A 144179-nucleotide genomic window follows, 5' to 3' on the forward strand; every position below is an offset into this window, starting at 1 on the left:
TACAGGTGCCAGTGTCACCATGGTGACAGAGAAACTGGTTTCCCCTGGTCAATACCTGACTGGACAAACTTATCCAGTCACCAACACTGACAATCAGACTAAAGTACATCCCATGGCTATGGTAACTTTAGAGTGGGGAGGGGTCAATGGCCTGAAACAGGTGGTGGTCTCCTCAAATATCCCAGTAGACTGTTTGCTTGGAAATGAGCTGGAGTCCTCAGCATGGGCTGAGGTAGAACTGAAAACCCATGCAGCCATGCTGGGTATCCCTGAACTGGTGTGTGTCAAGACAAGGGCACAGTGCAAGGCACAGGGTGAAAAAGTAGAGCTGGAGTCTGGAAAAAGGGCCCAGCCTACCAAGAGAAAAGGAAAGTCAGCTGGGAAACCAGCTGCAACACAACAACAAAAAGAGAACCTCTCTTCTCAGGAAGAAGTTCTGCCCTCTGAGGGAACTGAGCCTATGGAGTTGGAACCTTATCAGGTTGAGCTCTTAGGCCCAGGGGGACCCTCAAGGGAGCAGTTGTGTAAGGGGCAAGAAACCTGTCCCTCTCTTGAAGGCCTTAGGCAGCAAGCTGCTGAAGAGTCCAATGGCAAGAAAACTGGAACACATAGGGTCTATTGGGAAGATGGGCTCCTGTACACTGAGGCAAGAGATCCCAAACCTGGTGCCACTAGGAGAGTGGTAGTGCCTCAGGCGTTCAGAGAGTTCCTACTGACCTTGGCCCATGATATTCCCCTTGCTGGGCATTTGGGGCAAACCAAGACGTGGGAGAGGTTAGTCAACCACTTCTACTGGCCCAACATGTCCCAGAAAGTTAAGGAGTTTTGTGTCTCCTGTACCACCTGTCAAGCCAGTGGTAAGACAGGTGGACATCCAAAGGCCCCCCTCATTCCACTTCCAGTGGTGGGGGTCCCCTTTGAAAGAGTGGGTGTGGACATAGTGGGTCCACTTGAACCTCCCACAGCCTCAGGAAATATGTACATACTAGTAGTAGTGGATCATGCTACTAGGTATCCTGAAGCTATTCCCCTTAGGTCGACTACTGCCCCTGCAGTAGCCAAGGCCCTCATTGGTATCTTTACCAGAGTGGGCTTCCCTAAGGAGGTGGTGTCTGACAGAGGTACCAACTTCATGTCAGCATACCTGAAACATATGTGGAATGAGTGTGGAGTGACTTATAAGTTCACTACACCCTATCATCCACAAACTAATGGCCTTGTTGAGAGATTCAACAAGACGTTAAAGGGCATGATCATGGGGCTCCCAGAAAAACTCAAAAGGAGATGGGATGTCCTCTTGCCATGCCTGCTTTTCGCTTACAAAGAGGTACCTCAGAAGGGAGTAGGGTTCTCACCCTTTGAACTTCTGTTTGGCCACCCTGTAAGGGGACCATTAGCTCTTGTTAAAGAAGGCTGGGAGAGACCTCTTCATGAGCCTAAACAAGACATAGTGGACTATGTACTTGGCCTTCGCTCAAGGATGGCAGAGTACATGGAAAAGGCAAGTAAAAACCTTGAGGCCAGCCAACAGCTCCAGATGTTTTGGTATGACCAAAAGGCTGCACTGGTGGAATTTCAACCAGGGCAGAAAGTCTGGGTTCTGGAGCCTGTGGCTCCCAGGGCACTTCAGGACAAATGGAGTGGCCCTTACCCAGTGCTAGAGAGGAAGAGTCAGGTCACCTACCTGGTGGACCTGGGCACAAGCAGGAGCCCCAAGAGGGTGATCCATGTGAACCGCCTTAAGCTCTTCCATGACAGGGCTGATGTGAATCTGTTAATGGTAACAGATGAGGATCAGGAAGCTGAGAGTGAGCCTCTCCCTGATCTTCTTTCATCAGACCCTAATGATGGCTCAGTAGATGGAGTGATCTATTCAGACACCCTCTCTGGCCAACAGCAATCTGACTGTAGGAAGGTCCTGCAACAGTTTGCTGAGCTCTTTTCCCTAACCCCTGGTCAGCATGCCTGTCAAAAACAAAATATTCAGACAGTCTGATCAAGTTAAGGAAAGCATCAAGGTGGAAGTCCACAAGATGCTGGAATTGGGAGTAATTGAGCACTCTGACAGCCCCTGGGCTAGCCCAGTGGTCTTAGTCCCCAAACCTCACACCAAAGATGGAAAGAGAGAGATGAGGTTTTGTGTGGACTACAGAGGACTTAATTCTGTCACCAAGACAGATGCCCATCCCATTCCTAGAGCTGATGAACTGATAGATAAATTAGGTGCTGCCAAATTCTTAAGTACCTTTGACTTAACAGCAGGGTACTGGCAAATCAAAATGGCACCTGGACCAAAAAAAAATGACAGCATTCTCCACACCTGATGGGCATTGTCAGTTCACTGTTATGCCCTTTGGTTTAAAGAATGCCCCTGCCACCTTCCAAAGGTTGGTGAATCAAGTCCTTGCTGGCTTGGAGTCCTTTAGTGCAGCTTATCTTGACGATATTGCTGTCTTTAGCTCCAACTGGCAGGATCACCTGGTCCACCTGAAGAAGGTTTTGAAGGCTCTGCAATCAGCAGGCCTCTCTATCAAGGCATCCAAATGCCAGATAGGGCAGGGAACTGTGGTTTACTTGGGACACCTTGTAGGTGGAGGCCAAGTTCAGCCACTCCAGCCCAAGATCCAGACTATTCTGGACTGGGCAGCTCCAAAAACCCAGACTCAAGTCCGGGCATTCCTTGGCTTGACTGGGTACTATAGGAGGTTTGTGAAGGGATATGGATCCGTTGTGACAGCCCTCACAGAACTCACCTCCAAGAAAATGCCCAAGAAGGTAAACTGGACTGTAGAATGCCAACAGGCCTTTGACACCCTGAAACAAGCAATGTGCACAGCACCAGTTCTAAAAGCTCCAGATTACTCCAAGCAGTTCATTGTGCAGACAGATGCCTCTGAACATGGGATAGGGGCAGTTTTGTCCCAAACAAATGATGATGGCCTTGACCAGCCTGTTGCTTTCATTAGCAGGAGGTTACTCCCCAGGGAGCAGCGTTGTAGTGCCATTGAGAGGGAGGCCTTTGCTGTGGTTTGGTCCCTGAAGAAGCTGAGACCATACCTCTTTGGTACTCACTTCCTAGTTCAAACTGACCACAGACCACTCAGATGGCTGATGCAAATGAAAGGTGAAAATCCAAAACTGTTGAGGTGGTCCATCTCCCTACAGGGAATGGACTTTATAGTGGAACACAGACCTGGGACTGCCCATGCCAATGCAGATGGCCTTTCCAGGTTCTTCCACTTAGAAAATGAAGACTCTCTTGGGAAAGGTTAGTCTCATCCTCTTTCGTTTGGGGGGGGGGGGGGGTTGTGTAAGGAAATGCCTCCTTGGCATGGTTACCCCCTGACTTTTTGCCTTTGCTGATGCTATGTTTTGAATTGAAAGTGTGCTGAGGCCTGCTAACCAGGCCCCAGCACCAGTGTTCTTTCCCTAACCTGTACTTTTGTTTTACACAATTGGCACACCCTGGCATCCAGGTAAGTCCCTTGTAACTGGTACCCCTGGTACCAAGGGCCCTGATGCCAGGGAAGGTCTCTAAGGGCTGCAGCATAGCTTATGCTACCCTGGGGACCCCTCACTCAGCACAGACACACTGCTTGCCAGCTTGTGTGTGCTGGTGAGAACAAAACGAGTAAGTCAACATGGCACTCCCCTCAGGGTGCCATGCCAACCTCACACTGCCTATGCAGTATAGATAAGTCACCCCTCTAGCAGGCCTTACAGCCCTAAGGCAGGGTGCACTATACCATAGGTGAGGGCACCAGTGCATGAGCACTGTGCCCCTACAGTGTCTAAGCAAAACCTTAGACATTGTAAGTGCAGGGTAGCCATAAGAGTATATGGTCTGGGAGTCTGTCAAACACGAACTCCACAGCACCATAATGGCTACACTGAAAACTGGGAAGTTTGGTATCAAACTTCTCAGCACAATAAATGCACACTGATGCCAGTGTACATTTTATTGTAATCTACACCCCAGAGGGCACCTTAGAGGTGCCCCCTGAAACCTTAACCAACTACCTGTGTAGGCTGACTGGTTCTAGCAGCCTGCCACACTCGAGACATGTTGCTGGCCCCATGGGGAGAGTGCCTTTGTCACTCTGAGGCCAGTAACAAAGCCTGCACTGGGTGGAGATGCTAACACCTCCCCCAGGCAGGAGCTGTAACACCTGGCGGTGAGCCTCAAAGGCTCACCCCCTTTGTTCCAGCACCGCAGGGCACTCCAGCTAGTGGAGTTGCCCGCCCCCTCCGGCCACGGCCCCACTTTTGGCAGCAAGGCCGGAGGAAATAATGAGAATAACAAGGAGGAGTCACTGGCCAGTCAGGACAGCCCCTAAGGTGTCCTGAGCTGAAGTGACTCTAACTTTTAGAAATCCTCCATCTTGCAGATGGAGGATTCCCCCAATAGGGATAGGATTGTGACCCCCTCCCCTTGGGAGGAGGCACAAAGAGGGTGTACCCACCCTCAGGGCTAGTAGCCATTGGCTACTAACCCCCCAGACCTAAACACGCCCTTAAATTTAGTATTTAAGGGCTCCCCTGAACCTAAGAATTTAGATTCCTGAAACTACAAGAAGAAGAGGACTGCTGAGCTGAAAGACCCCTGCAGAAGAAGAAAAGAAGACACCAACTGCTTTGGCCCCAGACCTACCGGCCTGTCTCCTGCCTTCTAAAGAAACCTGCTCCAGCGACGCTTTCCCCAGGACCAGCGACCTCTGAATCCTCAGAGGACTGCCCTGCTTCAAGAAAGACAAGAAACTCCTGAGGACAGCGGCCCTGCTCCAAAAAGACTGCAACTTTGTTACAGAGGAGCAGATTTAAAGACCTGCAAATCCCCGCAAGAAGCGTGAGACTTGCAACACTGCACCCGGCGACCCCGACTCGACTGGTGGAGAACCAACACCTCAGGGAGGACCCTCCGGCGACTCCGAGACTGTGAGTAACCAAAGTTGTCCCCCCTGAGCCCCCACAGCGACGCCTGCAGAGGGAATCCCCAGGCTCCCCCTGACCGTGACTGCCTGACTCTAAAGTCCCGACAGCTGGAAAAGACCCTGCACCCGCAGCCCCCAGCACCTGAAGGATCGGAACTTCAGTGCAGGAGTGACCCCCAGGAGGCCCTCTCCCTTGCCCAGGTGGTGGCTACCCCGAGGAGCCCCCCCCTTGCCTGCCTGCATCGCTGAAGAGACCCCTTGGTCTCCCATTGATTTACATTGGAAACCCGACGCATGTGTGCACACTGCACCCGGCCGCCCCAGTGCTGCTGAGGGTGTACTTTTTGTGTGAGCTTGTGTCCCCCCCGGTGCCCTACAAAACCCCCCTGGTCTGCCCTCCGAAGACGCGGGTACTTACCTGCTGGCAGACTGGAACCGGGGCACCCCCTTCTCTCCATTGAAGCCTATGCGTTTTGGGCACCACTTTGAACTCTGCACCTGACCGGCCCTGAGCTGCTGGTGTGGTGACTTTGGGGTTGCTCTGAACCCCCAACGGTGGGCTACCTTGGACCCCAATCTTAACCCCGTAGGTGGTTTACTTACCTGCAAAACCTAACAATACTTTACCTCCCCCAGGAACTGTGAAAATTGCAGTGTCCACTTTTAAAACAGCTAAATGTGTTTTATGTAAAAAGTATATATGCTACTGTAATTCTGCAAAGTTCCTAAAGTACTTACTTGCAATACCTTTCAAATGAGATATTACATGTAGAATTTGAACCTGTGGTTCTTAAAATAAACTAAGAAAATATATTTTTCTATAACAAAACCTATTGGCCTGGATTTGTCTCTGAGTGTGTGTTCCTCATTTATTGCCTGTGTGTATGTACAACAAATGCTTAACACTACTCCTTTGATAAGCCTACTGCTCGACCACACTACCACAAAATAGAGCATTAGTATTATCTCTTTTTGCCACTATCTTACCTCTAAGGGGAACCCTTGGACTCTGTGCATACTATTCCTTACTTTGAAATAGTGCATACAGAGCCAACTTCCTACAACCAGTGTAAAGCACTCTGGTGTAGACATGACATAGTGCATGCTGTACAAAATTTTAAATAAATTAAACGAGGACCTGAGTCTACTTTTTAAAGTCAAGAGTACTACAAAGTGCATGTACTGACTGTCGCTAGACATACTGCGAGCTTGCCAAGAACATACAGGGGTTTGGAGCCCACCTATTGCTTGTAATTGTATAGCTTTCTGGTAATTCTTCCTTGCTTACTTCCTATTCAATGGTTTGTCTTTTTGCATCTGGTGTCCGCCTTTCTCCTGGAGCATTGTGCCTTTACTTGTGTCCTTACATTTAGGAACCTACTTTTTTCTTTTGACGTAAGCACTCCACAAGAGTGCATGTGTTTTCTGGCTTTCTTTCTCATGCACTTCTCTTGACCCTTCCTTCTCCATGCACCTTGTTGCACTCTTTCATTGTGTGCCTCTACCTGCCCTCCCTCCATAATACACTTGCCACCATATGCATTCTCCCCTCACCCCCACATTGATTCTGGCCCATGTGCTTCTCTCCTGCCTGCTATATGCTTCTCTTTGCCAGTTTGCACCCACAATGCTCCTCTCTCTCTCTCTGCAATTAAAAGTAAGAGCGGTCTGGAGGATATGGTGGGGAAGTGGGGGCAGAATATTCTTAAGTGGACGTAAGTGGGAGAGGATTCAGACCACAAATATGCTCATTTATTGGAAGCTCCGCTACCTATTAAATGGAACCTCAGCATATGAAATTGCATCAGGATACACTTTGCACAAGACTGATCAGAGGCCATAACAAGTACCAATGATGGATTCAGGAGCCAACGTTTTGTGCAATGCCCTTCATATCCTATCACTGGCGACTTCAATTGGGTCACAATCGGGAGTAAGTCAACAATGTGATGGCATCAGCTCCCCCTTTCCATATTTACAGACATTTCTAACTTTTAATACAACAGTGTTTCACAATTAAAAGGCTAGCCCTATAGGCTTGCTCAAGGGTTCTTTCTTTTTCAGATAAAGTCCTCTGCAGGAGCATTTGTCCCAAGGAGCTGGCAGCATCCTAACCAGACTGTGCTGACAGGATCCAGGTAAAACATGTCATCGCTCAGGTTCTAGTGGCGATTTGACCTGCTGCTTTCATCTTTACTGCCATTGTTCGTGCCTGCCTTCGGGCGGAAGGATTAAACTCGTTGTACGAAGAGCAGGGCCCTAGGGTATGGCTCTGGGCACCGCTCTTAGGCCAGGAACTCCCCTATCACCTTGGCGGTTCCTCTAGTGCATAATGAAATTGACTGCCTCCTGGGACATGACTACAACTGCTTTCAATCAGCAGGGGGGTAGTTTAGTTAGTGAGATTTGGAGAGGTATGAATGTCATATTTCCCAACTCAAAAAAGCAGTGGGCAGCAAGGGTGGAGGGGTGAAACGATCAGGCTTCAGGATGGGCTGTTTCCATGAGGAACAGGGTCGGTATTGATTTGCATTGGAGGGGTGGGGGGCTCTGTCTAGAGTAGCACAGCGCGCGTAAAGTGATGGGTTAGAATACCACCTGAGCGAATGCCACTGGTTAGACTAATTGCAGCCATTCCTCTCATCACCTTCTTGGGGGACTGATCGCCAGCAGTATGCATGGAAACCTGAGACTGGCACCATTTCCCAAGACTACTACTGCCAATGTCTGTGAATTACAAACAATAGTAAATCTGTACCCATTCAAAAAGGGTGTCTATAGGTGGAGATTTACTACTTTTCTGGTAAATTAGTCACCGCATGGGCCTGATTCTCAAAGGTAGCTTACACTTTTGAGTAATTTACACTTTTGAGTAAGTTTACTACTTTCTGGCTATTTTCAAAATCAGAGTATAAATTTACTCCAAAAGTGTAATTTAGATGTCTCCATCAAATTGAAGGGCCTGTGGGCCACTCACAAGCTGCATTTTGCACTAACTTTTGGAGTATTACAATAATACTATAAACGTACTACGACAGGTTATTCACAATCTGCACTTCTAGAGTACTGCTGCAAAAAAGACGTACTTTAGAAGTGTAGTTTATGAACAGCAAACTGTACACATAGGGTAGGTCTGCAGCAAACTAACAGGGCAAGCAGAGCCACAGCTGGGCCAAGGGTCTGACTTGGCTGTAAGAAACCATGGACGAGCAAGGCCATGCAAATGTTTGGCATACATATAGTGCCACAAACAATGTAAAAATATGATACAGCCCGTTTAAAATTCAAAAAAAGTGTATTGCTTTACCATGCAAAACCGTTTCACCTTAGTAGATCAGATAATGTCACTGAACAGACAGAGTTTTATTAAAAGTGACAGTTTTTAAACATGAACTTAGAAAAATGAATGGCTCATCCCTCAGTGACAACGCCATTAGCTGTCTAAGAACCAACTCAGTAGTCATGTAAACCCTAAATTAGGCCCAAATGCTTATTACAGATGGAGCAGCACTAAATCAATGATAAGAGATGCTTGACCAGCACAGATCCTAAGTAATCTCATAAGTGCTGATGAATTAGGAAGAGGCTCTGAAATAAAAGATTTGCCTAGAATCACACAATTTGGACAAACAGGGAAGCAGTATTGATTACAGGTTATCTGGTGTCATTTTGGAATTCAGCCACCAGATGGTCTCCCCCTCCTGTTTTTCATCAAAGGTCACTCCTTGACTTTTATCCTTGGTGCACTACAAGAAAAACCAACACAGACACAGCAGATCCCAATTCAGAGCCCTCCGACCCAACTACCAGACCAATAACACATTTATTTGTGAGTGTCAAGCCCCAAACACCCCCTCCAGAAGCTACGGCCCTGTCAATCAGTAGCCAGGGCAGTTAACATGGCGGAAGGGTGTAGGGGTGCGGGCCTGCCTCAGAATTATATATTTAGACCTTTTTTTTGTATTTATTTTTTTTAACAAAGAACGCAACATAGACAACGGCAGCACTTTGAGCTGGATGAACCAAAAAGGCCTCCATGCACTTTGAATTACAGAGCCGAAAAGTCTCCAAAGTAAAGCTATGTTGAACTAATCAGTATGAAATGCATTGTTCTGGTAGGAAAGCCCGGTTGGTTAATGCGATCATTTCTGATGTCTACATGTGAACCTCTAGGGCCAGGTGCTTCGGGTAACAGTGCCATGTAAAGAGTGCTATAAATTACCTCCCTGTGACAGAAAGCGCTGTGAATATGTAATTCAATAATTAAAAAATACTCAATACGTATAAAATATGCTGCTGTGATTAAAACCATGCTGCACACAGTATAGGGTAAGCAGTACATGGTATAATGCTGGACCAAAATGTGAAAAAGAGAAATTGTTTAAATATTTGCAATACTTTAAAAAGTTGTTTTAGTGCTAGCAATCCGAGTTTACCTAGTACACACATTTGTCTATGTTTGCATTAAAGGGGCTCATTCCAGAACCGATAGTTCTCAAAAAGAATAACTCATTCACCATGAGTCTTCAAATGCCGCCATGAATGAAAGCCTTTAATGGCTCCCAAGAAGCCTTCAGATTTCCTGATCTATCAATTGCTCACATTTACATTTTCAAGGTAGATGACGACTGGCCGACCCCACTCACTCCACTCCAAAAAAGTATATATTTGACGAATCAAATGCTCAGAATAAATAGAATAACTTGCCTTATCCCAGTGGTTTCCTTTGGCACGCACTAAAATTTAGAACAACCGCTATAAACATAGATTTTTACTGACTTTGAGACAGAAATTCATCCAAGGAAAACTGTGTAGTCTTGGTCTCAAAATAAACCACACATCCAAAATATCACATGCGGGCACACGTTTATATCATTGCAGACAGCTATGCCACAAAAAAACAGTATTTCAGAACTAGAGAATACTTCAAAAAATTCATCAGACAGCATCACACTACTCCCTGTTTTGTCTGCAGAACTCAGACTTGTTTCATTTATGGCAGGAGAAAGAACTCGGCAATAAAATATTTGTATTCTATTACTGAACACAAGGTAACAAGGTTGTTGAAGGAAGATTCGGCTTTCAGTGAAGCATCTGGGATTGGATTCTACATTACCTCAGGCGGTGAGGGGGTAGAAAAGTGTATTATTTACTCCTGCAGTTGCAGGGGCAGCTCCTCCCTTAGGGTGGAGGAGCGTCACCCCCACACCCCCTCAGCAGGAGCTGCAAAACCTTTGAAAATAAAAAGATAATAAACCAGGTTTATTATCGTTTTATTTTTAAAGGGGGCAGGACCATGGGGTTGACGAGCATGAGGGGCACTCCCCTCAGTGCGCAGGCATGTTTGGCTTGCCCTCTCGATCTAGCCAAACACACATGCGCATAAAGGCTCTCTCCAACTCAGCACTGTGTTGCTGAGTTGGAAAGAGCCAGCCCAGGCATCCAGTCTGTGTAGGAGCGCCCAGCCAGGGCACTCCAGCCAATCATAATGCTGCTTTCTGCAGCGTCATGATTGGCCGCAGAGCAGGCTAGGAGCCTACAATGCAGCAGAGAGCGTCGGAGAGCGGTACTACGTCAGGATAAGCTTTTTTTTTTTTATTTATTTTTTATTCTGTTCACTCCCGCTGTGCCACTTTTTGAAGTCGCTAGCCGCGACTGTGCAGATGGAAAGAGCAACTGTTTCTGTGATGCCTCAATACATGGTGGATGTGGCATTTGGCTATGAAGCTTGTGTCTGAGCTAGAAGAAATTCAAATAGAATCTCAGAAGATGTGAAAATCTTATGAATAGTGTTGTGTGCCTGATTTAAGTGACCAAGATCAAACCCAGTGCTGAGGACAATAGAAGAGTTTGGCCTGTCCCTTCATGTATGTGGCAAATGTGCCCAGTTCTCCTGTTAACCCCTTCGCATCCAAGGATGTAACCCTCCTTGGCTGCGGCGCTGAGGAGGCAAGGACGTAACCGTTACGTCCTGTGACAGGCTCATGGGGGAGCACTAGCGTTCCCTCCATGAGTCCCGCCTCGGCGCCCCCACTGCAGGGATGGAAGGGGAATCGCTTCCCCTTCCACCTCCGCCCCCCCCAACTCCCACTGGCATCTGATGACATCAGAGTGCAATCACGCACTGACCTCATCAGATGCCTGCTCCTCCACGCTGGAAGCTCAGCTCCAGTGCCGATTGGAATCAGAAATGCTTTTGCAAACTGCGAATCGCCTCTTTCTCCATTTTGGTACAATTGTCTTTTAAAAAAAGTATTTTTGGTATTCAAGGCATCTATTTCTCTCAATACTACATCTTCAAAAATAGTTTTTTCTGTTGGCACATCTTTCCTCTCTGGACAAAATACCGACTTAGGTCTCAAACCACAGCAATTCATTTCTGTTTCTATATTAGAGTCATGATTCGCAGTTTGAGCAATAATAGAGATATCATCATTAAGCCAGCCGATAAAGGCGGAGGCATAATATTATGGAGTAAAGGACAGTACCATTTAGAAGCTATGCGACAGTTAGACAATCAAGAACATTATTGTATCATTGAGGAAGATCCTTCAAGGCACTTACGATTTAGAATTGAATCTATAACGAAAGAAGCCCTCGATAACAAATGGATTTGTAAAAAAGAATATGAATTTCTCAATCAAAGTGACGGAAGAATACTGTGCTTTTATATTTTACTTAAAATTCACAAGAATCAAGAGAATCCACCAGGTAGCCAATTGTTTCAGCTTGCGGCTCGATATTAGAACCACTGGCCCAATATGTTGATACTTTTCTCAAACCATTTGTAGTTCTAACTTAAGCATATGTACGCGACTCACTGGATATTATCAACAAAAATAAAAATTTACCATTTGATGAACATAATCAAATCTTGGTGACCTTTGACGTAGAGGAGCTCTACACAAATATTCTCCAAGAAGAGGCACTAGAAGTAATTAGGCAGGTACTGGATACAAGGGTCCTACCAGTCCACACCCCCACTGAATTTCTAACTACTTTGGCCAGTTTATGTCTTACAATTATTATTTTTTTTGTATATAAAGAAATGATGTTCTTACAAATTAAAGGAGTAGCCATGGGGTGAAGCTTTGCGCCAGAGGTAGCAAACCTAGTGATGGATTGTTTCGAGAAGAACCCTTTTAATGGAAACATTAGAAAATGGTCCAGATACATAGGTGATATATTCATGATCTGGCAAGGAGACCAGACGACCCTGTCTTCATTTCACCAATGGCTAAATCAGCGTACATCAGACTTTAAGTTTACAATGCATGCTAACAACAAAAGAATGAACTTTCTAAACCTTTGGATTATTTCCAAAGATGACTACTTAGAAGTCAGTTTATATAAGAAACCTACTGACCGTAAAACCTTACTGCATTTTTCAAGTGGCCATCCAAGGCCATTGAAGGACAATTTACCATATGGCCAATTCCTCCGAATCAGGAGGAACTGCAGCAACAAAGAAGATTATTTCAATAACGCGGCAGATTTGATAACCAAGTTGATTGATAGAGGGTACCCTACAAAATGGGTTAAATCGACATCAAAATAGCTTGGTTCACACCTAGGGAAACCCTACTCACTCCTAAACAACGTCAGAAAGAGAATCCACTAACCTGCCTCATTACTTATAGCCCCAAGGCCAATAAACTCAGATCGATCATTCAAAGGAATTTGAGAATCTTAGGAGGATTAAACATTGACAAACCTTTGTCTGTCTTTAAGAAAGCCCGAAACTTACGGGAACAATGGGTGAAAGCTGCATACGCGGTAGAAAACAAAAAAGATCTGAGATCACTGTTACAATTCCCACCTTTGCAGGGGCATTTCAAATGTAAAAATTGTGTAGCATGCCAATTTACCACCGAATCGAATGAAGTAATTATGAATGGCTTGACACACCGATAAATACATTTCTCAAATTGTAATACAAAAAATGTCATGTACTGTATTAAGTGCCCATGTGAGTTGGTTTACATAGGGCAGACATCACAATCTATAAAAACCAGGATTCTACAACATAGATCAAGAATTAAATGTGTTGTAAGAAGTGTGCCATTGGTGGGACATTATTGTGAAGTAAATCACAAACCTGATGACATATGGTGGACAGTTTTGGAGGTGGTGCACACTAAAGTCGATGGAAGATCAGTCTCCGATCTCCTCAGTAGGAGGGAGGCAAGACTCATTGAAAAATTTGGAACAGACAGACATGGACTGAATGATGAGGATGAAATGTGGGCCCTGATATAAATGGTTCGGCAATTGTGCATGTTGAAATTCTGTGTGCAATATTGGACTCTTTTATAACAAACACTGCATTTCTTAAGTGCAATACACTGATTTGTAACTAATGTACTCCCTTAGAAGTTAATATGTACAGATCATGTTTTATGTACATTACAGTTTGAGAAAGACAGAATATTTGTAGGTAGATTTGAGAATGTATAGGTAATCTTGCTATTTCTTCTATCTTATAATCATCATTAGAGATATAATAGCCATCATTACATAGTAAAACAGAATAGGATATAGAATCCGTAGTAACCGATCCTATTGGATACTATTTAATAATATCCATTTAAAGATGGCCGCCGCGTAGAGATCATACTACTTACACTAAGATGGCTGACATGTAAATAGTAAACCAGTTAAACTTCTGTGTTTCACTGTCTCCTCTGTAACACAAGGATTCTGCGTACCGGGCCGGCGAAGGATGACCATTTAGATCGAGTGTGCCACATATTCACTGAGCAAGTAGGAAGCAGTGCAGATGGATTTTTTTAATATAGGGATTTGATGTATCGACAAGGGATGTAAAGCTTTTATTGCCTTATAGGCACCTGCTGGACAGGACCATTACGATTATTAAAAAAACAAATTTTTCGAGTGAGATGGGATATAGATAAGTATCCCTGGTCTTTGGGGTGAGTATAGTATGAGATATGAAACCCTCCCCACAGACTTCGGTAATAGTCCTACACATTTACTATCAATAAAATCCACCGGCGGCCATGCACAATAGAGGGTGCACATACAATTTTTAGAACATTGTGGGAGCATGTAATTCTTTTTTAATCACCAATTAATTATATGTCATAGAGCATTAATTTTTTAAAAAGTTGCACTGGATTTTTGTTTTTTGATCACTTGGTGACTATTTTGAGGTGAAGGGTGCCGTTAGGGTCTGGACTAGGTATTCTTGAGTAATACTATTGTTTGTATTTATTAGGTTTGGCTCTCTCCATTAGTCCTGAAGAGGCCCATATGTGAAATGGGCTGAAGCGCGTCGACTGTTTATACATTGACAGGTTGCAATAAAAATTGAATTTACCCTTTAAGGATTCTTCAGTACAGTTCTTTTTCTCTCCCTTTAAACAGGGATATAAGCAAATATGATTTAGGACTGGGACTAATTAGACAACCATCTCTGATATGCGGATTCTCGGTTTAGTTATAATTGAGTACCACATGGTTCCATGAGTAAAGGAGAGGAATGTTGGACCATCAATCTATGAGGACTATCGGACCACTAATTCGTGTATAATATGGAACATGTTTTGTTTGTATTGTTTAATTTTGATATAAATGTGTGAATCTCTTTGTTGTTAATGAATAGGTTGTCTTAACTGTTGGGAATGACAAAATTATTGAATTATTACCAATTAAATTGCACCATCAATGATAGATTTATGGTCTCATTGAATGTGAATTAGAGATATAATTTTTTCCTACTAATTGACCATTGTTTTTGATAATGGTCTGGACACAACTGTGGCAGACAAGTTTCAAGATGCACTTTCCAAGCACGATATGTGCTCCTGGAAGAAAGAGCATCGCTTGAGGCTCTACAGGCAGCAGTGACCCACCTTGGCTCCCAAGTGCCACGCACCCTATGGCATTGGTTAAAGTCCAGCAGCGAGCAAACAGGGCCCTGGGTGCAGTGCAGACAAGGCTATGGACTTCACCAAGAATCAGGAGATTGCTTTCCCTGTGATTTCTAAAGCGCAGCTAATGCTCAAATAAGAGCTCCAAGGCACTGTAATCTTAAATTGCAGACTGTAAGGAGAAAACGACCAAATTGAGAAGTGAACAGAAGACATAAGAAAGCTCGTGGTTGGCAAAAAGCCAAGAGTCAATATTTTTGTTAAAATTGTGGGGGGTCAACTGTACCACGGAGGAAGGCAGGAAGAGTGTTCCATACGTCAGCCGCAGAGCGCCGTATGGAGGGAGGCGACAGAAGGGAAAGCTGATGGCAGTGATTTGCAGGTGAGTACAAATTAAACAATTTGAGAAGACTGCGGTACGAGAGCTGAGCGGCTCTGTGGATATGCGTCAAGATCTTGAATTGAAGCCTCTTCTCTGTGGAAAGCCAGTGAAGATCATTTAGTTTGGTTAAGGTAGAACATTGTCTAGGGAAGCGCAGTGATGGTTTGGCTGATGGATTCTGCACTGTTGGTGCCTATTTACTAGTCTTTTGGGGGCGGAGTAGGTGAAGAGAATTTGAGGAATTCAGCCTGCAGGCCTATGAGCAAGAAAATCTAACGGCTTGTGAAGAGTTTTTAACAGCCTTAAGCAGGTGAATGTGACTGTAAGACTCTAGCGTTTAAACGAGCGTTAACTGTCGAATTTGACATCCAGATTCCTGGTGACTTCTGCAGGAGAAGGGGTTGGACCAATGCTTGTTTTACCGAACATCAGTCATTAAGTCTCAGTATTACATTTCAGTTTTGTATTCATCCATGGTAATACTTATGTAAGACACCTCCTGCACCTGTGTTGGAAGGAATCGTCCTTAACCAGTGATGAAGCAGAAAATGAAGGTTTTGATTTATTAACGCTTAAACGTAGTGCTGAAATAATCATGTGTGACTTTAACCGAACTAATAAAGATTGTACGGGGACAAAATGTGCCCTCAGAGTAGTTTGCCAACATTTATAAGCGTGCTTTATATAACGTGGTGTATTAGAATTGCACTAATCCGACATACTCGTAAACGTGTGCTATGATTTGCTTGTTTGAAATACTCTAGCTTAGCATTACTTTAGCGGAGGCTTTGGCCTAGTTGCCTGGTCTCACGGTTTAGATGCTCGTATTTTTCCACTGTGCTAATAAACGTGTATTTCTGCTTGAAGCTGTACTTTTCCACAGAAACTGTTCACATGCTTATCTTAAAGTTAGTGCCAGCCTGGCATATTTTCTCTTTACTTCAAGGTCGACTTGCAGGTGCGGACAATGGAGGCTCTGAAAGTGAGCTAATTGGGAGACAATGTTGCGATTTGCGTACCCATCTCCAAGGATAATGTATGCTTAAGTAAAAGCTTGAGAACTGTCGTTTTTGATTGGTCAATTTGAAGCTAACCTATGAACCCTCCAATGGAGACCCTACAGGATTTGAACTGTTGTCTATAAAAACCAGGTGCACGAGAAGAAAGGAGCCATTACAGCTATTATCAGCCATTACCAGCTCGATACCCGCCATTTTGACTTCGTAGCTATTATGGCCCACTTTGCTGCGACGCCATTTTGAAAGAGACTTTGATTTCTTTCTCTAATCGAGAGAAAGAGACTTTAAATGATTCTTGCCCTAGAGACTTTAACTTTGATCCCTTTGCATGAAGTAGTAGTTTACCTTGCTGCCGTGAGGCAGTTGCCCCGTCCACCCCTGCCCCTTTGCCCCGTCCCATGCTGAACAAGAAATGGTACCCATGATGACCGAAGAACGGTACCTGTGAGACGAAGACTTCATTGTATGCTGATCGTAATTGGTAAATATGAGAGGAAATTGTAAAATTGCATTGTGTTCCTTTTAGGTAACCAACTGCTGATTTTGATAAGAGCCCTAGTTAGGAGTTTTCTAAATTAATGTTACTAAATTGTTTTTGCATGAAGTCCCACATGCCGATGCTAATTTGAGGTTAGACGAGGATTCCATATGTCGCACGATGCAATTTGAGATCTTGTTATGCTGACTAAATGTATGCAATTAGTTCATTACAGATTATCGTATTAGTGATTTGCATTGCTATTATCGAATGCCTTGTGATTCAAATGCTACATAGATTGCACTTGTTTCGACGTTATGGACAGCTATTAATGTTCATATATGTTTATCATTTGGTGTTGAGACACATCTATATTGTGTTGGCTTTGTTAATATAGGGAAATAAAATTCACTAACTTTGAATAAACTGGTGTGGTCATTCCTGACTGAAAGGTCAGGGTTCGTCGAAATGTATTCTGGATTAATTGTCAAGTGTTATGTCGAACAAGGGATTGCTTATGTTCGTTATTGATTATTGATTTTGATGAAATTGATCGATTAAGAGTACAGAGAGTTCCCACTTAGTCAAAAGATTCATCGGCCTAAAGAGCGTCCGAACACAGGTAAAATTATTACTACGGACCGCTCTATCAGTAGATGGTAGCAGAGGATGGTTACATCTTTTGGGACCCTGTGCTCTTAAAGTACATGGTGTTGACTTAACGGTTACGCATTTTGAGACCCCATTCGAGAAGTTGAATTAGATTTTTCTTGGATAAAATAGATTGACAGAATGATGATGGGCTAGGTCCACCGCGACTTTCCCGGGATCTCGGAGCTTGCGAATGGAGAGAACGGAGGTGTGGAATCAGCGCTGGCGGTACTAGTGATGGTATGAGTGAAGCTAGGGTTTTGCGCTTGCACAGCTTATTGCCGCAGGGTGTGTGAAAAGGTTGCGAGGATTTTTTTCTTTTTTTAGAGGATAGCGGAGGTGCGACTCCGAGTGTAGAAGTAGTGAAGTCGTCGAACTTCATAGAAATAGCGGAGGTGGGGCTCCGAGTGTGAGAGTAGGGAAGTCGTCGAACTTCATGTGCGTGTGGCGCTTTGTGCATAAAAAGGTCCACATGGTTGTTGTTGTTGAGACGGGCCCTGCGAGGTCAAGAGACTCCGGAGTATGTTGATCCATGTTGTGGTCTGGGCGGTTTAGTAGGTTGATCGGGCGTGGTCAACAAGTCGGTACGTGTGTTAGGGAGTGAAAGAAACTTCGACTTCGGGCTTTGACAAGGTTCTAAGTGCACTAGAACAGATCATTGACAAGTTGAGAGTAGGTCTGCGGGTCAGATTTGCTTGCGAATGTGGGGACTGAGAAAGACGGAATAGCGGCCGAGGCTAGTGAAAGGTCCCGAGGCTAGTGAAAGGTCCCTAAGGTCCTGAAGCGATTGTGTTACCCTTCCTGTAGTAAACCGACAGATCTGTTTTATTTTTGGTAGCTCGCAATATATGCAAAAGTTGTTACGAGAGGAGGTGAGTGAAGGAAGACTAGCCGCGAGGCTTTGTCAGCCGCAGTGTGTGTGAGTGTGACGTCACTAAGAGCCGCGCTGGGATAGGTTGGTTGCAGAGAAGGGTCGCGCACGGATTGGACGCAGTCCGTGGGACTCGATTGGAAGGGGAAAGGCAAGCGAAGAGTATTCCGGGAATTAAAGTCACCTATTGATTACAATTTTTGTGGAATTAAAGTCACCTATTGATTATAAACTTGGTTAAATAAAAGACGGGGAAAATGAAATTCTTTAAAGCATTCAGGAGCGCAATGAAAGGGGAGTCTTACATTAAAGCGAGCGTAGGAGAAGAGACGCCGCCCGAGGGTACACCAGCTTACATTGTAATGGAAGAGAAGGGGGTAGCTCCGTGCCTTTGGCTAAAGCAATGGCACAAACTGACAGAGAAACATGGGAGCGTAGCGTTCCCGATACATGGGACATTCAATATAAGGATTTTAGAGAATTTGAGATTCACGATGTACGACATGAAGGTGCCTCCAAGGCCAGCACAGTTTGAGGCTCTAGCGATTTGGGAACTAATGGCCAGACAGCAACAGCAGAAGAAGTTTGAGACCAGGATGAGAAAGGTAGAAAAGACACTAGCGGATGCTAGGTGGGATAATGCACAGAAGGTGTGGAGGTCAGATGTATTGCAGGGGATAAAATTGATCCCCGCAATTACTAAGGAAGGAGAGGAGACAGGTAAGAAAGCCACCTGTAAGACAGACAGGAAGTGTTCCAAGGATAGAGAGGACGAGGAAAAGTTGAGAAGAGAAGAGGAGTTAGAGGATGAGGAGTTAATAATGCAATTGCTGAACGACCGTCCACCGCCTTATGCAGAGAATGGACAAGGTCCAAGTACCAGTTCTGCCCCTCCGGCATCGGTACAGAACAGTGAAACCCAGAGTTCAGGAGCATCATCGGGACCAAAGGACCCGAGTCTGCTGTTCACCCCGCAGATACCGCAGGCTAGGAGAATATATCCAGATGTGCCCGTGTTGAAACCAGCAGAAAATTATCAGCCGCAGATGCCAGGGTATTACAACAGTGATAACAGTGCAGGAATGATTCTAGATCCAACCGTAAGGGGCATACAGAATGGTTACAACCCAACAATGGCACAAGCTGAATCAACTCAGTTTTTGATGCCCCAAAAGCAGATGCAGGGAGGAAACGCACATGCTCAAATGACGGGGAGCCAGATGGGCATGCCGGCAATGATGACCCATGGTGTGGGAATGAACATGCCTCAGAACATGGGAAATGGACAAAATCCAGATGCGATATCACTACCCATTACTGTAGGTCCACCGGTACCTTTGTATAGTCAGCCTAACTTAGGTATGAGCAGTCAGGGATCAATGCTGCAGAATGGGACAGAGAGGAGGTGCATAGAAAACACTCCAGGGATAACTCCGATAGCGGCTCAGCCAACTGGGTCTGGGTCCTTGATGGAGTTTAGTCCTATATGTGCTCAGTCAACACTGGTGAGGTCGAGCCCCCCACTGATAATACCCCTAACCTCGAACACTGATAAGTTGCCGCAGCCATCGATGGCAGTCGATGTGAACGCTACCCTGATGGGGGTGAATGCGCAACAGCTGACACAGTGGTTCAACAGTCTAAACTCCACACAAAATTCAGCCAGTGGAAAAGGAGAAGACTATATGAATAGGGTCAGGTTGAACATGGAAGCACAAGAATTGGTGGAAGGGACTATGGGTGTGAATAGGTTAGAGTCCTACACAGAAGAAGAGCTGAGGTATCTATGTCCCAGGATTACGAAGGAAGTGAACAAGGTACATAAGAGTCTGCAAGAAGCAGCTGACAGAAACGGGGTCGACATAGACAAGATGAAACACTTGAGCAGGAGCTACAGGTTAGATTTTGGGACCACAGATTTTGAACACATGAGGTCAGCAGGCATGAAGACGCACCTTAGAGAATTGCTGCAGAGTGCACAAGTGTGGAGGTGCTTAGACAAATGGGAAAGCAGGTGGGTAAAGAGGAAGGAAAAGAGGAGGGACAGTGCTACAGAGCACAATGAGAAAAGACCGCAGAGTAGTGATACAGTAACTATGTTACCAATGAGGGAGACAGCAGGGGGAAAATTAGTACATGTACCATGGCACAGAAGCGACATTCAGTCTTTTACGGACGATTTTCCCAAACTGAGAGAGAAACCAATTGAATGGTACCAACAGACTGACAGGTTTGTGAAGCTTGCAAAGTGTCTCTGGGAAGACCTGAACACTCTGTTTGAGATTGTGGTTCCGGCAGATTTGTGGGAGGATTGCAAAAGAGCTGTAGGTTGGCCGACAAGTGAACCAGAGAGAGACAGGGAGACGGGTGCACCATCACCTATGGTGATGAGCTTGTACTATAAGGTGATTGAGCATTTGAAAATGAAGGTACCCGCGAAAAACGTGGATTGGCAGAAGATTGATCGAACTGCCCAAGAGACTAAAGAATCGGTTCATAGTTACTATGAGAGGTTGTTGAAGGCGTTCAAGAATTACAGTGGCACGGAAACAATTGAGGCGAAGGACATGCTCCATTTTGTGTTCAGATTTGTGGAAGGGCTGAGGCCAGAAATAAGTCAAATGATAAAGTCACATTTGATTTGTTGGCAGTCTAAACCGATTGACGAAGTCTTGACTTACGCGAAATACTGTAGCGACGAAATTGAAGTGAAAAAGAAAAGGCTGAAAGAGAAGGTGATGATGATGCAGCTTAAGGCAGCTCAGACAGGTTTGCAAGGTCTGCAGGGTTTGCAAGGGATGCAAGGGTTCCAACAGCAGGTACCGCAACCGCAGTTGCAGTTACAGGGAAACATGGCGTTTCAGCCACAGGCCAGAGGCAGAGGCAGAGGAGGTTTTGTGAATAATGGTCCGGATTTGAACACTGTTGTGACGGGTGTGCAGGCAATGAAGAAGGTGATGCCGTGTCACGTGTGCGGAATTGTAGGTCATTGGAAACGCGAGTGCCCGATGGTGGTGCAGGAAGGTGCAGGTGCAGGTGCAGGTGTTGGTCAGCAAAACAATGATGTCAATGCATTTCAGACAATGAGGGGACCGAAAATGAGAGGTCCAAGCCCAAATTTTCAGACCGTAAATCAACTGCAGGGATTACAACCTATGCAGCCGCAGCAGATGCAGATGCCTCGTATGCAGATGACGCAAATGCAGCCAATGCAACAGCAGTTACCTATGGTACCTAATCAGCAAATGCAAATACCCTTGGCACCAATGAGTCAGCAGCAAGTGATGGTTCCTCCACAGGTCTCGGGTCAGGTAATGAGTACAAATGGCACAGTACAACAGTTCCCATTACACAGTGAGAGTGGAATAAACAACGTATGGGAGAGTGAAAGTTCAGGAGAAGAAGGAGATTGTGTGCTTGCGGCATCCTTGGAAGTTGATCAAAGGGGTCCGTACGTAGAGGGAAGAGTAATGGGTCATCGTGTTTCATTCTTGGTTGACACGGGAGCCACACGTTCAACAGTTAAGAGCAGTGAAGTACCAAATTTGCCACTCTCAGGGAGGACAGTTCAAGTGGTGGGAGTAGCAAACAGACATCTGACGAACCCAATAACAGATCCGGTACCAGTCAGCATCGGTAACTATCAAGGGGTACATCAGTTTGTGGTATGTGACTCAAGCCCGATAGCACTGTTAGGGAGAGACCTATTGTGCAAATTGGGTTGCTCGATAATGTGTTCGAACGAAGGAATAACAATACAGACGAGCAGTGATGGGGAAGAAGAGGACAGTGTAGAGGGGGATGAGATGGAAACTGTAGATGAAGAGTATCCTCTGATTTGTCTTTTCCCGATGATAACTGACGAGGACATCCCAGCTGAATTACGGGAAACAGTCGGAAGGGAAGTGTGGGATATGACAGGGAAAGAGGTGGGATTGATGAAAGGAGTGGAACCAGTGAAAGTGGCTGTAAAGCCCAATGCAATCTTTCCCCAGACCCCACAATACCACATGCCACAAGATACCCTCATGAAAGTTGCTCAACTCATTGACGAATTTGTAAAGCGGTACTGAGAGAAGTGTTAAGCAGTCCATGTAATTCACCAATAATGGGACTAATAAAGCCGAGTGGAAAGGTCCGACTCGTGCAGGATTTGAGGAAAATAAATGACATCATAGTCAAGTGCTGCCCTGTCGTACCGAATCCAGCTGTAATAATGTTTCAAATTCCTTGCGATGCCGAATGGTTCTCAGTCATCGATTTGTCACAAGCATTCTTTTCTGTGCCTCTTCATGAGGACAGCCAATTCCTCTTTTGTTTCAAATTCCTAGACAGAGTGTACAGTTGGTGTCGAATTCCTCAAGGGTTTTCTGAGTCACCGTCAATATTCAATCAGATTTTAAAGAAAGATTTGGAAGAGTTAGAATTGCCATTCGAGTCAACTCTAGTACAGTACATTGATGACTTACTGGTTGCATCAAAGACAGAAAGTGGCTGCACAGCCGATACCATTGCTCTGTTGAATCATTTGGGAAGGAATGGACATAAGGTGTCTCCTTCCAAATTGCAGTACTGCCAGAAGAAAGTGAAGTACTTGGTTCACCAGATAGAGAAAGGGTCACGGAGAATAATGAAGGAAAGAATAAGAAGCGTATTACAAATGGGTCCACCAAAGACAAGGAGGGAGGTGAGGAAGTTTTTGGGAATGGTGGGTTATTGTCGCCAGTGGATTCCCAACTTCTCGACTCTAGCAAAGCCTCTACTGAAACTGACCCAGAAGGATGCTTTGGATGAAATTGAGCTGAAAGGAGATGAGATGGATGCTTTTGTTGAACTGAAGGAATGCATGTGCAGGGCTCCAGCTTTAGGTATGCCTGATTACACAAAGCCTTTCACATTGTTTTGCCATGAACGTGATGCATGTTCTTTGTCTGTCTTGACTCAAGCCCATGGTGGTGTAAACAGACCAGTAGCGTATTTTTCAGCTACTTTGGATCCGGTCGCAGCAGCACTCCCAGGGTGTTTGCGCGCCGTAGCAGCAGTTGGTATCAGCCTCACTCAGAGTGAAGGAATAGTGATGGGACACCCAGTAACAGTCATGGTCCCTCACTCAGTTGAGATACTTTTGACACGTTCCCGAACGCAACACATGACTGGAGCAAGACTCACAAGGTATGAAACGATTATTCTGGGCTCACCGAATGTGCAGCTGAAAAGGTGCACTACGTTGAATCCAGCAACCTTGCTTCCTGGAGAAAATGCCGAAATTGAGAACGCTGAAGACGTCGAGCATGACTGCCTTCAGGTGACTGAATTTTGCACAAAACCTCGACCGGACATCAAGGATACTAAACTTGATGAAAATGACCAAATTCTTTTTGTTGATGGTTCATGTCTAAGAGATGGGATGGGGATTTTGAAAGCAGGATACGCTGTATGTACTGTAACAGGTGTCTTGGAAGCGGGATGGCTTCAAGGAGTCTATTCTGCACAAGTAGCAGAACTTGTAGCCCTTACAAGAGCATGTCAATTGTCTGCATTGATGAAAGTCACCATTTACACTGATAGTCAATACGGGTTTGGGATTGTGCATGACTTTGGACAACTATGGTCACAGAGAGGGTTCCTGACTTCTTCAGGATCCCCAGTGAAGAACGGGGAGAGGATAAGGGAATTGTTACACGCCATTCAAGTGCCAGCCGAAGTTGCAGTGGTAAAGTGTAGTGCCCACACGAAAGGACAGGACTATGTGTCTCTGGGAAATGCATATGCGGATCAAGTCGCAAGATTTTGTGCCTTGAACTGTATATTACTCAGGGATGATTGGAATACGATAAATGAGCCAGAACTCGAACAAGCTGAAGCATTTGCCTTGAAGGTCGTAGATACAATAGATGAACTAAAAGCACTGCAGAACAATGTCAGGGAGGATGAAAGAGATTCCTGGATTAAATCACAATGTATAAAGAGACAAGACGAGTTATGGGTTTCACATGAGGGAAAATTTGTTTTGCCAAATAGTCTCTTATCACAGCTTGCGCGGTTCTATCATGGGCAGGCTCACCTAGGGAGAGATGCCATGATAAGATTGTTCAAAACCGATTGGTTTAACCCCAGATTTCGTCAAGCTGCAGAAGCAGTTTGCCATCGATGTGTCACTTGCCAGCAGATGAACCCAGGAAAGGGAACAGTTGTGAACGCGAGTCACATTGGTAGGGCAAGCGGGCCTTTTAGTCGAATGCAGATGGATTTCATTGAGATGCCTGTGCATGGGGGTCTGAAATATGTGTTGGTGATTGTGTGCATTTTTAGTCACTGGATTGAGGCATACCCTACACGTAGAAACGACAGCCTTACAGTTGCGAAGCTATTGTTGAGGGAGTTGATACCACGTTTCGGATTCCCGATCTCTTTAGAATCAGATAGGGGAAGTCACTTCAATAACGAGGTGATAAAGTTACTTTGCGAAGCGCTGAACATTGAGCAAAAGCTGCACTGTAGCTATCGCCCTGAAGCCTCAGGACTGGTGGAGCAGATGAATGGTACGCTGAAATCGAGAATGGCAAAAATATGTGCATCGACAAATTTGAAACGGCCTGACGCATTGCCCTTAGTGCTAATGTCAATGAGAAACACTCCTGATAGAAAAACTGGATTGTCTCCGCATGAAATACTCATGGGCAGGGCTATGAGACTTCCTGCAGTTCCCGCAAACGCGCTTTTGAATATTACAGATGATATGGTGTTAGACTACTGCAAAGGACTGGCTGACGTGGTTCGCTCTTTCTCTCACCAGGTGGAAGCGACCACCTTGCCACCGATACAAGGTCCAGGACACGCACTGAAAGCAGGTGACTGGGTCGTGGTAAAGAAGCACGTGAGAAAGTCGTGTCTGGAACCCCGTTGGAAAGGCCCTTTTTCAAGTGATCCTGACGACAACTACCGCTGTGAAGTGTGCGGGGGTTCCCAACTGGATTCACGCCAGTCACACAAAGAAGGTGTTGTGTCCCACAGATGAGGAAGTTGAAGCGCTGAAACTGCCAGTGCCTGATAAAACAGTGCTGAGTGCTGGGACAGAGCAAAACCGGACTGAAAGCGAACAGGCAGAAACTGGAGAAAAAGAGATATTCTCTGAAGACGAAGACACCAACTCGCTTGGGGGAGACCAAGGAGAAAGTTCAGACAGCGACGCAGAAGCTGAAGGTGACAAACAACCTGAAGCAGCTGAGGGTAGCAAAAAGCCTGAAGCAGCTGAAGGTGACAAGGAGCCTGAAGCAGCTGAAAGTGATAAAGAGCCTGAAGAAAGTAACGGTGACGAAGGGCTCGAAAAAGGTGAAAAGGCAGGAGAGCCTGATCAGAGGAGGGCTTTCCCAGAAGCAGACGATACAGAAAAAGAAAAAGAGAACGTGATTGATTCCCCAGAAGGAGGGAACGAGGCAGAACAGAACGAAACGGTTCAAGCTTCCACAGAAAAGACTGCAGGTCCATCAAATGGACATGGTGCAAAGAGAAGACTAAGTATCTCACCAATAAAAGAAAGGGGTAAAGAAAGTTTGAACGAAGGAGGAAGGCCAAAAGTGAAAGAGAAAAGAAAGGAAGTAACTGTTGTGGAACAATCCTCAAGTGAGGAAAAAGACTTGACAAAAGAGGAAAGTGCCAGCGAGGCAGAGTCGAAAAGAGAAGCAAAATTGAAAAGGAAAAGGATACCAAACAGGAGATATTCCGGTCCTGAATGGGCATATGCAGTCAATGACGATTGGACTGACGAGTTTGTATCTCTAAGCATCGAGAACGAAGAAGAAGAAGAGATACCAATAGAAAAGAAAAGTTTCATAGACTCTGTCGATTGAAAGAGTAATAAATGATATTGCTTGCTACGATCTAACGTGAAAGAAACAGCCAGCTGAGACATTGCTAAACCGGATGAGACTTGCTAAACAGATAAAGACTGTGTTATTGCCGAATTAAGACAAATGCTGCTAACCGATAAGTGACTGGCCTTTTGAAGAAGACGGTGTGAACATTGCGCTCGTTCAGCTTTGTAACTGAATTGCTAAATAGTTTCTTTTATAGGTGCTTCTAGCTCTCTGATTCTATACAGATCATGACTAGGTACGCTACGCAAAATAATAGAAAGAAATATTGTAAATATGTGTGTATAGGCTTGGTAATTACATGTGTACTAATAATAATGGCAATTGTGCTTGGAATGCATGGAAAGGGTGAGAGTGAGAATATTGAGGCTTCTACTTTTGCTCCTGTTACTGTCACTGAACTAACACCATTGAAAAGACTAGCATTGGATGAGAGGCTCTTGCACGATTAGAAAGAGCTTTCGTATAACGTTTTCTATCGCTTGCTAACAGAATATGTTGAGACAATGGATGCAAAAGATTGTTATGTGTGTACACAGATACCGACATCAGTAAAGGAAGGGGTAACTTATCACCACATGCCTCTTACATATGGGATTACATGTAGTATAGTAATGTCTAGGTTTTATGGTCAAACTAACATACAGTATTTTTACTCGAATTATGATGTTACCTTTGCTTATGTTCCTATAATAGCGCAGCTAAGCCAGATTGCTAAAGATTGGGATGCTAAAATAATGAGGGAATTTTTTTCGAGCTAATGCAACCTTTTGAAACGGCTCATGCTCATAGGGAGAACCTTACTTGCTCAGTCTCTGCTGTAGAAATAAGCTTTTTAGATCGCACAGATGATAGACGGGCACAAATGAAGGCGAAATTGGAAAAAGAGCTGCATAAGAGGACTTCAGTAGATAATTATGATTTTGCTGCTATAAAAACACAAGGGAAAATAGCTTTAGATGCTTGGCATGTAGGAAAATGTTGTATATATCGAGGAGAATCTTATTATGACAATATTTTTGTAGGAGCGAGTGAATGCAAACATACGTTTATTTTTAAGGCCAAATGGACATTCATGATGAACGGACTTGACCCTGTCATTCCAGGTGTATATTTCATTTGTGGGCATAATGCCTATTATCGTCTTCCAAAGGGATGGTGGGGGAGATGTTATTTGGGTATAGTGTTCCCAAAGGTTTATCGACTGGATGACGTATCGATGATTCAAAAGACATCTGGATCCCATCGTATCCAGAAAAGAGAGACCGCAGCTGCTGTGGTAGGTGATATATTTGGGGCCATGATTCCTTCATTGGGAGTTGTGTTGAATTCCATCAAAATAAGAAAGTTGTCTACTATAGTGGATAACATGCTGACAAAGTTTTCAGGTGCTATAATCCTGATAGATGCTGAACTTGCAGCGGAAAGAGCTATGACTCTTCAAAATAGGCTTGCTTTAGACATTCTTTTAGCAAAGGATGGTGGCGTTTGCAAAATGATTGGTGCCCGACACTGTTGTACCTATATACCCGACAATAGTGTGAAAATTAAAACTATGCTTGCTAATCTAACAAAAGAAAGTGCAGATTTGAAGGAATTGAAAGAACCAGGAGTGTGGGAGAAGGTTGGAAAGGGACTTGCTTCAGTGGGACATTGGATTGGGGGAATTTGGAATGGAATATTATTGAAAATAATAGAAGGAATATTAATAGTAATAATTTGTATATTTGGAATTTGGGGAATAAAAAGGGGAATAAATGATTATGGAAAGAATTAAAAGAAGAAAAGAAGAGAAAATTATGAAAAGAATGGCAGAAGAATACAAAGCGCAAACTAGGGGAACTAAAAGGAAAAGGGAACTGACAGAATTTTAATGGAATAAAATTTGTGGGCGTGGTTTGGTGTGATGACAAGTAGTCATCAGAGGAGGGATTGATGAAGCAGAAAATGAAGGTTTTGATTTATTAACGCTTAAACGTAGTGCTGAAATAATCATGTGTGACTTTAACCGAACTAATAAAGATTGTACGGGGACAAAATGTGCCCTCAGAGTAGTTTGCCAACATTTATAAGCGTGCTTTATATAACGTGGTGTATTAGAATTGCACTAATCCGACATACTCGTAAACGTGTGCTATGATTTGCTTGTTTGAAATACTCTAGCTTAGCATTACTTTAGCGGAGGCTTTGGCCTAGTTGCCTGGTCTCACGGTTTAGATGCTCGTATTTTTCCACTGTGCTAATAAACGTGTATTTCTGCTTGAAGCTGTACTTTTCCACAGAAACTGTTCACATGCTTATCTTAAAGTTAGTGCCAGCCTGGCATATTTTCTCTTTACTTCAAGGTCGACTTGCAGGTGCGGACAATGGAGGCTCTGAAAGTGAGCTAATTGGGAGACAATGTTGCGATTTGCGTACCCATCTCCAAGGATAATGTATGCTTAAGTAAAAGCTTGAGAACTGTCGTTTTTGATTGGTCAATTTGAAGCTAACCTATGAACCCTCCAATGGAGACCCTACAGGATTTGAACTGTTGTCTATAAAAACCAGGTGCACGAGAAGAAAGGAGCCATTACAGCTATTATCAGCCATTACCAGCTCGATACCCGCCATTTTGACTTCGTAGCTATTATGGCCCACTTTGCTGCGACGCCATTTTGAAAGAGACTTTGATTTCTTTCTCTAATCGAGAGAAAGAGACTTTAAATGATTCTTGCCCTAGAGACTTTAACTTTGATCCCTTTGCATGAAGTAGTAGTTTACCTTGCGCCGTGAGGCAGTTGCCCCGTCCACCCCTGCCCCTTTGCCCCGTCCCATGCTGAACAAGAAATGGTACCCATGATGACCGAAGAACGGTACCTGTGAGACGAAGACTTCATTGTATGCTGATCGTAATTGGTAAATATGAGAGGAAATTGTAAAATTGCATTGTGTTCCTTTTAGGTAACCAACTGCTGATTTTGATAAGAGCCCTAGTTAGGAGTTTTCTAAATTAATGTTACTAAATTGTTTTTGCATGAAGTCCCACATGCCAATGCTAATTTGAGGTTAGACGAGGATTCCATATGTCGCACAATGCAATTTGAGATCTTGTTATGCTGACTAAATGTATGCAATTAGTTCATTACAGATTATCGTATTAGTGATTTGCATTGCTATTATCGAATGCCTCGTGATTCAAATGCTTCATAGATTGCACTTGTTTCGACGTTATGGACAGCTATTAATGTTCATATATGTTTATCATTTAGTGTTGAGACACATCTATATTGTGCTAGCTTTGTTAATATAGGGAAATAAAATTCACTAACTTTGAATAAACTGGTGTGGTCATTCCTGACTGAAAGGTCAGGGTTCGTCGAAATGTATTCTGGATTAATTGTCAAGTGTTATGTCGAACAAGGGATTGCTTATGTTCGTTATTGATTATTGATTTTGATGAAATTGATCGATTAAGAGTACAGAGAGTTCCCACTTAGTCAAAAGATTCATCGGCCTAAAGAGCGTCCGAACACAGGTAAAATTATTACTACGGACCGCTCTATCACCAGGTGTGCCTCACTGTCGGAAGACAACACTTTGAAACCGAAGCCCTGGGCCAGAACTGCCCGAGGGGAGCAATACATGTTAGGCAGCGCCTACGACACCGGTTTCCGGCAGCCCCTGGATTGGAAGGCTGGGCGGTACGGTCACAGAGGCTACCACGAGATCTGACTGAACGAGGGCAGCTGTTCCCCCATCGTCCAAGGTTTGTTTGAGATGGTCAGATGCCGATGAACGGACTCTGCGCTATGAGCAGGACGCAAACCAAAGTGCGACACATCCAATACTTCATTTATTTCAGGGTACCATGACACTTGGCGGCTAGTGCTGGTACCCCAACTCGGAGGGTTCCTGGCAGCAGCAAGGTTTAAACAGCTATTCCGTTTGCAGATTAAGGCAAGCTGTTCTTGTCAATGCTGAAAATTGGGGTATAGGGTCCTCCCTACCCTCCCGTACGGCCCCCTCCTCCTTCTCGTTTCAGAGGCTGGGGGTGATCTTCCGTCAGACACTCAGTTGAGGCCCATTACCCCCTGAGGGAGTCCGACACGGGGCAAGGTGCCGGTACAGCAGTGACATTGGTGCTACTCCAAGGAGTGATATACAGGAGAAGCGGAAATCCATCAGTCAGCAGGTAAATCGGGCACTCACAGTAGGGCGGTGGGAGAAGTACTGGAGCGAGCTGACATGCATGTTGCAGCAGTGACGTACGCGCTGGTCATGGCACTGCCCTGCCTCACCCAGAGCAGCTGTGACTAGCAGCCATTCCTGGAGGTGACTGAAGGGAGCCGGAAGTCCCCGGTGCAGCAGCAGTGGCCCATTGCCAGACTCGGTACTTCCCTTGCTGAGGTACTGAAGCTGCAGAAAGACACCTGTGCTGTCAGTGCCAGTCAGTGGCGCAATGGCGTAGGCTCTCGTAAGAGAAAATGGTGCATCAGTGACACCCGTGGCCTTGGTTAAGGGAATAGACAGCGAAAATTACCACCCACAAATCAGTGCTGCCCAGCGCGTTGGCTGAGGAGTTGGGGAGTGGGGGGGGAGGGAGGGCGGGGGGACAAAGGGATATGCCAAAAAATCCCTAACAAGAACTTAGACTTGAGGCATTAAATGCATCTTAAAAACACCATGTTGAACACGTTAAATTTCGGCCACGCGTGAAAATACAAAAGAAAATATTAATAGATAAACCCACTATCCCTGGATTATTCTACCCACATAAACACCGCTTCACGCCTCCTGAGGAGTAGTAAGCACGATATAAATGCAATTACAATACAATATCTGTGAATCAGGGAAATGGCACTGTGTAACACTACCACCTCAGAGTAACATTACTACCTTGCGAACAGTCAGTGTAGGTTAATGACTGAAGTCCAGGTCGGAGATGATGAGCAGAGGCAGCAGTGAAGCCCACTGGCCACTTCCGGTAGGACACTAGCGTCCAGGAGGGAGCAGATCAAATGCTGCTGCAGTGACCTCTAGTGGCCACTGTCAGAAATAACAGCTACCAGTAAGTGTAGCCACAGTCAAATTACAGTAATGACTGAAGTCCTCCGGAGACCAAGAGGAGCCCTGCCACAGTTTTGTAATGTGTATTTCTATAGCCCACTGTCACCGAGGAGGGTATTCGGGCGCTGCACAGGTGAGCCTAGCAAACTAGGGAGGACGGAAGAGGCTATTCGAGAAACCAAGCCTTCTGTGAAGTCGACAGCATGAAATTAGCGGAGACCATGGAAGAAACAGAAATGTTCAGAAGGGACACCCCATTCTCTGAAGTCTTTGGGGGAGCAAAAATACACAAACAGCGGCAACAATACCAGTGGCGCGACCACAATTGTTAGGTCCTGTAGAAGACTGTTGTACACAAGTGGCGTACAGACAACTGTGTCAAGCAGCAGACAAACTGCTGCAGCAGTGACTCCCTCACCCCAGTAAAGCTTTGGTGTCAGTTCTAAGAGGTAAATATTGGCTGGTGTAGGATTAACAGCAAGTCACGGTATTTGCCAAGACCGAGGGTGGTCGGGCAAAAGAAGCAGGTGAAAGGGCAAAAGGGCAATGGTGCAGCAGTGACCTACGGTGACCAGTCACAATACCGAACTGCGCACGTCCCCGAGGAACAGGGCCAGGCCCCCATGGAGTAGTGGCAGAAGGTGTCCTTTTTACCAAAGTCAACAAATTCAAGCCTATCCCTTTAAAAATAGTTAGTGGCTTCATCTCCAAGCTAACGGGAAAAAGCACCCGAAGAACACACTATGAAGAAATCATAACTTCCCGGTATAAACCCTCCCTCCAAAAGAAAGTGAGGCGCTGTGTCCCAGAAACCGACTTGAGAAAACATTACACGACTTAGGGCCAGATGTACGAAAGCTTTTTCCCATAGACACAGAATGGGTAAAATACTTTCGTACATCTGGCCCTTAGTCCCCTCACACTGGTAATCTCTCCGACAACATCAGCTCCTCCACCCCAACCCCCGCATAACCTCTAGGTGATTAGTGCGTTACACAAATCTGGATGATTGATTTCTATCACAACAAGATCCTACACTGCATCACCCCCCTAAGGGCACCAACACTGGCTTCCCCTCTGCACAATCCTCAAGCCCAGCTGGAGCATATAAAGTCCACAAGAACTGGCAACCTTGCATACTTAGTCAAGAAATTAACCACCTAAGAAAGACAGTGCCACACCCGAATCCAGGACATCACCAGACTGCAAACAAAAAACATAACTGTGAAAACCCCCAAAATTAGCACAAGCCTTCTCTACCTACGTTCCATAGATTTCTAATAACATACCCAACACAATCAGAACCGCACAACCTTTCTGCAATTCAGAAGGGACCTTAATACCCATCTCTTCGGATAGCGCAGCATCCCCCACACAATAGGAGTCCCCTCGAACAAACACCCCGCTTCACTGTAAATAATCCCGCATAATGTCTTGTGGCTTCTACCATCGTCCAATGCTTGCTTTCTCCCTCGCTGTTTTTGCAATCTACAAATACCTATACACACATCCAGTGATATGTCACCTTTACACAGCACCGTTTACCACCTGCCATTTCTACTACGCAGTCTTAACCACACAGACCATTTTCAGGTACCCTACAGCACAGGACTTTAGGATAGTACGGAAATGTTTATTTCACGCCCATCCATCAAGCTGGGACCAAGAAACAAGTCGAGGTGCTAAAAGGTTGAATTCTCATGTTCATTTCTATAGAGAAATATCCTCACTGATACAAAAAAAACATAAGGGCTGAATGGAACTACACCAAATTTGGCAAAAAAAATTAGAACTTTCCTGAGAAAGCTTGCCTGGTGATTTAGTGTAAATCTGAACAGCTGTTTGAGAAATTTGTGTTTAAAGAGTTGGTTAGGTCGGGGTTCATGGGATAAAAACGTTAGGTATAACCGGACGGTTGGTCCTGCAGAGCGTTCAGTGGTACCAATTTAAAAAAAAAAAATAGGTCCCTTTGATTGGCAGACGGAGCTTTTTCTTCAGTCAGCAATCGCGGTACCATTCGAGTGGTACTGAGCGCTGTGATTGGGTGACTGGAACTCATTACAGGACTTGGGAGACTCGCGCATAGGGGCCACCCTCGAGGCCAAACATTTTAAAATAAAATGTGTGCAGTGGGTGAAAAAAATGTTTCTAGTTTCAATCAGATAGAAAGTTGCTAACAACGTGACAATTCGTGGTCCTGCGTAGTGGAAGGCCCTTCGTAAAAGTTGGTCATCTGTAATCTATTTGATTATTAAACTAGTGCTAAGGAGGTAAACTATTCGCCCAGTGTTAGCATATGCACACACACAAAATAATGGAGCGATACTAACATAAAATGTGCTGCATTACGTTGCATAATTTGCCTTATTTTGCTGCATAATTTAGTCAACCTTGCCACATAATTTGGCCCTTCCCGCTGCACAATTTCAGTGGTCCTGGCTCCAGTACAGAGGCTGCTGCAGCAAAAGACAGGCATCTTCACCGCTTGCAGGACATACAAACCCGATTCTGGGAGTAAGTTTAATACAATCCAAGCATTTACGAAGTCTTTTTTCCAATTTCTGGATGGATTTTCAGAACGTTCTCAGAAGTGCCGCTTTATTGGGCTACACTATCTGATCTGGTTAAGGACCTAGCGAAGAGATGTGCACAGGCTAGCACAAGAGGGCAACTCTCCGCTTCGGAAACAGACAGCCCGGGTGCCATTTGGCCAGAAGGCTGAAGATCTACCATCTGAGGGTGAGTTAAGTCCTAACCTCCAGGGATCCTCTCCTCACAAAGGCTGTCAGTGTACCAAGGAGCTGTTACCACCACAGAAACGCTCTAGTGTAGAGGGACACTTTCGTCGACGGCGGATGAAGCAATGGAGGGGGTGTCGGAGGCGAAGAACTGGTCTCACAAGTTGAAATTACTGCGTGGACAGCACAGGAATGAGCTGGTTTCAACATAAGGCTTGTGGAGAGATTTGAGAGAGTCGGCCAAAGGCTTCCTGGTTTTAAAATGGCAAGAGTCACTGGGTAGAAACAAGAGATCAGATCAAGTCACATATGCTAGGGGGCAGGGGTATGAGCTGAACAATTATGTTCCTACTCCAAGGGATTACATTAAGTGTGCCAAAAAATTCTCCACAGAATCCTCATTGGTGTTCGCATATCTAGTTCAGCTTTTTAGGCACGAGAGTCAACATCATGTGCAGGAGGGGCATGCCGCAGATGAAAGGTCAAGTGCACGAGGCATAATCACTGTGGTCATTCATTCATATAATAGACACGGAAAAAAAAGGGAGCACGTTTCCATCTAGTGGCCACTCATGGGATAGCACTGGTCGAGCCCCACAGCAGGGGCAGGTAACCCTTCACGCACCTTTAACACAAACAAAGACGACGACCAAGCATATTTCAAAATTCTGCCGCAAAGAAACATAGTGGCCAGTCACAGTAGGGTACTGGTCAAGGATCATGGAGCAGACAAACCTACACAGTGATGAGGCTCAAGGTTCGGTCCATGTGCAGAACTGGTGAATATCTTGAAGGGGGCGCGAAAGCTCAGCTGCTGTAGGCAGTGACCAGCCCCCTTATAAAATAAGCTGACGCCCTAAGTGACCTCAAGTGGCTGATATAATTCAAGGAGGACACTAATACGACACCGATGAAGCAGTTACACTCACCTTCCAGTAACAGAATAGGAGGTACAGCAAATGCCTCCCCGTACTTAGTCATCCTGCCTCACTGGTTGAGGCCTTAGAGAGGAGACTTGAACTAGTGCACCAGTGACACCCAGTGGCGGTAAAGGGTAACGGTTTCGGGTGGGGCAGGGAAAAGGGGTAGTAAAGGGTTATAAGCGTTCAAGGATGGGTGAACGGGTAAGTGTTTTTAGGGTTCAGAGATGGGCTAAGGGGTAGTAAAGCTGTATAAGGGTTTAAGGATGGTATGGGTAAAGGGTAGTAAGGGTTTTCAGGGTTCAGCGATGGGTAGGGTCTAGTAAGGGTTTTTAAGTTTCAGAGATGGGGACACACACACACACACACACACACACACACACACACACACCCCCCCCCCCTTAAAAAAAAACCAAACAAAGGATACAGGGACGTTATAGTTAAGTTCTGAATTTACTTGCACAAAACCACAGAAATTCAGCAGTTTTAGAGTTATTTCAAGTGACTATAACTCGCGCCCTAATGTAACTATAACTTGTGCTCCATCATGCACAGTTTTTTCTTCAATAATTTCACTGCCAATGTTTCATTTATATTTTTAATGATGTTATACAAGTGGTCATGAGTGCTGTAATATCTGGGATAATTAGCAATGCATGGCAAGGGCACGAGTTATATTTGCCATAGGGCTCGAGACATTCAACTCAAAGATTTTGATGACAAAAAGACGTAAATGTTACATCACTAGAATGTTCATTAGTAAAAAAAAACAACAAAAAAAAAAAACACTAGTAAATAAACGGACACACTGCATGATACCAGGATTTGAACCTTCAACCTAACAAGTGACAGTCCAAGAGTTTTAACAGTAGGCCAGACGTCACTCCGTTCTGCTGTGCTTCAAAATGTAACTTTAACATTCAAAACAAACATCTTGCTTGTTTGCCGCTATAAAGTTATTCTGTGGAGAGACCATTGCATTAACAATAGTCTCTCCATATAATGACTTCAAAGTAGCACACAAGCAAGATACTTGCTGTCAACATAGAACCGCAAGGGTGCCTGAAGGCCCCTGCGGTTCTAGCCTACTCCCCACATCCTGCGGGAGCCAGCATTAGTCCTGCAAACAGGGAGCTGCTTGAAATAGCAAGGTCCCTGCTTCTGGGAACAATGATTTCACCTGTTTCCCTGCACGCATATTTGTGTGCAGGGAAACAGATGAAAACTCAACTTTCTGCAAGCAAGAGCAGGACTCCCCCTTTTATAATTATAATATTTTGCCCCAGGGCGTAGTGGTCCTCCAAGCATTTTTTTGGGAGGGGGAGGAGGGAAGAACCCCGCATACTATCATCTTTCAAAACCATGGAGAGGTGGTGGTCCCCGGGGCATTGGGGGGGGGGGGAGGTGCGGCCCCCCCATATATTATATTTATTGCACTGGGAAGGTGGCAGCCCCCCGAGGCACAGGGGGTATACCCCTCCCACATATTATACTTATTGCCCCAAGGAGGTAGCAGGCACCAGGGCTGCGGGGGCATGCAGCCCCCCTACCCCCCACATTCACTTAAAAAAAACTTTTGCCCGGGGAGGTGGCGGTCTCTGGACCCCACCATTATAATTAACATATTTTCCCCTGGGGAGGTGGCCCCAGTATACTATTTACTTTAAGTCCCAGAAAGGTGGCGGTCCCAGGGGGCCACGTGCCCCCCCACATAATTTACTTATTGCCCCAGGGAGGTGACGGTTCCCAGGTTGCGCTGCTCCCCCATATATTATACTTATTGACCCAGTGACAGTCCCCAGGGCTGGGGGCTGTGCAGATCCCCCCCACATTCATGAAAAAACTTTTGCCCTGGGGCTGCGGAGGACCACGCGGTCCCCATGCATTCACTAAAGAACTTTTGCCCCATGGAGGTGATGGTCCCCCGGGGGAGCACTCTGCCCCTTACATACTTATTTTGCTTGTCCTGGAGAGGTGGTGGTCACCGGGGCTATGAAAAGCCCTAGGAAACGGGCCCAGTGCACCCTCTTCTTTTTTCACCCCCAATACCCCTGGGACCTGCCCCACCCAGAGAAATATTACAAGCAAGTGCGGAGACCGCGCTTTCTTTATTTATAAAAAAAAAAAAAAAAAAAAAAGCGTGCTGAATTCACAAGTAACCGTGGATTTCGGTGCAATTTTCTTTTTAATGCATTTTTGCCTGGGAGGGGGGGGGGGGGGGGGGGGGGGGGGGGGGGCCCTGGGGGACCCCTGCTCCATGGCATGTAGGGTAGGGTAAAGGTAACCCTTCTCCTTTTAATTTTTAGTTTGTTTCTCTCTCTCAGCACTTTTGTGTGATTAGTTAGAGTACAACAATAGCAGCTATTCTGGAGGGAGGCATAAGGCACCAGTGTCGCAGTGACAGCCCATGGACTGCCACAGTATGATGCTCACTGAGGTCATGGGAAGGCCTACACCATTTGCCAGACTAGATATGGCATAGGTTGTTTTAAGAGATTGTATTATTATTTGGAGTTGGTGACTACTCACCTTAAGGATTAATCAGAACATTTGTCAGGGTGAACCCTCATAGTTGCTAAATAAACCTGAGCTCAACCCCGACAGGCCTAACTTAAGGCAATGCGTAAAGTATTCATGCAGTACCAAAACAGTAGAAAAGGCAAAACAATAAAAATCCCAAACCAAAAATTAGAAAAATAAGAGTAAAATGTAATAAACAGAATGGCACTAAAAGGATAAAAATCCAACATGGGGAATTGGAAATACACATTAAAAAAAAAATTAAGCAGAAATAGCTCAAAAACAGCACAAAGCATCAATGATAGTCAAAGGTGGCGGTAGATTGAGACCTAGGTGTAATTTGAGGCTGACAGCGATGGAGTGCGAGTCAGATATATGAACCAAGTTCATCCTGCTCAAAGATTTTATTTTCTTACTCCACAGGACTACACATTTAAAGCACCCAGGGCCGGAATGGAGGCACTTTTTTACTCACAGAACTCAGAGTGTTATGCAGAGGCCAATAGCAGGGTACGGTCTAGTTGCCACTGGTCAGCTGGGTGCTCCCAGGAAAAGGCCTTTTTCAGCTTGTTAGGACCCTGTTGCTTACACAGGTCAGTCAAAGTTCTCTTGGAATCCACTTGTTTCTCCTGGGTACAAGAGCAAGCAGGTCCAGTCTTTTGGGGCTCCTCTTAGGTCACAGAAAGCAGGCCCAGTCCTCTTAATCTATTCCACTGGTCTAGAAAGTGTTCTGAAGTGGGTGCCTGAAGGTGCCACATTTATGCCTGGAATGAGCTAGTGGAGGGGAATAACTGCTGGGCATGCCCTAACCAAAAAGAGTTAAAGTTCCCGGTGCTCACTTTGGGAATTCTGAAGATGGTGAAAGTCTTCTAAACTTGGTCTCTGAGGGCTAGGGGTGTGTGGAGAGAGTGTAGTATGGTAATCCCAGTATCCCCCTGCATCAAACACTAAAATCTAATTAGAAGAAGCCACTGTTCCAACAATAAACCAAGAGACAGAAGTCTGGTAGGACAAAAGCAGGAGTTTCCAGCAACAAGACAGTGGATACACAGGGATTGCCTTGGCATCCTGTTTCCTTTCTTTCAAGTGCCCTCAGTGTTATATGCATACCCAGCACACTTGTCAAGCAGGATTTGACAATGTGATTTCAATAATAATGCCCACAGCCCCCACCCTTCTGCTGCGCTCAAAGGAATCGTCACCGGCCATTTAGGACGACCGGTCAATCAATGACCTACTTTGCAGGTCATGGGAGGAATTTCACACCTCATTCACACCTATTCAAATGCTACTTTTCCTTAATATTTATTAAAATCCCGACTTCACCAATTAATTGGATTTTTAATAACTATCAAAAATAGTTGCTTAATTATTTTTCGCAGTAGTCCCATTCCAAAGACACGGTATTAAGAATTGATTCTGTATTCTTGTTTTCTACATAGGACAGCAAGACCTGCCACAGTGATAAATACCTTTTGGGTGCTAGTCAATCTAAATACATGCTAATATTTCATTTCTACTTTTCAGTACTATGGGCCCTGCCTTATGGACTATTTGGCCTACATGGGGTGACATTAATATTTGAAATGAAGGTTTTCACCTGTCAAAAGGGTTTGTTTTGACAGGTAAAGTTGCAGTTTTAAAACTGCCAATCAGGCTACAATGGTAGGCTTGAAGCCATGTTTTATACTATCAATTTAGTAGACAGCACACTAGGTGCTGCAGTCCTGTAGTGACATTTAACTTACCTGCCCCTGGGTACATTTTGTATCATATACTAAGAACGAATATATCAATTATGGATATGCCAATTTGACCATGTTTAAAGGGGGAATCACAAGCACTTTACTATTGGTTAGCAGAGTTAGAATGCACAGAGTTCTAAAGGCAGTAATATCATAGTGTCCAACAAAGAGAGAAAAACTCTGGGTGACCATGCAGAAAAGGCAGATTGCCTATGTAGTAAAGTGGAGTACTATGCAGTGAGGTTGGTTCGACCACTATGTAATACTCTCACAATCCCTTAAAGATAGCCCTTCAGATTCACAAAAATAAATCCTTAGCTCAGTCCTGGTAATGTGGCAAGAGGCAGTCAGGCTTTACTAGAGGAAAATGTGTTCCACATTTCTGAGTACCAACGTGTAGATAAGTAACTGACATGACTCGAAGAAATCCACACCAATTCATAAAAATGGAGCAGATTTTATCTAATTTTAGACACTAAAACAAAGCAAATCAGTTATGTATAACGGGAATTATGGATTTTATAGCAGAAATATAATCAGTGCATTGACATGCTGTCAAATCGCACCATTGTGGTCAATAGGAAAAGTCATTAGTTACACTCTGTCACTTGCAGGGTGAGCTTAGAGGAACCCACTCGTGGTTAAGGTTGTGTGGGTCCCAAGACCAAGCTACAATAGTGAGACCAATTTTATGGCTCGTTGAGCCTGGGTGCAGAGGTGTCCTGGCTGTCCTTGGAGTTGTGGGTGCAGACAAATGGTACTTGTGACCCTCGGTCACTTGCAGGTTGAGTTTGTGGGAGCCCACTGGAGGGTAAGCTTGGGTGGGCTCTGGGACCAGGATTCACCAGGCAGAACAACTCCACCTAGTGTCGGGTGCATAAGTGTGCTTGGCTATCCTTGGTGCTGAACGGGAGCTGTAGTTGCTGGTTTTACCACTGAGACATTGAGGGTGAGGAAACTGATGCAAAATCTTGACAACAAAGCCACAGTTGACATTGGCTGTACCCTCGAGTTGCAGCGTCGAGTAAAGGTAGTGAAGACCGGTCTGGCCACTACCAATCCTTGGCAGTGGTAAGCAGGAGGAGAAGCAATTTCCCCTTCCTGAGGTCCAGTGGAAAACGTTAGCCGGCTGTAACGTGGCAGGGAGCTGTACTACACTTTCCACAATGCACTGGACCATCAGTCTTTGGCCAATCCCTTGGAAGGCCCGATGTCCAACATTTGTTCGGATCCGGTGAGTACTTTTTACCTGTGGTGCACAGGGGACTTGTGCCACTAGTCCAAAGGAGTCTGTCCTTGCCTTTGGCTCACAAAGGGTTCCCTCTTGCTGGCGGAAGCGGTCTTTGGTCCAGGACGAGCCACCGTTGAGCAGTTCCAGGGGATTGTCACAGATTCACGCCTTTTGTGAATGCAGGTCCCTTTTGTCATTTATGCAGGCCTTATCTTGTCACAATTTGTTGCAGATCTGAGGTTTTGGTGCGAGGGGAGCCCCTTAAATCTTAGATTTAGGGGCACTAAGCATGTGGGTGGAAGTGGATAATGGGCTATTAGCCCCAGAGGCTAATCTGCCCTAAGGCGACCACATCCGATGGGTAGTGGCACCTTTTCTACCCGGAATCGTCCATTATGCCTCTTTCTTAGATGGCAGAAGTCTTCCTCAGCTGTACAGATCAGACTGCCCACCCCAGAGGTGTGGATAGCCTTCTGGGGTTTTACACCTCCGGACTAACTAATTTTCCCCCCTGCCCGAGTGTAACTGTGCCTGAGGTCATGGGGACGGCTTTGTCTTCCACTGGGAGAGAGTCTGCTTGCATATCAGAGGCATTGTGATCTTTGAAATTCACTGCTTTGATGTGCCACTTCACTAGCCTTCCTTGTAGGGAGGGAGGTGTGAACTCTTTCCCGTCCAGGCCATTGTCCCGACTCATGGGAGTGTTTGCACCTCTACCCAGGGGGTCAGAATGCTGTCTTGGCGGCAGCTGCAAGCTAGAACAGAGGAAAACAGGGGAATCTTAGTGGGCAACCTCTAGAGTTGATTTCTGGGTCCTGGCTTTGTGAGAAGGTACGTTGTTGGATACCAAACATGACCCATTTTGGCCATACCATAATGGAGTTAGCGACCTCAGGTTTGCCCTTGTTCACCTATGGACCGCTGGTTACTTATAGTAGTCTTCAATGGAAAAGGCCCCTATAGGGACATATAAACTTGCACTTCCATGCCCACATCCTTAGTATAATGCACCCTGCCTACTGGGCTCTGGAGGCTTACCTTAGGGGTGACTTACATATATCAATGGCAGTGCTGGAGCTGTGCCGTACATGGTATGGGCACAGTTGAGTCTGAGCAGTTTGCACGACTCCTGCAGTCTGCAATGGCAGGCCTGCTGTCAGTAGTTTACTTGGGTCAAGCAGGGTGGCAGAACCAGTGCTTCACGCCCTGATGAGCCCCTTTAACACCCATGCCATGGGTACCACTATGGATTTATAAGGGGGTTAAAATACTTGCCAGTTCGGGTTACCAATTCAGTTACCAATTTAGGGAAAGAGCACTGGTGCTGGTTAGCAGGTGCCAGTTCAGATTCAGAGTCCTAACCAACTGCATCTAGAGGAAAACGTGTGTGGGGGGGGGGGGTGGGTGACCATCCAAAAAGGGCACTTTCCTACATTCTACAGGTGTGTTCTTAAAAGGTACAGGTAGTTGTGCTGCAATGTCACAGTTTGGCCAGTATAACACTGGCTGAGGCCTCAAAGGCAAGAGAGGCAACATTCTAAGTGAACGTGTAACACCGACTGAGGTCCAGGTCAGAGCGAATAGAAAACGGACCAGCATTGACTTTCAGTAGCCAGTTAGAGGATGGGATTAGCCAAGGTTCTGGAGACTCAGAAGTGACACAGAATATTTTCAGCGAAGAGCATGGATGGAGAGCCCAATGTGGAACAGTCATCAGCCTCTCACTACTGTGTGCTGCTGCAAAGAAAGGTTACAAATAGGTTACTTACCTTCATAGAGGGTATCTTTATTAAATTAATATATTCGTACTTACCTGTAAAACTATCTCTTCATAGAGGGTATCTTTATTAAATTGATATATTCGGACTATCTCCACCCATGCGTGGGATCCCAAACGAATTTGAGAATGGTGAGAAAAAAAGCCTCTTCAATTAAAACAAAAGGCAATGCATATGTAAGGGCAACATTTTATTTTAATTTTGTATCTTTTAAAAAAAAACAAAAAACAGAACATTAAAACTTTAAAAACATAAAAGACCTCTTGACTGAACACTTTTCAATTGTTCTCCTTTTTAAAAAAAAACAGCAAAGCTTGAAAGGGAATTTCTTCTATCAGCATGTAGAAAAAACACAACCATTGCTTTCAGGACGCCAAGAAGTTCCTGAGAACCATGAAGCAACGCACTGATAGGTGGGTCCTCAGTTCATGTTGGGGCTCTGGGGCCGTGTCCATGATGCTGTTGGCTACGCTGCACCTGAGCAGAAGGGGATCTGTGCACCTCTTTGTGTCATCTTCTACACATACGTTAACACAAGGTATCTCAGTTAATGTAGGTTTTTCTGACAACAGCTCTGAAACAGCTCTGCGATGCAGGCTCTGAATGCAAGGCCTGGCCTATGTCCAGGCACTGCACCAGTTCCTCCCCCACTCCTACTAGCAACACGCAATCTTTAGCAATGTACAGCAGTCCTAGGCACAGAACACTCTGCTCAACCCCTTCTGTCATGCACATCTGGTGTGAGAGGTAATGTTTCAGCACCTGCCTCTATTTTTCACTGATTATGGAAATCACAAGTTCAGAGTCCACGGAGCATGGCCTCAGCTGTGAGAAGCAGAAACGAGGCTGAATGTGTGGCCTTTGGCCATCACCGGCCGGTGCTGAACCAGCCGCACAAGACCTCAGGCCGTGCACTGCGGGCTCAGAGCGTTAGGCCCCCATAGTCACACTGCGTGGCTTTCAAAAACAACCTGCAGTTAAGCCTCGCGAACCATTCACTTGCACAGGGTCAAAGGTAGTGCACAGGTGTTTGAACACAGGGACCGCTGCCCTGTGGCAAAACTTCCTATGTAACCCTAGACCGTTTTCAATAAATACCATAAGGTAGCTTCGGACCCAGATGGTGGAAAACAGAATGTGAAGATGAGGCTCATATAAGTCTCATTACTTATATGCACCTTAAAGGGTGGAAGGGCCTATGACGTCATTGGCCATTCAATGATCATAGACATCCATTATCACACAGAACATATTTGGATATCTGTCGTCATGTTTATCTGGCAACTTAGTCCCCAGAAAAACACAGTATTCAGTAATCAAGCCATTTGCAGTATGGCCCTTGTGAGGGATGTGCAGTAGAGGTGTAGTCCCCTAGAAAGGCAGCAGTCTGGCAACACAACTCTCGTCTGGCACAACCCTCTGCAGGAGTAACTTTGTTCAAGCCACCAAAACCAGATCACAATCCAGGTTGCCAGATTATAAAGTATCCTAATAGGTAACTGTTTGCAAGTTGTTCCAGTGGTTTCCCTTGGGCTGTGCCTCTGGTAGGCAGGCGCTCTGGTGCATTGCCCTCTTGTGGCAAACCCTAAAGCAGTGTAGCCCTGCCAGGGCAGCGCCCCCAATGAAAGAATAATAAGTGAGAGAAAGGTTAAAATTTATAGTTAGCAACAAGAAAATGATATTGGTATGATGTAGAATGCAACCAACGTTGAGTGAAATGACTCCTGAAAGAAGTGTGACAGCAAAGGAGTGACATCGCACAGCTAGGGAACTCACTGAGATAAAAAAAATACCCGAGGGAACAACTATCAATGTGCTGCTTGCGGGGAGTGTGGGCTCCAAATGAGATGTACAGCAACTGTGCAATAGCTACCAGGTGCCCTCTAGGGCGGGCTGCACGGCTACGAAAACCTTTCTACTTACTTTCTTTGATTAAAAGAGAAGCAGCAGGACTGCAAAATGTGCTTGAACCACTTATTTAGAATTCCCTTTTTGACAACTATTAAAGCAGGTTTACAAAAATACGTTCTTAAAATATAAATTTTTGCTATAATTGAAGAGATTTTTCTCTCTATTTTAAAAGTGTTCCGTGGTCGTGCATGCTAGCAAATATATTCAATGTTTACACATTTAATGAAGCTGTCCATGGCAAGAGAATGTATGCAGATCACAGAATTAAATCCTATTACATTTCTGTTCAAATCTGCTCAAAGAAACAAAACGTAATACATTTTCTGAAGCAGCCTGTTTATATTCAATCTGTCCTCGTTTCTTAAATTAAACCTTTTATTGTACAGAACATTTCTAGGGAGACATTATCGACAGGAGGTAGAACGATTATCTTCTTTTCCGGAAACCTAAAGAGACAAAACCAGGAAAAACATATTAGAGACTAGAAGGGGAAAAATACACTAAGTCAGGAGTCACTTGGGAAGAAAGGGGAGATTGTGGCAAGTAGAGTGCAGAGTGAATTATCATGTGAATAAGGGAGAGGTTGGTAATTCTCTGGCATGACCAAGAGAAGTGGTTGTATGCTGGCAGTTACAACAGGAGGTTCGTGCTCACTGAAAGTGTAGGAGTAAAGGGGTTCACTGCGGTGACAGAGGTGGGAGCTAATTTGGAATAAGATGCATGGCCACTAAATGGCCAATGTAGGTGGAGGCTAAGAGAGGAATCCTTTAGAGGTAGGACTGACTTGGGCGAGATGGAGGTGTGGTGGGAGCACGGGAGAAGAACACACCTTTCTTTTTTCCTTTACGAGCGGTCTTCTTCTTTTTCGCAGATGGCACAAAGTCCTGGAGAGAAAGAGAGATTAGAAACCAGCAAGATGGTAAAGTACATCGGTTAACAACTCATATCCCACTCCTTTAGCGACACAAGGCATGTGGACACACAGCACTCAAAATCTGACCACTCCCTTGGTCCGCTTCACAAAGAATCACTTACGCCTGTTCCAGGTCTATACCAGCTTCCAAGTAGTGGATACTCTGAATCAGGAAGACTGATGAAATGTTTAAGTTACTATGCAATCCCAGAGTTTGCATGGTTGTCCCAGTGTATCTGAAATGTGCTTTGCTTTAGTTTTGGAAACTGTTTTGAGACGACAGTCACTAGCTAGGGGTAAAATGTGTTATCTACGGAATTAGGCTGCTACCACTTTCATGCACGTGGAAAACACCCTTCGCTCTCGTTCTAGTCTCTATGAAAGGATCTTGAAGTGAAAGAAAGCTCTTTTTGCACTGTCAATCTTAGGCCATTATTGTGATTGAAGAGATGTGAAAATATGTATCCTGCAGAACTGGGGCACATGTGTGATCTCTCTGTTAAAGATTTAGAAAGAGAATTCAGTGGCAACATTCAGCATTTTTCTTTCTTCACCCACTTGTTGGTTGCTCATGGGTCCAAGATGGATCTGAACTCCAATGTTGGTTTCCTCTGTCTTAGGACAAAGTACCTTCATAGAAGCCTTGGTTTTTGCCAGGTCTTTCTACTCTCTCCCTCACCTGGTCAATGTAAAAATAAAGCGAGAAGTTGGAACCCTGAGTGATTGGTAGTGGTTAGACTTATTGCAAACACTCTCCACATTAACGTTTGTGTGTTTGTAGAATGGGAGGGTCAGGATTTTGTGATGCATGTCTGGATTTAATCCAGTCCAACCATGCTGGTCTCAAAGGTATGGTATGTTAGAATCCATATGCAGCTAAGTCTACTGTGTCAGCCAATGCACTAATGATCTAGTTTGACATGGGCATGCCTACATTCATGATTTCCAGAAAATACTGCAATTTTTCTTTTTGATACTTCATCTGCAAACTTCCTCACCATCTCCGACAAGGAACAATAAAAATGCCCACCAATGCCATTAAACTAACTATGTTATTTTCGGGGCTGAAATGTAGTAGTCACATATCCCAGAACCCGTCTGACTTTGGCTGAAGGAGAGTTACACTACCTCCTTTTTGCTGTTCAGACAATTACTAAATCTGCATGGGGATCCAGCTTCAACAACCTCAGATCCTGCTCTGGTGCACTGTATTTGTTTCACATACTTGCCGCTAAAGCGGAGGAACCTTTATAGTGGGATTATTCAGTCCAAGAACAAAGGGGGCAAATTGCTTTGATGAATCTCTGTTTCAAAATTTGAAATGCTACTACGTCTATGTCTGAGTTTGACAGGATCCATACTAGGACGTCTGGAAATATCTATCTGGTCCAAGGGCTAGGCAGACATGTTCATCGGGAAGAGTCTGTAATAGCATCATCCTTGTTCCCTATGTGGTGATGGTGAATATCTGTCTAACAGGTTGTTTTACACCATCACACCCTGCTCAGTATCACTTCCAGTCCATCATTTTTTTGCCTACCATGTCACCTCAGACATAAACCAGACATATGCAAAGCATCACTGGTAATACTCCAAAAGGAGAAGTCAAGCACAAACTGCCCGGCCACAGAAGCCCAGATTGGTTTCAGCCTAGTTAGACCTAGAAAATAATAAGAGTCAGATTTCCATATGGCTAAAAACCAATTGGTTAGGCTGTAGCCTGAAAAAGTACCACTGTCTGAGATTCATTCAGGTATTTCTCTTCATTGTCTAAATATCTCAGGTGCCAGGGCTATTAGCTGTTAAAAAACTTGAAGCTTGTTGGGGGGAATCAAATAGAAATGCATCTTCTCTAATGGGTTCACCAGTGGTTGTATCTAACATGAAAGTCAAACTAGTCAGAACAGAGTGCCTCAATGCCATGCAGACAGACCTGTCTGGTCAGCATGCACCTGGATATAGAGGGCAAGCTCTCCTTGGATCAATGCTTCTGATGAACACAGGAGGGTCAAGGATGCTGTGACTGGTGTGTTCATCTTTTCCTTCCTGATCATTCACTTGCAGTTAACTCAGATGAGGCCTTGGTAATTACAGTGCTTTAAGGAAAACCCCATATCCACGTTCAATCTATTCATCAATATCTTTTACCCGCATGGTCAATTATTTGTTAGTATGGTAGTCCAGAAGTCAGAGGATACAGAGTGTGTGGTGGCGGTCCTATTAATTGCTGCCACATGGAGGATACCCAACGAATAGCAAATGTATGAGGGCATTAGAGTGAAAAATACAAACCCTCAAAACTGTTAAGACATCACTCTCTAAAAGATCAAATGCTGCAAAAGATGCTAAGTGAAGCTGAATAAAATCACAACCAGACTAGGAACATGTTTTAATTTCAAATGAGTAAAATCATTGTTGTTCAGGGATCCTCTCCATGCAGGGAGATAAAAATACCTCATTCTGAACTGCTAAAGCAATGTATGCCCTCATTCATAGCTTGGTCAGCCACAGACCTGAAAGCACAGTGCTATTTTTATACAAAAAAAAAAAAAAAATCAACATTTAAAAATCAGAGTTTGAAGCCTCTTCATCATGAATTGTGGTTATAAAGTCAGAACTGCCAGGCCAGGTCTTCCTTGGACAAGAAACAAGCATCCTGGGATGAGTTTCGGGATATCACCCTTCATCAGCCAGGATAGCTTGAATCTGGTGGCATAGCAAGCACAAGACCCACGTCTGGCCTGGAAGTTCTGGCTGGACTATTCTTATGGGGAACAGGGTCAAGACTGATATGCATATGGCTAGGTCCAAACTGGTGTGGCATGGCGAGCAAAAGAACGATGAATTAAACTCCGATCTGAAACTAGGGATGAGTGTTTGAAAATGTTAGCACTCCATCCATCATCCTTTTGTGTTGCTATAGTTGTCCTAAATGGGAAGAGTATGCCCAGACATGGGTCCCGTGCTCACTGTGCCAATGGATTCAATCTAGCCTGTCTGATGAAGGGTGATACCCGCAAACCGATCGCAGGATGCTTGTTTATGGTCCAGGGAGGACCTGGCCTGGTAGTTCGGGCTGGACTGTTCCCATGGGGAATAGGGTCAAGACTGATTTGCATCTGGCTGGGTCGAAACTGGGTGGCATGGAAGTGTTAATGTGTGTGCATTAATACTAAGGCCTTTACTATTAGCACAAGCACTCTAAGGAACTGCAGTAAGCTCAGCTAAAATTTCCAAAGGTGTTCGTGATGCAAGCTATATGGAGCTATTTATAATGCTCTTTGACTGTACAAAGAAAATGAACATATGTGGTAAAGGAGTTAAATATTGTCTTCTTCTGTATGCTTATCCCTTCCCTGTTTTCATACATCCGGACTTGATGGTTGACCCTCCTTGCTTCCGTCCACAACTTGCTAAAATATTTGCAAGACATACCTAATCGTCTGTCATTCACGAAAGCCCTGAAAATGTGGCTATTTTCTTCATTTGTAGCACCTCAGTATACGAACTCTGTCATCATTAGTGCCAAGAGACCTTAGGTGATAGTGTGTTGGATAAATCAAAATAACAAAAGAGGTTTACTCAGCTGTTCAGCAGAAAAATACCTTCCAACAGCTACAACATGAACGAAACAAACAGTGAAAGAAACCATCTGATATGAAGTGGCGGCCACTCGGCATTAAAAAAAGTAGCTTTTTTCCATTAAAGTAGATACGTCCAGAAGGGAGGGCAAATAAGATCACAACTTCTACAACAATCCCTATGCCATTTCCTTATTCGAAGAGTAAAATTCTTAGATCTACACACTATAGCTGAGTGAAAAATGAAATATATTCCGTGTTTGAGAAACAATCTATATCCAAACAACTAAAGGACAAAAAGTGCAACAAAAAAAAGACCTTTCGCTGTAACACAATGCCAGTTTTTATCTGTTATCTATATTTGCTGGATGGATTAACTTTCACACCTTGGTTAACCAATCCACCTATTGTTACCTCAAATAGTCACCACTTATCTCCAGATACCCATTACATATGCATTCATTCTCAATGAGCCGTCCTCTTTGCCTTCATATAATATTCCTGTACAGCCTCAGACACAGCACGGCCACAAAAAACAAAAAGAATAATCGACTTGATCAACATGTTTCCATGATTTAACTCCGACACCTCCCTTTACTTTCATCAATCTCCTAGATTGTTAGAAGTAGGCATACTCTCACTTACCCCAAACATGCTAAACCCCAAGTTATTCTACCCCTTCGGCAACCATTGCCTATTACAAAAAATAATCTTACCTAAAGTTGTTCAGCTGTTGTAGGTTGATTGCTATCTTTATATATTTTTACCTCTTTCTATTCATATTGTATTTCGATACCCACTGCATTAAATGTAAAGAGCCCAGTTGGACTGGTTTGTGCTATACAAAACTATACATAAAACAAACTGCGCTGATGCACTCAAGCAAACTCGCTGCTTTATCTTATATAATCGGATCTTATGCTCAGGGTCATCCCATGTCGACCCTCTACAATCGTACTCTTCTTTTCCAATTCATTTGATGATTGATGCTCTACACCCTTGTTCTCCATCCAGTTCCAGTACAACTTAGTCCCAGTTGTACCCTACTTGACGATGTGGAAGCCTAAATATTTTACTCTACTAACATCAAGGCAACATTATATAATTATACTTAACCCACTTTTCCTCAATAGTGCAACAGAAGCCTGTATTGTTTGGTGATGTTCCTGGACATTCTTTCCATGCACTGGAATGTCCTAAGAGGATACGTTCTTGGTACCCCAAAACAACTGGTGTGTGGAAAATGGCAGATTGGTACACCAACAACATGATGTTATATTTATATATATCTTCACAAAAAAAAAAACTAAGAATACATGGACTCGTGCAAAAGCATTGAAATTCAGCAGTTATAGTTCTTTCAAGTAACTACAACTAGCGCCCCCCACCATGCTGTTTTTTCTTGAATAATTTGGAGTAATTTGGGGTAATTAGGAGTGCATGGTGAGGGCGCACTGCTGAATTTCAATGCAAGTAAATTCAGAACCTAACTGTAACGTCCCTGTAACCTTTTTTTTCAGTGAATTTCTATGGTATTTTAACGCACACGTTAATATTTGTGTCGGTTGTGGCAAGCCAATCAGGGCCTTGCTCTTCCCAAGGATCCAAGGAGGATTCTAGGAAGATCCGCAAATCGGCGAAAAATAAGTGCAACTTTTTTGCCCACGAGGGGCCCCTAAGGGACTCCTACATGTGTGCAACGCGGTCAGGATACCTGTACCCCAACCCCTCATATGTTTTTACACAGGTTTTTCCCCCACCCCCAGGCAATATTTGTTTTCCGGTTAATTACAACAACAACAAAAAAAACACTTGACTGACTCACACCAAATCACAAACAGGTCGCTTTCTGGACCAGGACCCACCTTTCTGCCAAATTTGGTGTATTACTGTCCAGTAGTTTTGGTGCGAATGCTGTTCAAAATCTCTATGGAAAAATGGATGGAGAAAAAGCGTTTTGGGATCCCCTCCCCTTTTTCTCAGCCCCCGCTTCACAGATCACCCCGAACCTTTCCAGACAGCAGCTTATATGGCTGGCAAATGTTTTGAGAAAATTTTGTGAAGATTTGTCAACTGGCCCTAAAGATATAAGCAAGTAAAAAAACAACACTTTTTTACAGCTACCTAGTTGTGACCGCCACTTGGCAGTATATGTATGTGTATATATATATTTTTTTTTCTGGTCAGCCAGCTGCAAAGCTTTTGCAAACATGCTTCTGTAAAGTTCACAGACACTCAATAGGTGTTGGGCATACTGTTCAGAACCACAAGTGCACCAAGCTACGACTTTATTTTCAAACATTTCTCTCTTGCACAGTTATCCCAACTTTTTGGATCCCTTGTCAAAGTGACTGGTAATCCGTGTATTTTGTACACCTTAAGCTGAATGTTTTCATTAAATGCATTTTTTTTAAATAAACCTAGAAGTTTGACTAAATACTCCTCAGGGCATTCCCTCTCCTAACTTCTGCCACCAATTTCTGAGGCCTCTGTGCACAGCACTTGATAAAACGAAAAATGTGAAATCAGGACGAGACCCGAGTAGTCATGAGGATGCAGGAATCAAATTAACACCCATGTCACAAACTGGTTTTACAGTGATTGGTAGTTTACCTGTGTGCCTAGCCAGTGGTATTCATGCAGATTTCGGATCACTTCCCTTTTTATCTACAATACGTTTCAGCCTCTGGCCCCTTTCTGCTCCCAGATTGAAAATGAACATTGTTGGAATTGTGTAGCAGACAACAGGTCTCACACAAAGTTTAATAATAAGCTAGGTATCATCAATATGAACGAAGAAGTTCATACCTTTTGAGTGAATGAGCTTGCCAGAGGCCAAATATATACAGTGAAGAGAGTAGAGAACAAGGGACACTAGTAAGAAGGACTTAAACCAGTCATGGCCCGAGGTGATAATTTAAGATGCCAAATTCAGCCATCATGGCAAATATGTTCTCCCATCAGCACTTCCCAAATACAGTTCTTTCCTCATTCTCCATATATGGGAAAACCCTAATCTAGCCCTTTTCATTGCATTTTCTGCACATCTGGGATAAGGATGGATAGGACTTTAAACTTGCTACATCTAACCTCATCTATAAGAATGAACTGTTATCCTCACCAACATTCTTTTGAAGTGCTCTACTCAAAATTTGTCCAAGGTTTCTTTTCACGAAGTGCGACGGGGATTATCTCCTTCAAACAGCGAGATGCACATGCATAATTTCTAACACTTTTTACAAACTGGAGGGGTGGGGGTGCCTTTGGCCTATAAACATTTTTTGGTTTTGTGACTAGCCTTTGACTATATCATAACACATCATTTCTTTATAAAGCCTGGCAACAAATGTTAAGCTTCACCACAATCTAGTTTTTACAATTCAAGGTAACGTGCAGAGCATGCTAAAATCTTTACACCACTCTTACCTCGCTTGGGCCACCAGATCCACCGGTCAATACACTGATGTCCCTGAAGTGTGTCAGTGATTGCAGTTGGGACGTCATGGACATAGCTCGCCTCTTTTGAGCTTTCTCCTTCCGGGTCATGTTTAGCCGAACCATCATGGACTCTTCGTAGCGTGTTCTATGCAGGATATTGGAAAATAATTAAAGCATAAAGGCAAGGATTGCATGATAGAAGTAACAGCCATAGATACTGAGACAATTAAGGATCACCGAAAGGTCTGGGGCACAAATGATATGGAAAAGCACTGGCAAGGCAAAGTTAAAGGTATTAAGGGAAAGAGTTAAAGGGTAGGAAGATAAACACCAAAGGAAAGGTGCAACGGTCAAAGGAAAGGGTCAAAGAGAAGGCAGATCAAATGTCAAAGTAAGGTTTCAACATGAAAAGGAAACAAAAGTCAAAATGCAGCAAACAGTGATCAAAATAAAAGATGAAATAGAGTAAAGGTTTTGAGGGGAACGGTCAATTGTAGGAAGATTAAAGCAGGGAGGTTCAACTGACAAATAGTTGGAGTGGCGAGGATTAAAGAGCAAAGGTGAGGATCATGGATGGGCAAGGAGGAAGAAGGGAAGAGTCAGATACAAAGAAGAAAAGACTGTTAAAAGAAACAATGCACAGTATGGAGGAGAGAATAACCTGTAGGCATGGGAGACAGAAGACGGTGCGCGTGAGGGACAAAGCAGGCAAGACATGCATGATATGGCAGCTTTGCCTCAGCCTGTGAGTCCCCTCAGCTACCCACCGCCACAACAAAAGATACTATGCTGCCCTCGGCTCAACAGCTCCTGTAGCTCCTCCAGCTCAATGAATCATCTAAGTGGTTCAATCCATTAATCACCTCCACAGTTTCTCCCTGTAACTCACTCACCCAGCCCCCATAGAGCTCTTCCAGTCACAGCACTGCTCGCTCCCTCTCTATGTGTTGCGCTCAACCTTCACCAGTAAAGCCCGTCCTCCACTACATCCTCAGCCACCTGGCAGCTCCTCTACTCTGCAGTCATCTGTGCTCCTGACCATGTGCCTTCACTCACCGGAGGATCTGCTACTCCTGTCAACTCACCTGTGAAGGTCCTCCTTCCCCTGCTGCATCATGTGGAAGTTACGCCCCTCACGGATCTCCTCGGGAGCCTCAGAGTACTGTTCCTGGAGCTCACGGATGACGGAGCTGCTCAGTGCCCGCTTCTTGGCACGATCCAGCACCCTTTTTTCACGTTCTGCCTCGGTGTCATCTGGTGGATCACGCAAGAGATGGTTAGCGTTATTACACCGGTCTGAGAATCAGTCCCCTGAAGGGATCCCACACTCGTGCAGCTGCCCTTCTCCACGACACTGCCACAGGGAAACCACAACCATCTGCAGGAGACATTATTCCGGTGACTTTTTTGTTGGGTTCAGAATCTATAACCTCGAAAAGCACACATGGCTCTGATCTCAGCAGGTAACGTGCTCGCTGCTCTTTTACTGGGCTTGAAACGTGCGGCTAGCATGTCACACACAGACCTCCGAAGTGAGTGCATCAACTTACAGAACCGTCACACTAGCTTAATAAGCCTGGCTACGTGCATGGCTTAAAAAATAGAAGTAGTAACCGTGGGTGCAGCTACATTTACTAACAGGTGAATTATGGGGTTAGTTGAAAACGTACCATAATGTACTGGGGCTAAACGTGGGGGGATATATTTTCGGAACTTCCCAGATGCCTTTTTGCCAGCGTCTTTAGTGCCATCTTCATCTTCCTCGTCAGATTCACCGAGCTACCAAAAAACATAAAACAAGATCACAAATGGAAAGGGATTCACCCATGCTACCTCAACTTCCATGACTTTGACCCGGCTCCCTCCAGGCTTGGCCCCCTATTCTCTTGGTCGTCTGCCCCTTCATCCACAACCCAGGTTTCAAGACTCTCACCTATTGGGAGAATTTGTCCCTTCTCTTTTAGGGATCCAACCCTTCCCATCCACTAGTGTTCTGGAACTGTCCCTTCCTATTCCTCAGGATGCCACGCTTTTTCTCTTCAAGGGCTTCTGCGGTAACCTTGTAACAGGGCTTTATTCTGCAGTGTTTAGACCCCTCCTGGACTCTACACCACAAAGGACTTTGTCCTTTCTCTTAACACACCCTACCTTGCTTGTCATGTTGCCTGGATTTGGCTTGAATCGCAGAGGGTCGTTCTCTCCTGTAATAAAGAACAGAGCAAGTAACTGACAATGGGGGACAATATTTTCCCTGTGCCCTTTCTTTCAGATCTGGCTGAACTACACCCCTTCCTCAGTAGTTGCCATTTTTCCTTCTTTGAAGGCCATGCTCTCCTAAGTTCTACAGTCCACGTAGTGCTGGTACACAAGAATTGTGTTGAAATTGATTTAACTACATTTTGTACAATTTGAGGTGTGAAGAATTAAATAAAAAAATACTAAATGCTTCTCTTGATACGGCAGACTCATTGTGTAAAATGTTCTTGTGCTGTTTTGATATTCCCAATTAAGGAGATTTGAGGGGGTTTGAACTGGGTCATCAAAATATTCAATGCATACTGCCAAACTATTTAGACCAGGACCACTCGCCAGTTCCTTCGCTACTTTCCTTCTCCTCAGCGGTTCCTACTATTCCTACATACTCAAGAGCCACTGCATGCCACTCCCCTCCCTGCATCATGTGATGCTCCCTCCCTTCAACATCCTCTCCCTGTACTTCTGTAGACCAGCTTTCTCAGGAGGGACTGCTCCCTAACCCTCCACACACTGCATTCCCTGCCCACTTCCTTTAACAGTTACTCTACACTCCATCAGCCCTTCCTCTCGCTCCTCAATGATCACAATAGGCAGAGCACAGTTATTTTTTATTTACATTTTGAGGACAGTAGAACCAATCTTTGTGCACACAAACATCTGCTGGAGAACATACATGCCAAACTGATAACAAACACTTACAATTCTAATAGGTCTGACCTTAACAAGCTAGTGCACTGATTTTTTTTATTGGAAGCGTATGCCACAGAAAATGAGAAAAAAAGAAAACATGTCGCTGGCTTAACATTTTACATTTAAAAATACATTTACTATTGCACAAATACTTAATAGACCAGGCAAGGGTACTTAGAGCAGGCATTGAAATCTGATTTTCAAGACCCTGTTATACCACAGGGCACAAACAGTTTGAGTGGTGAATCCAATACTATAAACGTGCTGCTCCAGAGAGAGGCACCACAGGACTTTTGTTAAAACGCAATAAGAGCCCAATTAGAATGTAATAGCATAACTTCAACTGAACATCAATGGTAGGTGATAGGAGAGGGGAGGTTGATTTCCTTCCACTGGACAAGAAGTTTGTGCATGCAATTGATGCATCTGTGTAGAAAATGATGGCGGCTGCTTTAGAACCCCTGGGCAAACAAATTATGCTCCTAGCAGCAGAATGCAATATGAACCCCTTAAGGGGGAATGGCATTATGAGCCTTGGGTTGTAGAATACTGTAAAACAATGACGGGTGGGGCGGGGGAACACTTCAGCTAAGGTCAAGATTGATGAAGTCTCCCATCCACCAGTGGCCTTTGAAAGATTAAAGTAAGCCTTCTTACAAAGATGCCCTATTACCTTGGAAGGTGTTGAAGGCAATAGTCACCCTGGGAATACCTCCGGTAGAAGGTAGCAATTCTCCTCACTTGGGAGACACTGAGGACAGGGAAAATCCAGATGAGGATGAGGATTCTTGTAAAGAACAAAGCAGACCCTAGTGTCAGGATGGAATCACCAAAAACCCAGGATTTAAGTCAAGCCCTGTGGAAGCGCTGCTGCAGTACGTTAGATCTGGAGGATATTTACCGCCCGGACATCAGAATGGACCTTTGCGGCTAAGGTTGCTCGATACATGCCCAGCAGGATTCGAAAACCTTCAGACAAGGAAGTCAGAGGATAACTCAAGGTTGATACCAAAGACCTTCTCTGTAAGCCAAGATAGCTTTAACCAAGGAAACAGAATGCCACTTTTATCACTAAGATTGTAATGGAACCCAAAAAGGAGTTAGACAGCCCCTGGCATGCCTGCCATGACAGAATATTGCATCTTGTGGCTCCAATAACAAAAATTTTGGACATGGTTGAAGAAGCTTGAGAAGCTGTTAAAACAACTTCCCCAGAAATGTTGTGCATCTCAGAAGGCAGTGTTTCCTTGAAAACACAAACTGTGCATTGTCCACTGAGAGACATCATTCTCTGCTAATCAAAAATTTCGCCAAAATGGGTGTACTGGCGACCACTGAGGATGGACTGCCGGTGGAAGGTGATCTCTTTAGAGATCCCTTCATCAAAGAACTTCGCAAATTTGTCACCACATTGCGGTAGTTGGTTAAGGCGCAAGAATCAATGACGAGAGTCTTTGGCCAAAAAGCGTTTGGGAGGGCCAGTAAAGGCAGGGGCATTCTATTGGCTGGTTATACTTCCTGGCATCCAAAAAATACCAAAATAAGGCACTAGCCCAATGTCAGGACCAAAAAACTATTTGGTCCAACCGGAGGTGGCAGTAGAGGCCGCAGGTCGACGAGCTTTTCAGTTTAGCAGCAATGCTCCAGGTAGATCAGGTAAGAAGTTTCCCTTTTCCCATCCAAGAGCGGGAGGAAGATTGAATGTTTTCTTCACAAATGGAAGATGATTCTGGAGGATGCATGGGTCTTCCACAGTCTAAAGATTTCAAATAGATTTTTTTTTTAGATGGGGTGACATCATTGAATCTATAAAGTCGCAAGATCCGAGCCTCCAATCCTGATATAGAATGTAAAATTTCCTAGCTTTCATGAAGGAACATTTTAATTCTTTTAAGGACACAAAGGCTTCAGGAGAATCTTCTCATATCTAGAATGTGGAAACTTCATGGTGGTATTGTATGATTTATACATAATAGTTACAGAGATAATTTGCATTGAACTAATGGTGATATGGTTAAATTGTAATGGGTATCCGGGAAAGTGATCCAAAGATGGAGCCTGGAATTCTTGTGCTCTTCAACAGGAACAAATCAGAAACAGCATTATCAGTAACAAAATAAGGGACTCAAAGTCAAAGCTGACACAATGAAGTGCTTTTCTTGGGGACTGTTGTTCTATGGACAAACAGGATAAGGACGACATTTTTGTTACAAAGACTCATAAGATTTGTAGTCCTTGCAATGTAGGGCAAGATGTTTATTATTGTGTTGCTCAAAATATGGACGAAAGGAATGGATTAAACTTTTCTCCTTACTACAAATGAACATTTGCTTCACACAAGCTAGCACATTTTTCATTCTTATTGGTGCAATGAAAAGGTCTTCACAGATTTGAATTACTGTCATCTGAAGATGGAGCTTAAACGCACAAAGAGGACTGATGTAAAAAAAAAAAACAATGGCAACGTAATGCATAGGCTTACCATGCCAGCCACTGAAGTGCACTTCTTTTTACGAGATGTGCGTATCTGATGAGGGCAAATGCCACCACTATCGATGCAAGAGAAACAATAGCTCAAGTGGACTGACCCAATACCCCATCAGTATGCTGTTGTGGGAAGAAGCAAAATGTAAATGACTGATGAAAAGACCAACTGATGAAGAAGGCTGAACCAAAGCCCTTTTTAAGTATGTAATAATTTTTATGTCTAGTTTTTATGCTTACATTTTAAAGATGTCAAGGCTTGGCCTACAAATGGGGTTTAAAAGGGTACAGTACTAGGTAGTTTCGAATTGTTCTACCTTTTCTTCCTTTAGCAGTTCCTGCTCCACTTTCAGAGGAACTCCTCATTAATCTGCTGTCCTTGTGCTCCAATGCGTTCCCCAGACTCTGAACTCTCTGAGATGGCAGAGACTGCCATTTGTGTTCAGATCACACTGTGGGTCAATGGTGGCGTAGGAGTTAATGTGCAAGAAAATACTTTCCTATAGAATAATTGGGTTGGATACACTGGCTATCAGGTGGGCTAACAACTGAATTGAGAAAGGAAGGGCTAGTTTGCTCCGCTGGAAGGCCATCATGGGTTTAATTTTCAGTACCTATGCAAAAAAAGGGGTTAATTTGCGGTTTCCTTTATGAACTTCTTACCAGAGCATCTGTTCCGTTTGTTTTCTTGTGTTTGTTATAGTGCACACCCATTTCATGTAGAGAAATACTGGCCATGTGCATTTATGACACTACTCTTTGATTGCAGATACTCCTATAGCACCTGAACTCTTAGGGGGCATCTTCCCCAGGCTTCTGCAGAATAAGTAAAGGTTCCTATTCAGCTTTTATGGTTACCCCACCTAAGTTGTGAGGAGGAGATGTGTAAGCAATACTGTGACACAAAGGGGTAGAATACCAGTTCATGACATCCTCTAACACCTTCATCAAAATATGCAGTGGTTACAAGATGTAGCTGCACATGCTTTATGTGAGCAAGGATGCGGGATGACCTGCTTTTTGCACTGGCCAAAAGGGGCTTACAAAAAGTGATGGATGGAATAATTGAATTATTCTCAGCCAATAGTAAGTACTCTGTGCCGCATCGCTGTCCATCTTTATTTTGAATAACATGGCACCTCAGTTTCGACTCAACCATATGCAAATCAGACTTGACCCTGCTCCAGTAGGAACAGCCCACCCCGAACTGCCAGGCCAGGTCCTCGTTGAACCAAAATACAAGCAGCCTTGAACCGGTTTTGCCCTGGTCCAAAATGAGATGCCATGTTGTGCAGAATAAAGATGGACTGGGGTGCGGCCCAGAGTAATAACCTGTGGCTGAGTACGAGATCCACAACTGGGCATACCCATTCCACTTAAGGTGGCATACCAATATATACAAAATGATGGATGGGTAGAACGCTTGAATTAACCTCAGCCAATAGTAATTATTCTGGGTCGCATACCAGTCAGTCGTTTTTTCGTACCATGCCACTTCAGTTTGGACTTAACAATGGGTTGTAATGCCACCCCTAGCGAATGCCAGTGGTTAGACGTATTGCAAGCATCCTCCCATCACCTTTTGTGTGTTGGATGTACCACCCTAAATGGCCAAGGGTATGACCAGGCGTGGGTCTCCTGCTCCCTATACCAGTGGATCCAAGCTACACCTAACTGTAGACCGCGAACAGGGCAAAACTGGTCTTAGGTTGTGTTTCGCTACAGGGAGGACCTGGCCTAGCAATTTGGGCTCCACTATTCCTATTGGAGCAGGGGGCAAAAGAACGATGATTTGAAAAGCTACCCCAAACGTTTACCAGTGGTTACACCTACTGCAAGTATCCTCCCATCACTTTTTGTGTACTGAATAGTAACTCAAGTCACTGTGCACTGGTTACAAGTTTACTATACAACACATATGTTTGTGAAGATGTCAGAAGGAGCTCAGAGTTAAACAAACTCTTCTAACATGTTCCTGCTTAGTTCGTCTACAGCAGTGTTTCCCAAATTGTTGAATTGCGAAAGTCCAAGCAATAAATAGAGATGCCTTAAAATTTTGCTTTTATCTTGTCACAGTTGCTGCACTTCAAAGAGGGACGTCAAATTTCAGGCTGTCTTCTGACAAATTGCTGCTAATTTTTTTAAAAATTGGGATTGGTTCTTACAAACTCCTCTCACTTTGCAATGACAGAAAGAAAAATAAAGTTAATTGTGTGACAATCTTGCTGGGACACAGAGAGTGTGAAAGGAAAGACTGTAGGATTTCATTTGTAGCACTACAAAATGTAAACACCTGTGAATGAACCGTACACATTAAGCAGTTAGGAAAGCAAATACGAAGTACTTTTTTTTGTAATTCTGAAGTGTCATGGAAACAAATATTTTAGTCGACAAAACAAATCAAGACACTTTACTCTGTGAGGCACAAATGATAAATAATCACTGAAACCCAATTTCCACACATTATTTAATTTGTGGCAACATAGTTTAACCAGTAAAACTATAAGTCTGTGCAAATTTAGGACCAATTTCAATGAAAAATGTGTTGTCTGTAAATGAGTGCACTACAACACAATGCTTTCTTTACATTATACAGATAAATCTCCACCTACTGTCAATTAAAGCTAGGTGGGTCGCAAAAGATTGTGGTCCTAAAAATGTGGTTGTGGTTCTAAAACTTTTGGGAAGCACCAGTGTACAGACACTGTGGGTGAAATGTGGTAGTCAAAAACAGTTTAGCTTGAAAGGGATTTTTTGAAGGACATCACTATGAAGCATGTTCCTCTTTTGACCATAACAGAGGATGGAGAGCTACATCTTTTATAGAGATCTCTTCGGTTCATTACTCAGTCTTTTAGACTACTGGTCCTCCAGACTGTGAGCATGAGTACCTCTGCAGCCTGGTGTTTAGCTCTCCTAAGCTCCTTAGCTCTCCTAAGATAAACATGGACATCGAATCAGAACAGAGGAGACTTCTAAGACTGCAGACAGGCAACTTCAGACGATGGAAGTGCAGAGAAGAGAACTATCCTCTGCAGTAAAGACTTTGCAATCCTCGTTCCCAGGACTGTTCCTAATCCTTAAATGAGTGGGAATGGTTAAAGGGTTGACTTTGAGATGGTAAGAAGCCTGATCTAACCTTGCGTTGAAAATTATATTTCCCGATCCTGAACATCAGGAACAGTCTATATCACACAGACTGGAAAATGAAATAAGGCCTCTTGAAAGTCAATGACACACATCAAGTTTCTTTCATGATGGCACTCTAAGATCTGATGTAGCTCTAAAATTGTGATTCCGGACTACGACATCAGTATGGTGGTTTTAAAGGCAATAGGCTTCTTGCCTTCATGTGGATCCTGTAGCATGGTTAAGAACTACCTTTTTTGACAATATGTGGTTCTCCAGAGAGTTCAGGCAGAGCCAACAGAATCCCCAGGTCCATGCTGGAATACTTTTGCAGTGAACCTAGGAGACCAATATTCTGAAAAATTCCTGATCTTACCTGACCTATGAATATTGATGACAACACATTTGTCACTAAAACTGCAGTGACTGTAACAGGCTGTGCTTAGCATGAACTATCTGACGCTAAAAGCCATTTTTTCTTTGCCTCCTGGAAAATGATGGCCTGATGCTATTTGCAACCATAAACAGCAGCAAGGTGAAATACAAATAAACAGAAGTAAGGGGGTGCTCGGAAGAATAGGTCTGTCTCATTCCCTCAGCCACATTGGCGCAGTCCTCTCTTGTACATCCTATCTGCTGTTGTGTCTCTACTCGAGGGGAAGGACAGAGTGAAAGTGGCTATAAAAATCAGGTTTCACTATTCTTTCCAAGATAAATTGTTTACAAAAAAACTGAAAAGTTGTTGGGTTTTGGCTGGTATTATGCAAACGTAAAGGACAGAGACACTCCATACAACAAATTAATTTCTATTGCACCTAGGTCCTTGTATCAGAAAGTGGGTAATCACACAGTTATTATTATTATTTTCAAGATGATTTGTGTTATGAGGCTTGCAAAGGTGTGGATGCAGGAATTACTTAGACCTTGTTTCAGGTGGCACTGGAGTTTCGGGACATAAAGGACTGCCCCAACTCCCTCAAAGCCTACTCACCCCCACTGCCAGTGATGGCCGCTCGCACTAGCTTATCAATCTGGTACTTAAGCTTCTGTTCCGTTGGTCGCATCTTTTCCAAGATCTGCAGCGAAAAGGGAGTGATTGAAATGGGAAGTAATTAAGAATTTGACACATACTGGATACAAACTCCTCGATACCTTTGACAGTTCTGCTTACATACCCCCCCCCCCCAAAAAAAAAAAAGCATACCAGAGTGGTGTCACAGCAGTAGGCTTCCACATTTTAGATCCAGAACACAGCTAATACCCTAAAATATTGTTGAATCCAATTTCTTGACTACAAGCAAAAACATATCTCCGGGTCTCGTGCTGATATTTCACGAAGTTCACATGAGTTCAATAACTTGGAGGTTATTCACTGCAGGAAAACAAAGCTTTGCGGGTGAAAAGAATGTTCTTAACTACACGTATTTTAACTGCAGAGACTGGTAAGCGATGAAGCCATTCTGAGATGAGAGGTAAAGGAGAGGGCTAAAGTTACTGTGTGACACGATTACGACATGCCCTATTCCTGAAACTGAGGTATCTAAACTTAGAACTTAAAGATAAAGGGAACAGCATTACATCACACGCTGTGACCAGAAAGATTTCCGCAACATTTTTATGGGGTGTAGTCCTCAGACTGATGTGCAACTGTCTAGCACTTAATAATCAAATGCACTAGAACAGGCTGCACCTTTCTGTGTTCCATCATTCTTTTCCATCCTCAAGACTGGAATACCAACAGGTCGTCCTACAACCAATGTGTTTATTCAATAGCATATCCAAATCTCCAAAGGTGATTAGGAGATCAACTGCAACAGAAGTCAGAAAACTCTGGAAATTTAAGATCTCAAATACAACAGAAATATCAATATTTATGTTACAGTGATATCTGACTACTTCCAACTTCATTCTAGTCTTTCACAAAAAAAACCCTGTTCTCACTATTACTTGATATTATATAGTATTCGTGAAACGTATTGACTCTTGGGTAAAAGTATGTGCCAAAATACATACCAACTAATTGGTACTAATGTTCTATGCTTTAAAGCGAACAGTTGAACCCAGTTTCTTACTGGACTGAAACTCGCAGCCTAGACTGCTTCTTGGCTAATCTTGTAGGACATATACCCACAAGACCAGTTACTTTCTTCTACGTCAAGAAAACCTGAGTAAATCCCAGTAAACAAATGGCCACTATCTCCTTTTGACACAAGCATTGAAACAGTCCATTGTTATAACTGGAAAAGCCAGACTGTCTATTTCTCTCTCTCTGAGGTGCAGTAAATTGAAGTGAGCACTATTCAGAAATCTTCAGTGCCAGTAATTTCACCACTTTTAAATGATGAAGTGATGAAGCCTTCCTTCAATTAGTGAGTGAAAGTAAACCATCTGGTTCTCCAAAACATTCTGTCTCTGCGAGAATTCTTAGACGTTTCTGCTTACTGGTATCTGCCCTTGAACAGACGAGTTCAATCCATAGTTTAAACTCACAGCAGTCTCCCCTTTGTTGAAGAAAGCCTCCCTGGATCCAAAAGTTATTTCCAATTACCACCCTATGTCCCAACTTACTTACCTGGTAAAACTATAGCAGAGAGCAGTATTTTGCAGAAATCTGCCACTATCCAGGCTCCCGCAGGGGTACATTTTTGTCTCTTTTGCTCTTCAACTAAGCCCGTGCTGTGCATTTGAGCTGTACATGTATGAATGAAACACTCAGATAGTCTCAAGAATAGCCAGTGATTTGAGGCAGTAGCTGCCCTATGCCTTTCTTGTACACTCCATGTTCAGCAATGGGCGTTTCATATTTGCTTTAACATAATTGGAAGTAAAATGGAGGTTCAACTTTCTTTGCAGCCATCACCATTTAGGAACCTTCTTTAATGGTCTCTCGGCTAGGACTAAGGCCTATAGCAGCTCCCACTGTAAAGGATTTAGGAGTAAAATTCGACCCCATCCTGCCTATGACTGAAGAGGTGAAGTTGGTGGTCAGCTCATGTTTCTTTCAACTCAGAAGGCTGAAAAGGATCATTAGACTATTGTAATGGGGTGTGCCTGGAGCTGCCTCTATATTAGATTTGAAACGTCAAATGGTTTAGACTCATTCTCAGAGACTGATTCTAGGTTTAATAAGCCAGGGACTACATTTCTCATGTAGTGCTATTCTTTCACAGGCTACCTTTGAAGGGGTCTTATTTTTAAATCACTTTCTCTAGTGCACAAAGCCATCTATACCACTAAGAGATCTTTCGTGGGCAATCATTTTGCTTTCTATCAGCTTAGAGGTCTTTTAAGATCAAGCAGCATCTCTCTTTTGGTGGCCCCACATTTGAAGTTGTCTTCACTTATAAGCCCTTGCTTTCTCGATTGCTGCAGCCCTCACTGGAATAAACTATGAGTACAAATCTGTAAATAGAAGAATCTTTCCAGGTTTAGAAAGGCCCTTAAAATCTGGCTCTTCCTTAAGTCACAGTGAATACTGCCAGAGCAGTAATTTTCTTTCCGTTTCCAAACTTGGTTCTTTGACAACACTAGGATACCACCTCTGCTGGGGTTACAGATGCATGCTTTACAAATCCACCAATACAAATACATCCCAACTTCTGTGGTGATCTACCTCTGAAGGACAAAGAGAACATTCCCTCCCATCAGAGTACTGACCAAGCGAGGGGACAAAAAAAAAGGGTCATCCCTTTCCTTAAGGGTACCTGGGCTGCTGATAACTCTGCTGCTATTAGTGGTGGTGAGTGGGCACCCAATGCCTCTGAACTGTTTCTTGTAATGGCTGCAAGTAAATTTGCATTTTTTTTCCTCTCCAAATCTACTGCCTGTAGAGTCCATGTATAACTAACATCTTGTCGCCAAGCCAGCGAAGTATGAGGATATATGGTTAGATACAAACTAACCACAAACAAATACATTCACAGAATCCTTCATCTTCGGTGGGGAGCTTATAATAAACACCTCCATCTCTTCGCCACTGAACAGAGCATTTAAAACAGTAGCCCTCAAAGCCAAGGTGTTGGTGGTAAAAACCTCATTACCCCTGGTGATCACTTCTCTTTCGCTAGTGGTGCAAAATGACATCGGTCATACACCCTTATCTATTAGCTGCATATATGCTACCAAAATCTGATACTGTGCAATACTCAAAATAAATAGATTCTGTGGAGGACTTTTAGATTTCTTTTTGACCTTCACATAAAATATTTTGTCAGGGCTGGAGTCAAGAAGAACTCCATAACAGGCTTGAATAATCCCTGAAAGATACAGAAGAAGCTGCTTGAGTCTCAAAATGTACGAGTGTAGTAAAAGGATTTGAAATACCAGACAGCTTAAGCACCTTAAAATGTGGTATTAGATTGCACTTTCTTCCACGTGATGTTTTCCTTCTCCTCACTGTTTGAAAGAACTGTCTATGATGATGTTCTTTGGAGTATGTGACCCAGTCACACTAACTGAATTCTGAGGCAAACTAGGTGTACAAGAGCTATGTTAATTCTTAGATCACAGACCTTCTCCAATGGATGGGTGTAGGAAAGTGCCTCTTTTGACATAGTCTCCCCTCCCCCCTTTTGCCTGGTTTCTGGTGCAATTTGGACTGAAAGTGCACGGGGTCCCTGCTAAACAGGTCCCCAGTGCCAGATCTCTTTCCCTTAAACTGCACAGTCATTTTTGCCAATTGGCAAACCTTTAGTTGGCATTGTAAATCCCTAGTAAATGGCACCCCTGGTACCTAGGGCATGGGGTACTAAAGGAAGGCCCCCCAAAGGCTTCAGCACAGATTGTGCCACCCTCAGGGGCCCTCTCACTGAAAGCACCCAGTGCTGCTTTCGCAGGTTACGTGTCTTGGTGCAGGCCTAAAATGAAAATAAAACATGGCACAGTCTGTGTGCCATGTCCCCTGCACACTGCATGCAATATATGTAAGTCACCCCTCTGGCAGGCCTTCCAGTGATAAAGGCAGGGTGGATTTGAGAGGGCATACCTGCATGAGCAGATATGCCCCTGCTATGTCTTTATCAATTCTCAGACACAGTAAGTGAACAGTGAAGCCATTTTAAGTACACTGGTCATTTCGAGTTCCCCTGCTACATGATGCCTTTACTGACGATAGGGATGTTTGGTATTAAACATCTTGTATTAACAAACCCTCATGGAATCCAGTGATGGACGTATTAATACATGCACTCAGAGGGCACCATGGAGGTGCCCCGTGCAAACCTACCAACTCCTAGTGTGGGCACTGACTGGTCAAAACTAGTACAGCCACCTTAAGACAGAGTTCTGGGCCCCTGAGACGACAGCCATTGCTCTCAGGGGCTCAGAACAAAGGACTGCTCTAGGCAGAGGTGTAACCTCCTCTCCGAGGCAGAATAGACATTCCAGGGTGGTGAGCTTCAAAGGCCTTGCTGTCTTTGAAATGCGACCCAGGCCTCTCCAAATGGAGGAGGAGGCAGACTCCCAGTTTCTGACCCCACTTTTGGCGGCAGGACTGGCAGGAAAATTAAGTAAATTAGGAGGTGTGCTGACTTCATGCCAATCCCACCCCTAGGGTAGACGAGCTAAGGTGGACACTACTTTTTAAATTCCCCTATCTTGCATGGAAGGAATTAGGCCAATAGGGTTAGGGCTATTATAACTTCCCAAAGGAAGAGGTCATAGGAAGGGTGTAGTCACCCTAAGGGTGAGTAGCCATTAGCTACCACCTGGCACCCCCTGTAACACCCCTAAATTCAGTATCTCGGTGGCACCCCTGAACCCTAGAATCAGATTCCTTTTGACCTAAGAAGAGCCAGACATTACAGTGGTCACCCAGCAGAGAAGAGTCAAGACAACTGGCCTGTTCCCAGCCCTACCGGACTGTCGGCAGCCTTCGAAGATCCTGCGCAAGAAGACGACTTGTCCTACAGCCCAGCGACCTCCAAAGCCTTGGGAGGACTGCCTGCCTTCAATAAAGAAAAAGAACTTCCGTGGACAGCAGACCTGCCCAAAAGAAACAACTCCAAAGAAGAAAGAAGTCTGCCTGAGGAACCGCGAAAACACTGCCTGGTACCACCTCTGCATCCGTCGCCCACGGCCCGAGTCCAAGTGGCCCACCAGTTCAGAGAAGGTTCCCCAGCACTTCTGACCCAGGGTCCATCATAGGCTGACCCCTGCTGGACTCCACAGCAACGCCTACAGCCTAAATCTGAGGGCTCCCCCTGACCACGACTTGCCCGGTAAGCTGTTTCTGATGCCAATAGACACCCCTGTACCCGGAGCCCCTGGGCTCTGGGGAGCTAGACTGTCGGTGTCCCTAAGACCCCTGGCATATTAACTTAAGTGGGCAGCTGTGGGTTGTGGGAGAGCATGAAGTCTGTTTCTGAAAGTGATCTCCTGCACTGGTTAAAACTGGGAGCCCGACCCTGTGTTGGCACTCTGCACCCAGCCGTCCCAATGCCGCTGAGGGTGAAGTTTGGTACTGCTGTGTGGCCCCCTTGTACTTACCTCAACTCCAGGAGATCGGCCCCCGACCTCGCTCTACTCACCTGGGAACATCGCATCTTCGGTTACCCCCTGCCTCCACAGGATAACATTGGACACCCAACGCTGTGTTGTCATTCTGCATCTGGCTCCCCCTCATGGTGTAAGTTTGGTGTAGCCTTGTGCCCGCCCCTTGTCCCCGTTGCTCACCTTTACCCCTGGAAACCAACCTCTGACAACACTTTTAATCCCTGTAAGCAGTGCAACTTCTGTCCCCCCAGTCTCAATTGGTTAACATTGGACACAGACTGTCAATTCGACCGCTGCACCCAGCCGCCGCTGTGGGTGCACGCTTGGAGCTGATCTGAACCTTGCCTAGTGTTAACCTAAAGCCCAGAAGACTGGAACTGTAAGTTGTGAACTTACATGCAAAACTGCATCTTTGTTTCCCTCCATAGGTTACCATTGGAGACTCTGAATATTGTAGTGTGTCGATTTTGGAAACTGAAAAGTATTTTTATTTTAAAAACTGCTTACCTTATAATGAAATTCTGTAGTTCAGAGCATATATAAAAGCAAAGGTTATTTTTCTAAATTGGTCTCTGATTTATTTGAGTGAGTGTAACACGTTTCCTTGATAAGCCTAGCTGCTGGCTCACACTACCACAAATAGAGCTCTAGACCCATTTATTTCTGCCTCTGCACCTCTTTGGAGATCCACTGGACCCTCTGCACCGTGTACTTCATTTTAGTACACTATATAGACAACCAGCGTTCTACAATGTGAAACTGAAGTAGTAATTTTTTATTTTTTATTTTAATTTTATTTATAAGTGTTTTCTATAGCGCTAGCAAGACCGAGAGGGTAACAGAGCGCTTTACAACAGAACAGGAAACAAACGAGTCAAGAGTTACTTTGTACAATGAGGATATATATGGGTTCTCATGAATAGAAGGGTGGTAATTCGAGGAAGGGGGGGTGGTGAGGGAGAGACCCTTATTAATGAGAGGGTTGGTTTAGGAGGAATTCTTTCAGTAGTTTCTTAAAGGTCATGTGGGAGGTGTTAGATCTGATGTGGATGGGTAAGGAGTTCCATATTCTCGGAGCGTTGTTTGAGAAGGAGCATGATCGAGTTTTTTGCTTGTTGGGTTTCGGAAGGAGGAGGAGAGAGTTTGTGCTTCTCAAAGATCTGTTTGACCAGCTTTCACTAGCTTGTTAGCGAGGTATTCAGGTTTCCCAGTGTGAAGGGCTTTGTGTGTCAGGCAGGCAGTGCGGAACAGGCAGCGGGCCTCAATCGAGAGCCATTTCAGATTCTTCAGGGCTGGGGAGATATGGTCAAATTTTTTAGTTCCTGTCACTAGTCTAGCTGCTGCATGAAGAGTGGACCTCATAGGGGCGAGTCGGGATTTGGCCGTGCCAGTGAGGATAGAGATCCCATAGTCTAGTCTTGAGAGTGCCAGTGCTTGAGTGGCCTGTTTGAGTTCATCTTGGGGAATGAAGGATTTGATTTTGTGAAGAAGTTTAAGGCTGCGGAAGGCATTATTAGCATTTGACTTAATATGGTCTTGCAAGGTCAGGTTGGAGTCCAGAGAGATACCCAGGGATTTGACTGTGGTAGATGGGGAGAGAGTACATTTGAGGGCGTCAATAGATTTTAGCCATTCTTGCAGTTGAGGAAGCTGGTTAGATTTTGAGAGGAGGAGTATTTCCGTCTTGTCGTGATTGAGTTTGAGGTGGTTATGTGAGAGCCAGCATAGGGCTTCTTTAAGGGTATTGTTCAGACGGTGGATGTCATCTAAGGAAGATAGTTCAATATAGAGTTGCGTGTCATCAGCATAGAGGTGGAAGGGGATATTAGCTCGAGTGAGGATAGTGTTAAGAGGGTCCATGTAGATGTTGAAGAGGGTTGGAGAGAGGACAGAACCCTGGGGGACCCCTCTGGTAATGGGGGAGGTGGGCGAGGTTGAGTTAAGAAGTTTTACTAGCTGTGTACGGTTTTGTAGGAAGGAGGAAAACCAGCGGAGGACAGTGCCTTCAATGCCTACTCTCTTTTGGAGGGAGTCGAGAAGGAGTTTGTGGTCGTCAGTGTCAAAGGCTGCTGTAAGATCAAGGAGAATGAGTAGGCAGGGTCTGTCAGAGTCAAGAGAGATGAGGAGGTCATCTACAATGTTAAGGATGGCTGATTCAGTGCTGCAGCCTTTCCGGAAACCAGATTGAAGAGGGTTTAGGAGGCTGTTGGAATCAATATGTTGAGTTAATTGTTGGAGAGCACATTTTTCGAGAACTTTGGCCAGGAAGGGAAGGTTGGAGACAGGTCTGTAGTTGTGGAGGTTGTTCGGGTCTGCTCCTGGTTTCTTCAAAATTGGCGTGATTTGGCCTAGTTTTAGGCAGTCTGGGAATACGCCCGTCTGAAGGGAGCTATTGATGATCATTGTCCAAGTAGGGAAGAGGGACTGGTGGAGTTTTTTTAGCCAAGGAGGAAGGGAGGGGGTCAGCTAGGTGGGAGGAGGTTTTGGAGGAGGACATGAGTTTGGAGATGTCCGATACCAGGAGGGGTTGGAAAGAACTCCAGTTAGCGGAGGCCGGCAGATGCGTCCGGGCAGGGAGAGTGATTTCAGTTAGGGGGGAAGGGTTGTCGGGGAGGTATAGAGCGGGGATAAGATTGACAGTGGATGGGAGGAGGGGCACAATGTTGGGGGGAGAGTCCCTTACTAAGGAACATTCAATCTCAGTGATTTTATCGTTGAAGAAATTGGCAAAGTTAACGCAGGTGGCCTCAGTAGTGGGTAAGGGGTTGGGTGCAGGATTGGCCATTTGTTGTTTAAGGATGTTAAAGAGCTCTTTCGGGCGGTTTATGGCTCTGTCAAGGGTATTTTGGAAGAAGGATCTTTTTTCATTATATATGTGTTTTTTGTAACTTCTCCGTGCACTTCTGAGCTGATCTAAGTGGTTAGAGGAGGACTCATATCTCCAAAGTCTTTCCATGGCTCTGAGTTGTCTTCTCTCTGAGTTGAGGTCATTGTTGAACCAAGCTCTGGATGGGATGTTTCGCAGTCTTTTCAGTTTTAGAGGGGCAAGCTGATCCAATATGGTAGTTATAGTCGAGTTGTAGTGGGTGGTTAAGTCCGTCGTGGAGAGGATGGTCGAAGCGGGGGGAAGAAGAGAGGTGATTTTTTTCTTCAAAGGTAGATAGGGGGATTTGGCTGACATTTCTTTTCCAACTAAAGGATTTTTGGGGATGGGGATTGAGTTGGGGGATATAGTTGAGATGGAAAAGGATGATATGATGATCTGACCAGTCGACAGGAAGGATATCAACGACCTTGAGGGAATCTTTATGTGCTATATTCGCATCTAGTGTAGCGCCTTTGCTGTGGGTTTGGCCCTTGCAGTGTTGGGAAAGGTTGTTGCTGTGAAGGAGGTCATGTAGGGATTTAATGAGTGCATTGTTCTCATCATTCCAGCGAAGGTTGAGATCGCCCAAGATGATAAAGTTGGGGTCAGAGAGGGAGCAGTGAGTTATTAGGTCAGCTAGGTGATCCGCAAACGGTTGGGTATTACCCGGGGGGTGGTAGAGAAGGTGGAAGGTCACCTTAGAGTTGACGCAGGTCTTCAAGGAGGCGTTCAAGTGTTCACAGGAATTGAAAATGAGAGCTTCTTTGAAATCACGGTCTATGGTATTTTTGTGGATGATGGCAATTCCTCCCCCCGGTCGGTTCTTTCTCTCTTTGTTGTAGATAGAGTAGCCGGGAGGGACAAGGGTGTCCAAGATTGGTTGAGAGAGTTCGGTTAGCCAGGTCTCTGTGATGAAGGCAATGTCAATGTTATGGTTGAGGATAGCGTCAGCAAGATCCGTAGCGTGTTTGACTGCTGAGCTACAGTTAATGAGCATGCAGTTGGTGCGAGGATGGATCTTAGGCTAAGGTTTGGAAGGGAGAGGGGGGATATTAAGGAGGTGGGCAGGGGGTCTGGGAGAGGGAGGTTGTATGCGTTGTCTCCTGAAACCGGTGATGACTTGTATGTTAGAAGGGGGGATCAGGGTGGGGAGGGACGGGTTATAGGAGTGAGCGAGTATGGTGGCTTCCTTGTGGGAGAAAGGAGGGATGGTTCTTCTAGGTCTCGAGGGCCAGTGGATACTCTGTGAAGAATTGTTGGCCGACAGAAGCGTGAGTGTCTGGGTCGGTACTGGGGGAAACAGTGAGTCGAGGCTTTTCGCTAATTTGTTAATGCCTTGAATGATGAGTTTTAGTTGGGATTCAAGGTCGGAGAGCCGTGAATTAATATTAGTGGAGGGAGAGGAATTAGGGGTGGAGGAGTGGGAGGAAAAGTTCTTCTTAGCTAGGGGCTGGGGAGATTGATTCGGATGAGATATAGGATCATTGGGCAGAAGGTTAAAGGAGGCTGTCGAGGGGTGGGAGGGGTTAGAGTCAGAGTAAGGGTTAGGGGAGAAAGGGGGGGCAGGCTTGATATGAAAGTCTCTACAGGTCAACAAGTTGGGTCTAGAGGGGATCTGGGGGAGAGGGGGGAAATGAGGGGCAATGGAGGGGGAGGGGTGGAGTCGAAGGGGGTTCGGGGAAAGGAGAGGTGTTGTGGGGGAGGATCAAGGGAGTTTGGGAGGAGGAGACAGAGTGGGCGTAGTGACAGGGGGTATTGAGGTTAAGGGAGTAAGAGGCATGATTGAGGTGAGAGGGGAAAATGGGGATGAGTGGGTCAGACAGGATGGGGTTGTCGGCACTGGGAGCCGGGGGGGGGGGGGCAGGGGGTGGTGGTGGGGGGGGGGATAATGGGGGTGGGGTGGGGTGTCAATGGGCTGGGGGTGGATGGGGGGGGGGAGGGAGTGTAGACTTAAGGGAGGGGAATAAGGATTCAAAGGCACGGAGGTTGGAGTCAATAGCTTGAATCATGATGGTTCCATTTCTGAAGATGGAGATGATGACATTTCCCTGGAAAGCCGGGGAGCAGGAGATAGAGAGTTTGCAACCGTAAGGGATATTAGTAGTCTTAAAGGGGTGGAGGAGAGTAGTGAGGAGGTTGTTCCATTTAGCCATTTAGCCGGGCGTTTAGTGAAGAAGATGAGATCAGTCTTTTTCGGGCCTTTATGGGCAGTGAAGTAGGTGTCCACAAGAAGTAGCTCCGGATGTTGCCTGGAAAGTTTGCGTTTGAAGTTTTTCAGCGCAGAGGGGGAGAGGTGATTAGGGGAAGAAATGGAGAAGGAGTTGGGCCCATGGGGTTTAAGGAAGGGGGAAATGGGGGAGGAAGTGTATCCTGTGGGGGGCGACATCATGAGGACGAGGTGAGGCTAATGCTCGTGAGGGGGTTAAAAAGGGGACTCAGGGTAGGGTGGAAAAGGGGAAGGGGATAAGGCGGGAGGGGTCAAGAAGGAGGCCAAGGATCTAGGGGGGGTTGACAGGAGGAAAATCAAGGGTAGGGGGCTCGAACTGAGGTAGAGAAGCTCCGCAGATAGCGACAAGGAGGGAAAGAGGGGAGACCTAGAAAGGAGATGGGCGGACACAAAGTGGGGAAGGGTGGGAGGGAGACCACTAGTTAAAGGAGGAAGGAAAGTTGGGGCAGGCAAGGGGGTAGGGGGCTCCACTTCAGGGGATCACTTAGGACCAACACACAGGGTCAGGTTAGGCAGCCTCACTGCTGGTAGAAAAGTTGGGTGAGGAACGCATGAAGATGGTGGACGAGAAGATCAGTCAAATAGCAGATCACCCAGATCCAAGGGTCACAGGGAACATGCAGAACTCGATGCCCGATCTAAGCCCATTGGTGAACACTGGTAATCATCAGAAAGGGGTGGGGCCAGCTCACTTGCCTCACGCAAAACGCTGCGCGGAAAGGACACACATGGGAAGGACAGAAGAACCCAGAGCTCCTGCCCCTCCGGGACCTCGGGGAGTCAGCCCAGCAGTCAGATCAAAGTTCAAGGACACTCCCTATCTCGGACGGGCGGGACCATATGGAAGATTTCTCCCAAGCTAGAGTCAGGGGTGGTGAAGCAGCACCTCCTAGAAGTATAGCTCCTCCCGTAGTGCAAGCGGTGAAACTAAACGTCCCCAATAGCGAGTCAGGGATGGCGAGGCAGCGCCTCCTGGGTAAGAAGCTCCTCGCGAGCTGCAGGCGGCGCAAGACAACGTTTACAACGAGGAGACTAGTGCCTAAGTCGGCCCAAGATTAGCTCCAGTAGACTACCCCAGGTTAGGGGTCTTCAGCGTCGGCAAAGATGGCTGACGGGCAGCTCCTCACAGGTGAAAGCCGGAGATGGGGGCTCCTCCAAGGCTGGGGCCAGAGAAGGGGCTCCAGTAGACCAACCCAGGTTAGGGGCCTCTAGGAACGGTGTAGTCGGGCGGCTCCTCGCGGGTCAGAGTCGGGGGAGGTGACTCCTAAACAGTTGGAGCCAGAGATGAGGCTTCGGAAGGAGGGAGTCCGGTCCTGCCTTAGACCCAAACTGTTCAGGAAAGGCAGCACACGCCGGCAACCCGGCAGCGGGATCAGGGACGCAGAAGAATGCCCATTTGCCGCCTCAGTACAGATGACGGTCGGGTAGGTTCCCACGAGCAGGAGCCGGCGATAACAGCTCCTCAGAGGTAGGGGCAAGAGACAAGGCGCCGGGAGAGCGGAGACTTAGACCAGTGTCTGACTCTCCCGGCGGGACCAAAGACACTGAAAAAGATACCCTCAGCTGCCTCAGTGCAAAGACAGCCCGACTGCGGGGGCAGGTGAGGCTCCGGGAGAGCAGAGACCAGGTCCGGCGTCAGTCTCATCCGGTGGGACCAAAGATGTTGAAAAATGCCCACGGCTGCATCAGTGCAAAGGCGGCCCAACTGCGGGGACGGGCGGGGCGCCGGGGACCTGGACGCCAATCGATCCTCAGTCCTCGCGTGCAGGGCTCAAAGGCATCAACTAACCCCCAAAAACCCTGTCCGAGTCAGGAGGATCAAGGGTGGTCAGTGGTAGAGGGGAGGTGGGGGGGGGGGCACCAGAGGGAAACAGGAGAATCAGGACTTACATCAAAAAGTGATCCCAACCCTCAGGAGCTCCTCGAGGTGCGTCCGTCGCGGCGGCCATCTTGTTAAAGCTGCCAGGATCTGCGGTGAAAACCATACATCCAGGGAGGGCTCCCCAGTGGGCAAGGGGCCGACAGAGGGCCGGAGGGAGAGGCGGCTCGTAAATGAAGGGAAGCAGCGCCAGGGCGGTATCGTGGTCTCAAGCCCGAAGGAGCTGCCTTCCTCTGTAGCTGCCAGGAGAAGATGCGGAGCAGTCCTCAGCCCTCCCCTGATCGATGGCTCTCAGAGACCCGCGGCGGATCCTCCACTCCACCAGGACTCGGGGCCAGCAACAGCTCTAGTGCCCTGCTGGATCCAGGGACCTACGGCCCCAGGCAGGGGGGGTGAAATCCCGGGCAGCCCTTGCTGCCACCCCAGGACTGAAAGGACTGGAGCTCCGGAGAGGCTTTCCCTGAACCCAGCCCTCCCTCTGGCCGTGTCTGGGACGCAGGACTGTACCTGATCGCTCCCCGGTGCTCGACTGCGTCTGGTGCCTTCCCCGGACAGACGGACGGAGGCTGTGTGAGGATGTCGGATCCCGGACGAATCCCGGATGCCCGACTGCTCCAGGTGAGGACGCTTCCTCGGCAGCAATCCGAAGCTGCGGACGCCGCAACAAGAGACCGGGCTCTCCGCCGGGAACGCCGCCCCCCTGAGCTCCGGCCCCGGGACGAGGCGATGTTTCTCTCCCCAGGCTGACTGCTTCTTACTTGAGGGAAGCAGGAGCTGTGGAAGCGTCAGGACCAACAGATGACGTAGGTTCACCGGGGCTGCCTGGGGTCTCCCGGTACCGGCGAATGTTCGCTGGGAGCTGTCCTTTCCACCGGTGTGACTCCTTGGCTGAGACGGACGACGGTAGAGGGGAAAAAAAAAAAAATCGGGATTTACACCAAAAAGTGATCCCGTCCCTCTGGAGCTCCTCGAGGAGCGTCTGTCGCGGCGGCCATCTTAGGTGCAGCTGCAAGCTACAGGACAGAGGATCCGTCAACATGTGTCCTCGACTTTGGACCTGTCCCTCCGAATTTCTCAATGCTAATGATCTCAATCTTGAAGGAGAATTCACTGGTGAAAAATGCTACACCAAAATCAAGCTCGAGGTTAAAACCAGCACATAAAGACACCTTGGCACCTATAATGTAGCCAATGTTGATGCTAGGAGTATGACGAAAGGATGGGCAGCAACCAAATCAGAAACCCCTTGAGGATATCGGGGATGGGAATGATGCGGTTCATTTGGGATGATGGTGAATAACTTCCATAACTTAGGTAGAGATGAGCTAGCTCGAAGTCCTCTTGCTTCTCTTTTTACAAGTTTTGCCCCTCATTGTCAAAATCAAATCATGGTAGTGAGCCATGAGTGAACCCTCTTCCTTGGTTCCTTGACATTTTCTTACTACAATTTGCTGCAATCTTTGAATAACATAGGCATTATGAACTGTTAACACTTCAGAAAGTTCCTAACGGGGCAAAAAATATATAAATAAATAAATCACCAGCCAAGATGAAAAAACAAGGGTCACGTAGGTCTAGCACCCTCTCTGGATGATCCGAAAAAATAAAAAAATTAAACAGAGTGAATTTCGAGCCTTAGGAAAGGAACTGTGCGAGCTACAGGTCTGCGAGCATCAATGAGACAGTATATTAGTTCCAGTACAATCAAAGTTAATGCTTATTTTAAATACATTTTAAAAAGGAAAAAGAATAGGATATGACAAATGCGCAGTTCTTTTATTTATGTATTGAAAACAAAGTTGAGTCTGCCAAATATTTAAAAATGAAGTTTTAAAAGTGGCACAAGATCCTGATGAAAATATTGTAGCAGCGATACAAGAGGAGGATCCACTGACACAGAAAATAACTTACACCCCAAAAAAACACTAAAGTTCTATGTTCAATCCATGGCCATATTTTGTTTTTCATGAGGCGTCTACATAACCTCCCAATGCATGAGAGACGATGTGTACATTTTTTTCTTTCTTTTTTTTTACCATGCAAGCTTATTTTCTGCTAGTGGGAGCCTGGACCTGCCCAGAAGGGACGTGGATGTTTGCCTTTACTCTAAATCAGGAAGGTGCAATCCTCATTGCACAGTCAGTTTTTCTTTGGTTTGAGAGGTCAGTCAGTATGTCAAACGGTTTCCTTTAGCAATTGCTCTGTGGCTGTGGACCCAATTCCGGTATTCTAGTAACCCCATTACTTTGACAGCCAACTGTTGCAGTTAGCTCTCAGAAACAACTATTTGGGCTTGGACAAGACCTCTGCTCCTCTGTGAATTGTGTTTATGGGTCCACATTTTTTGGAGTATTTTGTGTAAAATCTAGTCACGCAGGCTCATACCCACTGAGAAGTCCCTCTGCCTAACAAGAAACTAGGGTAGAAGGCAGACTATTTTCCAAACATATGTGCCATAACTCGGAATCTGCTACCTCTGCCTCAGGGCAGCTGGTACTGAACAGGTATGCTGACCATAAAAAGGCCCTAACAAAAAGTCTTGCAGCAACCAAAAATATATTTATTAAAAATAATATAAAAAAACCTGCATGCCAAGTATTCTCTACATCTTTCTCTACACCAGAAATATGCAAAAATGTGGTTAACTTGCAGAGCTTTGTGAACTTATGCCAATACAGACAGTTTATGAACATATCCTATAAATTTCACCAATATGTCTCTTTTCACTGTCCCTCGCAAAAACTAGCGATCCAAATTATACCAAGTTAGGAACGCAAATTCGATGTTTTGGTTGCCTTTAAGGTGAAATGTCTTCAGAGATTTTGAAAACATTGTACATAAAGGAGATTGTAGGTCATCAATTACACCGTGACCCAGATAGAGTAAGACAACCTAACAGACCGACAATCGATAAAAAGCTTAACGTACTGAAAATTCACTGAAACAAATCAGATACTACAGAGAAGAATAGTAAGTTAATTCATGATAAAAAACCTGAAAGTCACTAAAGCCTATGCTGAAGAAGTAAAAATCTCAAAGCCTCTAAAGTAACACATTTGATTTCATGTGGAAAACACACACTATGGAACATGCAGTCCTGTATTTAATTCTTAAACCAAACAAAAGCTTATCTCCTACAGAATGTGGGAATAGGTTGATTTACTGTTCCATCCTCAGCTCTACATATCTGCAGCAAGTACCTGATAGTGGGTCTAAATGAAGACTGAAGTATTTTTTTTTAAGGATGTAGGAGGCTCGCCCAGTGTGTGGTGGACAATAATAGTGTTACACCTTATACTGGGTCGAGGAAACCTTATTTGATAGTGTTACAGTGTCCAGATAGCCAAGGCTCACTAGTGGTAGCTGTGGTGAGCAGGCAACACTTACCTAGGAAGAATGTGCAATACCACAGAAGTCACACAGTAACAAATCACACATGTAAGGAACCACATAGTGTTGCAAGAATAAAGGTATTTTATTACAGGAACACCAAACTAGATTACTATAGGCAAACCCCCTTTTGGAGGTAAGTACACACAAAATATACATAGGTAAGTATTGGGAAAAGGCATAAAATAGCAAGGCCCTATTGGGGGGTGGGAGGGGAAGCAAACCATATACTAAAAAAGTGGAATGCAAGAACGGGTCCCCCACCAGAGGATATGGAGTGGTTATCCAAGGCCTGGGAGAAAGCTGAACCCCAGTAGGTAAGTATCAGAAGACCCCCATCGACCAGGAGAGGAGAGGTAAGTTACCTGGTCGTCCCATAGGCTAACATGGGGACTCGTAAATGGAATACTGCAAAAGCAGAACCAGGCCGGTGGGACCAAACAGTGGATTCTGGATGAAGAGGACGTGCAAAAGAAGGAGACAGAGTTCAGTCCATGCAGGAGTGTCCAGGTGGTGCAGGAGGCAATGTCCACCCTTCTGTGGGTGAAGATCCGGGGCGACGATGATGGATGAAGTCTAGCTGCAGAGCACAGGAGCTGCAGAGGAGTCCCTGAATTCGCCGGTCACTCCATTGTAGACAGGTCAGTGGTCAGGAGGACAAGCAAATGCAACTGAAGCTGTTGGAGATTTGCAGAGATGAAGAGGACCAGCAAGGTCCTGGGGACTCGACCTTTGGAGGCGAGTCCGGGCTGACCCTCAGAAGACAGAAGAGCCAGCAGAAGTAGTCGGGCCCCATGAGCATCCCACTGGCAGCAGGCACAGTAAGAAGCAGTAAAGCCCACGCAGCACACCTGACGAGGAGTCCCACGTGCTTGAGCAGCAGAGAGGAGACTGTCCGTGCAAAGGTATGGGCTAGGTGCCGGTGCTACTTGGAGCCTGAAAATTCCTCGGAGCAGCAGCCAACAAGCCTTGATTGATGCAACAGTCACGGTGCACAGGGGTAATGTCCTGCAAGGAGAGACAAGGGCTCACTGTCTCCCCTCAGAACCACCACTTGTTGTGGAGAATCTTCGCAAGTCCAAAGGAAAGCAGCCGCCCAGCCGCCGAATGTCATTGCCTTAGGTGCCTGCTGATGCAGGGGAGTGACTCCTTCACTCCAAGGGAGATTCCTTCTTGCTTCTTTGGTGCATCTGAAGTCTTGCCAACCCCAGAGGATACAGAGCAGTGGAAATGTTGCAAGTTGCTGACAGGAGCTGCAGAAACAATGTTGCAAGGAGAGGTCATTCTTGGAGTTGCAGTCTTGTTTGGTTCCTGGAGTCCAGCAGCGTTTCTGGTGGCCAGGAACAGAAGAGGTTTTTGCAAAGGAGTCCTGGTGGAATCTTGCATGACTAATCTGGTGACCCACTCGCAAAGGAGTGCCTAAATAAACCAAAAAGGAGCCTGGTCACCTTCTGAGGTGATCACCTATCAGAGTGGGTCACTGACATCACCTACCAACCCTGACCAGTCAGATGCTCCCAGGGGCCTCTGCACATCTTGTTTTCAAAATGGCAGAACCAAGTGGCCACCTGGAGGAGCTCTAGTGAAGGACAGGGGAGTGGTCACCCCCCCTTTCCTTTGTGCAGTTTCGTGCCAGAAGAGGGACAGAGGTCCCTGGATTGGTGCAAACCGGATTATGCAAGAAGGGCACCAAATGTGCTCTTCAAAGCAAACCGGTGGAGTGGGGAGGCTACCCCTCCTCAGTCCTGTAACACCTATTTCCAGAGCAGAGGAGGTTGCATCCCTCTCCCACAGAAAATCCTTTGTTCTGCCTTCCCCTGCTTAAGCTGGTTAAGCAGCAGGAGGGCAGAATCCTGTCTGAGGGGCTGCAGTAGCGTGGGCTGCTCGCAGACCCTGAAAGACTGGTAAGAGCAGTACGGGGGGGGTCCTCTAAGGATCCCCCATAGTGCATGGAATCATTCCACCAATACTGGCATCAATATTGGGATAGGATTCCGACATGTTTGATACCAAACATGCCTAGGTTCGGTTTTACTTTTAGGTAGCTGGACACACCTTTGGCCAGTAAATAGTTAAAATGGCTTCTCTGCACTTAAGAAGACCAGGGAATTGGAAATGGAGGTCGCAGAGGCACCTCTGCTCATGCAGGGGTGCCCAAACACACAGGGACCTGCACCCTGCCCTCTGGGCTGGGTGGGCCTACCATAGTGACCTTGAGCAGTGCCCAGCAGTGAAAGGGTGAATGCACCTCTTCACCCAGGCTGCAAATGTCAGGCCTGCATACACAGTTTGCATGGACTCCCATTGGTGGCATAATACATGTTGCAGCCCTTGGCGGAGCCCTGGTGTACAAATGCCCTAGGTGGGTACCTTGGTGCCATATACTAGGGACTCGCTTGCATACACCAATATGCCAATTGTGGGGTGTAAGAAGTACCAAAGCAACTAAATTTGGAGGAAAGAGCACAATCACTGGGGTCCTGGTTAGCAGGATCCCAGTGAAAACAGACTAAGCACAGTGACATCAGGCAAAAAGGAGGGTAACCATGGCAGAAAGAGGAGACTTTCCTACAATGGAGATATCCATTCAAGGTTGAAATATTGACATTTTGGAGTCTATTTTCACATACTAAAACAAATTCACCCAAGGATAGGATTTGCATGGCATACCTTAAGCCACAAAGTTGATTCACAAGCATTCCCTCTCTCGTTGCTTCTGCCTTATTTTTTCTAAGTAACTAAAAATATATTTTGAATAACACAAGTGCAATACAGTCACTTTAACAGATATTTGAAGTAACTAAGTATAGATCAGCTATGTCTGACACCTCTGAGGTCATAGCTCTGGTTGCCCAACCTTACAAGGCTTACACCATTGCTCCTCAACAAACAAGTATTAGCAATACAATGGGTGTCGCGTTTCCTCGAGTTAGAGCTATTAGCGTTATGAATTCCTTACTGGACTTTTCTTGCCACATAAATTGAGAATGAAAAGTCAAACAGCTAACATAAGCAAGTCAATTCAAAGCGACATGGCCAACATGAGCGTGAGTGCGAAGGGGAGACACAAAAGGAAAAAGAAGTTTGCTCGCAGTCAAACGTATCGGCAAACGTGCAATTATCCATGTAACTGGGTCGATGGCTAAGGCGGTAACAAACCTGCCCCAAAGAAGGGCAAACGTAAAGCATTTACCAATGACAACAAAGGATTTTTGAAGGGCAAGCCCATGAATGAGTGAGAATGATGGGTGTGCGGAGGGCGCCCACAGATAGATTACAACACGTCAGAGCACTTGCGTGCTTGACCTTATATAAATAAAATAAAAAAAGAAAATCAGGATAAATGGACAACTTGTACACGTTTATCTAAAATATATTTGTGCAGGAAGGCCAACCAAAGTTCAGAACTGCTCAAGCTCTGAAACAATCCTTTTCAGGTGTTGCCACAAACTTCTGAAACTCCCCTATCACTCCCTAAGAACTCAACCCTCCCATTTTTTGCTCTCAGAAAACATCTAAATGTGCATTTGTTCTGTCAATATCTGTGTTAATCTCTTGTCTAAATTGGCGTTCTGGAAATAGTATTTTTCTCACCCGGTGTAATCTGCTCTTCAAACGAATTACAATGACACTTGCATAATATTGCACATTTTTCTCCTCGGACTCCATTGATTCTCAATAAAATAATTTAACTGGCTCTTGTAATCTTGTAGTACACATTCCAAAGCACTTTAATACTCGAAGGTGCAGAAGCACTATAGGAAAATGTACACAAATAAAAATTTGCAAGTTGGACTGGAGAAAACTTTACCGCAAATAGCTGCAACATAATTCCTGTTACTCTTGAAACTGAAGGCAACTACTTTAATCTCTCCCTGACCCCAATCTGTGGTTAACTTCAGTCACTACCAAAAAAAAGATGTTGTACCTAAAACCATGAGTGCTAATCCCAACAGGTACCTACAGAAAGATGCAGCTTCTTTATAACAAAAACACAATTTTCCTGAAAACACTGCACTAACCAACCAAATATGCAACTGTGGAGATTCTTCCAGGTTTCCACCGGGCAACTAACCTAATATTCAGATGATCAGTTGTCCCTGCACAAACCCAGTAGTTCATGCTGGGCAGAGATGCATGCCTGAAAGCCTGGACCTAACAAAACTTTCATAATGGAACAGGTATGAAGACTACAAAGTTCCCACAAGAAACCTTTAGTTTACCATATTTCATGCCTTCCTACCGTGCGTATCTCCACGAGCCGCAGGATACCCATGTTATTTGCGAGGGACCGGCCTGATGTTTTCTCCAATATGACATGAGCAAGATCCATGAGGTACATGACGAGGAGTTGGTCCTTTACCTCCAAGAAGCTGAGGCCCTAAAGATGTAGTAAGGACAGAAAGGGAATTAAAGTGAGATGTGGAGTGGAACCGGGGTGTGCAAAATCAACCAATGTGAGGTATTCAGTCTCCGTATTTGCACAAACATTTGCCAAATATTCCAGTTTTAGACAAGACTCTCTTTTCTGAACTGGGAAGGGAATAATATGTCCATGTTAATTCAGTTCTGGACACCGTCACTCGCACATGCACTGCTCCATCAATGGCACCCAGCTATGGAATGAGCCCTCTAGCCAAGCAAGAGAGGGAAGAAGGTTTCCGTGTTAATTTAGTCCCAGAACTTCACCAGTTGAATTCTACCCAACATATTCTGCAGTGGTTCTTCTCCGTTTGTTGGAAACGCTTCATGAGCCACGTAGCGAAGGCTTTTTACCAGCAAATGAGAGAAGCATTGATAGTTATTTTATCAAAACCAGGGAAAGATGTTGAAGACCTGGGCTCCTATAGACCGCTGTCCATACTTAACGTTGATGTTAAATTGCTAGCTAAAGAACCGGCAACTTGATTAAGTTGAGTGGTGACACTTTTAGTGCAGGGAGATCAATGCGGATTGATACCGAGGAGGGGACCCACATGATCTTTCAGGACCTATCGCATATACTGCACGAGACTCGTGATAGTGCACTCCATGCAGCACTGGTGGCCTTAGATATAGAGAAGGCATTTGATACTTTATCCTGGGAATACCTATGGGAGTTGGTGCACAGGATGGGCATAGGTCCCAACTTCCTATCATGGGTGCGTCTGTTATATGCAGCGCCTTGGGCAAGGGTGCGTACGGGGCGATAGTGTTAGACTCCTTTACTATTGAACGGGGCAGGCGGGAAAGGATGTCCCTTGTCGCCACTGCTGTTTTGCACTGGTCATGGAGCCCTTGGCCATACAGCTGCGGACAGGCCTGGATAGGTGGGGCATCCGAGTAGGGACAAGAACACACATTATATCATTGTATGCAGATGATGCTCTAGTGTACGTTACAAAACCGGAACAATCGGTCCCTCTCTTGTTAAGTATGATGGATGTTTTTGGTCGGGTATCGGGCTTCCGGGTTAACCGTCGGAAGACAGTGTTATTCCCGATGGCAGGTCCGTCGGTGGTGGCGGCATCAGAATTACCACAACTGGATCTGGCTTGGGAGACTGAGTCCTTTCAGTATTTGGGCATACAGGTAGCGCATTCCCCACAACTACAATATAACGTGAACATGGGGAGAGTGATGGAAGGCCTCTGTACCTCTATCCAATTATGGACCTCCCTCCCGCTATTGGTTATGGGTTGAATCGCACTTAGTAAAATTATCTTGCTCCTGCAGTGCCTGTATGTTATGCAAAATTCACTCTGTGAACTACCCCCTTTGCTGTTTCGACAGCTAGACAAACTACTACTATCTCTAGTTTGGGAAGGTAAGAGATGCAGAGTCCGCATGGAGGTATTGAAGCTGGACCTAGTCGATGGGGGCATGGGGCTACCAGACCTATATTTATATAACTTAGCTGGGTTGCTGCAGTATGCAGCCTGGTGGTGTGACGATGCCCCCAACTGGCAAAAATAATTTTTAGGTGGCTCTATATGTGTGTCGCGCCTAGCGTACCTTTTAATGGGTGGCTCTAGGCTTCCGCGGGATGCCCCCTACCTGGTGGAGCAGGTGTTGCGGGTCTGGGAGCGGGTGGTTGTGCGGGTTCTCCGCAGAGCGCCATATACGCGCGCCTGCTTCCCGTATGGTGGATCTGGCCCTTTGCCAAAGCTACTGACATGTTGGACTTTGCGCAGTGGCTTGCAGGGGGCTGTAACAATGTAGGGGATTTATATCAAAATGGCACGTTTACTACAGGGGAGGAAGCTGAATCCCTTTTTGGAATTGATCAGAGAGAATTCCTGCAATATGCAAGCATATCGCAGACGGCCCGGGAGATTTGGACGTCCTTTCCCGAGGAACCTGCCGAATCCCACCTCATAGTGACACTTATTGACCTTGGCGGTGACCGCGGTCTCCTCTCTCAAACATATAAGGCTCTAAAAAGAGATAGGCTGATAGACATACAGGGGACTAGGGACTGCTGGGATGCAAGCCTGGGAACGCCACTTACGGATGGGGAATGGAATAGGACTTGTTCCCTGGTACGGGATGCGACTAGCAAAGCTAGATTTAAGTTGACACACTTTTATTATTTATTATTTGCATAGAGCATACCCGACACCTCAACGCTTGCATAGAATATTCCCGTCAAGACCTGACAGCTGTGCTCGCTGTGGCGAGCCTTCAGCTTCTTTTGAGCACATAACATGGATCTGTGACTCTATCCAACCCTTTTGGCGTCGGGTGGTGAAGACATTGAGGGAAGTGGCAGCTGTTAGAGTGAAGGTCACAATGAGGCATTGCCTGCTGGGTCTACTCCCCATTCCCAAAAAAAGGACACGAAATGGCGTATAGATTTGTGCAGTTGGGGCTTATTTTGTTGAAAAGACGCATTGCGATCCGGTGGGCCAGCCCGATTCCCCCACTGCATATTACTTGGCTAGATGATTTTGTTGAATGGGCGACTGCGGAGGAATGCCGCTTACGAGGGGTTTGTGTGGATGAACACGCTGAGCATGATTTGGAGATCCGGCGGAGTATGATTGATGGGCTGCCCGGAAAGCATAAGAACGATGGGGAGGACTCCTTAACAGATGCTTCCACTAGTTTAGCTCTGACCCTGGTTAGGCCGCTCGAACAATGTGTATGTTAGCTATGGGTGCATGGTCATGAGTTTTAGAGGGAAGGGGTCCTATCGCCCCTCCCTCTTGGTTTCTGTGTCCCTGTGAGATGTCCCTCCCCTCTCTCACCTAAGGAGTAGTCCCTGCTCGTCCGCAGACTGGTGTCCTGCTGCCCCCACCGGGCGCCTTCCGTGTATGTACCTGATTGTTTGGATGATTGAATGATAACCGTTGCTCTCTCTTCAGGTTTGTCTCTGATAAACAAAGCTTACAGTATTAGTGTTCAATAGTTAAATATTTAATGTATAATTCACTGCAATCGTTGTAGATAATGCCGATAGTCCCTATAATTTCCGAGTACTGTAAGTCTTGAGACAGCCTATCATATTGCCATCATTGTGTTGACTCTCCATACACACTATGTTGTAGCATTATATGCAGAGATGGAAACTAGGACACTAAAATGGATTGGACATTAGGCCTGTTTGGATGGACTGGACTGTAGCTCTAAAGAAATGTGGTTACAGTAGAGTGCAATTTTGTATGCATTCTTTTATATTGTATAAATAAAATATAAAAAAAAAAAAAAAAAAGGAGTCCCAAAACTTATATTCTCACATGTACTACTCATCAAAGCGTTGCTCAGCCGTACATTCCATCCTAGACTTCAGTCCACTGCTCCACATATGCCCACTTCCTTTTCTAACTTCACCTACCTTTTCAGTTGGCAACACCCCCGATCTTATTCTCTGTAGCAAGCCCTGAACCTGGGCAGTCATGCCAGTCACCTGTAAAATAAAAAAAATTGAGTTGGATTGTTAAGTGAGAGCATGGATGAAGCTTTTTATACCATGGGACTCACCTGATCCTGCAAGGTGTTGAGAAGCTGCACGACAGCAGGGGCATCATTCATGTCCTACAGAACGAGAGAAGGTGGAGTTTAGGAAAGATACAGGGAATTGCAATTTAGCCCCATACTGAATCGGAGCCTCGCGGGTAATAAATATCTGTGCACAAACATAACTGGGTGAAATTACACAGAAAAAGACTAGACAAAGCAACATTTTCAATTTGTTATGAAATCTGAAATAGAAGATGGGAACCTAAAGGAAAACCATTCATATTTTAGAACCTGACACAGAAAGAGTTTTGTTGTCTAGGGAGGTTTTTTTTCAAACCTTGTTACTGAAGAGCATTGTTTCACCTGAGACTGCAAGAACCCACCAAAGATTTTCGAGTATAACAGTTTTTTCAATGATGGCATTAAGATGGATCATTTAAGCACCTGTTCGCGTACTGCCAAACAACCTAATCTCTGCAAATTAGGTGCTTTAGCTGTGACTTTTGCTGCTGCTCCGCCAAACCTCTGCAGCCGCACAGACTGCTTTTAAGACACATCCAGATCAGTGCTCCCTAAACCTTTTAGAACCACAACTCAATTTTTTTTTTTTTTTATGAGAAATTTTTTTACACAACTAGTTTTAATGGACATAAGGTGGGCGATATTTGAACGTAACTAAAGCACGTAGGACTAGCACATTGTCATATACAGACAGCACAATTTCCACTGAAATGGCCACTACATTTGCACAGACATACAGTTTTACTGATAAAAATACTTTGCACATGAATGGTGGGTGTCAATTAGAGTTCAGTAAACATTTATCATTTTGTGCATCACCAAGTAATTTGATTTGCTTTGAACCTATTGAAATCTTTGTTTCCATCACACTTCAAAATTACAGAAGAAATGTGCTTCATTTTTATTTTCTTAACTGCTGAAGGTGTACAGTTCATTTACAGTAATTTACATTTCGTGGTGATTACAAAAATGACATCCTACAAGCTTTCCTTTCACACTCGCTCTACCACAGAAAGATTATCACAGAGTTCACTTTACTTTTCTTTTTCTGACTGCTAAGTGAGAGGAGTTAGTAAACAACAATCCTTATGTTGAAATAAAACAAAATAGGCAGCAACTTGTCAGAAGACAATCTGACATTTGACCGCTGTCTTTGAAGTGCAGCTTATGTGACAAGATAAATACAGAATTTGAAGCCATCTATATTTATTGCTTGGACTTTCAAACCAAAAAAAAAAAACGGCTTGCGACTGACCTACAGTTTATTTATTTATTTTTCCATTTTATTGAATGCAATAAGCAAAATACAAACAAAGGCAGTGAAACACCATCACAAGTAACATATAATGTGCGGGACATGTTCTCTGTGTGAACCTTGTCCGGTCTCTGCCTGCATCAATCGCCCCCAGACCAGCTCTGCAGAACTCCAACTATGTTGGCTGTACAACTCCACTGGGCACTGAAATCAAATATGACACTGGCGGTCTCTATATGTTATGTGGCCTTGAGGCTTGCGAAAGTTCTTGCGCATACAGTCTAGTTGCTCCTTACAACAGGTCAAGTCTTTTAGCCAATGTTCAAACGCAGGAGCACGCTTCTCTTCCCAGTGTATGGCCACCCTTCTCATCACTAGTAATAAAGCAATTGTAGTTAGCCTGCGATTGGCAGGCTGCAACGGCTGTACCTGCCCCGGCAGACACATTTGGGGTGTGTACACCACCTCCTCCATCACCATCTCCTTTACGGCCGTTGTCACCTTCGTCCAGAATTCCTGTACCCGACCACAGGTCCAGGCTAAGTGCAGGAAGTCGGCGTCAGCACCTCTACATACGGCGCACTTGAGTCCTCCTGCAAGCCATAGTTATGTAATTGAAGTGGGGTGTAGTATACTTGGTGTAAAAATTTAAAATGCACTATTCTTAATTTGCCATGGGGCATTCATTCTGTGCAGAACAGCATTCCCATTCTTCCAGCGTGAGCGTCCCCCCAATAGTGCATTCCATGTATCCAGAGCTGGGTGAGAATCTTGTGAGTGCTCTGCCTGTGACGCATTATATAACTTAGTAATAAGATTCCTATGTGCGCTATTTGTGAGCAATGTCTGTAGGGCACCTAGAGACCCCAGGGAATTGTGGATATAGAGCACAGATAGCCTTCTTGAGCCGTCAAAAAATGTATGATACACTGTTCCAAATAGAAAAAGAAAAGGATGCACATATTCCTAACTGTCGCCCATCCCAATTAGGGAGCGCGCTTCATAGGACCACACAGACCAGTGGTCAGGCGCAAAATTAATTTGTCTGCCACTGCCGGCGGGTAACCTACCCGGGTCCGTGTTTCCTGAATTCCAGAATGATAATGAAGCGCGCTCCCTAATTGGGATGGGCGACAGTTACGAATAACCTTTTTCCCAGACTAATGTAAGTGATTGGATACTTTTTCTGAGAATTTCAGGTGAATAGCAATCCACACATCTTTACGATTAGGAGATACACATAGTCATTAGGTCCTGAAGAAGAGTCACTGGATCCGTATGGACCACCAGGACGTGAAACATGTTGACCCTCGATAGGGATGGTTTGAAAATTCCCCACCCCCATTTCTCTTTTGATATAGAGTGATTGATCATTATCTCTGTTTCACTCTTGTGACTACTTTTTAACCTTGGCCTCCATTCCTCCTCTGGTCTAATAAATTGATTACCCGTTGTAGGCTTTGAGAGCCAATTTTAATCCCTTTAACTTATCTCCTTCCTTGCTTATTCACACTTGGGGTCGTGGCAAAGAGCCCCCCCATTTGGGGTGGTGCCCGTCAGACATTGCAGTGCCGGTCTGACGAGGAGCAACTCTGATGAAGCAGGACATCCTTGTGGATGTGTGAGCTGTCTTGTTCTTAAATTTTAGGACCCTCTTTATTGTATCCTTTCTTTTTTTCTATTTGGAACAGTGTATCATAAATTTTTTGACGTATCTACCGGGAGGATATACACTGGACCATAATTCCTCCCTATCCCCCTATTTACTAGCCTTCTTGAGCCTACGGTATATAAATAGTGATAATGTTGTGGGACGCAGGTGTTGAAATGTCTCCTCAGCTGTGATAAACATGCCATTCAGGTATAGAGCCCCTATTGTGTGAAGATTCACTGCCGCTAATTTAGAGAGTGCCTTGGGCTGAGTGGTAACGAGAGCTGTGTGATATACCAGCGGCATCGCAGGCACGTATATGGGAGTCTAGTGCGTGCCATGCCCTTACCGTACTTTGTATTGTATTTATTTCTTGGTGCGGTATCCCTCTACCTTCATAAGGCAGAAGAGCTGTGAAGGGCAAAGGGGGCGCATTGTCTGTTTCTATTGCAATGTGAGGCAAGTATTTAGGCAGAAAATACCAGAAATGTGCAAATTGTGCTGGTGCACACAAATAATACAAATGAAAGTCAGGAGCGCTGCCTGTAGGGTTGTCCCATCTGACCCGTGGCTGCCTGCCGGCCCAGGTCAATGTCACCAGATGAGATTTAAGCTTGACAAAGAAAGCTTTAGGTAAAATAATGGGTATGTTAACGAACAGGTATGAAAATTTCGGTAGTATCTTCATTTTTATAATTTCAATCCTGTCAGTCAACGATAAAGGTAGCCTCGACCATCGGGCGACTTGGGTTTCGATCACACAGGGCTGAGTGGCATGCGTGCGTGCGTGGGTGGCATAATAGTGGATTTGGCCTACTTAATGCTAAGGCCAACATACCACTCAGATTTCACATATACCCTAATTAAGGGGGTAAGTGTGCTCCTGGGTCCCGTACGTACAACAGCATATCATCTGCATAGAGTGATATGATCAGGAGTCGCCGACGCAAGCACAGTGCAGCATCACCATGCTTTTGTCTAATTAAACACACCCGGGGCTTCAGTGCAAGTGCAAACAACAATGGCGATAGGGGACATACCTGCGGGTCCCCCTGTGTATTGGAAATTGGTCTGACGTGACCCCATTTATGCGCACCCAGGCCACCGGCACGGTGTACAGTCGTGTAATCCAGCTCAGATATGCCTGTGGCATGCCCATGCTGTGCAGCACCGTAAGCATATAGGTCTATTGTATGGAATCGCCGCTTGCACTGGAGGCTTTCATTGGTGAAGGACCACGAAGAGCGTTCGTAAATTGTGTGTTGTGAATCGTGCCAGTATAAAGCCTGCTTGGTTCGTCAGGATTAGTCTGTCAAGCAGGGGCTCTAGCCACATTGCTATTATCTTTGCCAGTATTTTAGCGTCTGTGTTAATCAGAGACAGCAGGTGATAGGATTAGCATCTGTCTAAGCATCTGTCTACCGTTTTATTAGCCTTCAACAGTAGAATTATTAGAGCCTAGCACAGGGAGGCAGGCAGTGTATGTTTCTCATAGGCCTCGGTGTACATCGCTAGCATGGGTGTGGCCAGTATGTCTTTGTACTCTATAGAATTCACTTGGGAAGCCATCAAGGACCGAAGCTTTCCCATCCTATCGTGATAGGCTGCGTTAGAGATTCCCTCTGTCCTGGGTAAAGACATGCTAATGCTATATCCCTAAGATGCGCTGCAAACTCTGCTGCAGGTGCAGACTCCTGAGTCCTATGTAAATCGGCATAGTAATCCACAAAGAATCCAAGAATAGACGGGGTGTCATGAGCCTTTTCTCCCTCCCGTGCAGTGATATTCACTACCTGGTGTGATGCCCGTGGCCCTTTCATTTTCTGCGCTAGAGTATTACTCGGTAGGCCTCCTTCCCTATAGGCTCTTGCCACCTATCGCCTTGACAGGTGCTGTATCTCTTGCGCAGCTGTGTCCTTCTATTCCGTGATTTATTCTCTGATGGCTGCAAGTGTGGCAGTGTTGGCGTGTGATTTGTATTGTTGCTATAGGTGTTATAATTTGCCCTCAATGGTGCTTAATCACGGTCTAATGGACTTCAAGACCCCACCTTGAAATCCAATGGACGCCTCATGAATGTTTACTTTGAATGCTTCCCATAAAGTCCCCGCACTGTCTTCTGACCCTCTATTTTATTCAAAGTATTGCGTTACTGCCTTGTGTAGCCAGTCTCTAAACACAGGGTTGAGTAATTCTGTGAGTTGCAAGAACAACTGAAACTGCAGGAGCTTATGCGTTGGGACCATTAGTTCCAGGAGCACTGGGGAATGGTCTGACAGCGTCTGCTGTAAATGTTTAACATCCGTCACCCCTGTGCATACCTCACTTGTTGCCAACCAGTAGTCCGGTCTGGACCATGGCTTGTGGAATAACATTTTCCCTCCCCGTCTGTTGGGTGGCAAAATCGCCAGACATCAAAGAGCCTGTGCTCTGCCATGGCATCACGTAACATCTGAGCAGCATTCTTCCCCTGCCAGTCCGCAGTAGCAGATCTGTCCAGTAGTGGGCCTAGACAAACGCTAAGATCCTCACCCCATTTTATCACAGATAATTGCATCGTGTGTAGTGGGCCCCATATATGGGAATAAAACTAAGGGTAATCCCTGTTTGGGCCATAGGTGTTGATAAGCGTGATAGCTGTCCCAGCTTGAGTACCCTGGGCAATGATACATATGCCCTGATCGTCAGTTTCATAGTAGGTCAGTGTGAAAGGATTCCCTTTCTTGACCATCAGTATCACCCCTCTAGAATATGTGGAGTAGGACGATGTTACTCGGATACTAGCTGATTTCCCACCTATCGTTGACCTTGTCGTGGGGGCCAAATGCATCTCCGGCAGCAGCACAACCTGGATATTATGCCTATCTAGGTAACTAAAAACCTGACAGTTTTCTGGGGTCTTTGAGGCCTCGCACATTCCAAGTCATTAGTCGAATGCGCTCCTCCCCCCATACACGCCATTGTGGGCATTTTGTCTTGCCTTGTGCCATATCCTGCGCCTACATGCCAAACCCGATGTCGCATGCTTCATAATTGTCAAACTGCTGCCCACCCGTACCCCATTTCCCACCCCCATCCCACTTCAGCATCCAAATTATGCTAAACCCGTTCCCTTACCCATAACAGAACACAAACCTAGAACACAGAAAAAGGAACATACTAAACTGTGGATTATCCAATTTTCACATCAGGTGGGATACACCCTCGGTGGGCCGCTAGAAGCCTTTTACGACATTTTACAAGTCACATATGCTCCGACAGAGACTGTGCAGGCAAAACCACAGAAGCATTGCTTAGCCACAATAACATCTTGAGTGGCTCCCACCTGAGAGTACTTCTGCAGTCCAGGGCAGCTGGGCGGAGCCAAAACCCAGAGTCTATCTCCACCAGCAGTCGCATAATGGGTGCTGGCGGCGTCATCTGAGCAGTCATCAATGTAGCTATCATATGTAGCCAGGAACAGATGGTTACAGTTATTTCCAAATGGAGAGTAATATAATGATGATTCTCATTGTTGTCTGATTGCCATTGTAGAGCCCTCTTTACATCACTTGTCCCGTTCATCATCAGCAGACTGCGCCGTCTCCGCCGGTGAGGCCCGCTTTTCCCAGGCCATAGATCACGCACAGTCCATTGCTGCTTTAGGTGAGGTGAACAGTTTTTGTTTTTGGTCACGCTCAATGCAGAGGTGTGCAGGGTAGAGCATGGCATAGCCAATATTGGCCACATGCAAACGTTTTTTTCACCTGGGAGAACTCCCGTCTGGGTGTTTGCACCATAGTAAAGTCTGAGTAGAAAGCAACTTAATTTCCTTGGTGTTGCAGATTTTGCTTCTCTCTGGCCAGTTGAAGTACTGTATCATGATTGCGATAATTTAGTAGCTTGGCTATAATTGGCCGCGTTGGGATGCCCAGAGGAGGCCTCGTCGCTAGGGATCTGTGCGCTCTTACTACAATAAGGATCGAGAACAGTTGCTGCACACCAAACAGTTCACGCAACACATCTTCCAAGTACTTCTCTAGCCTGCCTGTGTTGGTCAACTCAGGAATTCCCACAATAAGTATATTGTTACGCCTCAATATTGCTTCCAAGTCCTAATTTCCACCCTTATTACTTCGAGGACCTTCTCCAGAGGCATTTAGCTCTGACAGTCTGCACATCGTACAGTGAGCCGTGCTGCATGTTTATCAAGCTTTGTCGCCATTGTGGCCATTCCCATATTGAGCGTATCAATTTTACTGTTAATAGATTGTAAACTTTGCTGCATTGCCAGCAGCGTAGCCTCTAAGGGCGGGGAGGCTGGGCAGGCATGTCTTGCTCCAAGTCAGAGGCGGCATGTTGGGATGGGTGAGCTGAGCTCCGCACTTCAAAGGCGAGGCGTGATTGATGCTTGTCTGTCTTCCCCATATTGCAGATGATCCTAGCTGCCTCTATGATGATGAGTGAATGGACAACAGAAGGCACACTCGCCAACAGTGCCAATCTCCGAGATCCTCTTAGCTGTGCTAGCGTTACCTCCCCACACTACCGGTTCTGGTGGTGCCTGTGACCGTGCCCAAATCTGAGAACCAGAAGCAGGCCCACCCCAGCAGCAAGGCGGTCCACTGAGCTACACACAGCCTTCGTGGCCCGCACCAATGCGACCTAGAGCAAGAGGCAGCTACAGGTCACAGCGTTCAGAGGCTTAGTCTTGGCTCTCTCTATGCCCTCTTGCTTCACAGTAGTTGCAGTCGCTTGGGGCACTGTGGTTGCGCCCTATCTGGCACCTAGCAGGCCACCGTTACACCGCAGCATTCGATTAGTGTCCGTTTATTATTGTGGCTATATGTTTTCCAGCCCCCCACCCCCGGTCGTATCCCGGAGCTCAGACCAACGGTTCTCAAAATGCATCCCCATACAAGGCCTCCTCCCTCCAGAGGCTGCTCTTCCCCCAGCAACTCACAGCTGGCCTGCCATGGCACCTAGGAGTCTGCTCTCTGCGTGGACGCTCCCCCGCAGGGAACTTCAGCAGTATCCCCAGGTGCTGCAGTCCCCGCCCAGGCCTAGTACAGCCCAATGCAGCCAGCAGTGCCCCCAAGCCGCCATCGTGGTCTGTAACCCCCTATGAAATTGGTATTTGGAGGGGGGCTGTGCTGTAATTGTGTCTTTCAAACTGGTATAATTTGCATCAACGTTTTTCCACTGAAATCCAGTTGCAAAACCGTGAAAAAAATTACTGACTCCCGAATTGGTATGGTAATGCATTTGCAAAAGGGAAGGGTTTCCCTTAAGGCCATTTCCCCTTTGTGAAAAAAATAAAGTGCTGGGGGATCGCTACCAACTTTCCAACAAACATTTGAAGAAACAAACTTTCCTTTTTATATGCACCTAGTTTCCTTTAAGGTTTTAAGCTTAAAAAAAATAATACTTTATTTAAAAGAGATCACAGACATGATGGTCTATTAACCCCAGCAGGCTGTCATTTCTTTAATGTCCTCAAATCGTAGCAAGTTGCAATTTCTGATCTACCTCATTAATATTCATGAGGTACGGTGGCTCATAAAATATTTTACTGGTTGCAAAAATACGCACTGCAATTTGGGCCCACTATTTTGCGACCAGTTTTTCCTACATTAAACCATTAAATGTGTTTTTTGTCTGCCTCCCATTAAGAGTTGTTCCTTAATAATAATGTCTTGAAAATAAACAATTACTGTCCTAGGTCTAGCTCTTGGGGGAAGAGTTGGAACTCTAGGAGCCCTGGCAATAGAGAAATCTGGGAATGGATCATTATAGAGATGTTCATTCACCAATGTACTGCTCCACTGAACCATTTCTTCAGTTTCCTTCAAGGCCTTTTGGTACCCCTACCATTCGCACGTTGGGTTGAGTCTCTAAATCCTTCCATTTCCATTAGGATACTGAGCCCCTCAACCATGCAGCTACATTTTACTCCCCCCAGACCTTCCTTCTTCAGGACTTAACCCATTTGGAGTTTACTGATCAATCTGATTTCTCTCAATATACTTTTAAACAATACCTTAGTCGAATAGGTTGTTAGGGCATGAGGTCTGAGAGCGGCCAGAATTTTCCTGATCGTTTCTGCTAGTTATCTATGCTGGATTCTATAAGGAGCACCGGGACGATAAGGCATATTTTGATGGTGCCACTTTGGTGTGATGAATATTTATTACCCTTTGGTAAATGGAATCGACGGAGATGGCCAGTGAACTGTACAGGTTTGAGCAAGCGATCTTGGGCTCTTTGCCTGCTGAAGCCAAAGCAACTATTGGAGTTGAGAGGACAGACTTGTTGCTACTGGTCTTCTACTATTTGTATTTATTTCTTGCTGGCCATTATTATATGAAGCTCATTATCCTCAAACGCTGGTCAGTGGGTCCTCATTAGACAGAGAAGTTAGGTGTTCTTTTGCCAAATCACTTTTGAGCATCCTGGCTTCATCTGTTTGAGCTACTGCAGTTGATTCCCTTTTGTCTGTGATGGGTGAAGAAGGAGCAGGATAAGCTGTTGTGGTTAACCTATTCATAGGTCTACAAGACAGAGTGACTCCACAAGCTGAGGGGAGGGAACACTGTATCAAACAGTAAAGAAAAATCTTCCCTTGGGAAGCCAACTTTCCAGACTACAAGACTAGATCATGTGTCTGCTCAAACAACCATACATCCCAACTCAATTTATACAGTCAAAATCAGAACCACAAAGTATAAACAATTCACAGTTTAATGACGAGTTCACAGACACTATGCCAGTTTGCAAATCGTTCACATAAGGTATATGTCGACAACTGTCTGATAATCCTTTTATACATACTTTTTTTTTTTTTAAACACTTTACATAACAGGGGTTCGGGTAATAACGCATGAACGCATCCCCACAATATGGCGCAAAATATGAACAAAGAAAAAAAAATAAGAATAAAAAGGGAGAAAGAAATGACAACACCCAAATGTCTATTCAAATGATGCTAGTCTGCAATAATTACTGAACAAGATACATGATGCTTCAGAGAATAGTCATCTGCTGTTTCACAATGTTAGGAAGAATCAGCACACAGAATATGTCACTCATTTGAATAGACATGAGTGTTGTTTTATTTCTGGTACTGATTTTGATTGTATATATTGAGTTGGGATGTAAGCTTGATGTTGTCTGAGCAGACAAGTGTGGTCTAGTCTTGTGAGGAAAATTGACATCCTAAGGGAGATTTTACTTTACCATCCTATTCACAGGTCCATATGTAGCAGCCTCCACATTAATTGCTTGAAGTACTAAAATAAGGCTGCTCATTTCAATAGTGGCATGCACCTCAGAGACATAAATATTAGTGCTATTAATCGAATTTCCCTCTTGGCAACTGGAAAAGGCTGCTCTCTATTATACAAATGAAATGCAAGAGCAGCGGGATCATGCAACGGACATCGGCACACTCCCTATAGGATGGACACACCCTACAACAAAAGTAGAGACACACTCCCTGCAGCATGGTCAGTTTGAATCACATTCAAAGTAAGAGCAGGTGGCCTTCTGGTCATCAGGATGGCCAGAAGCCAAAAGCAATGTTATAAGAAAATGGATTATTATTTGAGAGGGTGACTGATCACCTTGGGGAACAATCACACCTCTTGTCATGATAAACCCTCAAAAGTCACTAAATTAACCTGTGCTCACCCTCAGCTAGTTGTGGTGCAGAGTAGCCAGGCTTAACTTGGGTCAATGCATAAAGCATTTGTGAAGTAACAAAACAGTAATGATGTCGAAATACAACACAATAAGAAACCAAGTCAAATTAAAACTAAGAGTAAAATGACCAAAATCCCATAAGAGAAAAAAAGATATGATTTTTTGAAGTTTTAATTAGGAATAGTGCCAAAAGCATAAGGTGCCAATGATAGTAAATGGTTGAGGTAGTCCGGGATCTAAGTGCAATTTGACAATGGTTGGGATGTAGCACAGGATATACCACCCAGGTAAGACCTGGTCTAAGATTTTCTCATTTGGCTTAGTTCTTTAGGGTCCAAATCCACCAACCACAGAAGCACACTTCTACAGCCCCAGGGATTCAGTGGAGGGACTAATAGACTAACAGTGTGTCAGGCAGAGGCCAAACAGCTGGGTCTAGTCCAGATACAGCTGCAGACGAAGGCCTCTAGCAGCTTGTTGTTTACCTGTAGCTTTAACAAGAGGTCAGCATTATGACCCTTAGAGTCCACTTGTAGATCCTCGGTACAAAAGAGAGCAGGTCCAGCATGGTTGTGGTTCTTCTTAGGTCACAGACAGCAGATTCAGTTCTCTAATGATCTTGCTCAGGTCCAGGAGTGTTCTGAGGTGGGTGCTGGGAGATGCCATGTTTATGCCTGGCACGAGCAAGTGGGTGGGAATGACTCCTGGGCACCAACTAACCAATGGAGTAAAAGTTCCCAGGATGAACCCTACTCACCTTGGTCATTTTCAAGATGGCAAAAGTCTTAGTCACACTAAATTTGGGTTCTGAGGTCTGGGTTGCGTACTATGGTAATCCTAGTGCCCTCCCAGATCTGAAATCTAGTTTGGGCAACTGCTGTGCCCCCATCAAACCAAGAGACAGACATCTGGTAGAACAAAGCAGGGCTTTCCAGCAGACGGTAAATACATAAACTGTTTTGTAGGATTTGACATTCAAGCAGGATTTGAAACAAATGTCAAAAAGGATGCTCAAGCCGTACTCTGCATATTCTTGTCAGGTTCAGAGGGGTCATCTCTGCCTATTCAGGTCAACCTATTGTTTGCTCCTGGGAGACAGATTATACCCATTTACACCTATTCAAATGTTAGTTGCTGCCTTGCAGAAGTAGGAGAGTAAAACAGGGAAAAGGTAATTTCTAAAAGCACATTTTCCTTAATATTTATCAAAACTCTGACCCCCATTGAATTGGATTTTTAGAATTGTTTTGTTAAGAACATATCAAAGCAAGAATATAATACATGCAGAAATAAGTTACAATTTCATTATAAAGCACTGTGTGTGTCATAAATCAATAAGCAAATCTATAAACAACACAATTCAGGATTGCTTCACAGACTATAGAAGTCAGTTAACTCTCAAACTAAGTTTAAGTGTAATCAGAAATTATCCTCAGCATTCATTCTTTTAATGGATCCCATATTCTTAAAAGGTTATTTTGTTGTGGGTCACTTTGAATATTAGAGATTTACAGAACGCAGAGCATTCTAAACGCCTGCCACAGGGCTCTACATCAGGAATATTGTTTTGTATCTAGAGACATGCTATTCCAAGTGGAGCAACATTGATAGCAAACAAAAAACTCCCAACAAGGGAGGAACAATCCTCTTTGAATGGCCTTATATAACCTTTTTAGTATCACAGGCTACATCAATCAGTTTAATACATACAAACATAAAATAAAAATAAATAAAGCAAAAATGCTATAGTATCTGTCTTGGTACAATGGCATCATAAGTACTCAGAAGTTTCTCTAAGACCCCATTTATGCAATCTATAAGGATTATAATATAGCTCATGTAATATTTTAAAATTATGTACTCTAAATAGGAGAAACATTGAGAATACATTGGCAAATGTAATACCCATTCTAATATCATTGACAGAGAGATCATCATACGTCCCATTCAGAAACCTGAAGACAAAAAACGTATGTTCCTTGTAAGTACGTGGTGTTTCAATACAAAGTTATGAGCATCCATTATGTGCTAGTCTGATCTAAGATGAAGAAAACTTATAAGCTGGAAATATTTGGGGAAAAAAAGTATTTAGGCATTCTGTATTTTTTTTCTCCACCCTCTCAAACTAGAGCAGCCCAACATTATTAGCTATTTGTCCTTGAGTATTACAACACAAGCCTCACCAGCAAAATAGGTAGCTTGCATGTGCAGATGGTGGCATTTTAGGATTATTGCCTAGCAAAGTATGCTGCTTAGAACAAGAGATATTGCAGCGGTTCCTTATAGTCTACCTTATTTTATGAAAAACCATAAGTGTTTTATTTATCGTGTGTTTAAAGTACGCCGTATCATTGAAGCCTTTCAGGGGACTTGGTGTCATGCCTGCGATCTAGATAATCTGAAAAGAAACCGCAAAAGGCTATTCGTCTCTTCACGTAACCGCCAAAATTCTAAAACTAAAATAAAAGATATAATAAAGCCAAAGCAATGGGAGAGACATTCCACCATGTTAGGCCGGAGTTGGAAAAAACAAATTGTACAAAGCAGTTTTTTTTTCACTGCCAGATAAACTTCTGTCAGCTTGCTTCCACTTTTTTAAAGAATTATTTTAGAAAATAGCGAGGGATAGACCCAAACAAGTAGAGATATTGAGGTAAGATAACTATCTTAATTACATTATCAATTAACCAAAGGCGGAGTCAAAACCATTTTCTAAACGTTCTGAGTGATTTCACATAGTGCTTTATAATTAAAACCTACAGTGTCTTATATTTTGATAGATACTTGAACTCCCAGGAATGTTGCAGATTTAACAAAACGAAGATTTGATTTGATTGTAAGTACATTGGTAATTTCCTGTGTTTTGCCAATATTTAGCTAATAGCCCTAAAAGGAGAGGAGAACATGATGGTAGGCCTGTTGTCATTCTTGCACTAAAGTGAATGGCAGAATTGGTGAGGCAGTCCACTAGTGAGAGTTAACTTACAGGTCCTTGATATACTTTTTACAATATGTAGTGACTTACAGAGAAGTTAAATATGGCAATTGAGGGTATGCAAATTGCACCATGTTGACCACTGGTTAGCTGGGGGAAAGTGTACAGAGTACAAGTGTACAGAGATTTACAGAGAGCAAAAATAAAGGATACAGCAAAAGGTAAAAAAAAAAAAAAACAGGTGACGACACAGAAAGGTGTATTCTCTTTCAGAATGTTTCTTGGGTTGTTCATAAGCACATGAAGACACGCCAATGGTTCAGTAGCTGTTTCAGGAAAAGACCAGTGTTGCATCACACAAAGCTCCCTGCCCATTTAATACTATAGTTAAAAAAAAAAAAAAAAAAGTGTTGCACGTTAATGCTATGGACATACCACAACTGCTCTGGGTTTCTGAAAATCATACACAGCCAAACCTACACGACCTCGAAGTAAGCAGCCTATTACTTTTGAGAAAAAAAATTGAGAGCTAAATGGAAGCAATAAGCAAGGAATCTGTCCAACTTTGTCAAAGTTTCTTTTTACTAAGAAGGTCACTTCCCCATTGAGTTTATACATTCTGCTCGAGTGCCCTAGGATAACAAAGAGAAAGCTAACCCTGTCTGGTGAAATGTATTGTCAGACGGCTATACCTGGCTTCAGCAGAGCAGCAGGCACACGATAGAGGACATCAAAACGGGTCCCAAAAGCAGAAAGACAACAAGAGGTACCAGCTCCAGCTGACACAAGTTGTTGCCAGCGAAAGATTAACGAGCATCAGACTTTCTGTGTTCTGAGAAAGCACCACACCAACAAAGGTGTGCCACCAGGGGCACTCCAGCTATGAGCAAACTGATTTTCAAGGGCTGCTAATGTACAGAACAGTAATGCTCAGGATACTGGGCTCCCAGTTCAGGTACCATTGGTCACAGGTAAGGAAGCCCACAGATGTGCAGGATGTGTTTTGAACTCTGGGCTTTGCAATGCCTAAAGTCCACTTCTATGAATCAGCTGCAGATATCACAAGGACAGTCTTCGATTCTCCAATAGCTTTTCTCCATAATATGGCATTCAAATGAAGAAGAGGTGCGAGCAGGAGGGTTTGTTAAGAAGGCTTAAGGGTGCTTAGGTATCATGCTCCCTAACAATTGTGCACCCGGTTACCATTTTTTTTACAACCCAAACCTGAACTCTTTGATGCAAACACAGCCCCTTCAAAAGTGCAGGATCTTAAATTTCAACACTGAATATCTGTTCCAAAGAAAGCAACTGTCGACAGCTGAAATTAGAGGACAGGCATGCTCAATTGAGAAAGAAGCTGAATCACAGAACAAGCACTGGCAAAGCCAATATGTCACACCTTTATAATGTGTGTGGTGAGCTGTTGGTTTTGCCAATGTTTTTCAGTCAATCATTGTTAAAAAGAAAAGGGGGGGAAGTAGGGGAAAAATACTGGAGGAAGAGCCAACACAAATCTTATGGTACCCCAAAACTGTACAAAGAACTCATTGCTTTTAATTTATATATATTATACTGATTGGCTCTTCATTTCACCAAAGAGCCAAGTATTGTGTTGGAGAGATTTAATTTTTATTTAAGGAAACTATCCCCATCAGAACCTGTTTATCAACACGTTGCTGCCTTAGGGATTTTAGCAAGTTTTTGCTCATTTGAAAAAAGATTGATCAGTTCGTAAGAGATCAGATTGTGTTGAACTGTGCCTCAAAAAAGGTTCAAGAGCATTTACTATGCTGCACAAATCCTTCTGTAGAGGAAACCATTAAAATTGTGAAAGGCATTGAGAGATTGGCTGAACCCTACAAACTTTTGGCAGGTGATAAAGAGGAAAAAGAAGGAGTCAGTGTTTGTGCACTGAAAAAAGGTGTAGATGAAAATAGAAAGCTAGCACCCTGAATCGCAGTACATCGTGTTATAGGTGTGGCTCATATGCGCATTCAACTAATTTTGCCAATTGTCCTGCATTATGAAAAGCTGTAATAAATGTAAAAAGGTAGGACATTTTATGCAAGTATGTAAAGCTCATAACTTGACTCCCATGAAATTCAGCAGTGTGATTGATGGACAGTGATGAGCAAGTTATTCGAGAAAATCCTGACAACATAGTACTTATGGCAGATGTTGTAAATGAACGTGCTGGTGCGGCAAACGGTCCTTTCTGTGATGTGAGAATTGGTGAGGTAAAATTAACTATAACGGTGGATTCAGGTTCGCCAGTCACAATGATTTCGGAGTTCACTTTTAAAAAACTATGGGCTGCCGTCAAATCAAAATAAAATCTCCAGACATCAGGGTTGTAGCAAATGGTGATTCGGAAATCAAAACTCTGGAGTTTTCTGGAAGAAACATTTACACCAAAGTATACGTAGTGGCGAAAGGACGTGACATAATTGGGTGGGTAGATCAAGGAAAATTAGGGATTGTATTAAAATCTGGCACAGCAATACCTATTTCATTCATTGGTAAACAAATCAAAAGACCTGGGAGGATATTCTTTAAAAATATCTTGAAGTGTTGTGTAATAAAATAGGTACTATTAAAGGATTCAAGCAGGAGATTATTTTAAAAGAAGCAGCCATTCCTGTGGCTCATAACGTCAGGATGTGCCACTGAGTGTTAGGTCTCACCTTGAAAAGCATTTAGAAGAGCGAATAGATGCTCAAGTTATTGAATCTATAAATGCACCTGAAAGGATCAGTGCCATAGAAGATGAAAGGGGGTGGCATTAGGTTATGTGCCGATTTGAAACAAAAGAACAAAAATCATTGTAGAGGAATGTCATTCTCTACCAGAAACACAGGAATTGTTGTGCACTATTGGTGAGGTGAAGTATTTTAGTTAAACTCATCTTATGTCTGTGTACCATCAAGTGCCGTTAGAGAAAAATTCTCAACTGCTCACCTCCTTCATAACACCATTTGGACTTTAAGTATTTAAGGCTGCCATTCTGACTAGCTTCAGCAGCTAGCGTGTTTCAAAAATGTATGCATCATTTGTTCAAAGACATAATCGGAGTTGTAGCTTTGCAGGGCGACCTGATGGTCTTTGCCAAAACTATGAGTGAGCATAATATGATTTTGGATAAAGTGTTCACAAATGTGGAATGACCGTTTCGTTAGATAAGTGCAAATTTCTAACTGAAGCAGTAGATTATTTAGACCACTAGATTTCTTCCAAGGGCATCTAACCCAAAACTGACCTTTTGGAAGCATTAGGAGATGCGCCTAATCCAAAAGCTAAGGACGAACTACAATCATTCATTGGTCTGAGTGAATATTACTCTAGATTTATAGAAGGGTATTCCACTTTAATGAAACCACTCAAAAATGCTTTGTAAGAATAGGACTTGTATGGAGTAATAAGAAACAGAAAGCTTTCCAAGATATCCAACATATATTGTTGAAAGTTCCAGCTCTGAAAACATTTTGTAGTGTGTTGAAGAGCACTGTGATGGTGGATGATAGTGCTGGAGTACTTGGTGCTGTATTAAACTAAAAATCTAGTGAACAAGAACATACAGTGGCATTTGCAGCTAGAATTTTTAAAGAAGCTGAAAAAAAAATCATCACTATAGAAAGGGAGGCATTAACCTGCGAGTGGGCAACAAATAAGTTTGAAACTTATTTATGGGGTACGCAGTTTATTCTTTGCACAGATCACAAGTCTCTGACGTGCTTATTGGGTAAGGAACTGGCATCTGTATCTTCATGAATGTTAAATATTCTAGCTAAACTTAATGAGTATAATTTTGAAGTTTAATATATTTCAGGGAAAATCAATTGTAGAGCTGATTGTTTATTGAGATTACCAGTTGTGAGTGGTTCTGAACAGAATGAGAATGGTGATGAATGTGTGGGTGCTGCAATGAATGTAGTCACTGTTATGGTGCCACTGATGAGAAGGATTGTTTAACAGCTGTAGCCAATATGTGGACAGCGTAAAGGTGAGATTCTAAATTTTGCAGATGTGGCAGATGAATTATCAGTTGAAGGTGGGATACGGGTTAGAGGTGACAAGTTTGTACCACCTGTAGCTTTAAGAGCAAGAATAGTTTTGTTAGCCTATGCTGAGCACTTGGGTGCTACTCCTACTAAAAGGATCTAAAAGCAGACTTTTTGGTAGCCAGCCATGGACAAAGGGGTTGATCTTATGATGGAAACATGCAAAGAGTGTATTTTGTCTAACAAACGCTGGAAAATGAAAGATACCTCATTAATTCCAGGACCTTTTCCAAAAAAGAGCTTGGGAAAAATTTGCACTAGACTTTGTAGGACTGATCAATGTGGTAGTACAGGCTCTCAAGTATATGATCATGGCAATAGACTATGAGTTTGTTAAGGAAATGTGTACCAGCACAGCCATAATTGTTTTGTCCACAATATTTGCAATTGAAGGTTCACCAGCCGAATTAGTCACTGACAATGGTGTGCAGTGAGTGTCTGACAAAATGGAGACATTTGTAAAAGATTGGGATGTAAAGCATTTTACTGTAGCTTTATACAGTGCACAAACACAGTGCTGTGGAAATGGAAAATATAATTCTCAATGAGGTGATTCTATGTCAGACCGGAGGCTTCGGATTATGCTTTCTCTCTCTTTACTGTCAACACAAAGCAGCCAATAAAAAACAACACTACATTTCCCAAAGGCTTTGCAGCCTCGTTATGACCCCTCAATCAGGGCCCACCATCTAATATATAGATCGTACACACTAAAGTCCGTCCTCTTTCTTTGCTGCTTCAACACAGAGCTAAGTACCTTCATAGTTTTTCTATATGAGTATTGTGGTTAACAATTCCTTCGTTTACACGGTCAGCGCGGCTTATTGCCTTCAGGTGCCTCACCTTTGATGTTAGTTTAACGCGCTCGAAGGGGAAGTGCCAAGTTTACATCGGTGTTGTTTTAGCTGATTTTTGCTGATGCCCGTGAGGAGTGAAAGGGGAAGTGACGCAAAGGCCTGGAGCAGTCCTCTTTCTATCGCTGCTCTCACGCATGAGCACAGACCAGTTTTTGGGAGCTGTGCAAGCGTGTTTCACCGATAGGTTTCCCCTTTTGCTTTGTGCGCTCCCCACTCTACGCCCAGAGGGGATGGAATAAACATCCAAGCCTTGCTCTAGGGGATTTCTGGTGCTTCCTCCTCAGTATATTCATTGAAAATACCGCAGGGATGTTTTTAAACTCCCTTAAAGCACCTGCCCCCCTCTTTTTTTATCATAACTGTGCACATGTATTTGGGACCTCTACTATATTGTTTGTATAGTGCACTGGATAACATGGCACAACAATATCCAGATGAGAATCAGTATGGGGATTATGAGGCTGAGCATTATGACCAGTGAATGGAAGAGCGCCTCGTGGAGGCATTAGACTTCCACGTTCATGATTCAATAAACAAGGCTTTAGTGAAATCCCTGCGCCCATTTGCGCAACCTATTTTCAACCATGGAGTTAGGCACTTTGGCACAGGCTCAGGGAACCTCACCCCTGTAGAGGTCAATATAAATGAGCCTGGCCGGTCGTCTTATGACCCTTTGGAACAGACCATTAATGTGGTGCTGAATGATCACGAATATGATGCTTTTAGGAGTCGCAAAGCTACTCCTTCCTTTCAAAATACGACTGATGAGTCCAATTCTTCTGATTCGGATGTTGATTCAACGCGTGACAAACACATGGGCAAGTGCAAACATAAGGCTCATCATGCAGAGGAATCTTTGATTCCCCGACATAGTAAGAATTTACAATTTGATCCTGAGGCCATAATACACCCCAGGTCCACGGAATGGACCCCATGTCAGGAGGTGGCAGGGTATGTTCAGTCGAGACTCCGGAAGAGTTTTGAGAAAGGCTAACAGACTATTGTTTGGCGCCAGGTTCATCAAAGACCTAGCCAAATATGTGGCTACCTTCTCGGCTTTGGATAAGGCCCAAACTTCAATCAAGAACAGTGGCCTTTTTGGCAGGGCTGGACGCTTCGGAGGTCGAGCGCCAGTCCGGTTCAGTCCCCAGACCTCGCGTCCATACTATATAGGCAGGGGACCTTCAGCTATCAAACCAACTCCGATTTCTACCCCTCAAGAGGCTGAGGCTACAGGGGCCGCAATCCCAGAGGACCTCACAGAGCAGGACAGTACAACCAGACTTCCTCTCTATCAGGTAACAATTCTTCCTTCTGGGGAGGTAATATTGGGGGGCAGAGTGAGTATGTTTGTACACAACTGGTCTTTGATCACACAGGATGTATGGGTGCTAGAGACGATAACAGGCTACCATCTAGAATTCTATTCAACTCCCAAGCAAACGCTTATTCCGCCTCCTCTCGGTTTTTCCGATCAAGAGAGTGCTTGTATAGATCAAGAAGTGAAAGCTCTTCTTTAAAAAGGGGCCATTGTTCCTTCTCATCCTCATCCCAGAGGGTTTATCAGTACGATCTTTCTGGTCCAAAAGAAGGGAGGGGGTCCCGCTTGGTGCTCAATCTTCGTCAGTTTAACTTGTGGATTGTGTACAGACATTTCAAAATGGAGGGCTTTCATCTCCTCCGAGATCTTTTGATAGGAGACTGAATGATCTGATTGGACCCCAAGGACGCCAATCTGACCATTCCTATTTTCGCTCCTCGTCTTCATTTCCTTCAGTTCTTCTGGCAGAAAAGGTTTTACGAGTTCTTAGCTCTTCCCTTCGGTCTGTCTTCCGCCCCTTGGTGTTTCACCAAGATCATGCATCCAGTTGTGCAGTGGCTCAGAGAAAAAGGTGTGCGTCTCATAGTTTATCTCGACGGCATTCTTATCATGGCGCAAGAAAAGCATCTGGTACTTCTACACCTTTCCTGGACGATTCAGCTTCTTCAGGTTTTGGGTTTCATTATAAACACAGTGAAATCCCAGATAGATTCCTCCCAAAAGATAGATTTTTTGGGGTTCAAAATAGATTCCATTTCGACCCAATTTAAACTCCCTTTGACCAAGAGACTGGCTATCAAGAAGGAGTTAAAGAAAGCACTGTCTGTTCAAGCCATCTTTCTGGGCCCTCTGCATTATCGCACTCTTCAGAGATTGAAGATTATGCATCCCCGCAAAGGCCTATCCTATACGGAACTGATTGTTTTGTCACAGGAAGCCAGAACAGAGCTTCAGTGGTGGTTGACTCATATGGACGCCTGGAACGGTAAAGCAATTTTTGCCTCTGTTCCGGAGATTTTCATAGAATCGGATGCCAGCAGATGGGGTTGGGAATCCAGATGGAGACAGGGGGTCGGTGGTCCCCAGAGGAACTTCAACTGCACATCAATTGTCTAGAGCTTCTAGCAGACTTGTTTGCTGTAAAGACACTATCCCCAGTCAGGTCAGAATGTTGTATTCTCTTGAAAATTGACAACATTTCAGCAGTGAGGTATATCAACAAACTTGGGGGGACGCGGTCCAAAATGCTAGCAGAAATTGCTAAGGACTTTTGCCACTTCTCCCTACCTCACCAAATCTCAGTCACAGTGGAGTACATACCGGGCAAGGTGAATGTAGTAGCAGATTGGAATGCTCGATACCTCCGAGATGTCAGCGATTGGCGATTACATCCCCAAGTATTTCAGTTTCTGAATCTCCTTTGGGGTCCTTGCTCGGTGGATCTATTTCCGTCCCACCTGCCCTGGTTTGAATTCTGAGATTGGAGGATCTTCTATTGGACCCGACGGGGCAACCACATCCTCCCATTCTGGAGGAACAACTGTCGCTCATGGCATGGAGAATTTCAGGTGATCAGAACAAACCTGAGAGGTTTCGGAGGACACTAGATTCTTCCTCTCTCAATCCCTGGCGCCTAGTACACATAAAAGATATGCCTCAGCCTGGAAACGATGGTTGGATTGGGGCGTTCAGGGGAGTGTGGATCCCTTGGGGGCCTCCGTGCAGATGATTGCTAATTTCCTATCCCAGTTAGCAGCTCAAGGTTTAGTTTATAGAACGATCAACAACTTTAGGTCGGCTATTTCGACCAAGCATAGTTGAGCTGAGGTTAAGACTGTTGGGGAGCATCCTTTAATTTGTAAGTTACTACGTGGTATTCGGTTGGTACGTCCCCCTCAACCAAAGTATTCATCCTTGTGGGATGTTAATTTAATTTTGAAATTCCTTGTAGCATGGCCAGCCAATGAGGGTTTATCACGAAAACAATTATCGGCAAAATTAACTATGCTACTTTGTCTGATTTCCTGTCGGAGAGTATCTGACGTCAAAGCTCTGGACATTGCAGGTAGGGTTTTTAGTCCTACAGGAGTTTCTTTTTGGATTTCTAAACACACAAAATCAAATTCTACATGTATTTCTTATCCAAGTTTTAGAGAGAATTCTAAAATATGTGTAGTGAACTGTTTAAAAGTGTACGAGGATGTCACTCATGAATTCCGCAGAGATCATTCGGGGAAATTACTGATTTCTAGATGGGTCAGGTTGTTATTACAAGAAGCAGGAATAGATATGTCCGATTTTGGGGCACATTCTGTTAGAGGCGCTATGGCTTCAAAAGCCTTTAATTCAGTGTCCAGATTGGAAGATATTATGACAGCTGCAGATTGGTCAGACTCTACGTTTAAGTTGTTTTATCAAAAACCTATTGTAGATGTGGCTTCTGGGGTTATAGCTCAGCTTTAAACTGGCATATTCCGAAGCCTCCAGTCCTGACATAGAATCAAAAATGTTCTAGCTTATGCGACAAGAACTTTCAATTCTATTAAGGACACTGAGGCGAGGATTAGCCCATCCGTGATATGGGAAACATTTGGAGTTAATGTCTACGGCATATTGTGTTATGATATAAAGTTGTCCCACCCGATGTAATACACTGCATTTTTGCATTTTGGAGATGTTACGTCATTCTTTTCTTTTACAGATGAGAAAACTACTTGAAAGACCTTGGGGGAGATCTTCCTGAATTTCTACATGAAGAACTGTTCAGTCCTGAGTTGCACCAGTTGTGTGGTTTCATTTTTTCCTTCGCCAAGAAGAAACCAAGGCTTGGTGCTACGGATATGGTCGGTGTTGGTTCGTGTCTTTGATTTTTGGATTGAAACGAGCAAAGAAAGAGGACAGACTTTAGTGTGTACAATTTATATACTAGATGGTGAGCCCTGACTTGGGGGTCATAACGAGGCTGCAAAGCCTTTGGGAAATTTAGTGTTGTTTTTTTTATTGGCTGCTGTGTGTTGACAGTCGAGAAAGCATAATCCTCACCTCCGTGTCCTTAATAGAATTGAAAATTCTTGTTGCATAAGCTAGAAAGTTTTTGATTCAGACTGACCTCACTTGTGGTATGAATGTCATGGAGTATTTGAGAGAAAATATATGGATGTATCATATTACCCACACACTGTAACAGGGGTTTCGTCTTTTGGGTTGTTAAGAAGGAGGGGTACCAAGTCGGTTCCAAGATGGTTGACTGAGAGAGGTGTTAGGAATCATGACAGGAGAATTGATGAGAATAAAGTGGGGGAAAGGGTTAAGCAGACCCACGAGAAGAAAGCCTGCAGCATGATAAATTGTGCAGTATTGGGGAATTCAATATTAAAACTACTTCATGGGCAATATTAAAGAACATAAGAAATAAGAGATTTCTATTTCCTAGGACCGATCAAGGTAACAAATACAAATTTTACGTACAGCGGTGAAATTAGGTGATAGAAGGTGGTGGGCAAAAAGAAATCTGTTACAAATGAGTGAATTCCAGAGAGACGCCATGGAGAGAAACCCGGCAAAGCCTTGCTGCGGGGTCATGTTATGAGAACAAAAACTACAGAAAATGAGGTTAGTGCATGTCAATAATCAGGGCAGAAATGAATCACTTGCAAGTCAGCACGCAGATCAAGATGTTGATAATTCTGTAACAGGTGGGATTAAATACTTCTGTGGGTACTAATGCACTTTCAGTGAACGGAAGTGCTGGATTATGGAGTAAAAATGATGCTAGTGTCCCTTTGATTAGACAAGGTAGAATGGGCAGTTACAGAACGTTGTGGTTATTTTAAGGAGTTTTCTAGATTATTGCCATTCTCAACATGAATAATTTCGGACGTTTAACCAAGCAATTTCTGCATTCCAGATTTGTTTTATTCCCTGCAAAGTACCAGTGCCACATGTAAGGTCCGGAAATATCACACATAAAAATACTGAAACCATGTAAATTGTCACATATAACGCTAAGGAAATGATAACTAAAGGAAATGGTAACTTAGAAGCTATAAAGCTACTTACGGGGACCATCAGAGAATCGAGCTTCATGTCCGTAGCTGATCTTCTAACGCATGTCATTGGTCCGTAATGTTAGCACTTCCGGTTGCTTAACAACCATTCCCACGGCTTAACGCATTCTGTGAGTTATCTGGGAGGAGATGGTACTGCTAATATGTAAAGTGACCTAGGATTGGAGGCACTCAGTCATTTTCAGCGCGTCATAGTTCCGAAGTGCTGATAGGCTCAGGAATGTGCACGTGCCTTTTGTCCTATAATACCGACTTTTCAGTTAGGGATTCGTCTGTTGTTCGGTTAGTCGGTCGAGGAGCTGGAGACAGTTGTGGCAGGGGCTAGTTATGCAAGGGCCACACTGTGACTTCCTGTCGACTGGCCCGGCAAGGCTGTATTCCTGCAGCCTGCTATATTGAATAGGACAACCGGAGCGCAGAATAGGCACCTGGTGATAAGAGTGAGCGTTAGTTCTATCCTGTGACCAGTTTGTTTTTGTAGGTTTGTCTAGCGCGAACTCGGCCCGGCGGTATTGGAGCGTTTTTTACATGCGCAATACCTACATTACAAACATACGCATTCATTTTGTGTGACTAGGGGAAGATTAAGACATTTGCCAAGAATCGCAGGATGTTGAGCCAACGTCGAGATTAGAACTTGGAAATCCAAAATCGGCAGCTCCGGCCGTAACCCTTTTTAGGTGGGATTTAAATGGGGAGTTGAAGAAAATGCTTTAAAGGATCTAGCCACAGAAGCCTCATTTGGAACGGCCCGGTGATGAGTGAGGGCACGCCCCCCAGTGGTGCTCCTGACCCACCAGGCCCTTTTTAGAATTTGAAAATTTTTCCTCTTTTTTTTTTTAATTCTTCATGTGGCCCTCGGGACCCAGGTGTCTATCTGCCTCATCTCTTCAGGTGTACATAACCAGCAATGCAAGAATGTTATCACCTTTACCAATAAAAGAAAACAAAAGCATCCAGTAACCTTCCCCTTGTTCTTATCTCAGAAAGATGAAATGCTATCACTGATCTGATTATTAAGAGCGCTGGCTTCTAGTGCTACTGAACATCAAAATATGCTGGAACACTACTTAAAACTACTTAAAACACATGAAAAAACCGAAGGTATTATTGGAAAATATATTAACGTGTGTATAGCCCGTAAAAAGCCACAGAAGTAGTGAGATACATTGGTTAAAGTGCTTTAAAAGTACACAATAGCACTCTTCAAAGTTCTTAACTATTCCTTAGTGTTGCAGTGTCATGTCAAAGGTTATTCGTGATTTTTCAGAATTAGGTCAATATTTTCTGTAGCACTTATACATTCCTTTCTAAAGCACTCTAGCAGATTTCTCTGTTTGAAACATGTTAGCAAGTGTTGCGGTTTACACTTGTACCCTCAATGCTGTTTGGAAAACCTGGGGCAGATTCATGAAAAAATTGTAATCCACACCACTCATTTACGTTTGCATGTAGGTTAATGTAGTACTTTTGAAATTCACAAACATTTCTAAAAATCCAGTTGGAAAGCTGCATCAAACACATGGTTCCACGTATACCTCCGGGAATGTTGTCTGACTTTTCCCATGGGGTCCTATCATCTGGCTTGATCCTTTGTAATCCTGTGCGAGCATTTTTCTGAATGCCACAATCCTCTGGTGCTTATTTAATACATTGTTCCATCTGTATAGTACTAATTTATTGTATCCACGTTACAATGATAGTTCCATAGTTTTTTCTCTAGATAGCTTTTTTTATCAAATCAAATCAAAAACATTTATAAAGCGCGCTACTCACCGTGAGGGTCTCAAGGCACTAGGGGGAGGGGGTTACTGCTGCTCGAAGAGCCAGGTCTTGAGTTGCCTCCGGAAAGCGAGGTGGTCCTGGGTGGTCCTGAGGTTGGTGGGGAGGGAATTCCATGTCTTGGCTGCCAGGTAGGAGAAGGATTTCCCACCTGCCGTGGTGCGGCGGATGCGAGGGACGGCGGCGAGTGCGAGGTTGGCAGAGTGAAGTTGATGGGTGGGCGTGTAGAAACTGAGGCGACGGTTGAGGTATTCGGGTCCCTTGTTGTGGAGGGCTTTGTGTGCGTGGGTGAGGAGCCGGAAGGTGATCCTTTTGTTGACGGGAAGCCAGTGCAGGTGTCTCAGGTGGGCGGAGATGTGGCTGTTGCGGGGTATGTCGAGGACGAGGCCGGCGGAGGCGTTTTGTATTCGCTGCAGACGTTTCTGGAGTTTAGCAGTGGTTCCTGCGTATAGGGTGTTTCCGTAGTCCAGGCGGCTCGTGACGAGGGCGTGGGTCACAGTCTTTCTGGTGTTGACGGGGATCCAACGGAAGATCTTTCGGAGCATGCGGAGGGTGAGGAAGCAGGAAGATGATACAGCGTTGACTTGTTTGGTCATGGTGAGAAGTGGGTCCAGGATAAAACCGAGGTTGCGTGCGTGGCCTGAGGGGGTTGGTGCGGTGCCAAGGGCCGTGGGCCACCAAGAGTCGTCCCAGGCGGAAGGGGTGTTTCCGAGGATGAGGACTTCCGTTTTGTCTGAGTTCAGTTTCAGACGGCTGAGTTTCATCCATTCTGCGACGTCTTTCATTCCATCTTGCAGGTTGGCCTTGGCGCTGGTGGGGTCCTTGGTGAGGGAGAGTATCAGCTGAGTGTCGTCGGCGTAGGAGGTGATGTTGATGTTGTGTTTGCGTACGATGTCGGCAAGGGGGCTCATGTAGACATTGAAGAGAGTCGGGCTGAGCGAGGAGCCTTGTGGGACGCCGCAGATGATCTCGGTGGGGTCTGAGCGGAATGGTGGGAGGTAGACTCTTTGGGAGCGGTTGGAGAGGAAAGAGGTGATCCAGTCCAGGGCCTGTCCTTGGATACCGGTGGAGCGGAGGCGGGATATTAGGGTTTGGTGGCAGACGGTGTTGAAGGCAGCCGAGAGGTCGAGGAGGATGAGGGCGACTGTTTCTCCGTTGTCCATCAGAGTTCTGATGTCGTCTGTGACTGAGATGAGGGCGGTTTCTGTGCTGTGATTGGCTCGGAATCCGGACTGAGAGGGGTCGAGTAGGTTGTTGTCTTCCAGGAAGTTGGTAAGTTGCTTGTTGACGGTCTTCTCTATGACTTTGACAGGGAAGGGGAGGAGCGAGATGGGGCGGGAGTTCTTCAGGTCGCTGGGGTCCGCCATAGGTTTCTTCAGTAGGACTTCTGCGTGTTTCCAGCTCTCGGGGAAGGTGGCAGAAGCAAACAAGCTGTTGCTGATGGTCTGGAGATGTGGGGCGATGATGTCGTCGGCTTTGTTGAAGATGAAGTGTGGACAGGGGTCCGAGGGGGCACCGGAGTGGATGGAGTTCATGGTAGCTTTGGTCTCTTCCGTGCTGATGTGAGTCCAGGCGTTGAGGGTGATGGCTGGGGTTGTAGGTTCAGTGGTGGTTGGCTGGGTCTGGTGTCCGAAGCTGTCGTGTAGGTCGGTGATCTTACGATGGAAGAAGGTGGCGAGGGAGTTGCAGAGGTCTTGTGAGGGCGTGTTGGCGTTGGCGTTAGGATTGGAGAGCTCTTTGACAATGTTGAAGAGTTCTTTGCTGTTGTGAGTGTTCTTGTCCAGTCTGTCTGTGAAGGAAGTTCTTTTGGTGGCGCGGATCAGTTGGTGGTGTTCGCGGGTGGCGTTTTTGAGGGCAGACATGTTTTCTGTGGTGTGGTCCTTGCGCCAGGCTTTCTCGAGGGTGCAGCAGTTTTTTTTAGATTCCTTGAGGGTGTCTGTGAACCAAAGAGGTTTCCTGTTGTTGGTCGTTCTAGGGAGGCGTCTGAGGGGTGCGTGGTTGTCCGCGCAGTTGGTGATCCAATGCGTGAGGCTGAGGGCTGCGTCGTTGGGGTCGGTGGAGAAGGTGGGTTGGTTGTCGCTGAGAGTGGAGAGAAGCTGTTCCGTGGGGATTTTGTTCCAATGTCTGCGTGGGATGGGTTGAGTGCGGAGGTGGAGAGTCTCGTGTTGGAAGGTGAAGTGGACACATCTGTGGTCGGTCCAGTGTATTACGGAGGAGTGGCTGAAGGATACGTGGTTGCTGGCGTAGAAGATGGGGTCGAGCGTGTGTCCGGCGATGTGGGTGGGGGTGTTCACCAGTTGCTTGAGACCGAGGTTGGCGAGCAGGGCGGTGGTGTTGGGGTCGTTGTTCTGTTCCAGGTGGAAGTTGAGGTCACCGAGGAGGATGTAGTCCGGCGAGGCAAGGGCGTGCAGGGAGATGAAGTCAGTGATAGATTCGCTGGTCCAGGGGGTCTGTAGATGAGAGTTCCTCTGAGGGTGGTCTTGGGGTCGGTGTGGATCTGGAAGTGCAGGTGTTCGGCGGCGAGGGGGTGTGTCTTCGGTGGAGGTGGTGACATTGATGGAGTCCTTGAAGACGATGGCGATTCCTCCACCGACTTGGTTGGTGCGGTCTCTCCTGGAGATCTTGTAGCCGTTGGGGATGGCTATGGCGATGTCGGGGGCCGAAGAGGCGTTCATCCAGGTCTCAGTGATGAAGGCGACGTCCGGTGCGTTGGAGTCCAGGAGGTCCCATAGTTCAATGGCGTGCTTGTGGACGTAGCGTGCGTTGATCAGGATGCATTTGAGGTGGTTGTTGGTGCATGGGCTGGCGGGCGGGGTGGTTTCGCGGTGGAAGGTGAGTTTGCAGGTGAGGCATGCGAAGGGTCCATGGGTGCGTTTAGGGTTGGCTTGGAAGCAGGTTCTGGAACGCTCCGAGTTGAGGGCGTGGAGGGTGTTGGGGTCGTAGTGGTGCTGTGGGGTTTGGGAGTGCTGGGGGCCAGGTGTCGTGGCGCTGGGCACGGTCCAGGTGTGGACGGGCGCAGACGGGCTTGCCTTTGGCCGGCATAAGATGGAGGGGGGGGGGAGGGGGGGTCAGCTGGGGGCAGGGGGTGGGAGGGGGGGTGCCGAATGGGAGCAGGGGGGCGGGCCGAGCAGGAGGTGGTGGTGGGAAAGTGGAGGGTGGGGGTGTCAGGTAGAGTGGAGGGGAGAAAAGATAGGGGAGGGGGGATTACAGAGGAGGAGGGGAGTCAGGAAGAACGGAAGAGGAGGAGAGAGAAGAGTCAAGAGAGAGGAGAGAAGAGTCAAGGGAGAAGAGAGAAGAGTCAAGGGAGAAGAGAGAAGAGTCAAGAGAGAAGAGTCCAGAAGATGAGGAGAGAAGAGTCAAGAGAGAAGAGTCAAGAAGAAGAGTCCAGAAGAAGAGGCGAGAAGAGTCAAGAGAGAAGAGTCAAGAAGAAGAGTCAGGCAGAAGAGGAGAGACCAGAGAAGCAGAGGAGGGAAGCGTCCAGAAGATGAGGAGAGGCCACAGAGGAAGAAAAAGGAACATGCAGAGGAAAGTACAGAAGAGGAGAAGAACACGCAGGTCGGGGTGCAGAGGAGAAAAGAAGAACACAGATGAAGAGCAAAGCAGGAAGAGAACGCGGTGAGGAAGAGGAGAAAAGAAGAACAACACAGATGAAGAAAGAAGAAAGAACACGCAGGTCGGGGTGCAGAGGAGAAAAGAAGAACACAGATGAAGAGCAAAGCAGGAAGAGAACGCGGTGAGGAAGAGGAGAAAAGAAGAACAACACAGATGAAGAAAGAAGAAAGAACACGCAGGTCGGGGTGCAGAGGAGAAAAGAAGAACACAGATGAAGAGCAAAGCAGGAAGAGAACGCGGTGAGGAAGAGGAGCGGGGCCGATGAAGAGCAGAACACGCAGCAAGTGGGCTGCAGAAGAGGAGCAGTGAGCGAAGGGAAATGGACAGCAGAGGTGCGGAGAGAGGTTGGAGGAGAGAGCGGAAGGCAGAAGACCGAGGTACAGGGAAAGAGAGGTGAGTATCACGTGCTTTGGCATCAAACTGCCATTATAAAGCTCTGTGGCCCATATGTGTTTTACTAATTTGCAGCAGGGACCACAGTGGAGGAAAAACTTCTCTAGTGCTGCTGTTGGAGGTATGGCAATGATCACAGCAGAAGTGTTGAAGATTGTAAGAAAATGGGTTTTTAGTTGAGGCGGGTAAGTACCTTAACCCACCCCAAGTAATAATCACAGTACTTATTAGGGTGAACAACTAAAGGCACTAAATATACCTGAGCTCAACCCCCTGGTAGCTATGGCTCAGAGCAGAAAAGACAACGTGGGGACCATGTGTAAAATATTTATGTTGAAATAAAACAGTAGTAAAGTTAAAATACAAAATTATAAATGTCGCCAAACAAATCAGAAAAATACATAAAGATTTAATAAACAAAATGACAGCAAAAAGACAAAAATCCAATAAGCGAAATCAAAAATACATATTTTTAAGTAGAAATAGTGTCTAGAAGCACAAAGTGCCAATGACAGTCAGTGGTTGCTGTAGAATAGGAACTAGGCAATACTTGAGACTGACCAAGATGAAGCGCGGATACACTCACCAGGTTTGTCCTGGCCAAAGCTTTTACTATCTGACTTCAGTCTTTTCAGACCCACAGTAATGCACTTCTAAAGCCCCCAAGACTTCAGGGTAGGCACTTACAGGGTGGCAGACAGAAACCAACAGGAGTGTCCCGTCCAGGTCCTTTTGCCACTGGTCAGGTAGGCAGTTGCAGGAAAAGGCCTCTTCTAGCTTGTGATTTTGTAGCTTTAACAGGAGGTCAAACACATTGTTTTGGCATTTCCTTCCTTTAAAGTGCACCCAGACGTCAGACCTCCTGTCAAGCAGGTTTTGACACATTAGCAGGATCTGACACTATGATGTCAACAAGAGGCCCACTGTGATGGAGACTGGTCTGGCTGGGGAGGCAAATGAGGGGTGTTGGCCTGGGTGTTAGCTACATCTGCTTGTGACAGGGTAGGCTTTTTTGAAGTTAATCAAGTCCTTGGTCCAGTCCACAGGACATCCTGTCAAGGGCACAACAACACCTTCCCGTACCAACGGCCTTTCATTTCTGTCCTGGGAGCAAGTTCACACCTTAACATTTATTGAAATGTTAATTACAGGCTGGTAGAACCTGGAGAGCAATATGCAGGCTTAACTTTCAGGGACTTCAAGCAGAGCAAAGGTAACCTTCCAAAATGCACTTTGCTGTAGTAGCTAGAAAAAATCTGACATTACCATTGAAATTGGATTTTTAATAACTCTTAAAATCGTTGTTTATTTTTCTAGCTAATATAATTCCTGAGATACAGTATCAGTATTTAATATTGCACCCCAGCGCTTCCCTATAGAACAGCTTACCCTACAACAGTGAAAATAGATTTGAGGGGTTAGTCAAAGTAAGGCCATAGGGAACATTAAACTTTTACATGTACTACTTTTAAACCTAATACACCCTGACTTCATGACCTACATCAAGGTGGTTTATTTCTTATTTGAAAAGCAAGGTTTTAGGTTTGTAAACAGTGTTTATCTTGACAGGTCAAATTGGCAGTTTAATAACTGCACTGGCAAGCTTCCATGGTAGACCTGGGGTTGGGTGATTGTGTCACTGCAGTGGGTGGCACAATGTGTGCTGCAACCTACAGGTGACATTAAACTTACTGAGTTTGATGGCCAGCAAAAACAGCCAAGGCAAAAACCTGGAGGAATACCACACAAAAGATGGTAATTTCCAAAAGAAATGATTTAACTTATTTTTTTACACCATTGTTGGCGTGAGTCTATTGCCTTTTTCCTTCTTGTTTGTAGTAGTTGATACTTAGTTGTGACTGCTCTATGCAACCATAATTGTCAGTGTTGCATTTACTTTTTGTAGCTCCATGATCTGAATTACTGACCTCCCTACGTCTTTTTTACTTTTTCTAGTTTTCACTTTACTTATAGCACTCATTTTTAAGAGACAAATAATTAATTGGGTGTTCTATGTTCTTTCTTTTAGGCTAAAGAGCTGCTAAAGAAACTACAGTTTTCCATGTGCAATGTCAAATATAGTACTAGGTTTTGTTTACGACCATGATAAAGAAAACTAATGATCACTGTCACATCTAGTGTGTGTTTATATCTGATAAATACTTCTAGTTGCAGATTCCTTACCTTTGAATTTCCCCGGGCGTCAGACTGGATACAGAGAATTTTTCTTCGAGCAGTACCTCTGCGCGCTGTCAGGAAGCGTCGGTCGACTCCGCAGGCGTCGTGCTCACCGTGATGATGTCGCAGTCGTATATAGGCGCCATCCTGGCACGCTGACATCCGTTCTTTTCTTTCTGCGCCAGCCTACGTGCGGATCTGGAGAAGAGCTACCTCAGTCATTTTTTAACTACGTCAACATTTTTGACGAGTTTGTGGATGTGTTGAGGGATGTCCCACAAGATCGGATTCAAGCCCTGCGACTCCTGTCACCGAACTATGTTGGTGCCGGATCTGCACCTCATGTGCTTATGGTGTTTGAAGCGCGATCACAACCCGAACTCGTGCTCCGAGTGTCGGGCCATGAACCCAAAGGCTTTGAGGGAGCAGTCCCTAAAGCTCATGGCGGCCCGGCACTCGACTCTGCAGCGCTCACAGTCCTGTTCGAGAGGAAGGTCTCAAGATCACCACCACTCTTCGTCCTCCAAGTCATCGGGACATTCGGATCACAAGAAGAAGAAGTCGAAGAAAGACAAGCGTTCTTCGACTTAACCCCGTCGATCTGATGATACGACGTTGGAAGAGCATCGACGCTCTAGGCCTCCGTCATTGGACCCTTTTTCTGGGTCGGCTCCGCGATTCCCCGACTTCCTGGGAGCCGGAGCCACCCCCACCCAACTAGTTTTACACGGCCATGCGCCTCATTTTTGAGCGGTCGGACCCACCTTCGGAGCCTTTGGGCACATGTGAGTCAGTGGGGTCCCTTCAGTTTCGAAGGCCTCGTCTCTGGAGGGCCCCTCCGGATCCAATGGCGGATCTGTCCCGACGCCAGTCGTGCCACGGCGACCTTCCCTGGCGTCGGGTCACGCGTCGACGCTCCAGACGTCGGTTGGGCCCACAATCGACGTCCCAGAGCCGGAACGACGTCGATCGATGCTGATTCCTTTCTCTACGGGCTCTCCTGGGCCCATGGTTGATCAAGACCCATATTCTTGTGGGTATGGATACTGGGAGAGTATGGAGGGGTCGCTGGACCCTTTAGAGTACCAGCTTGACCCACAAATGGGCTGGGTGCAGGATTTGGGTGATGCCAGTGGATTAGACACCTCCCCTGACATTGGTATGCTCTCTCCTCCTAGCGTGGCTATTGAGGAGGGTGCTTCTTACTGTATGGTGGTGAGAAGGGCTGCTGAGGTCTTGAACCTCGAGCTTCCTTCTGTGGAGGTTAGGCCTAACATCCTAACCGACGTGCCTGAACCAGGTACTTCTTCTTCCGAGCTCCTTTTACCCTTCAGTGAAGCACTGACAGACGTCCTTTTGGGTACTTGGTCCAGACCCAGCACCGGGGCTCTTGTGAATAGGGCGATTGCCCGCCGCCATTGGCCTGTGCCGTCAGACCCAAAATTCCTGACCCAACACTCCACACCTGAGAGCCTTGTCACCCAGGATTCTTCTTCATCTGGCGCATTCCCTGCTGGACCCCCGGGTAGGGAATCAAAAAGACTGGATAATTTGGGGAAGAAGTTGTTTTCTTTCAACAGTCTAGCGCTGCAGTCCGTGAACACTGCATGCCTTTTGGGCCGCTATTCCCATACTCTCTGGTAGCGCAAGTGCTGCCTGCAGTTCCGGAGGAGGCCCGCGCTGGCCTGTCCCAAGCCGTAACAGATGGTAGTGATACAGCTGAGATCATGATTCGTTGTGGACTGGATACGACTGACTCTCTGGGCAGATCGGTTGCATAGACGGTGGCATTGAGACGCTACGCCTGGCTGAGAACGTATGGCTTTGCGGGGGATGTCCAGCAATCCTTGATGGACATGCCCTTTGATGGCACACGTCTCTTCAGAGACAAGGCAGACTCGGCGCTCAAGTGGTTTAAGGATTCCCGAGCCACTGCCCGGTCCCTTGGCCTCACGCCTGCACCTAGACCCCAGCAGTCTGCCCTTCGCCCCTTTTGTGGCTATGGCAGGGGTACCCAACCGTGTCCTTTTCCACCTGGCCACAGACCCGCGCATGCTGTAACAGCCCCTGCGCGACCGCGGGATCCCACGTTCCTGGGGATCAGGGAGCCAGCAGGTCACCCAGTCCACCCCCGCCCCCTCCTCAGCCTCCAAGCCTTCCTAGTCCGCAGGTACATTAGGTAGCAGGATACGCCATCACCTGCCCCACTGGCAAGCCATTACCTCGTACAGGTGGGTACTCCAAATTGTCAGAAGGGGTTACTCCACCCCCCCTTCGAGACATCTCCAGCAATGCCACCTTCATACAGCCAGATATCGAAGGATCATATGGCGCTTTTCTGCGAGGAAGTCCAAGCCCTTTTGATCAAAGGAGCTATAGAGAGGGTTCTGTTGCCAGAAGTAGGTTGTGGTTGCTATTTTCTCTACTTTCTGGTTCTGAAAAAGGACAAAGGTCTTCGACTTATAAAACATCTTCGGTCTCTCAATCTCTTCCTAAATAAAGAGAAGTTCAAAATGTTAACATTGGCTCAGGTCCTATCTGCCCTGGATCCCAGAGACTGGATGGTAGCGTTGGACTTGCAGGACGCATACTTCTACATTCCCGTCTTGCCGGCCCACCGGCATTACCTCCGATTCGTGGTAGGTCACGAGCACTTTCAGTTTACCGTGCTCCCCTTTGGCCTAACCAGTGCCCCTCGGGTGTTCACGAAAGTGATGGTAGTGGTGGCAGCTCATCTGCGCAGGTTAGGGGTCCCAGTCTTCCCCTACCTTGAGGATTGGCTGTTGAAGGCGAACTCGCCCCAGTCAGTCGTCTCCCTCCTCCAGACTATGGCAAACCTTTTGCATTCGCTGGGGTTCACTATCAACGTACCGAAGTCACACATGACTCCTTCTCAGACGCTTCCTTTCATCAGAGCTGTTCTGTATACAGTGCAGTTTCGGGCATATCCTCCCGAAAAGCGAGTCCAGGATATTCGGGCAATGATGTTTGAGCCTCTATCCTGGATTCGGTGAGAATGACGCTGAGGCTGCTGGGCCTCATGGCCTTGTGCATCCTGTTGGTTCAAAATGCCAGATGGCATTTGTGAGCTCTGCAGTGTGACCTGAAGTCCCAGTGGGCGCAGCATCAAGGGAATCTCTCTGATAAGGTCCAGATCTCGGAAGGAACTGCGAAAGACCTGCAGTGGTGGTTAACGAATCAGGATTGGGTCATGGGCAGATCCCTCTCCTTTCCCCAACCAGATCTTACAATCGTGACAGATGCATCACTTCTGGGATGGGGTGGCCACATAAAAGAGGCAGAGATCAGAGGTATCTGGTCTCCGGCGGAAACCGGTCTCCATATCAATCTTCTGGAGCTCTGAGCGATTTGACTAACATTGAAAGAATTTCTTCCCTCCCTCAAGGGGAAAGCAGTGCAGGTGTTCACAGACAATACCATCACCATGGGGTATTGCAACAAACAAGGCGGAGTGGGGTCGCGACTCCTTGTCAAGAGGTCTTTCATCTCTAGACTTGGCTGGAACATCAGGGCATTTCCCTGGTGGTTCATCACCTGGCAGGCTCCTTGAATGCCAGAGCAGACAAACTCAGCCGGCAATGCATGGTCGACCACGAATGGCGTCTCCATCCGGAGGTGGCACAAGGTCTCTTCCTGCAGTGGGGAGAACCTTAGTTAGACTTGTTCGCCTCCGTAGAGAAAGCAAAATGTCAGCTGTTTTGCGAGTTGGAGTTTCCAAGGGGGCATTCGCTCGGCGATGCTTTTCATCGCGAATGGAACTGAGGCCTCCTGTACGCCTTCCCGCCAATACTACTTCTGCCCAGAGTTCGGAAGAAGATCAGGCAAGACCGGGCCCAAGTAATACTGGTGGCTCCGGACTGGGCACAGAGAGTCTGGTATCCCGAGCTTTTGAACATGGCAATAGCTCCTTCGATCAGACTGCGTCTTCGGGAGGATCTTCTGTCACAGCACCAGGGGAAAGTCCTCCACCCAAACCTGTCAACTCTGCGACTTCTTGCGTGGAGATTGAGCGGTGACAGTTGACGTCTTTCGACTTGCCACCCGAAGTCTGTGATGTTATCTTGGCAGCCAGGCATCCCTCAACCAAAACTGTATACGCCTGTCGTTGAAAGAAATTTGTGGCATGTTGCATCGACAATTCTGTCGATCCTCTATCTGCTCCTCTCTCTGAGGTCCTTCTCTTTATTCTTTCCCTTGCTCAGCAGGGTTCCACCTTGGGCACTCCTAAGGGATATCTCTCTGCTATCTCTGCTTTCTTAAGGTTACCTGATCAGCCTTCTTTATTTAAATCTCCCATAGTTGGAAGGTTTCTTAAGGGTCTCACACATCTTTTTCTTCCTATATACGACCGCAACGTCATCACGGCCAGCACGGCGCCGACGACGCCCGCGGAGTTGACCGACTCCACCTGATGGCGCGCAGAGGTACTGCTCGAAGAAAAATTCTCCGGATCCAGTCTAACGCCTGGGGAAATTCAAAGGTAAGAAATCTGCAACCAGAATATGTCTCTACCAAATATTTCATTACCGAAGTTAAGTAACTTGTACATTCGTCTGATGGTCTGTAAAGGAAAGTCTTTTTTTCCACGACACAGTCTAATGTCTTTTTGTTCTTTTGTTGTTGTTATGCATATTGTGTGCCTCTTATTCTACTTTCATTTGCATTGCCATATCTTGTCTTACTATTGGTACACATTAATATCCCAACAGATGTAGAATTCTTAGGTCTGTACAAAACCTATTGTCTAGGGAAGTGTGCTTAGTAGGGTAGTGTAAGGTTGCCAGTCCACACTTAACCGTGGGCATGCATCATCACTTTTTTCTAAAATTGCTTTTTGTAGGTATTTTATCAGCTTGCCTTTGGCTCTACAACTGGCATTACCATTTGAGAATGAGACTGGTCAGCACTGATGGCTGCAGATATTGCAACTTCTAAGCTGTTGGTGGAGCTAAGAGTAATGCTTTCTACATATACTAAGCAAGAATCACAGAATCTGGAGCCCTACTGGAAACAGAGGGCTGTTAAGAACCTGGGCCGGTCTTATATGTCCCCAGAGTCACTCATGGACAAGTCTTGCTACCAACCTCCCTGCCTGCCTTCTGAGGTCTCTGGAAGAGGAGATGTACTATAACGACAATTTCTGCTGAAATATTCCTAGTTGCTAGAAAATACTGACCTCTTATACAAGAGAATGATGACAGCTTATAGACGTGAATGATGAACTACATACAGCTCTCAAGTGTCAGATGACTTTAGCGCACCGTCAATATGGTTCCACCCTTCCAGTAACCCATCTCCAGCTGACATAAATAGAATAATACACCCTACAGTGAAATCCCTACACCCATGACTTAATTCCTCTAGAACTAATGCATAATATTCGAACAGTGTACTTGGCAGCCTAATATTGAGTACCCAACTAACTCAAATAAATCGACCCTCTTAACAAGACAGTTCTGTTAAAAAATAAAATATAATAATCATGGATCTGTGTATAAATATGTAAATATATTAAAAGCGTTTAGGAAAATAAAGCAACAGTAATAAGAATAAAACAAACCTAGTAGCATTTCCCCAAGTTAAGTGAACTTCATTCATCTCAAGATCATTCACCCAGAATACTTTTTTAATCATTTATCCTCATCTTTAATAATTTTTTATTCTTTGTCTGACATATTGGGTGTTAGTTGGGTTAGAACACTAGGAGCTGCCATCTAAAAAAGTCTATTTTTTTGTTAAGCCATGTGCAGAACAGCTTCAGCCTTTCCACACCACAGTCACCGAGCCTGTCTGTGCCCAAACGCCACTAGTCACGCTGCCTTTTATGATCCAGATCAGCACCAGTGTGCTTTCCCTCCTCTCCCCTAAGGCTGCTCTTTTAACAACTACCATGCATCAGCCTAAGGCGGAAAATCTATATAGGGCATTATCCAGTAAAGCTTTGCTTACAAAATCTCTTCTAACCAATATGTTAATAGCTATGCTCTGTAATTGTGTTTGACTTCCAAACACCTTTTTGAGTTTGCTGCACTTACTTGTCACTATGTTATCAACTTACTGTTTTTTGCTGATCCACTGACATGATAGGACAGATTGGAAAGGTAGAGGAAATGTGATTATTGCACATTATGAAGTCTCAGTTCAATTATGCCGTATTAACCTGAGCTCTGATTGCGGCTGTTTGTCAGTAAGGGTAGAGGTTTGTATGAAGCAGTTATTTTTTTAATCTTAGGCTATAAACGCCTGACTCCTCTCATAACCATCTCTCAATTTTGGCTGAGGGAATTTTAGACTTTGCCCTTCTCCTGTTGGTTATAGCCAAACCTTGAATAATTATCTGACCGTTTTACATGTGGAACTTCAGCATGCAGATCCCATGCCTATCTGGCCTCTTTATGGACGCTATTTTTGTGATGCCGACCTCTGTTAATACCTATTCTTCTATTTCTGGTGCCAGGAACATTGGAGTTATAGATGTTAGGTATTTTTTACATTAGTTCTGGAAACCCCCCTGATACACTTAAGTGATCATTGCTGGTGATCTTGCATAGGGTGGCCACTAAGTTAATCGTGCAGGATGGGGGTCACTTACAGCAGCTTGGGATGATTTTTATTGAACAAAATTAGCTCCTATTGCAGACTGGGTTGGAAACCCCTGAGCTAAACAATCCTTGTTCTCTTAATGTCTTATCTTGGCACCTGATTTTGCTAAAGAGCTCTTCCATATTATCTTGGTGCTACAAGATAATACATTTTTTCCCTTCCCATCTATTGTGTCAAGGCATGGCCTGGTTTTTGAAAGATGAAATCCCTACAATCAGAGAGGCTGGTAAAAAGAATACTCCTACATCTGACATCATAGTTCGTATCCCACAACTGGCTACAGACAAGTCTTATGTGGGCACATTCTAGTTCCATTACACATTAAACAGATTTGAAAAGTGCTGAAAGCAGCCAACCTGCTGGCTCTCCTTTTAGTACTATCCCAGCAAGAATAATAAAAAGTCTTCTGGACAGCATTGATCTCTTCTAGAATCTTTCCAATTGTTCCCTAACTCTTGCCATTTGCCCTTCTCTCAGGAAACCAGTGATTATGAAAACACTGCTGCAAAAACCTACATTGGAGCCTTCGAATCTGTGCAGTTGTTACTGAATATGCTTTCTTACTTAAGCAAACATGTAAAAAAATGAATTCCATTCCAATTACAACAGTTCCCAGAACATAACTGTGATGAATTTCAAGCAGATTTTCGTCCAGGGCACACTACTGCACTAGTAGTACTATCTACTATGGGTGATCCAAGAAAGCTCAGGTGAAGTGGGAATGCTGACCCTATGCGATTGTTTTGCAGCTTTTGATACTTTTGACCGTAGCATATTATTCTCTGCTCCTAATTATTCAGGTTTAAAACATCTCACCCACAGAGTCCCTCAGAGTTCTGCTTTTGTCCCCTTTAAAAAACAAATCTGCACCTACACTCTGTTTCATCACGTTTCTATATATGGATGCTAAAATCGGTAACCTTTGCTCTTCACGTTTCGATAGACAAAATCCGTCTAGACAAAATCACTCCCTTCTTGCAACAGTTTTTTCTACTTTTCTCTGGTAGATGTCAGTAAACGTCTTCCGCTTGAAACCAGTGAAGACTGAGATCATTATGATGACTTAGTACATGGCTGTTTGGCAAATGTTTTGGTGGCCTAAAGTTATGGGCTCTCCACCCAACCTTGCTAAAGTTGCGTGCAACCTAGGGGTTCTTATGAACAATGTCCTTTCATTGGAACCCCCTCAATTTACCAGAGTTACCCAAACTTGTTTTCTTCAGGCCAGAACCTGAAATAAATCTAGTCACCATATTCCTATTGTAAATGCACTAGTTCAATTAAGTTACATTATGCCACTGTAATCTATTCAGCTGCCCCAGAAAGTGTCTTTATCAACTTCAACTTATTCACAATAACACAGTTCATTTGTGATTAACACAGCTAGATACGCTCACGCCACTCCTGTGTTGCTCTCTGCACAGGCTTCTCATTAAAACAAGGATCATCTTTAAAATTAAGGCCAGTTGAGGCAAGGCATTTTTTTGCAAATACTTCAACCTTCGTAGCTGAAAATTTTACTTTGCGCCACCCTGTTCACAATCTTAGATCAGCAAATCTCTTCCAGAGATTGAAAGAAGACATGCTGTCTCCTGTCTACCACTGCATATTGTCCATAGCAGGCACTGGACAGTAGAATAAACTTCCTCCTTCCCTTTGGCCAGAACCAAACTATATCCTTTTTAGACATCAGCTAAAACCTGGCTTTTCAATTTATAGCCTGCTTAGGATAATAAGCAGTTAAACCATGTTAGAATATTTAAGCACCAAAAAGCTTTGGTGTGTGTTGAGCTCTGTATATAAATATAACATATTTTGCCAGTTTCTCACCCTCTCCAACATCACCAGTTACTATGGACATGCTCCAAATGCCCTGCTGTTCAATACCACCACACACAGATCCACTTTCCGTTTCTTCCTTGGACATTAGAATTACAATTGTCCTTTCCTACCCAACCTAAATTTCTTCACACCCAGTCTCCATAACGCTATATCTTTTTTGGACACACTTTTCATCATATGCCACCCGATGTAGCCGATCTGATATTACTATGTTGTGAACCTCTCCTTTCAGGCCTTGTAAGATTTTTGGGTACTGTGGGAGCAACACTCGTCTCCAACATGATCAGGTACCAAGCCTGAGACATCCACAACGGAGTCACTACTACCATTCTCACCTTCCTCCTGCGTATCATAGCTGCTACCCTGCTTATTATAGCAAAAGGAAAATAAAGCATACAGACAAAGACCTCTCCAATACTGAAGAGAGGCATCTACCCCTTCTGCCTCTGGATCTGGTCTCCAACTGAAGAATCTCTTCAGTTGAGCCTTTATCCTGTTTGCAAAGAGATCCACCAGAAACAGACCGCCTCAACGTCACTATCTCTCTGAAAATGCTTCAGTCTAACATCCAATCGCTTGAATCTAAGAAATTCCTTGATGACCACTCTGTCTCTGCATTCTTTAAACCTGGAATGTGTTCCACCTGAACCATCACCCTGTTGAAGACAACACTGTCAGAATATTTTTGCTAGATCTGCAAGGTTTTTTGAATATGTGCCTCCTAACTTGTTGACCTCACTGCAGATACATTGTCCATCCTCAATAGAACTGAACAGCTGACGGTTTTGTCTGCAAAACATTTCACAGCAAAGGATTCAGCTAAAAGTTCTAAATAATTTATGTGTCAGCTTTTTTCCTGCTCTGTCCAATGTCCCCCTGTACAATCTAATCCACATCTCGCACCCCCATCCTTCAAAACTTGCATCTGACTCCACAATCAAATCTGGATTCCTTCCAAAAAACGTGCACCCATTCCACGCCTCAATGTTTCTCAGCCAACAAGTCAATTCCTCCCCTGCATCTAAAATTAGACATACAGATTATGAATAATGGAAACCATTTCTTAAGTGTCTCGCTTTCAGTCTCTGTAATGCCCGATAATGCAAAGAGCCTGGAAAGAGGGCTTGAATCGTAGATGACAAGAGGCCAACAACGCGAGCCAACATTCGTAAAGAAACCATATTCATCTTCAGAATATTCTTTACCTCTCTCCTTATTCTCTTAGTTTTCTACTTTGGCAACTTTACCATGCCATCTACCCATCTATCACAAATGCCAGGAACTGAGTTTGTTGTTTTGGGGACAAATCGGATTTCTTTCTGTTCACCACAAAACCCAACCTTTTCTAATAGAAGAACTGCCCTTTTTGTATGTGCAATCACTATTTCCCTGTCCTGATCCATGATCAATATATCGTCCAAGTAAATAATCAGACAAACACCCCTCTCTGTCAGGTATGCCGCTACCGGTTGATGTACTTTTGTGAAGCACCATGGAGCCGAGGATAGGCCGAAAAGAAGCCACACAAACCTCCACACCTGTTCCTTCCAAATAAACCTCCGAAATCCTTGATGACTTTCCCAAATTGGAATCGTAAGGTTCCTGTCCTTCAGATCCAAACGTGTCATTCACTCCCCTTTCAATAAGATGTCTTTCAACAGATGAATGCCCTTCATCTTGGAGTGATGGTAGACCACCCAATTATTTAAGTCCTTTACATTTATGACAGGTCTCATACGTTTGTCCTTCTTTTCTACCAAAAAGATATTGCTTATAAATCATGTCGAAGAATCTTTCTCCAGGAACACAGCTCCTTTTGAGATTAGTTTTTGAACTTCCTGATCGATAAGGTTTACCTGATCTGACCTGAAACTCAAATCCCTTGGAAGATTTGGTTGATTGGATTTTAGACAAATTCTATCAAAAACCCTCACACTGTCTCTAAAACCCATGGATCTTTTGTGACTTTCATTCATTTGTGGCACAAAAAGGCAAGTCTGCCACCCAGTTTTACTGGGGTAACAAAAGGGTCTACACTTAGCTGTTGAACCTCTGGACCTTTTCTCTCCACGAGCACCTTTTTCTTGAGTTCTCTGTCTCTAAGTGTAAAAATTTCCCACTTGGTAGGCACCTTGACACCCTTGAAACCCTCTTGTAAAGGAGGCTGTAGTAATGCCCTTGCCGGGGAACCGACTCCACGTTCTCCCAGCCGAATCAAAAACACGGCCCTGAAAGACCTTTTTAATGTCACACTGAGATTTTTACAGGGAGCTGAATGCCTCCACAAACTTGGATACATTTTTGATGAATGCATCACCAAAAAATAAACTCTCTGCAGATGGTTCCTCTTTATCAGCCAAATCTACTATTTTTGGGTCAGTTTTAAGCAAGAGACCCTTCCTTCTTTCGATTGCGAGGGCTGTGTTTGTGTTGCCCTAGAGGCATACCGCTCTCTGGACACACTGTCGTAGCTCAACAACATAAATTCTTTTATCAAGCACATATGCCTCTGTGGTCATGTCGACGGTTTGGTTGATGGTCCAACAACATCTAACAATCTATCCTGACAGCGCCTCAGACCCTTATCCAAACCCTTCTTAGGGTCTCTTCCCTCTTTTCCAAGTAAAGTAATAATTTTAGGGTCAAGTTCTGGGGTAACAAGGACTTTGTCGTCAATATAGGGTCTAGGGCACTCAGATCTGTTTCACCTGGACCTCCTTCGGAATCTCTCTCCTGATCCAAAATTTAACATACTCTGCAACATGCTCCAAAGGAGCCCACTCAGGTGAGAGAGGATGTTTTAACAGAAGACGGTCAAACATGAAATGGCCCAGGTGTTCTGTCAATCCATCAACATCCTTTGCTTTAGAATGACCATCGCTATCTTTCTTATGCTGCTTGATGATCCATCACATGACACAGCCCTGTGTCTTTGACTCTTGTACGTCTGACTGTTGTCTCATTCGGGCATTTGCTCTGCCCTCCATATGTCCCCTCAGCAGCGTGAATTTGTCAGCGCAGACACCATGTTCTGCCTCAGCAGACTGTTGTAACGGAGACACTCAGGACGATAAAATAAGTATATTCCTCACAACTGTCAAAGATAAGAACATCCACACTCGCATGACAACACAAGAACTCTGAAAAAGCCACGTTCCTTAAAGCAATATTGAATCACACATTAACATTTATACAGTGAACATAGTGAACACATTACAACATATCTCCCTCGTTTCATATTGCAAGATAAATTAATGAGGTAAAGACTAAATTAATAAAGAAAATGATGCAAAACTAAAATGTTTTTTTTTAAATAGTACAATAGTTGCTCTAATAAAACACCTGAAGAAAGGATAAGTTTCTGCCTTGGAAACGGGAAAGAGAAATGTTTACTTTACATAATCTTGTAAATACTGAGGAATTTTAATTTAATGTAATTTAGTTCTTTGGGCTCTCAAATTTCCTAAGGCCATATCATAATTTTCAGTGGTTTCTTGAGTGGTTTGATCAACACTCTCACACAAATATGGCGCTTCACCCAAACATGAAGGTGCAGTGGGAGTGGTTTCTTGAGTGGTTAAATCACTCCCCCTCTCACTACAATGATGTGTTTCATACAACTGCGAAGTAGTTTTGGGGCAACTGTTATCTTCCATTAACATGAACCCACTGCCGTCATCCTTTCCTTCTCCGTTATTTACTATACAATCATTCGAGCCATACCTCGCTACTCTTCTATTGTTCCACCTCTCACCATTTTCTAAAAGCACATGCCAGCAACAAACTTCTTTAACTTGAAAAGGTCTGCAAAACGTACTCAACCCTTTAACTGTTCAACCAACCTTCACTTTTGCCCAATCACCTGGTGAAATTTTGCCTTTGTGTTTTATATTGCCACCTGGAAATGTAGAAAATGTCTGCAACACTTTTGCAAAATGGTTGGTTGATATCTTGTGTGAGACCCCAAAAAATAATTTACCCGTTCATCAACTCCCTCAACTAGAATAGAGTTAACTTAGTATTGGGTTTCCCGCCTCTCATCAAGAAAAAAGGTGATGTGTCTGTCATAGCATTTTCTGTTGTGAGGTGTGCCTATACTAAATTTGCAACTGTTCGTTCCATGCTCAGTTTGTTGGACAACGCTAACTGAATTACCTCTTTGATCATTCTTTTGGTCCTTTCCACAGTCCTGTTGGTCTGGGGATTATACAGGATGTGTGTGAATGTTTTACCCCACAAGAAGTCAACACAATCTCTAATTTCATGTGAGGTAAGCTGTGTACCATTGTAAGTAATAAGGCACTCTAGAAAGCCCTCATCTTTAGCAATTTCAGCCAACACTTCCATTGTGGATGCTGTTGTTATTTCTGACATAAAATTTATGACCAACCATCTTGAAAGCAAATTTACTAGGACAAACGCAAACCTGTGCGCATTCCTGACCCCATACATGGGGCCAATGAAATTCCCACACACTTTATGCCAGACCAGACCAGTGTCACGTATGGTACCAATGTCAGTTTGGTTTCCCACCTTCAATCTTTTTTTACTTCCTCTGCACATTTGACAACGCTCCACTCATTGCACCCTATTTTCATCCATACCTGACCACCAGAATTCTTTCCTAAGTCTTTTTTGTTAACGATTGCCCCAAATGTTCTTCATGAGCAATGTCAAATATATTTTTCTGTACTCCTACAGGTGGTATAATCTTTTCTCCGTGTACTAGAACATTCTCACCCATCCATGACAATTCTTCCAACACCTTCCCATGTGTTCTTAATGCCTTCGGCAAAGTACTTTTTCTTCATCCACCATTCACTATCATTTTGACCACATCCTTCACCAAACCGTCTTGAGCCATGGTTTTATTTTGCTCTTCCTTGCTTAAAGCACCCGCAGTCCACCGCCCAATAACACCAACACTTGCCACAGCCCCTTCACTTTCACTTTTCATGACCGCCTCTTGGTCAACTGCTTTCCAGTCCAATGGTAAGCATGAGAGGCAGTCAGCCTGTACATTCCTCCACCCTGGTATATATTAAATAGTGTGAGAATATTCTTTGAACCTAGCTGCTAACCTGGTTGAACCTTTGCCAGTTCCCCCTCGAGACAAAACTTTGATTAGGGGCTTGTGGTCAGTATGCAGCCGGAATTGACTTCCCCAGATGTACGTCCTGAAGTGTTCCATTCCCCATGCCGCTGCCAACACCTCCCTTTTAATAACTGACTAGTGGCGTTTAGTGGATGTCAAGGAGCATGATGCAAATGCTAGTCTTTTCAGTTGTGAAAGTACTGCACTTGCATCAACTGTGAGGATGTTTTTTTTGTACGTGAAATGGAACCAAAATTCCTGCTTCACACACTTCCACTTTTATCGGTTCAAAACAATGTTTTTGTGAAGCACCCCAATCAATGTTCACTTCTTTTCTCAATAAATTCTTCAGATTCTCTGTCTTGGAAGCACATTTTAAAAACATTAAAAAAAGTAATCAATCAAACCCAAGAACTGTCTTAATTGGTCTTTGTTCTGAGGTGGGGGCGCTAACTTAATGGCAGCCAATAGATCTCTCTTGGGTTTGACCCCCCCTCTGATGACAAAGTATGCCCTAGATATTCGATTTCTTTTGTCAAGAAAACACATTTTTCTTTTCTTAACGTCATTCCTGATTTTATAATCGTATCTAAAATCTGCTTCAGTGTTAAAATTGTTATTCTCCACAGTGTCTCCAAATATCAATATATCCTCCTGAAAATAGATGACATTGTCTGTGCCTTTAAGCAAATCTGCCATTGCCCTCTGGAAAACTCTTGCAGCAGAACACAGTCCAAAAGGCATTGTCGTAAATTGGAACGTGCCTTTCATGGTTATTAACCCTGTTAACGACTTAGAATCATTATGCAGTTTTATTCAATGATACGTGTGTTTTAAGTCCAATTTCGATAAAAACTTCCCTTCCTTAAGCATTAGTTATAGTTCATTAATATTGGGAAGGGGAAAATTATCCATGACCACATTTTGATTTAGACATCTCAAGACTACACAAAACCTTAGTTTACCATCCAGTTTTTGTGTGATAACCACTGGAGAGATCCAATCTGATGTTTCCACAGGTTCACTTACACCACTGGCCAACATTTCATTCAATAGTTTACTACTTCTCCGGCCAATAACTGTACTCTCCTCACTTTGCTGTACTGGGATCACACCTTCATTTAATCTAATATTGTGTATGTATCGTTCCAAATGCCCCATTTCACTACGAAACACATCTTCGGCATCTCTAATAATATCCCACAGCATCACTTCTTACACCACCATAATCTGATTAGGTGCTCGGGATTTAATACAATGTGCAGATCAAATTGGTGGACCCACCCTAAAGTTAGTGGACCAGATTCTGCTACATACACTTTCCCTTATATACTCCTCCCAACAAATTCAATTTCAGCAATCATGTATCCAATGATATCTATTTTTTCTCTTTGATGCCCTCCTGGATTTATATCTTTAGGAAGTAATCTCACCTGTGACCACTGTGACACAAATATATTTTTTTGGAATAACAGAGACCCAAAATCTACCATTAATTCTATAGGTTTTCCTCGCACCACAAACTCTGCTTTCGGTCTTTGTTTCCTGCCTCTGGAACTATCCCCTTCGGTAATATATAAAGTCTTATCCCCCCCTTCACACATAATGTCTTCTGATAACAAAGCTATTTTCCCTTTAACCGGGCCACACCACAATACGGGCAAAATGACCTTTCAATCCACGTTTTCTGAATTCCTTCCCTATCGCAAAACAATTTTCGGCATCTGTAGAGTAGTTCTAACTACCGCACTTCTCACACCTTCTATTTCAAAACTTGCTGCTAGATAGCCCTCTTCCTGACTAATTATTGCTACTCTTCACCTTGAATGTACTAGTTACCTCATTGGATGTACTAGAAACTTCATTGGACATGTGTACTGCTGCTACATCCTCGTTTCCCTCCCTCCTAGCCATTTCCTTCATACAGTATTCTGATTCTTCAACAATCTTTGCTATTTCTATGGCATCCTTCAACGTAGGATTCTTTGCGGCCTATAACCTCTCTTGCATTTGCTTACTCCTGCATTGAACTATGAGTTGATCTCTTATCATCTCATCAGTCATTCCCCAACCGGCACTTTGCAGATAACTCCCCCAACCTAGAGACAAAATTATCAATCAATTCTCCAACCCTTTGTGGTTGTGTGTAAAATTTATGCCGCCTCATTACTACATTTTCAGTCTTTGTGAACCTGAGTTCCAGTTTCTTACGTGTTTCAATGTACACATCAATGTCTACTTGATCACCGTGGATTGGCAAATCTGGTATTTCAATATGTGTTGCCTTTCTTTCCGCAATGCATTCAATAAAATTGCTGTCTTTCTACTGGGACGAAATCTCTGTCCATCCAAAGCTTCTAGATAGTTGTCAAATATGTCTACCCATTCTATAGGTGGGTCTCCAGGTTGAGGCAGGAATAAGATGCATTTATTGAAGATACATCCATTGTGACCCTGAAAAGAAAATGTTAAGTACTACAAGGCTAACCAAAATATACAACTACTCTGAAGGTGTAAGTATATTATTGTACAATGAGAGAGAGAGAAAAGAAAAGACAAAAAAAAATGTCATGAATGGGAACTAAAATTCCTATATGTTCCAAATTTGTAGATTGTTCCTTCCTAGATTTCAATTGAAGAAAATGGAAGGGTCTTTCCTCTGATTAGCAGGTGAAGATACTTTCTGTAATTTTGCCTGGGAAACATAGAGAAGGGTCTTTCCTCTAAAATAGAAGTTCTTCCTCCACGAGCCCTCCTTCACTGTCAATTGGTGGGGTAAAGCCAGGCACACAGTTCTGTGGAAGGTACTGGAGAAAAATATGAGGCTACTGGTGAAAAGTCTGAAATCCTACCAGACTCCCCTTGAGCGTATATCGGCATACGGTAAGGACTTAAGACACTGGCGCGTCAATATGCAGCACGTGACTGAAGCACGCAGAGGACACATGGCCAACCACTGACTCTTTTGTCCGCGTGCACAAAGCAATATTGTTTAATGTGCGGCACGCAGTAGTTGAAGTGCTTTGAAAACATGCAGGGTGCTACATGCAGTGAAAAGGTTGGCGGGCAGAACCAACGACTGTTCCGCTTTAGTTGAATGAAAGGTACTTTTATTATGCTGGGGATACACTCAGCAGTAACGTAATTGCCGAGCACATATAGGGGGTCATTATGACCCTGGCGGTCACTAGACCACCAGTGTCACGGTGGCGCTCCGACCGCCACATTACGAATGTGGCAGAGCTGCCACGATCCAACCACCTACAGCCTGGCGGTCCCGGTGGTTGTAATCTGCCAGGGCAACAGTGGCCTCGTTGATTACGAGTCCCCATCCACCAGCCATGGAATGGGGGACTTAGGAGGGCTCTGGGGGCCATGCCAGGTGCATCGGCAGTGCAGGGCCCCCCATGCACAGCTCCATTAGGAGCTGGCTGCAATGTTATGCAATGCAATGTTAAGGCCCCGTTCCCCGCTGGGCCGGTGGCGAAAACACTGTTTTCGCCTGCCAGCCAAGCAGGGAAACCATAATAGAGGCTGGTGAGGTTCAGGCCGCACAGGCGGCCTGATGGTTGTATAGCCGCCCACCAATGTCATAATGAAGCCCATAGTCTGAAAAAGGTAGAAAATAAACAGTCAATAGAACTGATGCCTCGCCTAGCGTTCACGCTTACCTTCCTGATAAACATAAAAAGTACAGCCCCTCTCACATGATACTCAAGCGTAGCTTTAAGTTAAGGCAGTTGAGGAGGCTCACTGTTGACACCGCGATAAGACAGGTCACTGGGTTCCAATGTAGATCTGTGACGCTGCGACCTCGTAGTTGTGCAGGAGGAACCAGCAGCTTGTCGCCAAAATTATGTTGAAACTGAGACACTAAGACAAGCTGTCAGGGAAAGGACAAATCACGGGGGAAACGGGAAACATTCTAGCTCTTTCATATATTTTTTTTTAAGAAACCGTGCGCGTACCCGTGCTGTCATCAGATATCGTTTTCGAAGACCCCGTCTGCTGAGCTGAGACCAAAGGTGAAGAACGTTCCTCACCGTAAGAAAAAGCGCTGGCCCAAAAGCCTTCCTCACCGCCATGGGAGCACAAGAGCAGCGGTGAGTTGAGAGAGGCAGCACATGCCCCATCAAACGTTGCTTTGCGAGTAATGGTGATGTAAGGGGGGGCCATGAGGGGGCACTCACACAACTCGCGGTATTGACCATACTGCGCTGCGAGCCTTAAGGGCATTAGAAATGGCTGGGAAAAGTGGTGATGTGAAAGGAGGCCCTTGAGGAGTTAGAAGACCTCATGCGCCCTCCTCGTTGCATTATTTAAAGAGCAGCGCAGGCCCCAAGGGCACAAAAAAGGACAGGAATACGTGGCTAAGGGCACAATAAACAGCTGGGAATACACAGCTAATACCCGGGGCCAGCTCAGGTTAGGAAAAAAATGAACAAAACAGAAGGGGCTAGGATAGGAAAATGGAAACACTGCAAGTTTGTCCAAAACTTTAAAAGTTGATAAAACAGAGATACAACCGAATAAACTTGTTTACTGAATCACAGCAGACCCACGCTACAATAAATAGCCGAAAACATTCTTCATTAAGTATAGAAAAAGTCAGTTAATAAGAATGAAAAGAGTTGTACTTATCTATCTGAGCAGCAGCAATTTAAGAAGGAAGAGGACTGGGTGTCATGGAGTTTCTTAACCTTTTGGAATGTTTAGGTTTAGTGTTCTGGTGACTTCATCGAGGCTGATGAGTGGTAGCAATTAAGGAATAAAGGAAATATTGCATAACCTTAGCCTCCAGTCTTGACATAAAATCCCAAAAGCTCTCTTTTGTGGTAGTGTAGGCGAGCAGTTAGGCTTATCAGAGGTTAGTACTTAGCATTTGTTGAACACAGTAAATGAGACACACTCAAGAAGGTGCTCAAGACCAATTGTTTAGAAAATGAGTTACTTTATTGTATGTTTCAACACCAGAATACTTTCAAGAGAATAAGTACTGTTGCAGTTTTGTGAAGATTTGCAAGTAACACTTTTACTCAAATGCACTTTTACGCTGTAAAGGTTCCAAAGTACTTTTACTGCATAGGGATCCTTGCAGTCTCAGGGGTCCCCTGTAGGTAGTAGGGCGCTACAGGTGTAAAGTCTCTAACAAGACCAGCAGTTCAGTTTTACCTCCCCTGGGGTGTCCGGGTGCAGCGGCGCTAGTTGAGTCAGGTTCCTGTGAACCACACACTTGGCAACAAGTGGGGCCACTTAGACAGAAAATTCAAGGATGGATTTGGGGATAAGTCCTGCAGCTCCCAACAGGGCGCTCATTCGGTGGGCGTCCTGGGAGCAGTGGAACATCATTAGAAGTCGTGGAACCGAGCCGGGGCACCATGGTCCAGAGGATCTTTAGTGGTGGTGCACCTGCGTCAAGGCATATACTATTCTTTGGGTATCCTGCAGAGGGATAGACAAAACAAGGCAGCTGGACGACTGAGAAGGATGTCCTCTACCATGCTAGCATCCCTTGCCGGCAGGTCTTTGGATGTGCTGTTGAAGTCTGGGGTGAGCTTCAACAATCCTTGGTAGGTGCAAAGGGACCAGTACCCCAGATATTGGTGCAGCTCAACTCCGGTTGGTCCTGATGTCCTCTCACTTAGATGGGAGATGGGACTGATCTCTTGGAGCACACTGACCTCCTCCTGGATGGTTGCTGCTCTGGTGGACCCTGTGGTCAGCAGAACGGTGGACCGGAAGTTGCGGTTGGTGCCTGCAGTAAGCAAGGAAATGGCTCCTCCACTCCAAAGGAGCTGCTGATGGGCTGGTGAAGTGCTGGAGAACATCTGAGGCTTTTGGAGTCCCCGCAGCTGCAGGACAAGTCATGATGTTGCAATTTCTTGGGACAGGAGCAAGTAGGCAGTAAGGGTTTTGCTCCAAATATTTACCAGTCATCCACAGTTCCCGCCCTTCCTTCTCTTCAGTGTCCCCTTCTTCTTTGTGTCAGATGAATCTGTTCTTCTGGTGTTGGGGGGCCACCTAAATACTAAATTTAGGGGCATTTAGAGGAGTGTAGAGTAGTAGCCAATGGGCTACTTACACTTGGGTTGACTATATGACCACTTCCTGTGGGGAGCGGGCATATCCCTATCTGGGAAGAGCAAGTTCCATCAAAAATAAGATGTTGGAACCTTTCCTTGAGTGTCCACTTCGGGCAGCCCACCGTAGATGTGTGGCTAGCCCAAACATGGTATACTCCCACTGACTGACTAATGTTCCTGCCTGTCCTGGTGCCAAATGATACTCAGGGCAGGGGGTGGCAACACCCAGGTCTGGGGAAGGCAGGGGTTGCATACAAAAGGCTGCAGGACCTTTGAAGTCCCTGGCAGATTTATTAGCCATCCTGGTGGAGTATATGACAACAACCCCCTCCGGAGCAGGCTTTGTTTCTGGCCTCTGAGAGCGTGCGCTCCCACCTCCTGGGGGTCAGAAACCTGTTTGTGGTGGCAGGCAGGTTCGGGCCAGTCAGCCAACACACTCGAGATGGGCGGGGCTCAGGGGGTAAATCTAAGGTGCAGTGTGGGTGCATATAATAATAAATCTGAGGTAAGTATCATCCTGGATTTATTAAGATGAGTTGTTTGATACCAAGCACCATAGGTTTTGGAGAAGCCATTATGTGGCTGGGTACCTCGTAATGCTGAGTGTCCAGCCACATACCTTAAGATGGCTTCCCTGCGCACTTGAAATGCACAGCGATGGGGCTGTGCATCACATAGTCATAGCTGCTTGTGCAGATATGACCACACCTCAAATATATAGGGCTCCAAGGCCTGCTTAATGGGTGACTTATATATACTTAAATGCAGTGGCTGGGGCATGGCACACAATGGGTGTGCCATGTTGTTTTTTCACCTGGCTTGCACCAGGACATTCAGACTGCAATGACAGCTGCGTGCATCTTGTTTTGGGGGGTCCCCGAGGGTGGCACAATATGTGCTGCAGCCCTTAGGGGCCCTCTCCTCTACCCAAGTCCTTAGTACCAGGGGTACCTTCTGCTAGGGACTTACAAGGGTAGAGTTTGTGCCAGTTGTACACGTTGTTACCTGTTTTTTAGGGAAAAAGCACTGGCACTGGGGACCAGCTATCGGGGACCCAGTGAACTTCAGTCGAAAACCCTCAGTACCAGTGAGACAAAAGTGGCTGTGACCATGTCCAAAAGGGGCACTTTCCTACTCTATACAAGTGAGAAATATTGCAAGCACTAAAAAGGCTTCTTTAAAAAAAAAACATAGCCTAAATGTTCCCACACTACACACTCTTTTCAATTGCAAGACAAACTTTTCATCTTTTCCCCCTCATCATTTTCCTCTTTATACTAGTTTTATTGATCCTATGCGGTCTGTCGTAATATCCCTTCTTCCTACAATTCCTACACACAGTTTCTCACAAAACACACTGCATCATTTGTTTTTTATACATCTCTATTGAGTTTCTTTTTAATATTAATATTTAATATTCTTAATATTAACATTTTAAAGCAAAGTGCTCAGTATGAAAGTTTGGTAAAAGCATTCCGGATAAATGGTTGGTTGGGTAAAGTGGATAAAGAATAAACTGTTGGCAACAATAAGCGGCACACTGTTTGAAACCTCCCAATTTTCTGCTAAAATCATTGTTTTTCATTATTTTTTTGTATATAGTTACAAAGGTATAAATGCTTTTAGTCTGGAAGCTAAGGCAAACTCTCTCACAAATGCTCGGAGACCCCTGCAGCAGTAGAGCTTAATAAAAGATACTGGAGATTCCCCATGACTGACTCCCTCTTTATTTGAAGATCCTTTCAATTCAGCTTTCACATTGGACAATTAAGATAGCAATTCAAACGTCTTATTCACCAGAGGTGGGCTGGAGTATCCAGTGGGCTTCAGAACGATTATGGCTTTCACCGCTCTTTGCCTATAGGACGCTAACTCCCAAAGCACCATGCTCACACACTTTAGGCCTACAAAACTACACCACATTGGACAATTCAAACTACACACACCTGACACACATACACACACCACACCCACACACCCAATCCAATATAAAACACACACACACAACCCCTTACAACCCAAAAAAAAGAGACCAAGCAAAGAGAGACCAGCAAAGAGCACACAATCACTCAGAGGCACAGAACACCATCACTCATACACCATCCACGCACATCACATTATACATTCCAACACATCACCCCACACATCACCTCACACATATCACTCACACCACATCATGGCACCTCAAAGACACCCACAGATTTTCAGAGGAGGAGCTAAGGGTCATGGTGGAGGAACTCATCCGGGTAGAGCCACAGCTATTCGGATCACAGGTGCAACAGACGTCCATTGCAAGGAAGATGGAGCTATGGCGGAGAGTCGTCGACAGGGTCAACGCCGTGGGACAGCATCCAAGAACCAGGGATGACATCAGGAAGAGGTGGAACGACCTGGGGGAAGGTGCGTTCTGTGGTTTCAACACACCAGATAGCAGTACAGAGGACTGGCGGTGGACCCCCACAACTAACAACATGGGAGGAGCAAGTCTTGGCGATCATGCATCCGGAGGGCCTCGCAGGAGTAGCAGGATGACTGGACTCTGGTAAGTCAAATCTTAACCACTTTATCCCCCCACCCTACCTGCATGCTTTCACATCCCCCACCCTCGCCCTCACTCCCATCACTCCATCACCTCACATCCACCCCACCATCACAACCCACATATCCCAATACCAAGCCCTGCATGCCACAACAATGCATGGACACCCATCACCACAGCATGCCCAGGAGAGAGACTCACCCAGCCCACACAATCAGCAATCACACAAGGCCAAGGCGACAGGGAAAGCTCAATTCTATAAGGGAAACACACTCATTGCACAAGATGGCACACACAGATACAATAACAATGCATTTGCATCCCAACAGGACCCCTACCCAACGTCACCGGACAGGAGGTGCCAGCTACATCCAGTCCCCCCTCAGAAGAGGCCCACAGTGATGACAGCAGCTCTACACGCCTGGATCACGATGAACAACTTGGCCCATCTGGGACCTTAGGACAGTCGGTTACCCTGCCACAGAATCACCACCACAGCACCCACCCAGTGGGCTCATGCCTCTGTCCCCAGGACACGTGAATCAGCAGTGTGTCCACCACTACAGGGACCCCAGGCAACCCCATTAACCCAGGACGATCAGGGACCTGGGGTCAGTGGCAGTGGGCACACGGTTCACAGGACAGAGGCACAGGACAATAGGGAAGCTGGGAGGACTGCTGTGCGACAGAGGGAGGACAGGCCCAGGGAACCGACCCTCCACGAGTCACTCTCAAACATCATGGGAGAATACCACCATTTCCAGGAAACCATGACCATGGTACTGGCCAAGTTTCAGGAGACCCAGCGGCTGCAGGAGGGACACTACATGGGGATCAGGGATGACCTCACAAAAATCTACACCATCCTGGTCACCATAGCAGGGGTGCTGGCTGATATGGGCAAGACCATGAGGGAGGCAGTGGCACAACAAAGGGCCCCTGACACTAGCCAAACCGAGGAACAGCCTTCCACCTCCGCCAGCGCTAGTGGACAGGAGGCACCGCCACAGGAACAACAGGCCACCAGCACCCAACCCCCTGCAGAAGAAGAACCACCCTGCAAACGGTCCCTGCGATCCAGGCAGAAGACAGAGAACATTGCCAAGACCCCACCAGGAAATAGGACTCTCCTGATTGTCACCCTTCTGTCCCTCTCTGTTACCCTGTCCACCTTGAACTGCCATTGCTCACCTGCCTATGCCCCCTTGAACAATGCACCTGTGATACAAATAGACTGGACTCTACCATGGACCTTCCTCCACCATCATCCCAGCTACTTGAACCTACCCCTATACTTATTAGCACCTAAATAAACACCCTTGAAACAAATACCAATCTGGAGTCAGTCTGATGATTCACAAATGTATTAGTACAACATTAGCAAAGCATTGCAAGGTATATGTTCATTTACTTATACCAATGTATGACAGTTGTTGGGCAGCAGTACACATAGCAGAAGCCAGAATGGGGTACACAGATCTGCAAAAGGAAACCCAAAGGGAACAGTCAGTGGCCATAGACAGGGTAAGTGGCTGCCATGTACAATGTCCTAAAGTATACTGAAATGTGAAGAGGGGTTACAGTCTCTTACCTGTGTGTCACTGGAAGGACTGCAGGAAAATGTTTGTTCTGTTGTAAACATCTTCTTCCTCTGCCTCCTTTTCCTCACTGTCCACAGGCTCCACCGCTGCCACAAGACCATCACCGGGCTCATCCTCCAGCAGAAAAGGCACCTGGCGTCTCAATGCCAGGTTGTACAACATACAGCGTGCCACGATGATCTGTCACACCTTCTTGCGTGAGTAGTACAGGGATCCACCTGTCAGATGGAGGCACCGGAATCTGGCTTTCAGGAGGCCGAATGTCCTCTAAATAATCCTCCTAGTTCGCCCATGTGCCTCATTGTAACGTTCCTCTGCCGTTGTCCTGGGATTCCTCACTGGGTTCAGTAGCCATGACAGGTTGGGGTAACCAGAGTCACCTGCAAATATCGAGAGATACCTGTTAGAAACACACTTACCCTTAGGGAAAACCCCATACCCAGACGCCTACTCACATACTGTGTGGGGACCTTGGCCTCACCTATTAGCCACACCCGGTGCCTCTGGAGTTGGCCCATCACATAAGGGATGCTGCTATTTCGCACAATATAGGCGGCATGCACAGAGCCAGGATATTTGGCATTCACATGGGAGATGTACTGGTCCGCCAAACACACCATTTGCACATTAATCGAATTATAGCTTTTTTGATTCCTGTACACCTGTTCATTTCTGTGTGGGGGTACAAATGCCACATGTGTACCATCAATGGCACCGATGATGTTGGGGATATGTCCAAGGGCATAGAAGTCAGCTTTCACTGTGGCCAAATCCTCCACCTGGGGAAACACGATGTAGCTGCGCATATGTTTCAGCAGGGCAGACAACACTCTGGTCAACACGTTAGAGAACATTGGCTGAGACATCCCTGATGCCATGGCCACTGTAGTTTGGAAGGAGCCACTTGCCAGGAAATGGAGCACTGACAGGACCTGCACTAGAGGGGGGTACCTGTGGGCTGGCGGATTGCTGACATCAGGTCTGGCTCCAATTGGGCACACAGTTGTTGGATTGTGGCACGATCAAGTCTATATGTGATTATAATATGTCTTTCCTCCATTGTCGACAGGTCCACTACGGGTCTGTACACCAGAGGATGCCGCCATCTCATCATCTGCCTCAGCGGTAGTACCCTATGGAGGAGAACGGTGAGCAGAAGTTCCTTTACCACATAGATAGCACAACTGTGTCGGAATTACTGTTACAGGAGCAGTGTGTGAAACGGAGATTCAGTATATGTGCCAATATGTGCTGTGATGCAGTTAGGTGCCATGCCATGTGCCCCCCTGAAATGGCATCTGCCTGACCTGTGAGGAGGGACAAGGGGAAATTAGATAACTGCGCTGGTGTTGTGCAGCGTCATGGTAGGCGGTCAAAGACCGCCGCGCAACTCCACATTGGTTATCATTGGGCCTTGTGGGTTCCAGGAGCCAATGGCGATGTACGCCGGCGGTGACTGTATGCACCGCCGCGGACGTCACTGCCATTTTCTACCCATTCACTCACTTGATACCTGACCATCAACAGGAGAGGACCTACACTGCAAGTGCTGTAGTGACCTGTGTCTGGAAGAGACAATGGCTCGAGTGTCTGGGGAAAGGGCCCCTGCCTTCACTGCAGATGAGTTGGAAAAACTGGTGGATGGGGTCCTCCCCCAGTACGCACTACTTTATGGTCCTCCATACAAACAGGTGAGTACACTGTGAGCATGATGCATGGGCAATGCCTGTTTGGAGTGGTGTGGATGTGAGCCACATGTTGGGGGGTGCTAAGGCGTCCAGCCCTGACTGCTGCATGAGAGGTGGTCAGTGTATGTGCATCAGGGCATGGGTGGGAACTGGTGGGCAATGAGTAGGACAGTCTGGAAGGGTGAGTAATCACAATTTCCATTGTCTTTACCCTCTAGGTCAGCGCCCACCAGAAGAAGGGTATTTGGAGTGCCATCTCCAAGGAGGTGCAGACCCTGGGGCTCTATCACAGGTGGAGCACCCACTGCTGCAAGAGATGGGAGGACCTTCGCCGCTGGACCAAGAAGACGGCGGAGGCCAAGCTGGGGCTGGCCTCCCAACGTGGAATGGGTGCCCGTCGCAACATGACCCCCCTGATGTTCCGCATCCTGACGGTGGCCTATCCCGAGTTTGGGCACTTGAGGGCATCACAACAGCCACAAGGGGGTGAGTACAGTTTCAGAAAGCTGACTTTGCATGCTTTAGGAACTAGCTGGGTGGGGGTTGTGGGCTGTTGGTGCCCCTAGGCCAGGGCAATCAACGCAGGGTAGGTCCCTTGTTTGCAGGCTCTGAAGCACACCTACCCCAATGGTACAAGTGGCCAACTACTACTGTGCAGGCTCCTGTGGGTGTCAGGTGCGCAGGTGCTGGTGTTAGGCATTGTACACCATGGGCTGGTGACTACCTTAGTGAGTGGTTGGGCATGGCCTAGTGCATAGGGCAGCTCAGTGTGTGTTGTGTACACCAACGGTAGTGGTGTTGCTGGCATTGACCATGTGTGTCCTCTGTCTATCCCCCCCTTCTTGTTTTGTCACCCTGTCCTTGTGTGCATTAGCATCATCTGGCGGAGGAGCAGAGGCACCCGCCACAGAGAAAGCTGCATCCAACATGGTCCATGAGGGTGAATCCATGGAGGGTGAAGCCACCGGCGGGACAGAGGGCGAGGGGAGCTCCACGACGGGGACAGGTAGGGATACCAGTGTCAGCGACTCCTTCTCTGATGGTAGCTCCCTGGCGGTGGTGGACAGGTCTGTGCCCACCCCAACAACCGGTACAGCAGCCACCCCCCCTACCAGCACCGTCCTCCAAGCAGCCCCTCAGCATGTTTCCTGTGCCCGCTCACCCAGGAGGGTGGACATCTCCTTCGCCCCAGCCACCTCAGGCCCTGCCCCAGTCAGCCCTGCTGCCCTCAGTGAGGAGGCTATTGACCTCCTGAGATCCCTCACTGTTGGGCAGTCAACCATTCTGAATGCCATCCAGGGTGTCGAGAGGCATTTGCAACAAGCAAATGCATACCTGGAGGGCATTCATTCTGGCATGGCGGCCCAACAGAGAGCATTTCAGGCTCTGGCCTCAGCACTGATGGCAGCATTTGTCCCTGTGTCCAGCCTTCCCCTCCAACTTCCACTACCCAGACCCAATCCCCTCTACCTCAGCCTATCCCAAGCACACCTTCAGACCAGCATGCACACACATCAACACACAAAAGTGGCTCAGGAAAACCTGAGCACCACACATCATCACACAGGCACTCACGCAAGCACCATACCCATGCACACATACCAACATCCACTGCCTCCA

The 144179-nt window shown here is 45.2% G+C and overlaps 1 protein-coding gene across 2 annotated transcripts; it reads right to left on the reverse strand.

Moving 5' to 3' along the window:
• Positions 1-42257: 42257 nt before the first annotated feature.
• NGDN (neuroguidin) lies at positions 42258-109255 on the reverse strand. 2 transcript variants are annotated; one of them, XM_069238179.1, is made up of 11 exons: positions 109115-109255; positions 85299-85352; positions 85153-85224; positions 81580-81717; positions 61474-61558; positions 54072-54124; positions 53594-53702; positions 53009-53177; positions 51912-52068; positions 44821-44875; positions 42258-44437 (listed from the first exon to the last, which is right to left on the reverse strand). In XM_069238179.1, the coding sequence occupies exons 1-11, from the start codon at positions 109169-109171 to the stop codon at positions 44418-44420; spliced, it is 969 nt and encodes a 322-aa protein (XP_069094280.1). In that variant the 5' UTR covers positions 109172-109255; the 3' UTR covers positions 42258-44417. The 2 variants fall into 2 exon arrangements, with proteins under 2 accessions (XP_069094280.1, XP_069094281.1); XM_069238180.1 differs by lacking the exon at positions 81580-81717.
• Positions 109256-144179: the final 34924 nt, after the last annotated feature.

This window comes from Pleurodeles waltl, chromosome 6 (assembly GCF_031143425.1).
Source record: "Pleurodeles waltl isolate 20211129_DDA chromosome 6, aPleWal1.hap1.20221129, whole genome shotgun sequence".
In the NCBI taxonomy this organism is placed as follows: Eukaryota; Metazoa; Chordata; class Amphibia; order Caudata; family Salamandridae; genus Pleurodeles; species Pleurodeles waltl.

Coding starts and splice junctions, on each gene's coding strand:
- NGDN (XM_069238179.1), bottom strand. CDS start 109,171: ATGACATGCGTTAGAAGATCAGCTACGGACATGAAGCTCGATTCTCTG. Junction 53,703..54,071: donor CAGGCAACATGACAAGCAAG/GTAGGGTGTGTT, acceptor GTTTTTTGGTAG/CTCGGTGAATCTGACGAGGA. Junction 44,438..44,820: donor TCGTAAAGGAAAAAAGAAAG/GTGTGTTCTTCT, acceptor TTGTCTCTTTAG/GTTTCCGGAAAAGAAGATAA.